Below are 144,179 nucleotides of genomic sequence, written 5' to 3'. Positions count from 1 at the left end.
TTATCTTAAAAAAATAATGTGATGTCTTCATTATGTAAGATGCTAATGTCTCTTTTCACACTATGCCATTTCTACTGAAACTTGGTAATGTTTAATAAACAACAACTAGAGTTTGACTTTGTCAGAGGAAATTTAGAAGAACTCTAAGCTGGGGAAATTTTACCTTACACTGAGCTCTTCCTTGAACTGTCGTGAAAATATGACCTTAGCCTTCTCTTCTACCTGTTCATTTTCTGTTTTTAGTTTGCCTTTTCTTGAGAATTGTTATATCACTGGATTTTGAAATTATTTCTGTGGGCTGATGACTAGAGAAGCTGACCGCAAATGTGAAAGGATATTGTTACTCAAAAAGCTTGTACTACTTTTCAATTTTTTAAAAAAATTAAATCTTCAACATTCTTTTTTATCTCATTTTCTGGGCTACTCCACATTCAGCTGAGGGAATAAAGCATGCAAAAACAGCATTATCAAATTCTGACAAAAACTGCTATGTTTTCTCTCTTGTACACTGAAATGAGGAGAGTGGCAATACATTGAATTTCTGTACTGTTTGAACAGAGTCTTAATTTTTACATCTTGGTTAGTAAAAACAACATACTTTCAAGCATAATAAAGCCAGAAGTATGCCTTTAATAATGAGATGTAATCTATTGAAACGCTATAGGATCAATTTTACTCTGTTTATTCCAAATACATTTCATTAGGTTTTCTATTCTTATAGAGCTATGTTAAAACAGAGAAAAGAGAAACGCAAAAGACCAATTGGGTCACCAAGTCTGTCCTTAGAGGGACCAGTAAAGGATTGTTCCCTACAATGTTAAATAATCATTTTATCTAATTATTCACCCCTTAAGAACGGTTAATCAATCCAATCTCTCAACTGACAAATTAAAAAAGAATTCTGTGAGTCTTTTTGAATAAATAGGGAAATTTTCTTTCTGAAGTAAGTGTACGATTACTATTCAATTAAGAAGAAGAAGAAACCTATGTGAATTAAAATAAAATCTTTAAATGAACTTCTCAACCAAAATCAGACCTTTACCATTCTTTGAAGATTCCAGGACAGAGTTGTATGAAGCACTGCAGTATGGATGAATCAAGTGTATTGCAGTAAAGGGTTTTGAATGAAGTAGGCAATTGAGAACTGGAATTTTCTTTCCACATATCAGATGGTCTTTGTGAGCTGCATCTAAGTTGACAAGAATCCTCAGTTCTGGGTAGTTTGATTTTTAGACTCTCCCAGCTGTCAATTGACACAAAAAGTTTTGTATTTCTCAGTTTGTACTTTTAATAAACACTTCCCAGCAGATTCAGTGACAGTGTGATTTAAGTAAGTACACTTGTTGTCAATCAAAAAATAATTTTTTGTCCTAACAGAATTTTGTGTACTGCACTGTTACTGTGATCTAAGAGCACTGCCGGCTCATATTTCATCCAGAAAATTTGTTTTCCTGCAGTTTTTTCTCCACCTTGAATATTCACTTCTCAGTTAAATCATCATACAGAAGAAGTTAATATTGGAGAAGCTATGTTATCTTTATTATCTGAAATTTAGAGTGTTTAAGACAGCACAGATCTATTCCTGTAACTGAGATTCTGTTTGGCTTATTTTTTTAGTTTTTGACATCATTTTAACAAACTCTCTTGCTTTACCAACTTTTCTGTTGTGACTTGGTGAAGGTTTCTTTTCTAATCAGACCTATTCTTCCTGACTGCTTCCCCTTTTAATGTGAGCTGTGTGAGAATCTTTGTCCTCAGTCCCTAAATACATCTGTATGTTCTTTTCCACTAATGTAATTGGGAATTTTGTCTAAGTAAAGATGAAAAAAATGTTGTTTCAATATTTGCATTATTTCCCCAATGAATTATCTCTGTGTATATATGTAGCTTACTAATGTTTACAATATAACTTTACAAGCAATACCACAATCCCAGGTAATACTTAACATATGGAATCTAAGGAGAACCTTCACTCTTGGCAACTGATATTGTATGTGTGTCTGAGAGCTTTAGTGTGTGTTTTACCCTTTATCTGTATCCTTACCTATGAAAAAATTCACTTCTATAATCATTATACCACCACGTAGATGGCTGAAGAATTCCTGTCAGTAAACAAGGACTCAGCATGTCAAATGGTGGTGAATTAAATAGACTTCAGATTTATCTGTCATTTTGAAGGTCATGATGATGCCTTAGGTTTCAGCTTTTATATTTTTCAGAGTCTGTACTGCTAGACAAAACAATTCCTTTCTAGCTTGGGACCAAAGACAACCACCCAAATTTCAGGCCCAAGAGCATAAACAATGTGGACTGAAAAGAGAAAAAAAAGTAGGATGGGACTTCATAACCTAAAGCTATAATTGGACAATTGGCTCCACTATGCAAATAGACCAGAACTTATAAAGTGAGAGCCATCGTGACCGGTCATCCATTTTTGTGACCATTTTGGGTTCATCTTGGGTGTAGCCCTGGCTGGGCTATTATACTGCCCAAGGTGTATCCATTGAGGCTTTTTAATAAATTCCTAGTTTATTCTTTAACTCTGCCTGGCCTCAGTTCTAGGTCAGCCTACAGAAGGCAGCAATGATAGCATGGAAATTTAGAAAATGAAGACTCTATGTATATTTTCCTCCTTAGTAGTACTGAAGATTTTGAGGGGTTTTTGGGGGGTTTGTTTTGGTATGTTGTTGTTGCTGGGGTTTTTTGTTTTTTTTTTTGTTTTGTTTTAGTTTTTATTTTGGAGTTTTTTGGTTTTGTTTTTTATATAGAGTAGCAATGCTTCAAAACTTTCTTAGGCTTGTCAATGGGTAAGCTGTTGCAAGTAGTTGCCACTGATGTAAACAACCTTCACCACTAGTTTTAACAATTACAAAATGTGCATTTAATGATAGATTAATTACATATTATATTGATTGATTATAAAACTATTTTTCTCTTTTTTTTGTCTTTTCTTCTCTGCAAAGAAGGTTCTGATTGGTTAAATAAAAATAATACTCTAATGAGGAGTACTCAATTATAAATGAATATTTGAGACACTACTCTGGCTGATGCAATTTGGAATATCCTTTAGGCTTATTTATGTTGCAGTTCTCAAAGAGGCAGACAAGTTGGAATGCTGGAGATGACTAAAATTCCATTAATTCTTGCAGAGTTACACCATATGGTGACTAGGAGGCTTTGATTCTCTGACTTACAAAATTAATAGAATTTTCTTTGCCTATTCAATAAAGCCAAAGAAAGTTCCAGAGCACTTTTCTTCAAGACATATCAATTTTACAGATTTTTGCTATTAACAATTGTTTTTAAATGAAAAGATTTGAACCTTGTATGCTATCTTTTTTCTTCTAGTTGCTTTAATTTGGAGAAAATTACAAGAAATGAGTCTATTACTGTCATGACTTTGACTGTACTTGTATTGTTAAATTAAACAGTTGTCATAGCATGTTCCTGGGCACTGGGTTGCTTTTAGCAGTCATTGATATGGTTTACAGAAAACTACTTTTTCAAACAACTTTCAGGCATGATTCAGGAAAAAAACATAAGGCAGGGACATTTCCAACAGAAAAACTGAATGAAGTCACAAGATTTGGAAAGCTACTACAGTCAGGTGGCATGATAAATGTGCAGAAATATGGCAGAATTAAGTGATTTTTACTTACTTGAGAAAATCTGGTAAGAATGCTCTCTGTGAAGAAGAGAGCATTTATTTTAAATGATACTGATTTTCATCTATGGCCATCATTTCTTCCTTTGATTTTCTATTGGTTAAAATCCTGATGTCTCCCAACAAATCCATTATATTCTCTTTTCTAAGTAGGTCATGTTTCTTAACTACTGTAGTTCCAATTTTTAATACACTTTTAAGTGGGCCTATGATCTGTAGGATTAAGATATGAAGCACATTCACAAATGTCCTTTTTTTCTGGCTGACACTTTTATTGTCAGCAAAATTATTGTTTACTTCTGTCTTCCAGAATGGATCGTAAGGGTCAGTTTGAAGAGTCGGATTTGAACTGCATGAGTGATAAAACAATTATGTCCTCAAAGACTCATTATATTTTCATAATAAAATTAAGTTTCCATAAAATTATGTAAATTTTATATTGGGCGTGTGTGTTATATGTCAGTCACTTTTCTATTATTTTAATACACAGAGTTACATTATTGTGTACTATAATATACATTTATTTTACAGCTGGCAATATTTCTAATGCAGTATCCTTTTATCTATGGCACTTTTGAATTACCTGAAAGTCCTTGAAATTAATGGGAAAATGCAGTAATCATGCTGATGAGAACTCTTTCCAAACAAGAAGAAATGTCTCCAGTACACAAATAATAAACTTAACCTACCATCTGTAGTGCAAATGCTATAACAAGGAGTCTTTTGTTCGCTTGGAGTGCCTGTTATGATAACAGATCATTATTTGCACAGATCATTTAAGATCTATGCTAAAATTTAAATTTCTTCCTCCCAAAGTGCATACAAATCCAATTTAAAAGAAAAGTGCAGAAATGAAGAATCTGCACAGAAATCCATGTGCAAAGAAGACTATTTGGATTCTGCAGTTGTTCTCCAGTTTAAATGACTCAGCTTGATTAGCTGGTATAATATTAGTTATGATAGATTATAGGAACTGAATACTGTTTTGCTAATTAAGAGATTAAATTAGGAAGATCTGTTCAGCTGTATCTTGCAGAGATGTCTTATTTTCAGGGAGACACTTGTTAAATGTCAAACAATTTTGAATTAAATTTCATTGGCTCTCCAGTACCCATATTCAACATCTTTGTTAAGCTATAGCATTTCCTATAGGTGTGTCTAATGAAATACAGCACCATAAAAAAGAAGAAAATTATCTGTCTTCCTTTAAGGGCAAGTTGATGCTTTGTTCATTTTTGTTATTTGGGTAAAATAACTATTTATGAATTAAAGCAAATCAGCCCATCAAAACCAGTCTTGTCTCCCCTTACGAAACATATTCTGAATGGAAGAAATATACGGGTTTTTTTGGGGCAGGGTTTCAGTTTTTGTAACTCAGTTGAACTTTGTTTCAAGAAAGGAGAGTCAGCAGTGGATAAGTGTTGACAAAACTGAACTCTCTGAAGGCCAGAAGTGAGTTTTTCATAGATCAAAATGAAACATAAGAAGGAAGGACACAAAGTTTGATGTCCAGTACATCTTGGTATGTGTAGACCACACCTTCCCTTTCTTGAACTAATCTCTTTCTCAGAATCTTTTTCTTACAAAAATTAGGAAAAGAGAGAGTTGTGACTTTTGAGGTTTTGAAGTAGAAAGCTAGTGGAAAAGAAGAAAAAATGATAGATTAGAATTCTGGTTGGGAAACTCCTACCCATGATGTTGACTACTCCAGATGTAATTCTTTCAAGTCTTTGAGGCACATTGACTAATAAAGTGTATTTGATTTTAGTGTTACTGTTTATAAAATATTAAATCTCCAGAGCACCTGAAATAGAACTGTTTTGTTTAACAAATAAAAATATTTTTAGGGGGATTTACAAATGAAAAATCCCTTATTAAACAGATATATAAAATATGTTCTCATAAAGCCGGAACCAATATTTACTTCCTCTTAAATTCTGTCTGTAATTTAAAAGGTCCAAAATTAATTTTTATTTTCATTTTTGTCTTTTTAATTTTTTTAACTACTTGCACACTATCTCAGTTCAGCAGCTGGTGCAGGTATGGAGAAATGTAGTCTTTTACAACTCCAAGTCCAAACATAAACAGGAAGTAGATTAATGTCTTGGTTTGAAAGACAGGTGCTGCCAAGGAAAGTGGGAACCTCCCTTAGAAATGGAGAATAGGACACCCCCTTGCCCTGAATTAATATAACTTTGAAAGTAACAGTTCTTTACTAGTATTTATGTGTATAACAAGGCAATCAAACAACAACAATGGCAGCAACAACAAACAAAATAAAGAATAAACCAGAAAACTCAATGAAGTCTCTTCAGGATCTCTAAGCACTTTCCCGTTCGTGCAGTCCCGCTCACAGCCAGCAGGGGCGCTGCTGGCTCCCGTGGGCAGGGCAGGGGCCCTGATTCCCCCGCGGCCGCAGGGGGCGCTGTGGCGCGAGCTCAGGGAGCACGCTGCCATGGCGGCTGGGCTGAGACGGGAAGGGATGGAGGGGAGGCTTCACTTCACAAACCCCCTGGGCCGGTTTGTCTTGGTGTCTCTCTGGATGGCAAAAGGAGCTGTAGCAGGGACCTCGGACGCAAGAAGCTGTAACGGCAGGAAGGAGCAAAGTCCCGAAGTGGTAGATGAGACGTATCAGAAACTCTGCAGCTGTAGCTGGAACCGGGACAGGCAGGCTGGGGGTGAAGGGTTACGGTGTAGCAAAAAAAGCCCCGGAGCAGTGGCAGAGGTACGGGGCAGACTGGCAGCAGCAGCCCGGCAGGGAGAGGCTCCCTGGAAGGGGGAAAGGACTGGGGGATCCCAGGGTTTCCCCTGAGGCACCTGAGCAGAATGGGAGGGGTCTTTTGTTTGGTGAGGTAGGGTGTGAATGAGGTCCCAGTGCAAAGGCCACTCTTACCAGCAGTGTTCCACTCATGGTAGAAGAAAGGCAGCAGGAGCTGAAACCCTGCAGTGGTGATGAGTTTTCTCCACAGTGACTTCAGCCTTTCTCCTCCAAATGCTGAGAGTGCAAGACAACAAGGAGCTGCCCCAGAACCTTTATTCCCAGCCCAATTCTCACAGCATCTCTGCCCCTCAGAGAGAAACCCTCAGATAATAGGGGTGCAGCCCTCCTCCCCTGAGCATGGCAACTTCTTTTATCGCTCTTAAGCAGACGGTTGTTATTTTCTCCTAGCGACATACAGGAGAAAATTCCCTAAGAAGGAAACAAAAGGGCAATAAATACTGTCAACAACAAATATTAATGATACTCTGGGAATAATATTTCTACTTCAGAAATTCAAGGAGAATAATCAGAAAAGCATTTCTTGATGCTAATTTGTTGCCTACTCTCAGAATAATACAGTGAAACTTTATTATCTTGGCAGGACAACTGGTGGCTTCTACAAGATCCATGATTTGGAGTCAGTTGTAAAAGGGAAAAAGGAAAGTAAAAAAAAAAAAAAAAAAGGAAAAATAAAAGTCCAAGCTTTTAAAAGCCAAACCAGGGGTGTAAGTGAGGAGTTTACAATGGAAAAACAATTTCAAACACTGTTTAGTTCCAGGTCACTTAAGAACAGCTTGTTAATAATTAAAAATATTTCTGGGAAATGTTTTTGAAGTACAGAGATTTATTATTTTAATGCTAACAAGTTTTCAGTGAATCAGGACATTTTTCTACAATGCAGTATCAGTACAGATTATACAGTGCAAAGGAAGCTGATTGAGATGTAGCTCTAGTCCATAAGTGTGACAGTTTAGACTTTTTACATTTGAATCTAATGCTAGCTCTCATGAGGTTGCTGCTTTTCAAACCAGGTTTTACAGGTTAGAGAAAGACCACTTTTGCCTTACAAAAATGTTCTGTTAATTAGACTTGATATTTAGGTCAAATATTTCCACACTCCAATGAAGTATATTCCCATACTATACCAAAATGTACAATACTCCCAAAATAAAATAAACTCAATGTTGTATACAGTGCTAATATTAGCATAATATTTTTCCATCCTTTCTCATCCTTATGTAACTTATTTATGATTTATTGTGCCTATGTTATCCTTTTCCAGAGAACACTCTTTTAATCAGTATATCTTGATTTGATATAATCTGTGGCCTTCAAATTATAGAAAAATCCTCCATGAGAATTGGTACACTAAGGATTCATGCCAGAGAAGTCACAAATATCCCTCAGTGCAGTGATTTCAGTACTAATAAACTCATTTTTTTGGGGTTTTACAGTTGAAGTAATTTCACCAAGTGTAACTTGGAAGACAAGGAAAAAAAGAGAAAAGATAAAAGATGTGCAAATAAAATTATTGTCTTGGCACAGAATTTAATTTATTTAGACATATCAAGTGAAGAAGTCAGTGAATTAATATCCTAATATTATTCTCAGTGTTATTAAATTCAGGAAGAAGAAAATACATAAAGAAAGATATACTGTAAATAAATAAACTCTAGAGTAGTCCATGCAGATAAAAAGTGTTTGAAAATGCATAGATAATACCAAGTTTGTAAAATTCTCTGTGAAAGTTGTACAACAAACTTATTTGACTAGTGAATAACAGAATTTTCATATACTGATGGCTACTAACCTTTTTTAACAAGATATAGAAATTATATTGATGGAAAATGAATCAGTTGTTCTAATAGGGAAAAGCATAATTTGGGTTATGGTGAACTGAAATTGTATTTATAGATGTATTACTGGAAATTAAAGAAAATAATCTAAATGTTAAATTTTCCAAAGATAGTAGCATTAAGCTTCTGTATCCCAATGCTTAATTAAGCAAAGAGCAGATTGATTGGCACAGAAAAAAACCCCAAACTGGTAAGCCATCTTTGCTTTTTGCATAGACTTTCATACATTTGATAAGTTTATTTTTATGATTTTAGAGGCAGAGACTCATTTTCATTAAATTTGTTTACCATAATTATGGAAGGACTGTCACAATAACCATTAAGTTTGATACATCTGTGTGTGTTCCTACTTCTCTCTGCCTCAAAGAATTTTCATTCCAGCCATGAGTGCTGGTGTTTCTTAGTTGTACATCTGGTACAGTGTTTCTGATAGCAACATCACTCCACAGAGACTGAATGTGCCATCTGTATGACACACTCAGTATCTAATGGTTTAAGAGCTAGAGACACATAAATGCCTGAAAAAGTACATTTTCCTGGTTGCTATGTTTTTGGTCTCTAATGTACATTTTACCAACAAAGTATTTATTGCACAGTGTTGCAGCTCTGTGCTCCTGTATTTGCAAGTATGGGAAAGGGGAGTAGACTTTAGCATCCAGTATGTCCTTGTTATATCTGGCTAAAGGCAAAAGTAAAGAAGAGAAAGGTTAAAAAGTACTCACAAAACAGGGCCACAAGAGGTAATAATCTCATCAGCTGAAGAGCTGATTCTGATAGAAATGTAATGTGAAAATATTTTGTGAAAGGAAGAGTGTACAAACAGATGTTTAGCACTGTCTATAAAACATGTGAGTGTTGCCCTAAGCTAAAGTAGTTAAAGGGATAAGCCAACATTTCCCAAATAATAACCATGAGATTCCTAATGAAAGTCACAATAAAATATGCTTTTTTAGACATTTTTAATGCCTAAAATCAAGACTTCTGCAAGATTTTTGCACTTGCTTGAATTTCACTGTGATTATGAAGTACTGAAGATGTAGAGAAATTTAAGTCAAACTGAGCCTAGTGAAACTGTATGGGAAATATTTTCTGCATATATTCAACTTTTTTTTTTTTTTTTTTTTTTTGTAACACAGGGAGAAAACATCGTTTTTGAGGTTCTACCCTTATAAAGGGGAAAACACTTGAATTCTAAGCAAAGAAAGAAAAGTGTTGCTGGAAGGTAGAAAGCTTTCAGATGGCCTTTTTGGGTTTTTGCTTATTTTTCCTCCCTTAAATTCCCACTGCTTATGAAGAACGAATTTTTATTCATAGTTTGCATTAAGGTTTATAGATACATACTTGCTCCAGAAAAAGGCATATGCTCAAAGTGCCCATCATTTTTCTTAACATTCAAGATGAAGATTTCTAGTTAGAAATGCACTTTGTATAGCAGTAGCAGCAGCAGCAGTCCTGGGCTATTTCATTTTTCTAATGACCCTGCCTGTGGTTTTTTTCTCCTTCAGCCTTTATAGGCAATAAACCAAGGAACACTTCTTTTAAAAATGTATGCCTCATATGCTCTTGACTTTGTTCCATGGAGAGCAAAAAAAAAAAAAAAAGAACTGAAAATTTTCTCTAAAACACGCTAGTGAAAAATTGTTTATGTAAAAATTTGGTAGTCATTATTATTGTTATTGCCCAGGTATTCATAATGTATGAAAAGCAGTAAAAGAAAAATATAATTGAGACATTCAATGCCAAAATTGCCAGTCCAGGTTTTAAATATTGTAACTCAGTGTAACATTTAAGAGTTTCAGTGCTTATCCTAGATTTTGCCCACGCAGAGATAAATCTATTTAGGGAATTACATACTGCAACACTTGTGTAGGCAAACTAATTTGAATATGACTACCGATGTAAGATTTGTATTAAAATTTGGCATTAGCAAAACAACTGTAATTGCTCTTTGTCTAGTTAATTTGTTTTGATTTTCAACTTTTATGTCTGATTGCTTTTGCTTCTTGGTATATTTATTCTGTGGTGCAATGATGAAATGGATTTTGAAAATCAATGAGTGATTCTGATCTAAACTGATGCTCTTTTTGGCAACACAATTTAACATGCCATGAAGGCAGAAGAAATTTGGTGTTCGATGTTCAGTCTGCAATAAAAGGCTTATTTAAAGTTTCTTAAACACCTGAAAATAAAAACAAACAAATCAAATTTAAAAATCTTTTTTTTTGCTTGCTTTTGCAGGTACTTAGAAAACATTGAGCTCACTACATCTACTAGAAACAAAATAATAACTAATAATTAGAACAGTTTATTTTTCCATCTTTAGCAGAGACCTTATAAAAGTGAGCACTTGACAGGGACATGTATATGTGATAAACTGTTCGATTAGTTTCTTCAGTGGCAAACATTCATGTTGATGCTGTGATCCTAACTTCTTTCTTCCTGCCCCTCTTCTCCAAAATGAAGGACAAATGTGTATTGCAGCGATGTGCAGGGTAAATCATTCCTATTTGGAATGAGCTAATGTTCTCTTTAGAAGTTTATTGTTGCTCTCCTATGTCATTTGCACTTGTGCTTTCATCAAAGGAACTGGAGACATAGAAGTGTAACTGTTACCAGAGAAATGAAATTACTGTGTTGGCTGAGCAAAGACAGAACTGTTCATTCACCCTTTTAATGTGAAGGACAAACTAGAAGTCATGGTCTAGCTGTCTTTCTGTTGCATACATAAAGTGTCAGTATGTCATAGAGCTTTTTGCAAATGCAGAAAGGCTGGCTTTTGTAATGTCAGGAGTAGAAGGAAAATTGCTTACCTTGTAATTTGATGAGGTTAATATTAGCATGAATGCACTTTGATTGGTCTAGAATAGAATAAAACATGAGGTCATCCGACTAGATTATTTTTTGTGTAAACCTTCCAATGCAGGACAGCCAATAGCATCAAAATGACAGAAATGTGTCAAAGTCACAGAATAAATTGCTTCTGATCCCCAACATCATCTGAGAATCTATAAAGAGCCTTATCTTCAAAAACAGCCAGCATGAATTTTGATGCAGAAGTATTGCTCATTATTTATCACTGCTAATGATCACTATATAGCATTCTCCAGTACAATAGGTGGCCTGGTACTGACTGAGTTGATTACATACCAGAAGCCACACAGAGCTGACACCGCATGCCAGAATTGGGAGAGGTACCTTTAGGTGCAATGCTGTCACATTGAAGCTAAACTATCCCCAGGTCTGGGGATACTTTAGCTTCAATGGCAGTGTATTTTTTTTTTTTTTGGTAGATATAATAGTTCTTGTAGTTCTAGATAGCAGTTCTTGTATTTAGCTGTGTCAGCTCTGTGTGCACTGTGCCATAGGCACACCCATGGAAATACTGAAGATGAAAAACATCAGAAAAAAATCAAGGTCTTTGGAAGTTGATTCCAGCCATACTGACTCATCTGGTAAGTGTGTCTTGACTTGCCCCAGGGAAACCAGTTTAGATTATTTTCTGTCAGTGACCTGTGTGCAACAGAGTCAAGGAAGTAAGTGTTTGTTGTGTTTCTATGCCCTTAGTTTATGTTGAAGAGAAGATCATAGCAAATTCCAAATTCTGTTTCTATAATCATATTTTAGGTAAGGCTTCTAGAGGTGGGAAGTTGAAGAGAGAGGAAAATTTCACTGCAATGTAACAGCTTTTGTTGCCAAGCCACAGAGTGGATTACTGACCTACAAGGAAGAGTAATGGATCTCAGGTATCTGTTACCTAAAATGTAACTTCTCATTGCTTATGTGACATGTGGGACGTGACAGAGAAGCGGACTCCACATGACTATGTGAAACAAACAACAAGCAACTTTTTATTTTATTGCTACTAGATATATCCCAATCCAGATTAATCCTACTCTTTCAGTGATGCATCTTTTTATGTTGTTTTACCAATGTGTCACAAAATTGGAAAGCTTCTTTATGAAATCATTCCATCACTTCTTCATATCCCCTCTGTTTTCTGGGATCTGTTGAAATAATTAGTAGACTTGCAGAAAGTTATTCCTTCATGTTGCTTGAAAATGGCACTCCAGGTCTTTGTGTTTGGTCAATGAAAAACTCTTCTAAAAATATTTGATGTTTAGGACTCAAGTATCATAACAAATCCTTCTGAAAATAGTATTCCTGTTAGAAGCTTCATCATTGTGTTCAAAAATCACTAACATCTAGTTACTCAGTATCAACTTACATATTGTATGTATCACATGCATAAAACAATGCTAAAGAGAGAATCAAAAAAGAATAATCAAGGTGGAAGCATGGGTAAGAAAAAAATCTGTGCATTTATTCTTTGATCTCAGTATTTAATTAGGCTTATCTTGCTGTATCTGAATGTTGATAATTTTGTTTGTCTTTTGGAGTATAAACATCAGAATATTTAATTCATTGGGCTTTTAGCAAGTTGGTAATGAATGTCTCCAAATTTGACTCCTATATCCAATGAAATTAATCCCAAAACTCTTGAGTGGGATTGTTGTCATATACATGAGTGAACAGCAGAAACTTTTCAAAATGAAGCCTTTGTGTGATTGTTCTGTTCAGCCTGCTCTCTATCTCAAAACAGCAGATCTTGAGGGATAAAATGTTGACAATAAGTGGCTTGAGAATCAATCCATTAAAATTGAAGATGAGAAACTTAATAGGAGTGGCAAAATAGTTTGATCCTAAAGTTCAGCCTGGAACATATGTTGTTATATTTGCAAATTCTTATTTAGGGATGGCATATTCTTGTATTTTTTTCTTTCTGTATGATCACAATGAGACTATGGAAAAACACTGACTGTGCAAATTGCTGGCAGTATATTAAGAATGAATTTGGCTCAATCTGTGCTTATATAAATTTTCTTCTTGTCTTCTCAGTTTGTAAGAGGAACAGATAAGATTTCAATCAAACACCGTTTCTTATACAAACCAGTGTCTACATTTGAGTATAATGTTTACACTAAAATACTCTACCAATACTGACAACAAGAAATTGAATGAAATCTGTTTTTCTAAAATTAATGCCAATCAGCATGCCTCTGTGTGTATATATATATATCAGCAGCCGATAGTGATTCCACATATATATCTGTGAAAATGAGTGCATTATTATTGATGTTACCTTGTTTTGAAGAAAATCATGCCATAATTAATTTCCTCTTGTTTTGAAAATTACCTTACATTGTTTTAACAGGAGAAAATGGCTCACTACCAGCATGTCCTATATCAGTTGCTGAAGGCCTTGTGATATCCCTGCCTAACCTTACAATTTATAAAGCTGGTAGGAGCTGACTGAACCACTATGGGTGGTTCCTTCCATAGAAGGGTGTTGGGGGCTGGGTTTTCTTTCCTTTTCTTTGCTTGTTATCTGTGGAATCTTTTCTCATTGAGTTGCAAAGAAGCACTGATGGCTGGGTGCTTGAAAGTGGGGAGGGCGAACTCTGGTTTTTGGCAGTTTCTCTGGGGAACAGAGATACCATGAGAATAGACTCAGGTAGAAGGATGGAGGCTTAAAAGGATGGGGGCTGGGGCAGTTGCGGAGCTCTCACTCTCTCTGGGCTTTGGAGGAAGACAGTCGGACCTGTGGCTTGGGGAAAGAAATTCACTGCCACCGCCATAACCCAGCTGAGAGCTGCCTTTCTTCAGCTGCTGGGCCCTGCATCCCCTGCCCTGCTGGGATGGGCTGCAGTTTCCAGCTACCACAGTGGAGCTTCTGATAGACCTCATCTACTGCCCCAGGATTTCTGCTCATTCCTGCTATTGGTGGTGCTCCCCAAAGTCCTGTTGAGGCCCTGGGACTGACTGCCCTGGGGTTTGTGAAGTGAAGCCTCTCCTCCATCCCTTCCCATCTCAGCCCAGCCGCCATGGCAGCGTGCTCCCTGAGCTCGCGCCACAGCGCCCCCTGCGGCCGCGGGGGAATCAGCGCCCCTGCCCTGCCCGCGGGAGCCAGCAGCGCCCCTGCCGGCCGTGAGCGGGACTGCACCAACGGGAAAGCGCCTGCGGCCGAGAAGGGCTCTGTCACTGGGCTCTGCTTCTGGCTGTGGTCAGTGCCAGAGGTATTGCTGTTTGCTTGCCGTGTTATACACACCGGTAAAGAACTGTTATTCCTGTTCTCATGTCTTTTTCTTTGCCTCAGAGCCCCTTAATTTCAAAATTATAATAACTTGGAGGGAGGGGGTTCACATTCTCCTTTCCAAGGGAGGCTCCTGCCTTCCTTAGCAGATACCTGTCTTTAAAAGCAAGACAAGAGGGAATAAAAGTTGGGAACAAGAGTGGTCAATATGTATCTCACAAAGAAATAAATCAGCAGAGAGGAATCCGTATGACTGATATAGAGACAAAATATCTGTTTCTTGATGGTAACTTTAACTGCTTCATTTTGTAGGATTGTAGGTGTTTAACATCCAACATCCAAGACAGCCCAGGACAGAGTACAGTGTGTGTCTGAGAACAACTCAGTTATTCCTGAGAAAATACTTCTTCCAAGCTCTAAGAAGTGGTCACTTTGAAAATGCCTTCCAGTGCTTTGATAAAAGAAAGTGTATTAGATAGTGTACTTTTCAGTGTATTTCAACTAATCTTCCATTTGGTGGGGATAAAGGAGATAATTGAAACACTGCAATTCATTTCTTCATGAGGAAAAGTCTAGGGCACATGAAAAGCTGCAGTCATGTTCTAATAAAGACAATTATCATTAAAATTGCATCTATATGGCAACTATTCAGATTTTAAAAAATCTGCTACTTGCCTATTACACTCTGAAAAGTCAGTTCCTTTCTTCTGTTGAAGTTCAACATTTTGGTGCAGAATATAGTCAAAATGTTACCTATTTGCAAAAGTTCATTGAGTTCCTGAGCATTTATGTACGCCTGCTTCTTTCAGGTTTTTATTAATAGAGATACTAGAATTAAAGGGAGTTTTATTTAGGTTAATGTTCACCTTCTGATGCTATGTCCAATCTGGCATCCTCTCTCAGTTGAGACATTACTCTCTTTCTCAAAGGTAAAGATTAAAGTAGTAACAAGAGAAGGTGGACTCAGTTTTTTACTCCTCAGTAAAAAAAAAAAACAAAAACAAACTATCAAAATAAAACCTTCAAACTTCCAAAACATTGGCAGTACAAAAAAGAAAGAGACCTTGCTAAGTGTCCTTTCCATTTTCTCCCTTCTGAACTGATTATTTCTCTCATACTGACTTAGCATGAGACAAACTGGATTGAAAAGATGGAGCTGCTTGGAAAAACTGGGCTACAAACAAGGTAAAGTAACATTTTATCTTCCTATTATTAAAACTTTAATAATATATAAGCATTAATTAATAATTATTAATAATTAATAAGCATTAATATATAAGCATTAATTATAAGCATTCATAAATACCATTCAATGAAATATCAGGCACTGTCACTGAATTAATTTGTCAGGAAAAAATCTAAAACACTTTTAGGTTTGCCTGTCATGTGTGCATATGTGAATTCTATGTCCTACTACAAATTGCAGCTGATTTTTTTAGGAAAGTGGAATCTGAAGTTTTCACAAATTTAGTGCTGGGAAACTCACAAGACTGCCCAAGTTATTTCTCTCCCAGATGTCTCCCTTAAAGAATGGTTTATTTTTTAATTGAAGAAGGAAGATATCAAGATAATCTATCATCTTGTGGGCCAGTCCTGATACATGCAGCAACATGGACCAAAGTGGTATTACAATCACAAGGTCAGGCATGTCAGAAACGTTGCCTGAAGAACACTGCTTCCCTTGTGATTGAAACATCAATCATTAATTAGATAACTAATTTATTTGCTGCCCATTATGCATTAAATTTTGGACAATTAGCCATGGTGTCTTCTCTAACACTATCTGATGGTGTAATTACAATGGCAAACAGTCAGGAAATACCTTTTATCTTTGCAGTTCAATGTACAGAGAACTGCTCTATGAAATGAAGTCCCTACAAACACAGTCCATTATATATCTGGCTTTAATTCCTAAAGCATTTTTTACTCAAGCTTTCCATAGGAATATTGATTACCTCTAAATGTCCACCAGAACATAACAAGAAGTTCAGCAATACTACACCTGTGTATAAGGCTAATAATTTAGGTTAATGAATCTAATTTTCTCAGTATTTTGTTTTGGACAGCTTTATAAAATTTTGCAAATTGATAAAAATGGAAACAATTAAGAAAATTTCTTTCTGATGTCCAACGTGTCTTCATACAATATATGTCAGTACTTGAAAAAAAAAAGCTTAGAAAACACTATTAATTTTTCATGTGTAGATCAATAAATTAATCTTCCCTATTGTTTTGTGGTTCTAAGGATATCTGGAATGACTAATACTGTACAGTACAAAGAGATCTGTCAGACCAGTATTTAAACACAAATTTTTACAATGGCATATGGAAAAAGAAGACAATGAACAAAGAATCCTTTCATTAAACAAGAACTCTCAATACTGGGATAACAAGTCTTTGTGTGAAAGGATTTTTATTTCTTTTACTTTAGAAGAATAGAAAAATAAATTCTCCTTACTGTATTTCATTGAGAAAAGCAATTAAGGGTTTACTGTTCCTATTAATGAGTTCAGTTTGCAAGATTTACTTGCAAAGAGTTTCTGAATGAAAGTACATCCTCAGTAATAGTTAAACAAAGAACAAGAGGCAAGACAATACATCTAGGTTCAGCACATGAAAATCATGGCATAATAATTTCCCTGAGAACACCATGTTACAAAAAAATGTACATAACCACAGACTACTGCACATAACAGATAATGAACAAAATGATTGACACAGTTTCATACCAGGTCCTTTGCTGGTCATAGGTTTATATCATAGTTTTCATGCAGTTTTGTAGAAAAAAAAATAAAGCTGAGTTTTATGTAGTATCTTCATGTATTTTCATCCTCTTTCATGCTATGAAAGACCTGTCAGTTCAATGCTGTTTGGTGTGGACTTAAGTTAGTAGTGAGGAGTGAGCGTACTTTGAAGGAGTATTGTGCAGCTGTGATAAACCAGAAACAGAACAAGTGATCCCGTAAAGAGTGTCAGAGACTGAATGTTAAAATTTATGGCTTAAATATCTTCAGGAAGATTTTTGGCCTATTATAGTGAAACTGTATTACAAAATCTGCGGAGGAACCACCACACCCTGAATAGGCCCTCTGACTGAGGCTCTGAACTGCTTGCTGGTGGAGATAAAAAAATGTGACTCAGGTCTGGGCTGGGGGAGAAAAATACTTTCACAGAGGGATCAAGCTTAGCACCTCTGGGGTGGAGACCTCACCCCAGGGCTATCAGCTGCCAGGGTTGAACAGACCCTCAAACCAGAGGATGGGGTAAGGCGTGGTTTTTGGGTGTGTGGTGAAAAAGCCTCTGGTCCCAGGCAGTTAACACCCATCCTCTGCTCTGCAGACCAGTTCAGCTGTGAGGCCCCTTCACCCCAGGAGAAGCTGCATCCACGTGAAGGACAGCAGAGGGGGTGCCATGGCCCATCAAAGGCCAGCCCCCGCTCTTATTAGATGGATAATGAGATGATTGGCTCTTGCAATTAAGGGATGACTATTGTGTGAATATTAAGAAAAGATTTAGTGATGTATAATTATGTTATTGTAGTTTAGATGTCCTCTGTTCTCCCCATGGTTCCCTTTCCCCCACTCTGTATTGTTGTCATCAGACAGCCCGGGTTGTCTAGGATGGGTAGAAAGAAGGCTTTCACATGTGTCTCTTCCATGGGGCAGTTGGGGATGGAAAAGCTCGGTGCTTAAAGAGTGCAGCATGGCAACACCTGACTCTCCAATCAAGTTACAGGAAAGCAGTGTCCACTGATAAATGGCAAAGAAGAGCTGACTGATAGACTTTAGGAGGGGCCAGGGTTGGCTGATGCAACCCCCAGGGGAATAAATTACTGAGCATCCATCTTGAAGATGATCTGGCCACGTGATATCCATGAGGGCAGTTCCCAGCACTCATATTTTTCCTAATGTAGTCTTTTTGTTGTATTTTTGTCAAGGTTTGATAAACCTTTTTAAATTTTGAAAGTGAGCAGTTGTTTCTCACACCCCCAAAGGGGTCTCCAGACCCTGCACCAGAGCACTGCAAATGATGCAACAGATCCACAGTGCTGCAAGGGACAGTGTCAAACTTGGCCTCCCCAAAGAGGCACCTGGGTGTTGCCACCTGGCCCAAATATGTTCTAATCCATAGAATTTTCATTGCAGTGGACTGCAGGGAACTCTCACCACCAAGAAAACCAGATGGAGGGAGCAACGAGACGTCTTTGGGACCCTGTCAGGGTGATATGTTTCCACCTAACCCCCGTCACTCTCTCCCTGTTCCCCAACCCCCCATGCACACCTTTTTTTCATTTTTCTTTTTTTTTTCCCACTTTTTGTCTTTTTTTTCTTTCCTTCTTTTTCTCTTTTTCTTTTTCTTTTCCCCTTCCTTCCTTTTTCTCTTTCCCATCTCCTTTTTTTTCTTTTTCTTTTTCTTTTTCTTTTTCTTTTTCTTTTTCTTTTTCTTTTTTTTCTTTTTCTTTTTCTTTTTCTTTTTCTTTTTCTTTTTCTTTTTCTTTTTCTTTTTCTTTTTCTTTTTCTTTTTCTTTTTCTTTCTTTTTCTTTTTCTTATCTTTTCTTTTTCTTTTTCTTTTTCTCATCTTTCTTTCTCTTTGCCGCTTTTACCAATAAATACAATATATCAATTTTTTTGCACCCACATCTAACCTAATTTTGTTTTAATCATGTTTGTTGGGTATATTTTAAACTTTTCTGGGTCCAGTCCATTTTATTCATGGAGGCTTTTTTCCTTTGGTCTTCTGTGTTAAACCAGTTCATAACAAAGTGGAAGAGGATGTATTGTCTATCATCCTATGTATGTGTCAATGGAGATTCTTTATTTGCCAATGGAAGACAGAGGTGCTTAGACAGAATAGTTTGTTTTTTTGGCGTCCAGTCAGGTCTTCACAAAGCCTCTGCCAGAGGTCTATACATCTGGAAGAGAAGGCACTCCAAGCTTTGCACTGTTCCTCTATTCAGAATCAGTTGTTAGGCCATAGGAAAGAGGCAGAGAAAGTCGGAAAGTGACTTTGGTCTTGAGAACACTAGTGTGTTTTAAATCAAGATTTCAGTTTAAGTATGTATGCTACCTTAAATGGATAGGATGCTTATATAAACATATGCAGACTTACAGGATGATGGCCTTGGAGATCAAAGTGATGGTGCTTTCTTTATTTGAAAAAGCCAGCACTATTTAAATAAAAAAATTAACACTTCCCTTCATTTACCAGTAGTCCTGGTATACCAGGGAGGTCCAAACCAGAAGTTTACAAATGTTGTACCCATCTATAAGAATGACTTGGAAGCTCTGGGGAGCTTCAAGCCTGTCACCTTAACCTCGCTGCAGAGGAGCATCGTGGAGCAGATCTTCTCAAGTGCCATCATGCAACATGTACATGACAACCAGGAGGATCAGGCCTGGTCAATATGAATTTAGGAAAGGCAGGTCTTGCTTGGTCAACCAAGCAATGACACAATGACCTGCTTAGTGGATGAGAGAAAGGGTGTGGGTGTTGTTTTGACTGTGAACTTTTGTGAAGTCTTTGACAGCATTTCTCACATCATTCTGCTGGAGAAACTGGCTGCTCATGCTGTCGACTGATGGACATTTTGCAGGTAAAGAACTGGCTGGATGGTCAAGCCCAAAGAGTGATGGTGACTGAAGTTACACTCAGCTGTTGGCTGGCTTCCAGTAGTGTTTTCCAGAGCTCAGTGTTCTTCAATGGCTGAGTGGCGAGCCCTGTTTAATACCTGTCATCTGGACAAGGGAATTGAGTGTACATTAAATAAGTTTGCAAATGACACCAAGCAGGAGGACAGGAAGGTTCTACAGAGGAATGTGGACAACTTGGACATGTGGACAGTGGTCTAAGGCCAAAGGAGTGAGGTTCAACAAGGCCAAGTGCTGGGTCCTGCCCTTGGGTCACAACAACCCCTGCAGTGCTGCAGGTTGGGGCAGAGTGTCTGCAAAGCTGCCTGGAGGAAAAGGACCTTGGGGCTCTGGCAAACAGCAGACACGTTCCGGATGTGTCCTAATGGCCAAGAAGGCTAAGGACGCCTGGCCTGTGTCAGCAGCAGTGGGGCAGCAGGAGCAGGGCAGTGACCTGTGTGGGCACTAGTTGAGACCACAGCTCGAGTGCTGTGTCCAGTTCTGGGCCCTTCCATTTAGGAAGGACATTGAGAGGCTGGAGCATGTCCAGAGAAGGGAACAGAGCTGGAGAAAGGTCTGCAGCACAGGTCTGACGAGGAGCAGCTGAGGGAGCTGGGGGTGTTCAGACTGGAGAAAAGGAGGCCTTATTGTTTTTTTACATCTACCTAGAAGGGGTAGTGAGGTTGGGCCCTTCTCCCAGGCAATTAGCAAAAAGACAAGAGAAAATAGTGTCAAGTTAAGCCAGAGGTCTAGGAAAGATATTAGGGAAGATTTCTTCAACCTTAACAATTCTCTATGACTCTTAAATCCAATGAAAATCAAATGTATAGAAAGTTGTGTACTAAAAAAAAGGAAGTGAAAATTGTCCTAGTGTTTCCGCAGTTCATATTATTAATCTGTCAATTACAGATGCTGCCAGTAGCAGTATAGTTACAATAAATAAAACAGGAAATTGGAAAAAATGTTAAAGTAAACCAGAAAAACAGAGGAAAAAGTTTTAGAAAGAACCGATTTTTTGTTTTTGAGGCAAGGGCAGAAGTAAACAAAAGTAATACCAGTATCAGTGCCTGATACTGGCAGATTTATAGCAACCTAAAGTAAAGTGAAGAATTTTTTTTGCCCTAGATCTAGAAGGTCATGTTGGTCATCTGCAAAATAGGAAGGGCAAGGAAGGAGGCAAACTAACTCCAGGTGCCTCTCAAAGATAATGTCAGGTACAAAAACAGGGTTCATCAATGATCACAAGGTAGTTCCCCTTTTTCCAGTGGAGAGCCTGTTACCCTTCTATGTTAGAGGTCTGGATGTGGCAAGCATATGAAGTTCTAGAACTGTCTTCTACTGCTGGTGTTATCATTAGTCATCCATGGTCCCTAACAAATATGTTACACAGAAAATTCTTTATCCTATTCTTTTTTCATCTCTTCATGCTGACAGCTTCCTGACTGCATCTGCTTATATATTCTGACTGTAGATGTGGAGATATGGATAGATATATCCAGTTTTTCTTCTGTGCCTCTAATTTATATACTGTTATTTCCATCTTCAATAAAACATCAACCAGCAGCTACAAATGTATTGAGTGGTATAAGAGATATGTATTCACTTATCCCTTGTATAAATAGATAAGTCACAGTATTGCAAATTATGATCCAGCACAGCTACCTATCTAAACTTTCAGGTCAGAAACAGACTACTGCAAAACTGCAGTGATAGCAATGAAATGTTTTTTGAAATGAATGTTTTTTGAAAAATATCTATTGATGATGATGAGTGGATATAAAACTTTGCTAGTATTCTGCTGTGGAAGACAACTTTATTTTGAAATTAAAATTATAAATTGCAATTAATAAATCAGATAAAAAATATATTCTGTTATCCTACTAGCTTTAACAACATTGAATCATATCAAGTTCAGAAAATATCTTTAATAGGAATATTTTGTTTGCTTAATCACCTTTCAGAAAAAAGCCTTTTTGGACAGCATGACATACTAACAGTGAATTACAGCTCTAGGGTTTCAGTTTCATAATTGAACCTTCAACTAGCTGCAATGCCAAATAAAAAACAAACATTGTTTGTGTATGACTTTTTAAAACTAGGCTGAAGGTACAGCTTCCTGTGTAGATTTGCATACTGAAAGCAAAAGCAACACAGGAACAGGAGACATTTACCCTGGGGGCACTATTACTGTGAGAGATTTTAGAGTAATAGAAAAAACAGCTCTTCAGAACATCTAAGTCCTATTCAAAAGGAAAGTAAAACGTTAATGATTGGTTGTATGCCCTGTGAGGAAGTGTTTGGGGATAAAGCAGTTACACAAGTTAATAGTGAACAGATGCATGAATTTCTCTTTTGATAGCTGACTGCCTAAAGAAGATAAAAACTACTTTAGCTGACTGCCTAAAGAAGAAGATTAAAACTACTTTTTGTGCAAGAACTTCGGAATGCATGAAGCTATATTTTGGTGTTGCTGGTTGCATCACTTAAATCTATCAGTATCCACTTTGCAAACATGAAAGAAATCAATGTTAGTTCCCTCAGAGTTAGCATTTTATTTGGAGCTGTAGTGCATTTTGAAATGAATCTCTCAATCATTTCTAGTTACTGAGAGTTGTTTCAATTCACAGAACTTTCATGTGCCTGAAGTAATTTCTTAAAGAAACCCCTAAAACTGCAGACCTTGTTCCAGGTGTGCACCAGATGTGTTCCAGTGTTTCACTATCATTTGAGGATTTGACTGGTTTTTTGGACAATATTGCTACACTTATATGGTGTGCTGTACCAGGAAACCAGACTAAATGTTTCTGAAGAAAAAACCCTGAACTGTAAATAATGTAGTTGTTGGGGCAGGCACCAGCTGCTTCAACATAGGGGTCTCCTTCAATTTCACTGAAGTAATGTAAACGTAACACAGCACCCCAGGATTGCTCAAGACAGTTCTAGTTAACCAAACAAATCAGGAAGCAAACTACAGACTGAGGTACAGTTAAAATTTCTGTCATTTATAACATCCAAAGTTATTAATCAGCTTAATATGTCTGGGAAGCCCAGATTCACTCCTTGTAATTGCAAAATGAGCTTGAAGATCACAAATCAGGAATAAATTAATGGAATCTAGTCTAAGTGAGTGCCTGAAGACTATATTTAATATGTTAGCCTTATTACTTTAGAAATGGCATAAATATTATTACTCTATGATAAATTCACTGCTGCATTCTAGGTAATGTTTCAGTTTTAAATGTAGTGGCCACAGAGATTAGAAGACTTTATACCAGCAAAACCTTAGTATAGTTGGTGATTCTGCTTCCTGGCAATGAACAACACATGCCTGAATTTGGTATTTTTAGGAGTAACAACAAATTTGGACTGTTTAAATAATTAGGATTGACTCTTTCATCATCCAGTGTCAAATGCAGTTACATTTTGTGAGGTGGAGCATGCCTCCTGAAATGGGAACTGAGACCACCAATACCATTATATTCAAATGGGAAGCAGTCATCAGATGGTAACAATTTTGACAACTGCTTATGAATATGAAAAGATTTACATGTGCTAAACTGACATTATTAATCTTTTGAGCCATCATGTCTCAGAAGTGGCTTCATTGTAGCTTTAACAATATTAGGTCTGCACCAAGCTAAAGACCTTTATTTTTATTAGCTGAGATCATGTACATTTTCGGGATTTAATTTTCAGTAGGAGTAGTCTTTTTTGTTTTGCTTTGTTTTTCTTTTTTCAGAAAACAGGTTTAAGTACAGCTGTGAAAGGAACAGTGCCATGAAAGAAAATAGATTATTTTCCTAAAATCAAGAATTAGAATCCTTCCAATAGGTGTGAAGAAGGATAATATAGTTTTCCTAGTATTTTCTGTATATTTTTTTTTCTATGTTTTCAAGAAGGTTGTTTAAGTTAGAGGGGGAGACTGGAAGAACTGAGATCTCTACCTTATGATTTTGCTATCAACAGAAGTAAGAGTTAAGTCTTTCTGAAATAAAAAAAATGTAATTTGTTCGACATGAATGGGGAGAAATGTAAGATATGATTATGACACAACCTTCACAGATTGAATTAGTGACAGATTAATGAAGAGAAAAAGAAAGGCATTGTGGGAATCATGAACCCATGACAGCTATGTCATTCTTTTTGGGAAACTCACAAATTATGTCTTCCCAGGAGACTAGAACAAGAGTGTGATTAGCTCAGCATTGCTTTTCTTTTCCCCACTATTGTCTTTAAAATAATTAAAGAATAATGCTGAATCCCATTGAATGTCCTTTAAGGTTTAACTACCTGAAGTTATTCACTAAGCTGCTCCTGAACAGATCTGCACAACTAATTGTGGAGCAGTACATTGATACTCCTCTCCCACATCAATGCCACTTAGGTCTGCTTAGAGTACATCCCATATTATTTTATTAGGGACATAATTTTTAATCTAGCCAGATCTTTCTATGTATGCAGGAATGCATTTTTGCCAGGAAGACTTCAAATCTTGCTCATGATTCTCAATAACAAAAATTTACACAATTATTGCTTAGTTATGAGAGTTGTAAATATTCTGTTCTTTGCTAGAGTGATTTTGTTTTATTAGCATATATAATAATAAAGCATAATAAGGGAATACTGCATGGTGTGTATTTACCTTACTCTTACAAGGATCTGAGAATCTGTGGGAGTTAGTGAGAAAAAAATCAGTGAATGAATGAGGAAACAGCATCAGATTCCTTTTTGTGATGGAAGCTTTGTGAAGCCAGCTTTTCCCAGTTGGCTTAGTGGCTTGCATACTAGATTGAAGGGGATTTTTTTAGACACTAGTCTTTCTTTGAAGACTAGTGCCTGAAGAAGTATCATTATATTAGTCAAAATTTTATCTAGATGCTAACAAACAAAACAAACTGTGAATACAAAGATGAAAGAAGATGCCTCATTTAGGAAGTTTGGAAACAAGTAAGTAAGATAAGAGACTGAAACATAGAAATATTCTATGTTTGCACATTATAGCAAAGTCATCCCCCAATATTCTTAGTAGCTTTCAGTTAACTGCATAAATAATACAGCCTTACTCTACTATTTTAATACTTGCCCTTCCTATCACATAGAGTCACTAACACAACTGAGAGAAAGACCTGCTCTCTTCATCAAGGCCATGTTTTGTATCCCATTATGATTTGGCCAGTAAGGTGGGCAAACAGAGATTTTAGGCCATTATTTGAAGTAATTTCTTGGCCTAGTAAGACCTGAGTAGAACACAGTTCGAATTTTACAGAGTTCCTTACACATCTGATGCAGAGGGCAATGAAAACACATTGAATATCCTGAAGTCATACACAGACAAAACTATTAATTATAGCAACTTTTGTAGATGTCGAACCTGAAAATAAGATAAGCCTACATTAATGACATTTTTTTTGCATGGAAGTTCATTATTTTGATGGCAGCAGAGACAGACTACTATGTAATAACATGTCATGCTGACTCAGATTATTTGACATGAATGATTTCCAAAGCACAGATTTATTGCATGAATTTTTTTTTTTTTTTGTGTCCCTAAAATTTAATATTTCCATTCAAACCAGAGGTGGACATATTTTAGAAGATGTAGGTATTACAGACTTTATAATTTTAATGTATACAAAAACTAGCTAGGAGGTTTTATCTGCTTATTTTTATAACCAATGCTGGAAATTTTATTATTATCAATTTAGAAAGTTCACCACCAGCTAGGTCCCTGATTTCAAAAATCTTGCTGTGTTTAAAAAATAAGGCCAGTTTTGTATCTTTAGAGAGCAATGCTGATCAGTAGTGGTAATGTGCTAGTGTTGGATTGAACAAAATCTGCAATAACAATAATGTAAAAGCTTTTTATAATTTCTGTGAAGATTTGTCTAGTTATAAGGTAAAGTTTCACTTTAAAAAAGGTCTAAGTAATTTACAAATTATGCTCAAACAGTATTCTTTCAAAGGATTTAGTATTGACATCATCCTAGATGATGTAGTGTGAACTTACACACCATCTTAAACACTCAAGATAGTCTAAGCACTTAAACTGCTTTATGATGGCATAAGTGCCTAAATTGCATAAAACCCTCAGAGTAGTGTATGGTTTTAAGGCACATTAAATCCTCTGGTGCTATAATTGCCTAAATCACCACAGATTTTTCAAATGACGTAAACTTACAAATTATCTTAAATAATATTTGGGATGGCATAAGGTCCTCAACTACTCTAAGGAGGTATAAATGCTGAAATTGCTAGTATTCTACTTTGACAAATGTTTGCTTTTGAATTTATGTAACATCTTAGAAACTGCTTGGTCATGAAGAGAATACTAAGGATCTAATCCTGATGATGCATTATATGCCATGCCATAGCTAGAAATTCTTTAGTCATATTGCAGGATGCTGTAGACACTTGCTGAAGTGCATCTTTAAAAAAACATCTCCAGAACTGCACATTATAACTCCTGTGTCTGCCTCTTACTGCAGCAGCCAGTCTTTGCTGAACAGCAAAATCACATGAGACCATGATACTCAGCCACATCAGTTTCACCTGCTGTAAAACCACTTTGCAGGGAAGGAAACTTACCTGTGCACCCAGAACCTACAGGTCATCCCAGAGGTGAGAAGAGGTTTGTGGCAAATGAAGAAAGAAGGATGAAAGATCTTGTGCCCCCTTTACACAAGGTGCCAGGTAGGCTACCCATTTTCCTCCTATTTGGTATGAGTTATGAGTGGTTCCATGGTTCCTCAAAATGCAGCTGCTATTGGCAGCACTCCAAAACTGCTCTTGTGTTCTGTCATCACAAGAGCTTGTACACAAAGGGAAATGAACCCCTGATGCCCTTTGACTACTCTCAGTGTTTCTTCTTGTAACAAAGCACAACTCATCAGACCAAGTCTCTGAGTGTGGATGAAGTCGCTCTAATAAAAAAAAAAAAGAAGAATATGTATGTTCTTTGCAAGAGGGTGAGGTGAAAGAAATAAAAAGTCAATAGAACATAGGATTTCTTCCATTTCATGATTTTGGACTCAATGGTGAGCTTGTGAATAAGGAATCAGACCTTTTATCCTCGAACAAAGAAAATAAATGTCTTTGTTGAAGGATCTACGGCTCCATTATTTGTCCTTGTTTTGTTACCAAAAGCAAATGATTCTGTACTAAGTGAGATGTCCTTGGTTATGATTGCTGCAGCACCTCTCTACATATTAAACTTCTCTTCCTGTAAGTATACAACATAGAAGACTTTGTCCCCATAAGGATAAGCTTTATTCAGTAAAGTAACAATTCCTGCCATTGTGAATCACCATGTATAATCTGAAGGTGATTTTTAACTTATGTGAAAGAAGCCTGAAAATGTATTTGGATTGTAATCTCCTATCTGATGATGGACCCCCCCAGGCTTTAATTTTTTTGAAAGCAAAGCAGGACCAAAATATCTTGATCATAAAGAGGCACTATTTTTGAGCTCTATTTTGATAATTTAATAAAACATATACTAATTGAAAGGAGTGTAAAGCTGTGCAAAGGCCAGTAAAATTCTGTTCTCTAGAAAAGTGGGTTATTCTGGTTGAACTTAGGCACTGACTTGAGAAAGTACTGACCCTTAATTGCTCCTCCTCAGGAGCAGCTCAGAGAGGCATTGCCACTCAGGAACAACTAGACTGTACTGGTATCAAATGATCACCTACCCCTGCCAACTCATTATAAGACAGTTCTGGTTTCTCGGAATTTTAAGGTGAAGTTGTGAGATCACGTGTAGTTAGCAAAATAGCCATGTTCCATGTCCCTCCCTGTTATGGGTCTGCTGTCTGTGGATTTGCAAGGGGTGTGGTGGGGTGTGTATGTGTATGTGCATTATTTCTCTGTATTCTGCCATTGGTTTTGGATATTCCTTCCTTTTAAGTCTAAGTTTTCCAGATGGCTTCTTGACAGACCATCTTAACCACACTGACTTAGTAACAGACAATATAATTATTTTAATACATTATTGTGGATTAATTTGAAGTCTCCTCTAAAAAGTTATCTGTACCAGATACCTTCAGATATAACTGTGAATACACCAGTTAGGTAACAGTGAATACACCAGATGGTTCTGCTCAGACTTTCCTTACATATCATTTTACTTTATTAGAACTATTAGAAAAAATTGTGACAAAATGTATAGGATAATATTGAACACTGGGAATCAAAGAAGCTGACTTTTACAAATACTGCCAGTACATTAACAAAAATTTAGGGTACTAAAGAGATATCATTTATACTTTTGGGGAGGGGGTGCAGTTCCACCCCTTTCATCTAAATTAAATACATTCCACTTGATTCATTGATTTTCCAGTTGGCTGAAGAAACAAAATAGCTTTATATTAGCATATTTAATTTGTTGAGAATTTTTACTGAAGGAAATACTCAGTTTTGGTTGAAATAAACATTTCTTTTTGTCTTGGAGCATTTCTAAAAATAAGAAAATGAAGTGCCACTCTTAAAGTCAATCCCTGCGTAATCAGTTCAGGGAGACTACCCTAAATGAAATCCAAATGAATGTAATGAAAGGAATGTGAAATTTTCAAGGGATGCTCACTTACATTGAGCATCCAATCAGCCTTCTCCTACAAAAATAATCTTGCAAGTGGTGATATGAATGGTTTAAGCAAGTTACTGAATTAAAATAACACTGGCTTTAACTCTTGCTAATAACTCTCAAAATGTCAGGTCAACCAAGAGCATTTGTTTTTAGAGGAAAAGTCTTGTAAACAATGTTTCTTTCCATATCTCAGTAATTTGGATCCAATGCAAACTAACAAGTTTGTAAAACTGATATAACTCATTTGTTTAAGTATCTGAAAAAGAATTTCTGAACTGATAATTACCTAAAACTGAAGTACTGGCTTTCCCTAGCAAAAATGCACTGAAGTACAATTTTCAGTTTACAAAAGTAAACAACAGCTGCTCAGGAACTGAAAGACTAGTTAGAAGCTAAACTAAGCACCTATGAGAGAGGCAGCAGCATGCGAGCACTGAAGTGAACTCCAGCCTGCAGTGCTGAGGGGAAGCTCTGTGTGCAGCAAGAAGGAAACTGTTGTTGTTTCAAGACCTGTGAACAAGTCTTGTTGTAAAGAAGATGTGGCAAGGCCTTGTGCTCTTGCTGTTTGCCTGCCTGCAAACACAAGAATAAAATGTTCCACTCTAGTTAGCTCTTTAGACGACCTGGTGTTTAGGATGTTTGGGTGTTGCTCCAAGTAGTTCACTCATACTGTTCAGAAAAATAGTGGGGGAAACCAGAGCATGGCCAGCACACAAACTGACTGTGGCTAAAATTTATCATGTGGTTTTGTTACCCTGCTGATCTTCATTATAAGGCTAAGGAAACTGTGCACGCTCCAACAGCTACATAATTGAACTCTAGTAAATTATTAGTTGCCACAACTGTAATACTTATGAAACTCACTGCTTCTTTTAATTCAAAACAAGTTCGAGTGTGGGAGTTGTCATTTTTGTGGAATTTACAAGGAACACCCTATACAGCCATGAAAGTTAAGTGCACTTTTATTAAACTCTTCACAGAATTTAGGGAAGACAGTTTGCCCACAGGAACAGAAATTGCATGAGAACAGGCAAAGAATGTTTGAGGACATTTCAGATCAGACTTTGGTGTGCAAATTGTCTGAGCATCCCCTAGATTAGAATGGGGCTTGCTGCCACTGTGAGAAAAGGCCATTTAAAATTACAAATGAAGTTGTTGATTTCCTGGATGAGCATCTGTCAGGATGTTTGTGTTAGTTTTGTATGGGTTGTTTTTTGTTTGTTAGTTGGTTTGTTTGGGGGTTTTTGGTTTTGTTTTTTTCGTGTGTTGAGTAGCTATTTAAATTTTCAAATGAATGTGAGCTGTAACATTATGTATGTTATAAATCAGATGCTATGATTTGTACTATTGTACAAAGTGCTTTTTCCATTCACCATTACAAGGGAGCATTAGTGAAATAAACAGGGCAGGAGAATTTCCTCCTTTTAATGCCTTTATTAAAGTGATCAGCTCAAAGTGGGGTTTTGGCTGTTCTGCAGAGTTCTGCCGCTGCTCCCAGCAGTGACTCAGAAGAGAAGGATTTGCAGCTCTGTCCACCAGGGGCCAGAGCCGGGAGTCCTGTCCTCGCAAGGGCAGTGGGAGTATGCCCAGATTTCTCCGTTTAGGTTATCAGTCCAGGGGGTCCTGTGTCCGACTGGCATCATTTTTATTTGGGGTGAGGTGTGACCGAGGTTTTCAAGCATCTCTGCCGGCTTCGGACTTCGGCCCTGCTGTCCAGACACCACCCTGACCTCTCAATTCTGCTTTGGCTCGTCTTTTTTGGGGTATTTTCCAGGATGTGGTGAAGGTCCCGTCCCTGTGCAGTTTGGGTTTGAGATAAATTTGCATGTCTCCTGAGATGCAAATATCTCCCTCTCCCCACCGTCTGAGGGCAGGTTGTCATCCTCCTGGCAACAGGCTAGGGTGGTTCTGAAAAACAAGAATTCTCCACAATAGAGAGTGAAACGGCGGTACTTAAGGATACTCAAGGGGTGATTCCAACATTTCACTAACAAAGAACTCTTGGCCAGCGATCAATTCCTAGCTCAACTGAAAACTCCTCTGCAGCCCCTTCTCTTAAAAAAAACAGTAACTTTTTTGTTCATAACAATTAGTATCTGCCAACCAAGGATTAAAAATATCTAAAAACAAACATATTAATTGTAGTATATGATGTAGATAATTCATGCTTTGGAAATTGTATAAAAATTATAAAGATCCAACCATGCCTCTGACCCCCATGGCCAGAAGCAGGGCTTTTAATTTCCAAAAGATTTCCCGAACTCACCCAGATAAAATCATGGCCATTAACGAGTGAATAAGCCCTTCCTGGGTGATCAGCAACCATTTCCCAGGAATGTCCAGAACATTCACCGAACAACACCTGGGAGAGATTACATCGAGGAACTAAGAACGGTGACGTCCTGGCTACAACTGAAAAGAAGACAATTTCGAGGAGCCAAGACAGCCATCCAAGCCTATGGACTGACTTTTGTACTGGACTGAAACTGTATAGTTCCTGTTATACATATGTAGGAACATACAGAAATCTTAGGTCATTTCTGCTCCAGGCAGAATAAACTGTATATAAGCTGGCTACCTGGAGCAGTTGGTGTGACACTCTGGGGAGACGCTGACACTGCGTTGGTCTGACCCAAGTTCACCCAGCGTCAAAGTCCGGGGTTGATGCTGTCATGGCTGTGGCGGTTTTATAATATTCTATTTTTTGGTGGTCGATCTAATAAATTTATAAAATATTTTTTTATAAATTTGGCTGCAGATTTGATCATTTATAACATTGATCTTATTGTTTTCTCAACAAGTGGTTGCAGAGAAGCTGACTATTACAGGAATAATTTTCTTGTTCTAGGGAGCATGTCCCCAAGGATTCATCTGCTCAACAGGGAAGAAAGAGCTTCTCCCAAAGTAGCAAAGCACAAAGAGAAAAGAACAGCAAGGAAAGCAGGCATTTTCCACTAAATTTAAATTGCAGTGTCACCAAAATCAGGACCTTTAAGTGCACTGCAGGAACACTGCTTATTATTTATGTACCCAAGATTCATAAGAATCTCTTAAACATAATTAGTATCCCTTTTCTAAAGTCCACTATGATCTCCACAGGAGTTTGAAGTGTGTTAATTTTAGATCTGCATGTCTTGCTGTTTTATAAACTTGTCCTCCATATGTTATACCATTCACATTCACAGTACATTGCTAGTGTCTTTTTCCCATTTTCTTTTGAGCTTTATGGTATATTGGGGTTTGCATTTAATAACTAGTTATGTGCTGAGGGGGATTGATGTGGTTTAGGTTTTATGAGTTTCAGTGGATTATTAAGGATGAATTCATGTCGGGGTGGATGAGTCCTTCCATCTATATATATATTTAATTCCTCTTGCTTTAGGGTTCTTTACAGAGTGCAGTTGTAAAACCTGGAAAGAATTTATCACATCTTCACTGATGGTGATTTTGCCTCATTGTTCCTGTCTGAATTTTCTATCTCTACTAGGAAGTGCTGATCTTAAAATACAGCACATTTATTTTCTGAACATAGGTTCTTTTTCATCTTGTCTTTTCTCAGTAACATTTTTGTTTTAACTCTTGGTTTTGCTCATTTTAGTAATATTTCTCTTTTATATTGTACTGAAGCTTTACAGAGAATACTGCTGACACACTAGGAGATCTGCAAGCAATCTCACCAGTATGTCCTGTAGAATTAGGGTCATTTTGAAGTCCATAATAATTGTAGCGACACTAAACAAAGACTTGTAACATTTTCAGGGACTCTGTTACTTGTATTGATGATATTGAAGGAGTGAGACCCTTCTCTCTACTGTAAAAGAAAACAAGAACACTGCAAATAGCAGGATTCAGGATTCATTGGCATTTAAAATCTTAATGCATTGTAAGTTATACATAATTTACTTTCTAAGGCAAAAAATTAAGGCATTACTACTTCTGAGGCCTCAGAGAAACTGCAAGTAGGGTTAAGTAAATCTTCATGCAAATCCAAGCCCCTTAAGGGTTCTGGGACAAATTTTCAAAGGAACTTCCTTGCTAGCAATAGAAAGGTGCAAGCAGGACACTTGTGCCAGCTTTCTCTAGCTAGCAGGAACACCAACTAAATTGAAGAAGAATCAGCAAAGTGTCACTATGCACCTGCAAGTTGAATATGGAGCCGGGTATCCTGGAGGAATTAGTTTCCTGAATACCAGTACTCACAGAATCTCACCACAGTACTTCACTGTGCTAAACCAGCAGTGCTGTGCTACACTGACACATTCATTTTGCTGTACAGGCTTTATATGACATGTCAAGAGATGAAGGATTGATACTGCCAACAGCAGACACATTCTTTTACTGTTCACCAGCCCTGAAGTGGAAATTTCTTGCTCCAGCCCTTTTTGTAGTCTGTTACCTTAATACAGCTAGACAGGCTGGGCTGTAGCTTTACCCTTCAAAGACTAATTTCAGCAGATGGATCCCCATGTGGCCAGTGAATCTAGATGAAAATTGCTACTAATAAAGCAAACCCTGTAAAATTCACCCTTTTTCTGTTTCAATATGTTGCTCTAAGTTCACTTGCCACAACATACACTTTGTGAAATATTGCCACAAGCCAACACATTACAGCTTATTTTATTATTGAAAGCTCATTGAAAAAAGCTGTTAGACACAGTCCAAACCATTACAAAATGCTACCGAATTATTCTCTTATAAACTGGAGCAGGCTTACAGTACATTTTGTTGCAGAGGATACAGTAACTCATAAGAGAACCTATCAAGAACACTTTCCTTTTACATAAGCATTAATTTCTTAAAAAATAATTTAAATTACTAGAGGATTGAGGTTTCAAAAAATAAAAGGTGAAAACTGTATTTGAACACGTATGATAGTTAACATACTTGAAGCTTCATAAACAGGAGTCTTCTTCAAGCTATAGGACATATTTAATGTCATGTTTCTTTTTTTATACAATGTAAAATAAAAATGTAGCCCAAAATATTTGGCTCAACAAAAGTCAATTGACTAAACATCACTTTGGATGAGAATATCACTAATATTAAAGAAGTTACAGTTATTGCTTTAGTATATCTAATATGAAGTGGTTCACAGTTATAAATCAGTTTGTCTTCATAGTAATGAATGCTTTCAGCTTCTACAGTCCATTTGCTATCTGCTTAAATTTTCAAGATTGTTCAAATGGACAATCTGATTTCTTAAACAGAGAAAACAATATCCCCTTTAAGCATTATCTGCCATTATGAGCTTTTCATAGGCTTCTTCTCGAAGTATTAGTTACTGAATAAAAAGCAAAAAGAATAAGTAAAGAAGGTAAAGAAAGCTCATAAAGAAAAATCTTGAAAAGCAGCAATGATAGTGACTACCATATGGCTGGCAAGTTTAAAAATTTTTATTTCTGTAAGAAATTATGAGCTGATCTGGGAGAGAAAACAAATTAATGATAATGCATTTTACGTGATTCCTCCAGAGTATTTGCTTTCATGTTTACAATAATGATTGTTACCACCAACAGTTTATATTTGCCAACGACAGTCATATAACAACAACTGGATTATTTCATTTTTATCTTATGATTAAATACAAGATATCTGTGGCACCTTTTTGTTAATGGTTATGTCACATGACACCTCTGTTATTACATGGAAAAAATGTAAAGTATTATCCTTCACCGTACTTCTGCAGAAAGTTTTCATTCATAACTATGCAATACTGCTGAAATAAAGAGATAGTCTGGGCATGTATTTCAACACAAATTTTTTTGCTTGTGGTAATGCTGTTCGCACATAACAAGTAAGTAGTCTTGGTTGACTTTTTCCATGATTACTGTGGCTTTAGGTGCTATTGCTGTGAGTTTGCTAAAAATTCCTTCCTGTTACACTTCCTTCAAATTCTTTCCCCATTGCTCTTCTGGTGAACACATATTACTTTTTGATCTCTTAAATTTCCTTAGTCAGTTGCTCTCTCTCTCTCAGAACCAGACTAGAAAGGCTTTTTTTCAATTTAATTTATTTGCAAGTTAATTTCCATGGAACTTCATGTGCATTCTCAGCATTTCCCAGAGGCCTGCACTCTTTCGCAGAAAATGGAAGGTTCCTTGAGCTCTAACCACTATTTACACTGCTTGCAGGAACATCTACCATCCCAGATGTCAGAACTATGGGACTATAGGCTATACCAACTAGGCACCTCCACAAAAACGTGGAGGTGCCTAGTTGGTATAGCCTAGACAGAAACACTAATGAAATACTGGATTGGTGATATGTCCATGCAGCCAATTAGTGGGATGAAAAGGTTTGATAGATAGATTAAATGTGCTTTGATTTTAAAACAGTTTCTGTTATATCAAATATAAAAAGAACTTTTCAAAACACTAAATATTTTAATGATCTATTATCTCGCCACTGATTATCAAGTAAAGGATTTCTGTGCATATTTACATCTTGTTGTCCAAAATATTAATTAAATGCATTTACTTACGGTTCTTTCACGGCCTTGACAGCAACTTGAAGTATTGTAGAAGGAATGTGCAATCCAATTGCTAACTCTTAAGTACCAGTGGCTGTGAAGCAGTAATGTGGGAAGAAAAATCTGTACTACTAGCATGATGATTTATATTAAAAACATTTCTGAAACTTCTTCTCTTCTGCTGTTTACATATCAGTTTTCCAAAGTTATGAAAAAATCATAAATTATGAAAAGTCCTCATAAATTTTTCATTATGTTTGGTTTTTGCATCCCTTGGCTGAGTTTCCCAACCAGTTGAACTAATGCACATATACAAATGAAAAATAACATTCAACTTCAGAAACGAAATGTAAGACAATTAAATCTTACTCAAATAAGAAGCTTTTGATGAGTAGACTTAACCCTAAGTAATGCTGGTTTTTTTAAACATTTCTAATCTTCTTAGTCTCCCTGGAAGTACCTGTTAGGAGCCTTGAGTATTACCTGCTCAAGAAAATGTAATAATGTTCAAATTCAGATATCAGTTGTCCTAGTTTAAAATTCTGCTTCACTTACAGGAAGGTTGAACATTTTTTGGTACTACTTTTACATTTAAAGTATGCCAGGCCTTAAATAAAAATTTGCAATGGTGAATGCAGCAAATCTTCCAATTTCCTTGGACAATTAGCCATATTAGTCAAATTAGGCAAGTCTGAGATTAGGAGCCAAAAAAAAAAGTAATCATTCTTCTGTTTTTTCTGCATTGACTCTTGGAAACATGCTTTTGTGGGTAAACCACAGTCTCTCAGAAAATTGTGGAGATTAAGGGATAAGTTGCTAAGAAATCTTGTGAAACCTCTTTCTCATAGAAAAATATTAAAGCAAGATTTTAAACCTTGAATTATTTATGCTTTCTCAATATCTCTAACTCTTGGATCTCATGTTCCTTGCTACTCGATCTCCTTATAATCATATTTATGTATCCCCTAAAAATGATGACTTTTTCATACCATTAGAAAGGATTTTTCATAACTAATAATTTAGGGCTGTTAAACTGTGCCCTACCACAATTACAGACAGAAAGACTTTTTAGAGCTCAAAAGCTGAGCTTTTTAATTACATTGATTTAGCAAGATGCCAGCTTTAGAAAATATGGTCTTAAAGCAGACAAGTTATTTTAACTTTCAGAGCTGGGATTCAGTTTTCATTCATATGATTGGGGAACTTAAGAGGTTTATAGAATAATATTTAATTCTTCCAGTGTAATTTTATGCTATTATTATTTCTTTGGATTTGAAGTACTTAGAAAATCTTAACAGCAAGGGAGGAATGAGTCCATCATTCCTACAGGTCTGCTGACCTGTCAAGCAAATATACCCCTGCATGCATGCATGCATACATATATATATATCAAAAAGCATAGTGAACTACTACAATTTTGAGTTTGCAGATCTGCATACAAATTCCACTATAGGGTTCATTACAGCAGACTAAAAAACCTACTTATCCCAAAGCATAGTTTGTATTGGTTGCTTCATTTCCAGAGTGAGTGGGCAATTTATTCCACATGAACCTCAAGTCTCAGCGTGAACTGCTGTTAAACATTCTGAACTGCCAGTTTAAATTTTACAAACAAGGAAAGTACATACTTGGCTAATCTATAAAGATTCCTCATTTCATTGCAATGGCAAAAAAGGTTATTCTAGGATATGTGGTTATCATAAAATAGTCACAACCCTGAATATCATGGATTCAAATTATTCCAATTCAGGACTAACAGTCCTTTATTCTAAATCTTTTATTGCCTAGATAATGAAAACCATACTAAGTTGGATACGACTGACAAAGAAACTAACCTCTAGTTTAAACAGTTAAATGGCTTTCCTTTTGTTTTGTCTTTGCCTCCTGCTTCTAATTTTTATTGATAGATTTCTTTCTACACAATGAAGACATTGTTCACAGAAAAAAATCCTCTTGAAACCACTGCCTGTCTTAGTGGCACAGGTTTTCTGTATTTTCTCATGTGATAAACTGTGAAAGTGATATTATCATATACTTAAATTTTGGTAAATTAGAGTTCTAGGTTACCCAGGAGGAGATATTTTGGTAGATGCTTCATTGTTAAATCATTACACCCGAATTAAAACTCTTTGAATTTAAAAAAAAAAAAAAAGCTTGTTTTCCCTTCTAACATCACTATGATTTTAATGAATTTAAGGGCTTAATTAGGAGGTTTTATTACTAAGTGTGGAAGACTGAGGCTCATTTCCATAGCAGATATGGCATACTCAGACCTCTAAGCTGAGACAGAAAATTCACAAGGATTGTTTGATGACTGCAGCTCTCTGATTCTGGACAGATTTTCTTAAAGGGCTGCGAAAGAAAAGACGTAAGAAGGAACAAGGGGCATAAATTTTGAGAGTTTGTCCTCAGGATCTCCAGCAGAGATCTTGGCTAAATTAAATTCCTGATTTTGAATCAAATCAGATGCTGCACCAAAAATTTGTCTATTTTGGTTTTGTCTTAGTGAATAATAAGAATATTTTTCATATGCTTATTTCAGCATATGAAATAGATATAGATTTGTCAGCATGGATAATTCTGGCAGACATAGGTGTGGTTTACATACTGAAAAAAATCCCAAATTCAGCTTTTATTGATATGAATCTAATCTAGTCCACGGTCTTAGAGTTATGACTTGTTTGTTCAGCATAACTAGGAAAACACTTGCGATAATGTAAGGCAGGGACAGTAGTTAAGTAGGAGTGGAAGTTGAAACGGGAACTGTTTCAACAGGAAATAGTGCTGGTAAGATTGAAGTCAAAAACCAGAATGAGGATTTAGGCCTGAAAATGTGCAGAAGCATGCAAAATCAGAGTTGTGCCAAGATGATTGCACAGAAGAAAGGACCTCCACACTCTTGGATGGGTAACACTGCCTAAATCCAGAGAGAAGACCAGTCACGCAAGCATATGCTGGCAATTCCCTTTGGTGCAGTGGGAAATTCCAGTGAGCTCCAATCCCACTTCAAATGTGTGCACCACTGTCATCTGTCTATCTTGTGCAGGTGTCTTCGGAACTTACACTGTCTCAAATATTAGTAAATACCTGTTTTGACACAAACTCAAATCCTGTCCCTTCTGGCCCTGCTTCCTTCCACATGAAGGCAGAGAAGAAGGAGGCAAAGAAGTACCTGACTCTTTGTTCAATCAGTGAACATGTTGTTTTGATCATGGTCACTGGCAACACGTTGCTGACTGCCATGGAATCAGTTTAATGGTATGCCCTAATGTTTTATAAAATAATTAACTAATTAAATACAATGTTATAGCATATTATCCAGTGGGGAAAATACCTTTTGAAGAATCTCAATGCCAAATGCCTAAACTCCTTTTCATAACTAAACTTACTCAGATAACTCTTGAATCTCTAAACTACAAAGCCTTGCACAGATAGACATGCCCTAAAACTTTGTAGAGGTTAAGTAAATTAAAGTGAGGAGAGGATACTGCAGCTGAAGGTTAACTAATCACCCTGTTGAAAATAGTACAGGTTTTTTTCTCACCTTCACATTAAGGTTCCATTAAGATTCAACAGTGCCCCAAAAGAAAAGAAAAAGATACAACAATTCCATTATTTTCCTAGAAAATTGTAAGACTATAAATTGAAATATGTGCAAAGAAGGACTAAGCTACAGAGAGGTTGACATATTTTTACAAGGTTGACATTACTGAAGAAACCAAGCTGCTGAGTTAGAAAGTTTTGTGGTTATTTCATAGTACGATTGGTAAATTGGATCTTCTGTTGTACTTGCTGGAACAAAATTAGGTTAATTATTCTATTTTTCATCTCAGAAAGATGCCTCAGATGTTTTCTTTTTATTTCCCTTTCTGTTGTTTTAATATCACCCTTACTGTAGGAAGTTCAAGGCTTGCCTCCTGGATGTAAAAATCTAATTAGCAGCTCAGACTGTAAAATTTTAGTTTAGAATATGAACAATAGGCTGTGAATGAGCATTGTATGACAGCCAAAAAACAGACAAGAAAGAAAACTCATGTAAACAAGACTTTAGAAGAAAAATATTTGGATGTTTTAGGTAACTAGGTGAACTATGGGAACTGTGATAATTTCCAGAGATTTAGATAAGCATTCCTCTGCAGAAAAAGAAAGACAACCAACCATCTAAAATTTGATTAAATAGCTTAGATATATTATTTGTATGACTTCTAAAAAGTATATATGCTAGTTGTTTAGCACTTATGGTACTAAATAACTTTCTTTCATTTTACTTGTTCATGTAGTTGACAGCCTGGAAAACTGCAGTTTTTTAAGTGTCCTATACATTAATTTCTTATAAAGTTCTCTAGAAAGAGAAAGGATATTTCATTTGCTGAGACTACCCCGGGAGACCACAAACCACTTGCAATCACTAGATTGATTTCTTTCCATGTAAAATATATTTTTCAACACAGTTCATTGCCAGCAGGATTGTACCTCAAATATACACATTCACTAAAGAGTCTTTGGAGGCTGTATTAAAGGGATGAAAATTTGGGCAGCAAGGGAGTAGTAGTGTTTAATAGTAAAGAGGCAGAATACCTTGATATATTCAGAATAAAAAAATCCAAGCATGGTAAAAGGGTGGTTGCAGTGAGGTGGTGTACAAAGCTGATAGTGCCAACACCAGCCAGCCCCAAAACAGACCCGTCACTGGCAAAGAACTGGTCCATCTATGCTGGTAGCACCTTTGGGATAACTGATTTAATAAGGGGGAAAAGTTACTGCACAGCATGTGTCAGGAAAGGACTGAAAGCAACAGCCCTGCAGATTCCAAGGTCAGTGGAGAAGGTGAAGCAGGAGGTGGTCTGGGCCCTGGACCTGAGATTTCTCTGCAGCCTGTGGTGCAGACAATGGTGAGGCAGCTGTGTCCCTGTGACATCCTGTCAAAGGGATTCCACACTGCAGCAGGGGAAGAGTGTGAGGACAAAGGAATGCATAATGAACTGGTGGCAACTCCATTCCCCATTCTCTTGTGCCTCTTGGAAGAAAGGGGTAGAAGAACTGAGAGTGAGGTGCATGCCAGGAAGAAGAGGAGAGGTGGGACAAGAAGTTACTTTAAGATTTGTGGTTTATTTCTCATTATTGTGCTATGGCTTTTCATTGGCAATAAGTTAACTTCCAAGTGGAGTTTGTTTTGCCTGTGACTGTAATTGGTGAGCAATCTCTTCTTATATTGAATGATGAGCTCTTCATCACATTTTCTTTGCTCTTCCCAGACAAAGATGGGGAGTGATAGAGCAGATTGTGGACACCTGACAGCCAAGGCAAAACCACCACATATCTAGATGGCCTCATGTGTGTAGTATCTGTCTTTGTTGGGATGGCAATGGGTATAGCAACTGGGTCATCATGCTAAACACAGCTTTGAGACTTTCCAAGACAGTTCCTCATTACAGTGCAGACTTAGTGTTCCACAAGACATTTCAGAGTAGGAACTTGCTCCTATCCTGTCCCTGTGAAGAGCCACACAACAGTTTTATTACCAAGTGGAATAAGTTAGGTATTATTCCTCACCTTATGGAACAGTTTTGACTGAGGCTCTAAATAAAAAAAAAATCATATTTATTCAATGTAAATTAGACTTGAAGAAGACTTACACATATTGGTGTGTAATAGAACAGGATTTGGAATATTGAAATGTGCACCTGAAGAAGGAAACAAGGATTTGGGGAAAAAGATAGGCATGGTCTTTACAACAAGGAAACACTCCTTCTACTCTGAAAAACAATATTCAAGTTGTCAATATATAAATATTTGGCAAAAATAATAATGCAGAAAACCCTTTCCTTTGTTTTACTGCTATATACTGTGGCAAGCAAGAAAGAGGAAGTGCTCTGTAAGTTGCCATTTTACCAACTTCCTTTGAACAACACCACATAAAACTTAGCTTTGCTTCAATATAATGTGCATTAAATTTTAATGTAGGTAACTCACTTCATGTTGCATTCTGCTTTGTGGTAATAGCTTCTCCCCCCCTTTTTTACAGGTCTAAAAAGTATTTGTTTACCAGTATCATATTTTCTGAACTGCTTCCAACATAAAGTTCTTTTGCCTCAGCCACAGGAGAGTCTTCCTAAAAGCTTGACACTAAATATCCAGAGATTATTAATTATATTCAGACCAGCACTTAGTGTAAGCCTGCTATAGGATTACCATGTGGAATTTCCCATACTTACATTATGATGAAATATCCAATTAGTGTATTGTAGGCAGGCATGAATTTCATTGTAGTTAAACATTTGCTGACAAGCTGGACTTTCAATTAAGCTTTGTGCATTGAGAGAAGTAATCTGATCTTATCTGCCTTTCTGGTGAGCAAATTCTCAAAATACTTTACCATTAGACCCACCCCCTCTCTAAGTAGCTTTTATGTGAGAACAAGAAGAATCTTTTATACTCGCCAGAGTTATTGTTTGCACATACCATGTTTGTAAAGAATGTGTATTACTGATATTCACCATTCAGAGTGAAAACTCTTGAAAGGAAAATGGAAGATGTCATTCAAATTGAATACATACATATTTCTAAGTGGAGGGTATAAGGTGGCATTATGCTAAACTGAATCTTGGGGGTATAATGCAACAAAGCACTTTCCTATTTTTTATCATGTATTAATCATTTTAAGATCTGATCTATAAATATTTTACAAGTTATACAATTTATGCCTGTGTGGTTTTTTTCTGTGGAAGATTTGCCATGTTAACTGAAAATACAGCTGCAGCATTTTTCTCTGGAAATATCCTCAGGTCTTTCAGGGTTTTTTTTTTCAGTGTGGCTAGTCATCAGGAAAGTAATTATAGCCTTGCTTTGGAATTTGAGTTACCAAATATTGACTAGAGAGAAAGAGGTATTTCACAGCTGATATTTTTGCTTGCTTATAACTCTGGAAGCTGCCATCTCAGACACATTTATACAGTGAAGAGTCTCACCCTGACTTTGGCACATTGTTTTCACTTTGATAATTGTAGTGAGTTTCCTTGTTGTCTAAAGGTGGATTTTGCACAAGAAGAATTCAGCACATTAGCTTTTCTGGATAACACAGACTGGGGACAAGTCTTTCCAGTGACTGTAAGCAGGTCAATAGAGCAAAATCTTTTCTGAAATCTAGGGTTTGAGAAAAAAACAAACAGCAATGCTTCAAGTATGTCTATGATCTCCATTTTCAATTTTACTTTTGAAATTCACTGAAATATTTTTGACTGATACAATTATTCTCTCATGTCGTATTTAGGCTGGAAACTACAGAAATCGACAGATTTGACTTGTTTAATAATTTGTGATTAAAACATATGTTTTAAAGCATGCTAGAAACTTGGCCATCTGCATGATTCAAGAGACTATCCTTGACAGAAAATATTATGCTTATAAACATAAGTAGGTTTAGTTGCTAGACATAATGGTCACAAATTCTAACATAATGCAAGAATATAATATTTTTGTTATTTCTACAAGAGAACTAGATATTGCAGATTTTTAATTTTATATTAGACTTATTTTGCAATGTAGTGTTCCTCTAGCTTCCTTCTTGGGTCTCTGAGATACTGTCAAAGAACTCCTTGCCTTTCCTGCTGCTGAAAACACTTCAGACACAGTAGATTTTTTTTTTTTCATTTTTTTAGTGAATGACAATATTGAATTAGTCTAGTCCCCAGACTGATTAAAAAAATTCCTTTGTTCTCTTATCTATAATCAGATTTAGATCAGGTTTGAGGTTAAATACACAAAACTACATGGTAACAGATTTCAATTTCAGCTCCTGCTAACTCCAACATATGTCAGTGACAGCTGAATATAATGGGTACTGATGGTCTTGCAAGTCACTCACCCCCCTAGAGAATTCCTGTGCAGGTATGGTCACTGCTAGGACAAGTCTTATGCATAATCCTTTGCATTAAGTTATGAGCCTAATTTATCCCTACATTTTTGTTGTTAAGAATTTGACAACCTTGACAACCACACTGAGGTTTATTTTATGACATAAAGTTTGCATTAAATTGCCTATGTTTTTTATACTTTTATGTGTCTATGTAGGGAAAGAGAAAGTGAATATTTTTAAAATTGGTCTGGATTCTAAAAAACATTATTGCTGGCCCTCCTGAACTTAATTAACTAGGACAGTAGGGCACAAAGTTATCATTTCATACTTTGCTGTCTGAGGATACTGGCCTTTTATTTTTGAGGAAATTTCCTTAGTTTATGTTTTATTCCTTGCTTAGGATAATTGTTAAAATGCTGCAGCAGCATTCATTTTTTACACCTATTGTCTGCTCTTAGCTTTTCCATGCTGCTTTTTGATATTTTTAATACAAGGTTATGTTCCTGTGATGTCAAAGTCCAGTCCAGTCAGTGCCTGCAAATAGGTATAATTATAAATCCTTATGCCTATGTCATGGTTTGAGAGGAAATGAAGTTTTTTTTGGGATGGTGTGGTCACGCCAATCAGTTTTCATATTTTAATATTGGGACCTGGTTTGTCAACTGAGGGCATGGATACGCCTCTGAGAACACAGGGGGTTAAAAGCTGTGAACTCCCAGGGGAAACTCTCTTTGGGTTCCGGTCTTGGAAGAGAGCAGACCTTCCCCTGCCTGGCTTCAAGCTGGGCGGGGGGAGGGGAGCCATGCGGCCGGAGGGAGGTAGGCCAGGCTTGGGCCCAAGCGGGGAGAAGCACTGCGAGGCTTTGGGCAGCCATCCCCCATTCCCACCCCCCACCCCCCGGAGGTTGAGAGAGAGAGAGAGAGAGAGCAGCCTGTGCCTGTGATAGCACGGCTGGCGTGAAGGAGAAAGGGAGGGGTGCCCAGCAGGGCAGCCAGCCGTGGGAGTTCATGAACCAAACTGGCAGAGCCTGGGACTTTTATCCCTTCTTGAGATGATGGAAACCTTGCAAATGCTGATTCCTCCTGGAGTTGGTGAGATTGAGAGAAGTTGAGAAGAATCCTAGGTGGGAGGAAATGATGGAGTGGTCTTTGGCTGGACTTTTTCTTGTATAGCCATGGCAGAACCACTTGAGTTCCTGTGACACAGAGACTGCATTCTAGGGGGAGGCAATGGCTCAGAGCCAGGAGAGTGCGGTGATGTGAAAGTGTGTGAACAGAGACGATGGGTGAGGAGGGTGGTGGTGGTGCCCTCCGTCTTCGAAGAAGAAGAAGAGGAAGATGATCTCTGTTCAAGAGACCCCTCAGCCCCAGGGGGTGAAATCTGGGGGGGACAGGTGTCCCAAAAGGAGAGGGACTGTGCTCCTTTTTGGAACTGGACAAAGCATCCTTAAAGGGAAAAACCCTAGAAGCAGCTCTGGTCCATGTGCAGTGGTGAGAGCACTGGACATGGAAGGAAGAGGTCACGATGGCAAAATGTTCTCTGGGCGGTGCCACACATGACACGGAAACACGAGAAGTTTCGACTGCTTCCTGGGTGAAGTCTGTGGTGCAAGAGGGACTCCTCTCTTCTCGAGGAATTCAGAATTGATTATCTAAAGGGTGGTGATGGACTGAGAGCGAGTGATCTAAAGGGTGGTAACGGAATTAAGAAATTTGGTGGGGGGAGGAGGAGGAAATTTGGAAGGTTTTCATCCTGTGTTCTGTGTTTTTTCCTTGTAGTTTTAGGTTAATCAAGTTTTTTTTCTTTCAGTCTTAAGTTAGAGCCTTCTCTGCTCTGTCTCTGATCACATCTCACAGTAGATACCAGGAAAAGAGGTATTCTCATGGAAGCACTGGCATTGCGCCTGGCTCAAACCATGACAGCTTATGAAACTTTTCTCTCTGAGCCCTTAGAATTTTATAAAGCCCAAGTATGGTTTCTGGTTTATTCAAAATAAAGTAGATATGAACTGAAAGATGGGAAATTAGCCACTGCTGGGTTTTTTCTTAGACCAAAAATGCAGGTCTAGCTAAGCAACATTTCTGGCTTCTGTAGGTGGATAACATGAAATTTTAATTCCTGAGATCTTAATAATTAATTTTTTTTATTCTCAGAGAAAGCTTTTTGTGTAGGGAAGAACTTTTATACACATTATATAGGCAGATGAGATTCAGAGAGCCAAATCTCTGGATAAGCTGAAAGGGAAGCACTTAGCCCCTGTTGAAGAACCAGCAAAGATATCCCAACCTTTCATTTAAGCTGAATGCTTATGTTTCAATTCCAGAAAAAAAAAATTCTGCTGCTGACATGTACAAGGTCAGACGACTGCTGAGCAATAGAAATTACAGCTGACTTGGAACCTCATGTCCTTTCAGAATCTCCAGTAAAGGACAGTAACAAAAAAGTTGTATCACCTGTGTTACCCAGGTGTGCAACTAGATTTGCTCTAAGTGACAAAATATCATCTGCTTTGATTTGAAACAGAATATGACTGTTTGTCTGGTAGGTGAGAAAGCTAGTTCCATCTCTTTGTCCAAGTCTGAAGGATGCCTTTTAAAGCCCAGGCTACATAATGCAAACACCACAGAATATTTAGGTTTGTAAATCACATACAGGAGTGGTTGTGCAGTTAAGCAGAGCAGCTGCAACACTCTTTGCTAATCAGAGCCCTGAAATTTAAGTGATACATGATTTATACATCCCCCAGGGAGACTAGACTGCAGAGCATTAAGATTTAAGAGGAGACTATCAATTATGCCCTTTGGAAAGTGAAATTATACAAAAGCTCACATGCAGCAGAACTGCATACATCTGTGGATTTAGATGTCACCTGAACATTGCTGAAAGAATCTCTGTGTTTGTCTTCAGTGCCTAGATAAAACTGTGAATTTAGTTGTAAGACTCTTGCCTGAAGAAACTCAGTTCTCTGTACTTTGCTCTGCCAGGTTTTCTGGACCTCTGATTTTTAGAGCTATTGCATCTTAGGAAGTTTTAAGCCTATGGTTACTGTCAAAAATAAGCCTCATTCTCCTATACATTCGTACTTGCAAAAGGCATGATTATCTAACCAATACTTTTGCATCATACCTTTAAATGTAATTTCTCATTTATTTTTGTGCTCAGAGATATGCATGTAGATGCTCACTCTAACAATTTTCAGAGCTATGAACTCAAACTGTTTTCATTTTACTCCTCTTAATATTTGAACCATCTCACCACTATTTATTGACAAAGTGCCTGCTACCTAGAAAAGCATTATACTGAACCAGGGATTGAAATACTGAACTAACAGTTTAAGAGATTTTAAAATATTTAAAAGTAGTTGCTTTATTGTTTATATATTCTGTACCAAGTTATTTTATATATTTTCTATATTCCTGAGTGTGGCATTGTGTTTTTAAAGATTTGTTGTTATTGGTTGTGTTAGTTGTTTTGTGTTAAGAAAATGTTTGGTCCTTGGTTCCCCCCATGTTCTCCCCTCACGATGGTTTGTCCCAGGTTTTTTGTTACTTTCCTTTCCCACCACTTGCCTGCCCATCAAACCCAGCGATCCTTCCCTCCTCCCTCCCTGCCCTTATTAGTCCTCTCCCCTCCTAGTGGTGCCACCTACTCGCCTTATCAGTTACTGCAACCACCCCCCTTTTTGTTCGAGATTTTTCGATGTCAGTCATCCTTACTGTGCTGTATGATTTGCCTCCAGGGCTTTTCCCCTCCTATGTATGGTCCCCATTGGTTCAAGTATGTTGTCCATTCCTCCCCTGCCCTTTCCTTTTTGGCTACCTTTAGTCTCCTCCTTCCACGCCCACTCCCTTTATCAGTTCCTCCCTGAGCCTGTCTCCCTTGTCACTTGCCACTGGACTCATTGAGGAATAAAGCCTCCTTGACAGCCACGCAAGTGTCCTCTCTTTCTTCCTTTACCTTGGACTTCTTGTGGTCTCATCCTCGCCTGCGCCACCCACGCCACAGACGGCACCACCACCTGGGGTCCTCTAAGAGATCCTGGGGGGTGGCAAATCTTATGGCTGCCTCTGGCCAAGCTTGGGGAGCAGCTAGTTGGGACTGACTTGCTCCCGTGGCCACAGGGAAGGACCACACCTGAGAAGAAAATAAAATTGTTTCTCCTCTCTGCCATTTGTCATTGGGCAGTCCTGATGAGTTGTCCCTCTGGTGATAGGGTAACATTAGGCATTTGATTGCTACCAGCTGCGCACAGAATCCTTTGTTGCAGTTTTTTGTAGATGCTCTCTGTCTGCTTTTTCAGGGACACAGATTTTTACATAGAGTGTAAAAATCTGTGCTTACTGGAACTTGCTTTTAGAAAAGACTATTTTTATGAAACCTGGAAAATTAATCACATTTTTCTTCTGCGCTATAAAGAAAATAAATATGGCATTATATCTAAGTGATTTATTTTACTGATATCCCCTGAGACCAAAGGGGCTAATATCATGCTTTATACTGTGAAAAATTATGTTAAGGTTGGGATTTACTGTAGCAAGAGAGATACCTGCAAGACTATTCAGAGAAAGCTTGATGTAGAGCAGTCCTGCAACCTGTACAACATATGTGTGTGTGGAAAAAAATTCTAATTTTAGGTAGAGGAGAAACTTTTTAACTTTAGATATATGTGCCTAGTGCAAAATGCAGTATTGTGTTTGTTAATTTGATACTTTCTGGCTTTGTGAATTTGTCATGTGCATTTATACTTCGCTGTGAAGGGTCCCTACAGTGAAAAAAGTTTGATCCCTAGCAATTCTCCTCAGACAACTGAAATTTCGGCATGCTTATATATCGAGCAAAAATGGCAGAAATATTAGTAGATCAGCTCTAGAATGGCTATTAGAGGAACTCCGATGAGCTTAAGAATATAAACATTAGAGAATTCCTCCTGTTTGAATCAGACACCCTACTCTAAGAGTATTCCTGAAAAAAACAAAATAAAAAATAATTATTTATTGGATTGCTTAATTTATTTTTAAATAAATTATTTAGGATTAGCAAAAATTGATTGTGTCTTTGCTATTCCTACCAACTGATCTCATGATGAGATATTTGATAGTACCTCAGTCAGGATTTGGGCTCACTATGACTCACCATGTAAAAACAAGTAAAAAAAACCAAGCAAAAAATATCAGTCAGTATTCAGAAGGTATTGTAAACTATACAGGGGCGTTTTCTAAGAGTAGTGACTGAAAATTTTGACCAGCACAAAGAGCAAGATAAACCAATGGTAATTAGGAAAGTATTTACAAGAATCCTTTGTAAAAGACTTTTGTGTACAATTTATTCTGCTGAGTGCCCTTCATTTTCAGTGCAAGTTACTTATTATTGATTCTTCTGAGAAAATTTATTTTCTGTAATACACATTTTGTTAAACACAAAAGTGGTTCTATTTCAGGAAAATAGAATTTAACTTCCTCCAGATGTGGTAAAATCAATGGCTCATAAGAAAAAAACCATGCTTTTGGGGAACACTTGAATGGGAAAAACTCATTGAATATTTTTGCCACTGTCAAATTAATTGGAACAACGTGTTTGTTATACTTACATGTTTTATACATGACAAAAAGACTATGAAACACAGTGTGCATTTGTGTTCTTTTGTGAGGCTCTTTGATTTTAGAAGTGGGAAGATTGGAAGTACAAACCAGAGAATGAGTGACGCTACATCTACTGTGATAATAATTAGATAATAGATAATTGTGTTTATTTTGAGAAATATATTTAATCTGTTGAACAAAGCCAGTGTCCTTCCCATCTTTTATACACTGTTCTTACAGAGACTAGAGTCCTGTGAATCATTTATAGCTGGGTATTATTTTTTTTAAAGTTTCAACAGTCAGGGTTTCTAATAACCATTAGATAAATTACCAAGTCAAGAGTTAATAGAATCATAAAATGGTTTGGGTTGAAATGGGACCTTAGTAATTACTGAACTTCAATCCACTTGCCATGGTCAGGGACACCTTCCACTAGACCAGGTTGCTCAGAGCCTCATGCAGCCCAACCTTGAAAATTTCTGGGGATAGGGAAGCCAGAGTTTCTCTGGGCAACCTATTCCAGTGCCTCACCGTAAAGAGTGCCTTCCTAATATCAAATCTAAACCTACTTTCTGTCAGTTTGAAGCTATTCCTCCTTGTCCTGTCACCACATGCTCTTGTAAAAAGTCCCTCTCCAGCTCGCTTGTAGGTCTGTAAGAGCTCCCCAAAACCTTGTCTTCTCCAGGCTGAACAATGCCAACTCTGTCAGCCTTTCCCCACAGGAGAGGTGCTCCATCCCTCTGATCATCTTGTTGACCTCTGGACTTGCTCCAACAGGAGCAATCTTTCCTGTGCTGGGATCCCAGAGGTGGATGCAACACTGCAGGTGGGGTTTCAGTGTTGATGAATAGTATTTTCTTGACATATTCTCATAGGTTACTCTTTCTATTCCCTCAAAAATCATCATATTTGAAAATATTTTATAATGCGCATTGTTGTTTTTAAAGCTTATCCCTCAAAGACACCAAACTGTCTGAAGGTTATGCTTTGGCTCTCTTACCATTGACCAGTCTGCTTAGCCAAAAGGATTTTTTTCCTTAGGTTTAATAGGGAAAAGCTAATTTTACTATAAATATGGATGTTTATATCCTTTGTTAGCTATTTATTTATTCTTCATTTATTGGAACATTCCTTTGTAAATTTATTAGATTGTCTTTTCTTAAGAGGAAATATTTTGCATTTTGCTGTAAACTTTCCTTACTAGACTGAACCATCTGATAATTTTGTTGCTATACATGGCACAAATCCTATAACTGTAAAGAAATGTGACTGCAAAGAGTAACATTCATAAGGTCATTTAACTAGGAAGCAGATTTTTCCTGATGAAATGAAAGAATGGTAGGTTTTAAAAGCATATTTTGTTTTCACTTATAAAACAAAATATGGAATATAACTTGTTTAAGCTGTGACTTTTCTGTTGTCAAAGCACAACATGTAAAAAAATATTATGGTGTTAAAAGAGTTACTGAAAAACCAACAGAGCACATCTTTCTTCTGCCATGGTGTCTATCATGTCTTAGATCAGAAATGAATACAGTGCTCCATGGAGTGATACTAGAGAACTAGGGGAAAGGTAAAACTTGTTTTCTGAGAAAGGGTAAAAGTAGAAGAATGAAGATACTCGCACTATGAGCAGTAAGACTCTGAAATTTATGTTACCTTCCAACTACTTTCAAAATACACACGAGTAGTAAATTTAGAAAAAAATCACTCTTAAAAACAAGTGCAGAAGATTGAAAATTTGGCTTTGAATTTGGCAAAACTCCTAGTCATGTCAAACAACACTGATCATACTTAAAGAACAATACTGCATCTGTACAGAGCATGTCGGGTTCCTTCACTAGTGGGGCATCAGACTTTTGCCCCTGCATCAAATAAATGATCACTTAATTCTTTTTCCTTGATTATTTTGGGAGGTCTCCCTCAAACTGAGTACGGTTTTCTTTGTTTTAGGCAGGAAAAGGATGGGAATTAGGTTTGCCTTCCTAAACACATAAATATTAAACTTGATATAAAGTATTTAAATAATTAGGGGTAAAAAATACCTTCTGGCAAGAGAGGGTCTTGCACATTCTGTGTGAATGGTATAGCAATTACCCAACTATACAACACAGAGTAGTTACCAAAGATTTGACCTCCACTGTGTTTTGAATTCAATCCAGTTTCCTGAATATTCTCTGTGAAAGTTCTGCTGTTGATGAAGATGCTGGTAGAGGAATACTTAGTATGTATAATGTAGTATGTTTGGTCATGGTCTACACACCAGGTTATTCAAACTGAATTGATTCCAAGACACTGGGCATAGAAGCAATCAGCTGTAGGGAAACTTTTTGTGGAATTTTATATTCCTAGAGACTTCAGGTAACAAGTCGCTGGAGGATCCATGGATCAAAACTGACACTGAGAATGTGCCTAAATTGAACTAATAAAGGCAGGAAGGAGATAAGGGTGATATTAAGAGAACTATTAGTCAGCACGCACCTTAACAGATACCTGCCCCATGGTTTGTGTTTTTGAAACTTCAGGATATAACCTCTAATTATAATTATGCCAAAAATACTATTACTTTACATACCACTACCTACAAAGAAGATTATACTCTAATACTCTGTTGCAAACCAAAATTTCTCTGCAGTTATTCATTCTTCATTCCCACCCCTCCCTTCATCAAAAATTTTCCATTCCCTTCCATTCCCTTGCCTATTTAATAATTCATAATAGGATTGCACAGAATGCAATTTAAATGTAATTTATAGTGACTCCATGGTAGTGTTTCCACTTGCAGAATTTCTGCTAAATACTTTCTAAGGTCTGTCTTGCCCTTGCAAAAGTAGTAGAGGAGTATCACTGTCTTTTGAGTGGTTGATCCTTATTAGACAATATTAAGTATCTCACATCTATCAACCAAGCAGCTGAATGGGAAATCCTGATATTCCTGGCAAAGATAATGATAAACCCACTCTTTTAAAGCAATGCAGTCAGATAGGGAATTCCTTCCACACAGAAAATTTTCAGAGAGCATATTGGTTCCTCCTCTAAATACCATTCAGTGTGAAAACAGCAGGAATTTTTACTTTTTGGCTGTTAGAGAGGAAATGAAGTTTTTTTGGGATGGTGTGGTCATGCCAATTGGTGTCCAGATTTTAATATTGGCACCTGGTTTGTCCACTGAGGGCATGGATACGCCTCTGAGAACACAGGGGGTTAAAAGCTGTGAACTCCCAGGGGAAACTCTCTTTGGGTTCCGGTCTTGGAAGAGAGCAGACCTTCCCCTGCCCAGCTCCAAGCTGGGTGGGGGGAGGGGAGCCATACGGCCGGAGGGAGGTAGGCCAGGCTTGGGCCGAAGTGGGGAGGAGCACTGCGAGGGTTTGGGCAGCCATCCCCCATGCCCCCCCCCCCACCCCCCCCCGGAGGGGGAGAGAGAGAGAGAGAGAGAGAGCAGCCTGTGCCTGTGATAGCACAGCTGGCATGAAGGAGAAGGGGGGGTGCCCAGCAGGGCAGCCAGCCGTGGGAGTTCATGAACCAAACTGGCAGAGCCTGGGACTTTTATCCCTTCTTGGGATGATGGAAACCTTGCAAATGCTGATTCCTCTTGGAGTTGGTGAGATTGAGAGAAGTTGAGAAGAATCCTAGGTGGGAGGAAATGATGGAGTGGTCTTTGGCTGGACTTTTTCTTGGATACCTATGACAGAGCCCTTGAGTTCCTGTGACACAGAGACTGCATTCTAGGGGGAGGCAATGGCTCAGAGCCAGGAGAGTGCGGTGATGTGCAAGTGTGTGAACAGAGACGACGGGTGAGGAGGGTAGTGGTGGTGCCCTCCGTCTTCGAAGAAGAAGAAGAGGAAGATGATCTCTGTTCAAGAGACCCCTCAGCCCCAGGGGGTGAAATCTGGGGGGGACAGGTGTCCCAAAAGGAGACGGATTGTGCTCTTTTTTGGAACTGGACAAAGCATCCTTAAAGGGAAAAACCCTAGAAGCAGCTCTGGTCCATGTGCAGTGGTGAGAGCACTGGACATGGAAGGAAGAGGTCACGATGCCAAAATGTTCTCCGGGCGGTGCCACACGTGACACGGAAATGCAAGAAGTTTTGACTGCTTCCTGGGTGAAGTCTGTGGTGCAAGAGGGACTCCTCTCTTCTCGAGGAATTCAGAATTGATTATCTAAAGGGTGGTGATGGACTGAGAGCGAGTGATCTAAAGGGTGGTAACGGAATTAAGAAATTTGGTGGGGGGAGGAGGAGGAAATTTGGAAGGTTTTCATCTTGTGTTCTGTGTTTTTTCCTTGTAGTTTTAGGTTAATCAAGTTTTTTTTCTTTCAGTCTTAAGTTAGAGCCTGCTCTGCTCTGTCTCTGATCACATCTCACAGTGGATACCAGGAAAAGAGGTATTCTCATGGAAGCACTGGCATTGCACCAGGCTCAAACCATGACATGGCTCATGTGCCTGGACTGTAATAACCAAAAATGCTATCCTTGATATCTCTCCATTGTATGTTTCTTGATTTGTTTTTTTTTTTTTTAATTTATTTATTTGGTCTGTGTTTGAAAGGCTGCATGATGGCATTTTTATTTTCCATCATCTTCATATGAATTAGGCCATTGTACTTATAAATTAAACTCCAACTTAAAAAGATACTTGATCTGTGTGTTGATTATTGGCAATTAAGCATTTCTTTATTACTCAGCAGTATGGGATTTGGTTGGTTCAAACTCTTATTGGGTAATTGTTTCAAAATTCAGTAAAATGTTGGTGCAAAAGGGTAGCAATTCTAAAGAAATCTGATGGATACTCAACTTTGTATAACTGTCGTCTGAGAAACAATGCAGCAATGCTGATTATCTGATTTATAATGAAAGATGTCTTGTGGAGTTAATCTAGGTCCATGAAACAAGACATTAGGAAAACAGCTCAATTGTTTTAACTGTTAATTATGTATTTCATTTTGACAAAAATGTCCTGTACTAAGGGAGTCATGATTAACCTCTGACATTTTACCTGAAAGGAGAAAAGCATCTTACAAAACAACCGAGCAATTTTACTCCTTTGTAGAGGGGAAACAAATAATTCAGCACTGAAATGAACACAGCCATTTTTTTTCAGAAAGAGCATCACATGAAAAGTGACAAATTACCTTTAAGGGGTATGTCTGCTTTGCACAAAAGCCAAAGTAGCTAATGTCTCTTTATACCAGAAAAAAAGGTGGTGTTTTTTTTCCTCAGATAAGTATTCCTGTAATGACTACTGCACATTTTCAGCGTGTAATTTTAAGAGCACTACATGTGTTGTCTTTGTAAGCACAAATTAAGCCTCTCCTTTGGTCACCATGGCAAGCTTATTTGTAGTAGTACAAAGGAAGTCTACTGTGTGGTATCAGGGAATCGAAGTAGGATAGAATATAAGCAAGCAGTTTATGTATGGATCTTGCTCCTTCTGCCATTCCACATGCCATGTGATCTATGTACATTCTTCCTGCTATCTGACCCATATGCCATATGTATATTGATGCATTTGAAGATTCCAACAATATGCAGGAAAACTAGCCTAAGCAGTGAAAATATTTCCCTGCTTGGGAGGTATTCTAGTACAACCGTTTCTCTGCATAGTGCATTTTTCCTTCCTCAAGATGGTCAATTCCTCCTTGCATGGTGATAGGAGATATATTAACCTCTGATGAATTCTAGCAAATGGGTGTGTAGAAGGTTGAACTCAAACTGCTGTGAAACTATGAAAAAAGGGAAAAATGGAGCAGAATCTAACTTGACACCTTTCATGCCACTAAACCTCATGTATTTTTCACAGAGGGCTGTGTCTTGCTATATTTTGCTATGAGTCCCATACACAGTCCAGCTTCATATTGTAACAATACACTTTACTCTTGAAGGGGTTTCTTTTCAGAAATAGAAAGAACACATGAGGCTCTCATGGTGTCTGAAATACTATGTATTAATTAGATGTCTTAATTAGGTATCTTAATTATTGTATGCACAATAATTAAGACATCTATCAGCACACCATTTTAATATTTCAAAAGTTCTAGCTTCCAAATGAAATCAGAAACCTGCCTATCCGTGCAATATTAAAATATTATCCACTTTTCCTCTGCATAGTGGAAAAACTTGCATTGATTATTAAAGTTAATTGGTATCTCTCCTAATAGAGACACATTTTCATATTGCACTCTTATTTATTTTCTTGGGGAAAATTACAAATGTTGTGGTAGTATCACTTTCACAAGCAGTTAAAAGTGTGTTAGCACTTATTTTTTAAAGATTTCTAACTTAGCTTTAAAAGAAAAATTGTTTCAGGACACCATTTGTTGTTCACAATTAAAACTGAGTATACTGACATACTGAGTAGGAGGGTGAGACTAGGAACAAAGAAGGGGGAGCACTGAGAGAAAATAATGGATTTTTCCTTCTTTTTTTTTTTTTTTTTTTTTGTCCTTGAATAGCTGAAGAAAAGCTACATTTTTTAAAATAACAACAAATTGCCTGCTTGTACAATGGTTTCATTATACCATTCTGAAAACAAATATATATTTCGTTCTGATTAATGACAACATTCACTGGCTGATTTGTGAAGGCTTTTATTTTTAAAAGAGTTTGGTCTTGCCATAGTACATATAGTAGAAGGCTGTATTTATGGAAAGACACTGGAAAAGGGGTTGGGAAGTTGGGTGAGAAGTCCAAAAAACCTTCAGATTGTGTGAAGAAGAGATACTTTTGGAAAAATAATTTGTAAAAATTAGTTAGGAGGGAAAAATAAAAATGAAAATAATTTTAACGTTTGTTGAAAGAAAAAAATTAAATACTGATATCTACAGAATGTAATGAAAACCTAAGCAAAAGCAGACAAATATCCAGACAAAGATATCCAAATATGACAAAGTCGAGTTTACAAAATGATAATAAAGCTAGTAAAAATAAATATATGTAAAAACCAGGCAAATAATAAAAATTACTCAGTATTTTCTTTTTAATACTTTCTCTAGAAAGCATTGTAGTTGTAAAAGTTACTGCTAGAATAACCAATACACTGATATTATACAACTATCCAAAATCTCGTCCTAGCCTGGATCTGGACCTGAAAAAATTGATTAGAAACTTTTGTTTTTCCCAGATGCTGTTACTATCCCAATTTAAGTTTCCAAAAGTCCCCGTATGCAGTCTTGTGCTTTGTTACTCAAAAATCTGAGAAAACTGGCAGATGTCTGGAAAAGCTGCAAGTCTAGATCTCAATCTCCCATTAGAATTTACAGAGTTTCTCTTTCCCTAGCTCTCCTATACAGGTACTGCAAGCTCTCACCCTCACATGATGACCCATCTGGTAAAAGATGAGGGGACCACATATTTCATAAAAGAATGAAGTCCCTTCCAGTAGAGCCAGAGAACACTGCTGGATCAGACTATGGCATTGGTGAGACCTATCAGGTAGATGTGCATTTGGGAGGCATCAGCAAAAGCTCCAATTCAAAAGAGTGGAATTAGAAAGGACAAGGGAGATTTAAAAAAAAAAAAATTACCAGATGGAACTTCAAAAAAGTTGGCTATCAGATGAACAGTATGATGCAAAATTATACATCAAAGACTAAATGTAAGAAATTTTAGAGTAGAATTATGTTGTTATAGAAAGCTTTTAAAACATACTTTTCACAAAGTGCAGTTGGTGCCGAAGCGCATGGATTCATTCATCATAGCGTGATGTATACCCTTCTGTAGGAAGAAAATCTTATAGCACTTCTGAAACAGTGAGTGACATGCTTGTAAATGGGAGTGTAAAGTACAAATGAATACAGTTTTCTTTATATTCTGCAGGGTATTTACAAGGTGGCTATTCAGTCAGATAATATTTTCCACTGTCAGCTTCAAGAGCTGGTTTAATCAGTTGCAACAACATCTGTGTGATCCTAGTATTCATTCTAGTTAAATTTAGTAGCCATGTATGGTACCAGATACTATACAAAATGATGACTTAGTAGTGGAATTCACAGAGCCCATATATCTACCTTGTGAATTACCCACTTCTATTATTATTAAATATGAAATTTTCAGATAATCATAAATTATTTCTCTAAACAACTCTGTTCACTAACTTTTTTTACCTGTTTTAAACATATATCTTATCAACATGGCTGCATGCATACATATCTTTAGGTACAGCAGTGCAGACTGAAAATACAGATCTTGAAATAGCTCCAATCAGCTTTTAACAGAGTTTATTACTTTACCATTCTTATACCAACTCTTGCTCCCGCAAATTCTTATGCATCAAAACTATTTTGTGACCAAAATGAAAGTAAGTATAGAGGTGTTACACTTCTGTGAAATAGTTCACGTAAATGAGTGTTCAAAGGAGTAAATTTTTTTTTTTTTTTTTCACGTAAATAAGTTTCAAAGGAGTAAATTAAGTGGAAAGTTATTTATTCCAAACATACCTGTTGCTGTGTACCTTTCATTGTCTCTTGCTTTGAATTTAAATGGTCACTTAATTAACTGATTATTTATTTAAATAATAAAATTTCTGCACTAAGTATTTAATCTGAAATGTTAAAACACTGAAGACTTTAAATTATAAAGGAAAAAAGGCTGTAGCTGCTCACAAATAATATCTAAAAAGCCTCACACCATGCAGCAGAAATGCTATACATTCTTGTTCTAACAGATTTTTCTAAGAGAAAACTTAGGCATGCTAGGCTGAGCAGAGAAACTCAGATTTATAGGTGAAGTAAATTATTATATTACTTTGCAAAGAAAGGTAACAGATCTTTTGCATTGGTTTTAATTTTGGTCATCCAACAAGGCCATTTTTATAGCTCTTAAAACAGAAAACTAGAAGTTTTGGCAAGACTATGAGCAACATTATTTTTTGTGTTGAGGTTTTTTTGTATGCAAGACAAATGAGAAAGACTGCTTTCATTATCTTTGTAGACAAAATTGGTTCTGTTTGAGAAAACTGAAAACACGCTTTGGATAATTTATACAATTAAAAAGTAAAAAGAAAGGGGTTAATTTTGTCATGTCTCTTTGAATCTGTACTATTGGTCTTGCCTTGTCTTTTCAGCGGAAACCTAGTGTTAGTAACGTGGGCAACCTGCTGTGGCCAGAACGGTAGTTTCATAAAACAGAGTAGGGGTAACGATGTCTGTGAACCCCATGGAGACAGCCTGAAACTTCTGACAGCTACTTAGTGAAATTAAGACTTTCTTTTTGGCTTGGAAATCTTTTTATTTCACTAATTGGGCTGTATTTTGTGATGTAATACATGGTTAAAACTAACGTCTGTATTGTATAATCTTTAGTTTTGACCTCTATGCTCTTGATCTGTTTATTTACTGAGAACAATTACCCCTTTACATAGTGTTATATATTTTCACTAGCTGAAAAGGCCCTTGGAAGTTAAAATAATTAAGTATTTTATCATACTGACAACAAGCCTTACCTGATAAAAATCTGAACATTAACTAAAAGGTAGAGTTTGTTCTACAAGAAAGGTTGGTATGTGTCACTGAGTACCACAAATGGCTTTACAAAGAGCTAATTGTTCCATTTGTCTTAACTCAAATAATTAGAAGATCTGGTCACTGGGCCTGCCCACTGTGCATCTTTTTGTCTGCTGCAAGCTGCAGTGTAACAAGAATTGAGGTTTGGAGCTCATCTTCGTCCCACAAATAAAGTTAGTGCATCCAGATTTGGAAAATGACAGCAGTAATATTCCCATAGTAAAGCTGGAGCTTAGCCCTGTTATACTTATTAAAATGCCTATTCATACAAATTAAATCCATTCCATATCCTGGCCTCTGATGACAGCTCCATTTTTTTTCTTGTCTGGTTTGAATTACCTCAAGTCTGTACCCAGAAAGAATTTATCCCTTTCAAGAGACTTGTCCAAGCCTATAATAAATTCACATGGGTCATCCCATCAATGTGGTGAATTTGCATTATTATTTCATTATGAGAAGGAAAGAAAGAGGATTAGATCTCTTGCAGTGTTGGCAGCGCCTAAATCAACCTGAACACATGATTAAAGCTGGCATTTATGATTTTAACTGTCAAAGAAAACTAATTGTAAACTGAGAGCTGTGGATAATTATGGTCTTTTTTATTACACCATTTTCCTCCTATTTATCACAGGATAAACTACAGACAATACTATTGTTTGTGTTTAGCTCTCGGTTACTTGGAGCCTATTGATGCAAATGAAAATTGATCTAGATTCTCAAATTGATGGGTCTATTTTGACTTAGTTTCAATCATGCTGTAAAAATCCTGAAAAAAGGTGACACTCAGAGAAATATCCATGGCAGTGTATTTTGTACTGCCCCACTTGTAAGTATTCTTCATTTTCAATGTCTGCCCGGTCAATTTATTTCTCATGAATGCTACTGAATAAGTAAGCTACTCAGACTACCTTCTCACAGGAGATATTTTCCTTTCTCTTTAACCATTACTTATATGTTGCGTGTATGAAATGTTATCTCAGAGAGCTGCATAAATCCTATTTTAATAAACTGCTTGTATCTTTTTAGAGAAAGGAGTCCCTAAAACTCAGGAATAAAGGTTGTGATAACAACAGGTTTATCTTTTTTAACAGGTTTATCTTTTTTTTTTGGAAAACAGCTACAGGAGTAGTTGTAGTAGTTTTCTTCACACTGTTTTAATTATTTTTTTACCCTTTCTTGAAATGAATTCCAGATAGAAAAGATCAGACATATCCAGAGGAGGAAATTCTGGATGTTGAAGGTTATGCAAGATGAAATTTTAGCACTTTTCTTTGGGTAATGTCAACTAAAGCCCAGGACATGCTGACTGGGGCATCTGACCTTTCAAAAGAGAAATTAATTAAAAAAAGGGACATGAAAAGGAAATCAAAAACTATGAAAAAAGTATATATAGGAAATAAATTTATAATATTTGACAGTAAAGGAGTTACGATTCACTAGCAGGTGTCTACAAGACAGAAAGCATGATTTTTCATGGTAATGTATAACTTAGTCATTGCCCCAGAAAACTGTTGTGACCAAATAGAATTCGTTTTCAAAAGAGTTAACTGCATTAGTGACCTCTAAAGTGGTGGTCCTGACTGTAATCCTTTGGCCAGGAATACATACATTTATAGATACTGGAGTTGGAAAAGCTGTTCTCATTGTTTAGTATATTCTCTCCTTAAATACCGTTGGATACTGTGAGAAACAAGGGACTTGGAAATGGATTTTGATGTGACAGTTTAAGGTAACATTCAAAGTTCCCTGAAAAAGGAAAATAGTAGCAAAGGACTTAGTAGGACTGATATACCATCAGAAAAATTTATTTGAGGGGCAGTAATTATGAAATCCTTCAGAGCTTTATTAGAAAATGAAATAAAAAGTGATGGCAGCTGGCAAAACATGTGTAAATATAAAAGTACTGTTAGAATGTAAGCAATTGTTAGATTCTGAAGTATTATGCATTGTAATTCAGGTCCCAACTTAAACAATACTGACCATTTAAAGTTTTTTATTCAGTTGTGTTTGGGGATCCCTCTCTTAAATAATGTTTTTCTCTTTGTGAATTTTCTGATGGAATAGTTGCAAGAACAAATAATGTAGGCTATAATACCAATAACCAGAGCTTTATATTTTTAATCAGATGGGTTGGTGACTGAATTTATTTAGATGCCAAACCAGTTGTGAGTCCTTGTTGGAGGCTAAGATTTTTCCCTTTTTTCCCTTTCTCTTAGGGAATTCCATTTGTTGTTAGAAGTCAATAACGACTGGTACTTAAGGGAGACACAAGATGTAGCTAAGGAGGAGGGGGATGAGTGGAACTGGCTACTCTCTTACTTGAGGGCTTTTCTCTTGGGACGGGCAGAGATACCATGAAATTTTGGGCTGGGGGAAGGAGCTGGGGAGAGCCAGCTCTTTGCTCTCTCTCGCTGCTGGCACCGAAGGAGGTACAGCTGATCTGCGATCGCTGCTTGGACCATTTGTTGCCACTACAGAGCTTTTCTCCTCCTGCTGCTTCTTCCTTACTGAGCATGAGCCGTTGCCCATAAGAGCAGCCACTGCACTGGGACCTTATTAACACCCGATCTTACTGGAAAGTTCAGTCACCATCTCTTTGGGTGATTCAAAGGAAAACCCAGGACCCCAAGCCCCTCCCCCTTCCTTGAGGGGGCATCTCCCCGGGGTTGAGTGGCAGTCGCTACAGAGAATCCTGGCTGTCACTGCTCAGTGCTGCTGCTTTGAGCTGCTGCCTTTGGCTTTTTCACTACACTGTAACCATGTCCACCCATGTCCACCGGACCTACAGCTCCTGCTAAGACTGCGGAGTTTTCTGTTATATTTTGTTTGCCACCGCAGTGACATGTGGAATAGAGACTCCACAACCAGCGGGTTTGTGAAGTAGGTATGTTTATTCAGTGCTGGACGTGTGGGGGGGGATCGCTCCCCCACAAACAGGCCAAACAGAGCAGACGTTCTGTTTATATACACTTAAGATCATACATATTTATAACAGTTACAACATCGCTTATACATATTCAAGACCTACCCCCACCTACTCTTGCTTCATATGTGAATCAGCCTTTCATCGTTCTGCACTTGCACACTATTTTCTGGTGGTCTCAGGCACGGGTCGCTGGATGAAGTAAGTAGTCATCCTCACGATGTACTCTGAATGAACCTGGTCCTTGAGCAAGCTCTCTTGGTGTCTGATCATCCTTCAAGGCTTTGGACACAGTCCAAACTAAAGACACAGTTTTTACCGGTGTTTAGAGCACATTTCCTGAAATAAAAGGGCAGGAGATCTTTTTTTCTTTTTAATGCCTTTATTTAAAGTGATCTGCTCAGGTGGGAAGGCCCAACAGGTCCGTGCTCATGCCGTTGTCACTCCCAGGAGGGGCTCGGAGGAGGAGGAAACTGCAGCTTTGTCCACTAGGAGGCAGATCTGGGGGTCCTGTCCTCAAGAGAGCACTAGGGATACCCCTTGTGCATCTTTTTTGGTTTGTCTTTCAGGGTCCTGGCTCCAGCTGAGGTCCTCTCTGGCTGGGGCAAGGGGCAACAAAGGTTTTCAGCGTCTCTGCAGGCTCGGGACTTTGTTCCTTATGTCCAGACACCACCTTGATTTCCTAATTCTGGGTTGGCTCATTGCTTTAGGGGTCTTTTTCCTGGGTTTGGTGGGGGTCCTCTCTCGTTGCATTCTGGATCTGAGGTTATTTTGCATGTCCTCTGATGTCCCCTCCTTGCACTGTCCAGTAGGGCCATCCACCTGGCCTCAGGCAGGGTGGTACTTGACAAAAAGGAGAATTCTCAACAATAGAGAGTTAACAACCAACTCTTAACAGGTGATTACAACATGAAGTTAACAAAGAACTCTGCCAGAAACTAGCTCCCAGCTCAACTTGTAACTCTGCAGCCTTTTTGAAAAAAAATGGGTAAACCCTTTTTTACTCATAACAGTTCCTGTTTTAAATAGTAGGCGAAACCCTGTTGTTGCATAGCAAAAGGTTATCTGTTCTTAACACACTTGATTACACAGCAAACTATAGTCACGTAAGCTTAGTTGTAAGTTCCCTATATCAATCAGTACAGGACGTGCCTGCCACTGCTGTCCCAGCCACCGCTCCGAGGTTCCTGCTGCAGCCCATTTCGCCATCCAGCCCACGTGCCATTACCACGCAAGGGAGGCGCGGCTGGGCGCGTGCCACAGCGCCCCCTGGAGTGGTGGGGGAATCATCGTCCCTGCCATGCCCGGCTAGGAGCCAACAGCGCCCCTGCTGGCTGTGACCGTACGCTGGATATTGCTTAAAGAGCAGGAAGAGAAACTTTATTGGGTTTTCTGGTTTTTTGTTTGTTGCTGCCATTGCTGTTGTTTGTTTGCCTTGCTTTACACATGCATGCTAGTAAAGAACTGTTACTCCTTGTCCCATATCTTTGACTGAGAGCCTCTTATTTCAAAGTTGTAATAATTTGTAGGGAAGCAGGTCATATTCTCCATTCCAAGTGAGGTTTCCAGCTTCCTTGGCAGACACCTGTCATTTAAACCAAGACAGTGTTCCCAAATAAGTTTTTAGATATTTAAATTGATATGATACCCAGATCAGTTAAAATAATCCAATTTAATTCAGGTAAAATTTTGTGTAGAATAATTTATGCTGTAGTGAAAAAAGATTTCTTGAGGAGTCTGCAATTGAGAAGGTCTTAACTGTTATTGCTATTTAATAGGTGTCTCTCACTAGGAGGTTGTGGTGGAGAAATCTCATAACTCTGCAAATTTCAGGAATACTTAAGAAACAATAATCCCATTCACAATGTTATGCTTCTAAATGTAGTAAAGATGGGGTAATAAAACAATAATGTTTGTAAAACATGGTGGAAGTAAAACACTTCTGGGTGTGAGCTGGACATGAGCCAGCCATGGGCACTCCCAGCCCAGAGAGCCAAATGTGTCCTGGGCTGCACCCAGAGCCCCGTGGGCAGCAGGGCAGGGAGGGGATTCTGCCCCTCTGCCCCGCTCTGCTGAGACCCCTCCTGCAGAGCTGCCTCCAGCCCTGGGCTCCCAGCACAGGAAGGACATGGGGCTGCTGGAGAGAGCCCAGAGGAGGCACCAAGGTGATCAGAGGGATGGAGCACTCTGCTGTGAGGGAAGGCTGAGACAATTAGAATTTCTCATCCCAGAGAAGGGAAGGCTTTGGGGTGACGTAATTCCAGCCCTTCAATACCTGAAGGGAGCTCACCAGAAGGCAGGAGAGAGACTTCTTGCAAGAACATATAGTGACAGGACAAAGGGAAATGTCTTCAAAATGAAATGGGTTAGGTTTACACTAGATAATGGGAAAAAATTTCTGTACTGTGAGAGTGGTGGTACAGTGGAGCAGGTTGCTCAGAGAAGTTGTGGATGTCCCATCCACGGAAATATTCAATGCCAGGCTGCACAGGGCTCTGAGCAATCTGGTATGGTAGAAGGTGTCCCTGATTAGGGAAGGGAGTTGGATCTCAGTTTCCTTAAGGTCCCTTCCAGTTCAAACAATTTCATGATTTTATAAACCAGATAAAATGGGAAATTCAGACTTACTGTGGTACTTAGACATTATGCTGAGACCAGCAACCTTATTGATTTCAGAGGCATTTGTGGGCTTAGAATTTGTCAACATGATTTCCAAGATTTAAAGTTTGTTTAAATATTTATCAGGTTTTTTATGACACGGCCTTCAGGAACTTGGGTTGGGAAAAAACCATAGAAGTGAATATTTATAAAATAAAAATGTGCCAAGAGTTTAAAGTATAACTAAATAATAATGGTTTCATTTGCAAAGACAGACCACCAGAAAAATTTATTAACAGAAGCAATACATCAGAATATTATAAATTCTTCAGGCAGTCTTTGTTATACAGAGACAAAGATGATGAAAGAAATAAACATTAAAAAGAATTTTTTTTTCATAAACTTTATGACCTATGAAATAAAGACATATTGTACAACTGGTATCTCACCAAAAATAATAGAAAAAAACCCAAAGACAACCTTAAAGATAAACTATGTAGAGTAGAATTCTAGAAAATGCAATAGAACTTTTACAAACCATAGAAGAAATTCTTTAGTTTACAAAGAAAAGCACTATGAGACTACAGTCTTTGAATACATGATAAATTAAAAAACTGTGGTAGTACAATGTCTTTGAGACGCATTATGACAAAGGATCTGGAAGATCTCTCTAAACTGTCTAATAAGAAAAGAGGCAAGACTAAAAATAAAAGACAAAACTGTTAGTTAGAAAAAGTTTAACAGAAAGACATAACACCAAATACACAAATGGATTTTGAATATTTCAAAGGCACTTGAATATTCAAATACACAAAGAAACAATTCTAGATTTTACCATTAATTTTGGTGCCTTCTAAGGTCTCTAAATCATAGAATCATTTGGGTTGAAAAAAGATGTCTAAGATCATTTAGCCCAACTGTTAAACATGAATGACTAATGTGAAATAAATTTAGTAGTGTCCTGACAAATAAACAGAGGACTTGAAATGGGTGGAAGAGATATCAGATGAGGTGAAAAAGTAGATCTGTAAAAGTCATTGGTAGCATAACTTTGTACACTCTGCAGATCAGTGGCCTGCAGGAAAGAATATAGGCTTTGTTTCCAGCAGATCTGGTTTCTGAAGAAAGGTGAAGTTTTGTGTTATGATTCACACAAACTGGAAAAGTGGAGAGAAAAGGAGAAAGATGTTTTAGTTCAACAGATTCTGAATTAAGAAACCCAAAACACAACAAAGTATTTTCTAGTGATGATTCATTAGAAATCTCCATCAACAGAGCCTAGAACAGAACTATTTCACAGAAAACTGTAAATAGTTGATTTTAGATCAACCAGAGAAGGTAAGAAGTAACTTTGTTACTAGATCAAAAAAAGCTGAAAATGTATTTTGGATTGCACCTTTCGTACTATCATGTAAAAGACACCTTACAACTGAGAGAAAAACAATAACAGTAAGGAGAATCAGAGCCTATAAAATTTTAGATCATCAAAAGAATGGTTACAAGGGAAAGAATTCAGCTGTGACAGGAAAAGTAAATATGTAGTCTTTGTTAATACACTGATAGAACTTGGAAAGGATAGGATGTAGCAGCAAGACTGAGTAGACATTACTCATTAGGTGAGTAGTTTTGTTGAAAACAATATTTTGCAAATTTAGAAGTGATAAAAGGAAACACCACAGTGTGGTGAGATTAATATTTGATTTCAAAGAATTTTTTTGTTTAAAAATTTAGAAAGAGTAATAATTTTTTTTTCTGGTTACAAGCATGCTGAGAATTATTATTCAGGATGATTATTATGCTTAATTAAGGAGGAGGAAATTCATGGTTCAGAGATTTATACTTAAAAATTGGCAGAGCATCTATTTACTGGGTGATTCATACACTTCCACTGAGTGCTGTGTCCCTTCTAATTTATTGAGATAACACCTATTATCCAAAGCTTGTTTTGGTCTGTGGAAGGGCCTCTCCTAACATTCTTATAGTCCAGATGTGGGCACTATGGCTGTCTACACAAATAGATGGGAAAAAGGAGATAACCATATGAACTCCTGTTGTTCTGTACCCAGAATAGAGTGGCCTCAAACACTTTCAGGAGCCATATGATGAGAGCATATAACCATGTAAATATAACTGTGTGAATTATATTCTTTAAAAATTCCCCAGAAAAAAATACTTTTTGTTTCTGGTCTCTTTTTTTCTGTTTTCTTTTTTTCCCCTTTCCCTTTCCCTATTATCCTTCCCTCCCCTCCCATCATTTCCATTTCTTATTTCTCTTTCTCTCCATCTCCATCTCCATCTCCATCTCCATCTCCATCTCCATCTCCATCTCCATCTCCATCTCCATCTCCATCTCCATCTCCATCTCCATCTCCATCTCCATCTCCATCATCTCCTTCTCCTTCTCTCTCTTTTTTTTTTTTTTTTCCTTTTAAAATCCTTTAGGTTTAAAACAAAACCAAAATGAAACAATGGTATGGAACCCTTTTTGGTATCTTTTTTGATGAATTTTTATTTCCATTTCTATTTCTTCAACTGCTTTGCCAGAAACCACAGTTTCTCCAGGAAATAAGACTTCTGATGGATCCATTCTGAGTTAGCAGATTATTATAAAAGTACTTCAGCTCATTTAGAAGATTTAGTGTTTTCCTGAATAATACACTTCAGGGCTTTATAGCATCAATCTGGAAATTCAAGCCTCCTAAATGAACTTTCTTGCCCTGTATGTATCAAGATACATAAATACATCTTTTTCTGATGGAAAAAAACCAGTAACTCCAATAATAATCCTTTTCCATATTTTTCACTAAACCACTAAATACATGTTTTCTTAACTCCAGTAAAACCCATTAAGGGTGTGTCAGCAAAATGAAATGAGATTTGGGTCTCAATTTGCGTGCAAGACAAATACATTGAAAATTATGATCACAAATGAATATCCACAGAAGAAAAAGTGCTTATGTGTTGGAAGCATGGGGAGTTCTAACAACAAATTACAGAGGCATTTTCATATTAAAAAATGCATCTTACAGAGCTTTTTAAATGACAAAATATCAAGACTTTTTATCTCCTTGAGGCATTTACATTGCTACTGTCCAAGTAAGTTCTCTGAATGTTTTACATTACAAAATACAGACAAGTCTGTGAAAACCAATGAATACCATAATGACTAAGAATTTAACCTGATATAGTTGTGGTCTGAGACCTATCTTACTGGCTGAGACACATTTAGGATCAGCATCAACTCAGTCCCTAGAGAAAAAGTCAGGGATATCCAAACAGCCATATTGGCAGCAGCCTTTTTGGCCCAATTTTCTGATTGCTGTGCTCCTTCGTTTGTGATGAATGCCCACTAGCTGTGTACAGCATGTTTCTCCAGTAGTGCTTACCTTCATGGGATTTAAAACTAAATGTAGCTTTTATGTTGTCTGCAAAAAACACTTCATTACATAAACCTTCCCTTAGGAGACCTGGTAAGAAGTAAACTCAAATTTAAGGAGAGTATTAGTTGGTTGATATTAATTACGGCTTTGCTTTAAAGGTAAGATGATTAGACTTTCACCAGAAACAAAAAAAAAACTCCACCAAACAACTGGTCTTGGACAGCCAAGAATCCAGCAAAATAAAAATGTGGCAGCAGGCACAGTTGCTAGTTCAAAATACAGTTAAGAGTGCAGAAATAATGATAGATACCTAGCAATTCCATGAAAAAATATCCACTGTATTTCGCCTCACTGTTTAAGTGGACATGACGTAACTTTCTACACCACTAGTAAATATAATGTGTCAACATTTGTACAAAACTTGCAGAGTTACCTGTAATATACCATAAAACTAAACAGAACATGAGATTACAACAAACAATGTAGTCTTCTATTATAGTCGTATTTTTTAGACTGCTTCTGCATCCTTCTATTTAAATAGAGTAACAATGGAAGAATTTTAGATGACAAAGCTTAAATAATTAAAACAAGATATTAATATTTTTACATTCTCTGGAGCTAAGTTAAAATGGCTTATCTTAGTCATGGCAATATATCAGGGTGTGTGTACAGCTGAGATACCAGCTCATACCTGGAATTCACCTTGAAGAGGAATGGGCAACCTCTACAAATTGCAGATGATCTTTGGGCTGCAGTTAGCACAACTCAAAGAAGTCATGGGTAGGCTTTGTTTCTGTGCTAGTCTGTGTTTCTGAATCAGAAACAGAAGACAGTCACTGAGACAGATTTTAATAATTGTGTATTGAAGTGGCACCAATTGCAGTTCAAAGTTTTCATTGAAAATAATTGGTTGTTGTTCTCTAATAGAGTTTACAAAGTGGACATTATTCCTTTGTTCTTTTCTATCTCCTTTAGTTGAAAGGACTTTGGAACATTTACTTCCCTATGTTTTCACAATAAAATATCTTTAAAACCTGGATATGTTTGTGAAGATACATGAAGAATATTATATGACTATAATACTTCTACATGATCAAGGCTAATGACTTCTGAAGTTTCCTGTTCCTGAGGCCATTTTCTTATGCTCTGTCTAAATGAGACCATAGCCACTAGCTGAAGACACCTGTTTGCTGGTCTGAAATCCAGACAGTGACAAGAGGCACTTTTCTGAAGTTCTTTATATGCCATCCTTCGAGACAGCAATATCAAGTTTCTATGAAACGAACTTTATTACTGCACTAACTGCTGGATATGAGGTAGGGACACTCATCCTCACTCCTAAAATAAAGCTGTTCTGAGAGTTTCCCTCTAGCCAAAACAGCAGAAATACCAAAGCTTTTTCTCTAAGAAGTCTGCAGGCTCCTCATTTTTTCCTGGAAGGTTAAACCTGTCATTCCCAAAGAATTTTTAGAAAACAAGCAAGTGCCTAGCTCTTTGTAAAAGTTCAATAAATTTTAATTAGCACAGTGCTGAGGTGGAATGATGCTAAGAATCCTGAAAGCACCAAGAGCACACTCAGGATTTGCACAGGCTAAAATTAATATTTTTCTCTCCTTTGTTTTTTCCCCTAGTATGATGCTTTAGAGAGCCCTCACAAGATTTTGGTGGTAATTTACAACATTCTAGTACCTTTCTTAACTAATCGTCTTGATTTCCACAGCAATACATCCAGTATTTGCTTTTCCATTTGCAGTATTTGAAAATTCTTTATTTTCTTCAGCCACACTAATTTCCACAGTGAAAACACCAAAAAAAAGATATTCTAAAGAAGCCAAAATTATTTTACCCTATGATTCTGGACAACTGCAGGCATTAAAAGTCATGGAAGGAAATACAGAGAGGATAAAAAAAAATTTGGAGAGACTGGTAACTAAAAATTGCAGTCTTACTGCAGGTGCCAAATTAGTCTGGTCCTACTATAACCTTCAGAATGAAACTAAATATACTTCCAGTTGTCACACAGGAACACAATATTGAAATGCAAATTTTGTGAACTTGTACATGACCAAAGTTCTCTCCTCCTCACTCCACTAGAGTCCATGATACTGGACTCTAGACTGAGCACCCTTTGGGATCTGATTGTAACTTGTGAATTGAAATGAATCACATGACAGAGTAGGCACTGCAAAGTTGGCAGTGAGAGATTCTTCTGGCATGTGGGTTGGTGTCATAGTTTGACACTGGCTGACTGCCTGACACCCACAAAAGTCACTCGCTCATCCTCCCCTGCCACAGCTGGGCAGAGGAAAAAATATTTAATGAAGGGTTCATGAGTTAAGAAACAGGATAATACACTCCAAGGCTCAGCTTAGCAGTAGAAAGTGAATTTATTATACACGAGATCAGAGTAGGATAATGAGAAGTAAAATAAGCCCTTAAAAAATCTTTTCCTTCCCCCAACCCCTCCCTACTACCTGCCGACAGCTCAGGGAGAGGGTGTGGGGATTTTTGGTCAGTTCATCACTGGTCATTTCTTCCACTGCTCCAGGAGAGGAATCCTTCCCCTGTGAGGCCGTGGTGTCCCTCCCATGGGACACAGCTCTCCATGAACTTCTCCAGCATAGCTCCAATCTCACAAGTAGCAGTCCTCCCAAAATTGCTGCAACGTGATTTCCTCCCATTGGCTACCAGTGCTCCCAAAACTGCTGTGACGTGGGTCACTCTTTCCAGGGGGTGCATTCCTCCAAGGACAGGCTGCTCCAGTCTGGAAGCAAGGGCTCTCTCTCCACTGGGTCTCCCACTGGATCACAGCCTCCTCCAGGCATCCACCCACTCCAGCATGGGCACCTTCCCCATGGGCTGCAGGTGGATCTCTGCATTCCCTGTGCGCCCACAGGCTGCAGGGACACAGCTGCTTCACCATGGTCTTCACCACAGCCTGCAGAGGAATCTTGGCTCTGGTGCCTGGAGCACTTCCTCCCCCCTCCTTCTCCATTGACCTTGGAGTCTCCATGTTGTTTTCCCTCACATGTTCTCACCTCCTCATTTTCGCTGGCTGCAATCAACACTGAACCCACTTGGTTTTTGTTTTCTTCTTAAATATGTTATCCCAGAGGTGTTACCAGCCTCTCTCATTGCTCCAGCCTTGGCCAGCAGCATGTCCATCTTCAGAGCCATCAGGGATTGGCTCTGCTAGACATGGTGGAATCTTTTGGCATCTTCTCATAGAAGCCACCTCTTTGGCCCTTGCTACCAAACACTGGGCTATGCAAAACCAGCACAGGTGGAAGTCTTGAAACTTCATCCGTGTATTTGTTTTGTGTTTCCCTATTGTTGTGGTTTGAGAGGAAGTGAGTTTTTTGGGATGCTGTGGTCAAACCAATGGGTGCTCAGATTTGAATATTGGCACCTGGTGTGGCCACTGAGGACATGGTTACGCCTCTGAGAACACAGAAGGGTTAAAAGCTGAGAACTCCCAGAGGGAAGCTCTCTTGGTTCCATCCGGGAAAGAGGTCAGACCTCCCCTGCCCGGCTCCGAGCTGGACAGGGGAGGGGAAGCCATGCGGCCTGAGGAGGTAGGCCAGCCCTTGGACAGAGAAGGGAGGTGAAGACCCCTGCAAGATGGAAGGGTGGAGGAACCCTGAGAGGCTTTGGGCAGCCCTCCCAGGAGGGAGAGAGAGAGAGAGACAGAGAGACAGAGAGATTGAGAGAGAGCTGGTGTCTGTGCCTGTGCCACCTTGAAATTTGATAGCACGGTCAGATGAGGAGAAGAGGGGGATGCAGCAAGAAAGTGCCCAGCAGGGCAGCCTTGGGAGTTCTGGACAGGCAGAGCCTGAGATTTTTAACCCTTTTTCTTGGATGATGAAAACCTCACAAATGCTGATTCCTCCTGGAGTTGAATGAGAAGAGAGACAGAGATGAGATAAGAAGAAATGGGCCACGAGAGAAGCTGAAAAGAATCTTAGGTGGGAGGAGGTGATGGAGTGGCCTTTGGCTGGACTTGTCTTGTATAGCCATGGACAGAACCATTTTCCCTGTGACACAGAGACTGCATTTAGGGGGGAGGCAATGGCTTGGAGCCAGGAGAGTGCAGTGATGTGATATGAAGGAGTGTGTGAGCAGAGACGACGGGTGAGGAGGGTGGTGGTGGTGCCCTCCGTCTTCAGGGAAGAAGAATATGATCTCTGTTCTCAAGACCCCTCGGCCCCAGAGGGTGAAATGTGGGGGGGACAGGTGTCCCAAAAGTGAGAGACTGTGCTCTTTTTGGAACTGAGCAAAGCACCCTTTAAAAAGGAAAACCCTAGAAGCAGCTCTGGTCCGTGTGCAGTGGTGAGAGCACTGGGCATAGAAGGAAGATGTCACGATGGCAAATGATCTCCAGGTGGTGCCACGTGTGACATGGAAACACAAGAGGTTTCAACTGTGTTTTCTGGGGAAGTCTATGGTACAAGAGGGACTCCTCTCTCCTTGATGAACTGAGAACTGATTATCTAAAGGGTGGTGCTGGACTGAGAGTTGATGATCTGAGGGGTGAATGTATTGGAAATTTGGTGGGGGAGAGGAGGAATGTTTTTGGAAGGTTTTCATCCTGAGTTCTGTGTGTTTTCTTTTATAGTTGTAGGTTAATAGTTTTTTCCCCTTTATTCCTAAGCTGGAGCCTGCTTTGCTCTATTTCTGATCACATCTCACAGCAGACACCAGGGAGGAAGCATTTTCATGGGGGCACTGGCATTGCGCCAGGCTCAAACCATGACACCTGTTAGCTCCAGAAGTCTCATTCTGACACTGCACAATCTACCAGTCTTTGGCATTGCTTAGGCTAAGGCACTTCTAGAGCATTCCAACAGGAGAAGATGTCCTGTTGTTTGCAACAATTGCAAGTTCCAGTAGCTGAGGAGTTTGCTATTTTCCTTTATTTTTGTTCACTGTGATTCTAGCGTGATTTGAGGTCACATGAAAACCCAGTGCCATAGGTACATATTTCACTTTTAATTCAGAAAGAATGGTTTGCTTCCCTTTTAAAAAATATATATATAAAAAAATTGAATCAAATTACATATTCGAAGTACAAATTACTTCAAATACAGATAGTTAAAGATGGGTCTTTTCCTCCAACAGAAGTCAAGTGACTGAAGTTTTGGTAACAGCTTTAATTGACCCTTTTTTCCAGGCCTCTGCTGTATTGTATTATACATGACACAAAATCACTAAACACTTTGGTCTTTCAAAAGGCAGATTCTAATAGCCACATCCTTTCTGCTACAAAGTCTATGGTTGCTGTGTCTGTTAGGTAAATAAGACTGGTTATTAAAACAGCCTTAGCTGATACTAACAATGATGTTTCCATGTACAGTGGTCACTGATTTCAGTGAAAATTAGAACCTTAAGTAAAAATTAGAATTTAAATACTTCGGCTGAACTGGACCTGTTCCTACTTTTGTCTTCTCTTTATAGCCAAAACATGCCTAGTCACTACCTTTCTGAAAAATGAGCGTAAGCAAATGGCTTGAACTTTCTGCTGAAATAAACTCCAGCAAACTCAAGTGTGAATATAGTGGAAGCAATCTGAAAGTGTTAGTGGATATTTTTCATGCTGTGGCTGCTTCTCTAAGAGGGGAAAACCCAAAAAGATATGAAAAATTAAGATGAAAAGGAGAAATAAATTATTAATAAAGCAAAGTACAGCTGCTTTCTCTGTGCACATTTTCAGATCTATTGGATTTTTTCTCATTGTTCTGCATAAATTGCTTCTGACTGTACAATGGACTTTGGCAGGGCCATAGCTTTCAGGTTCTTGATTTTTCATAATTCACTCAAATGCCAGCTCAATGACATTAAGTGGAAAAATAGAAAAAAATGCCTTTACTTTTCCACAGAAACAATTTTGAAAATCCATTTACATGGAAAATAAAGAGGCATTAAGCCCAGTGCAAATCTGTAGCTGAATACAAAAATCTGAAAGCATAATATTTTATTTTTCCAGATACGACAATACAAACTGTTATTTACTGCCTGAAAGGGCTCAAGAGTTCTGAGTTTCATAGAAGTGAGCCGTTTTTCTAATTTACAGTATGGTAAAAAGTCTTTCTAAACCCACCTTTGCTTTTCTTTTTTCTTTTTAGGAAAATAAACCTTAAGCAGAAGGTTTTATGAGAGAGTTTTAAAAAGTAAAGACTTAGTATTTGTTAAATAGGTTTTATTTTCACTCACTTGTCCTTATGCTTCTCAAATTGCTCACTCTTTGAAATGGTGTTGTAGGATTTTCACTGCTGCAAACTGTTTACCACTTGCCAAATCGCAATGCTCAAGTGAGTGTTCTCTAAGATGTTTTGCCAAACAATGTTATCAACACAGTTAAGGCAGGAAAAAGAATTTTTATACCAAGAGGAAAGTAGCTAATCTGTGTTAGCAGAGAAAAACCAAGCAGAAAAGACAATGTTGCATGCATTTAATGGAAATGTACGTAGTTTCTAACCAGGAGAGTTCCTATGCAGCAACCTGAGAATACAAATCCATCTGACTGGCACTGGTGAAAGTATGTTTTCATGGTTTAGATATGTTCTTCAACTGCTCAACTACAGCAGACCAAAAACTAATACTCTGTAGGGTTTCTTAGAAGTCAAAAAGGTTAGAGCTTATTTCCTTACTCTTTTACCAGGTGGACATTCATGCTTCAAGTTTATATACATCTATTGCTAGGGAAACTGAATTTCTATAATGGCAACACTGGAGTACAGATATAGTATTTACTAAGTCACGTTGAGGGAGACCTAAAGACCTGGCAGACAAAAGAGCTCTGTGTACTTTGAGTTCCTGTGTCTTGCCTTTCTTTGAAGGACCTAAAGGATGTGATTTTGTCTTGCCAGGTTGTAAATTCGACCTTGTGTGTTGGAGAGGTTTTGGCGGTAGGTCACAGGAAGCGTAAGGGAGACTGCTTTTAAAGGAAAACAAAATATCAGCGTTAGCATCCTAATGAAATTCCACAGAAACTTAGCTTTGCATGTCCACAAAATTATTTTCTCCTGATGTAAACATTCAAAATGTATTGCAGATGAATTAACTTCCTGAAATTGCCAAAATCTTAGAGAAGGGAATGCTCCCAAATGGCATTCACTCAAGTGTTCTGTTCAAAATTTAGCATCATCCATCAGTATTCACACAAACAAAATGTGAAATTGTCTCCTAATGGTGAATAAGAAGTAGTTATAACACTGAGAAATAAGATATTCTATGTGCCTTGCTGGGATATTGCTGCAGCCAGCTGAGAAATGGTCACAACTCAGCATGGCACATGCATAATAATATTTGTTGTTGTGATTATAGAGTAGTATCACGCTAACAGTAGAAAACTGAAAACTTGAAAGTGAGAAGTGTATCTTTTCTATTAATAAGAGATAGAATTTGAAAATTGAATGAGTTGATGAAGAACATCTTGATTTGATGATTGTCTAAGTATTGTTTTCCTCTTGGAAAACAGAACTCCCATCATGGTTTCATAATCTTCTGTTATTCTTTTGAATAAAACAATTTTTAGAGACAATTTTTATGTCAGTTCATCCTCATAGTCCCTCATGGCCTTTTGAATCATAGCAAAATCAGTGATTTAAAAAAATATATTCCTAGTATTTTTTACTGTACATTCACTTGCACTGTGAGATTCACTAGCTCCCACATACAAAGAGAAGCCATAAGATTCTGACATGTGTTTTATAATATCTAGGGTACCAGAATCAAGCAATTTGGCACATTTTCTTTCGTATTGAAGCTGTTTTTCTGGGAGTCATCACCACTTAAGCTGCATGCTCTTCCTGCCTTTGTATTTGTTTTGTGTTAGGTTTATGTGTGTCTTTTCTAGAGATGGTAATGAAATACACATGATGATCAGTATTTAGCAAGACATTGCAATGAGTAGGTATTGGATTACATTATTGATCAGTTTTTTTCAGAAATTTTGAAATGTTTTCAGGCAGCACACACAAAAGTTCATCAATGCTTTCATCTGGCTCCATCCAGAATGATAGTAGCAAATGGAGGTATCAACATTAATCAGAAAACTGAAAATTTCTTTTTTGGTTTTATGTCTGCAGCAGAAATCAACCCTTAATATGTAATGATTTTTAAGTGGGATTGCTTAAAGCTGACAACCTAAGCTAATAGTTAAATTACATGATAAAATTTCTAAATGCAAGCTATTTGTGAGGAGCTTTTCTAATAGTTTGCAAAACTGCATAATTTAAAACAAGAGTTTTGGTGTAAAGCTAGATTGTCTGCATAAGAAATCTTAGAAACAGTCTTTCATTCTATTGAAAGGCCTTTCAGTTGCCCTCCATGAATGGATACTGCCAAGACTTTCTAAATTACTTCAGCAAAAGATCTAATCCATAACACTGAAAAACCTGGCTCAGTCCAGATTTTCCAACTTTTCGGTTTTCCAGCTTATTTCTTTTCTGTCTCAGAAAACTACAGTGAAAGCTACCACCAGTACAATTTATTATTGGGTTGTAAAGATCTTTCATACCGTGACCCTGGAACACTAAGAGTAGTCTAAGGGCCAAAGCCCTTCTGAAGCATTGGAAAAAATACATGATGGGCTGGGTTGGTGTGGGTCTCCTGATACATAAAACCATAGAAAATTGACATGACAGCAGCTTCCACTCAATCATATATTGCACAGGTGGCAGCTGCTCCAACAATTTCCACTTCTCACTCTGCTTAGCTTTTCCCAGCTATGGCAATGGCAGAAGTACCATGATTCAAGCTTAAAAATGCATGAACCTCTGGAGAAATCTGGCACAAAATGCTGTTTTAGCAATTCAGCTAAAGGCAAAGCAATTGCTGCCTGCAGTGGTGCATTGCTACCTTGATGAGCTACTTAGAGAATCAGAAAATGTCCATCTGAAAATCTGTGATAAAAACTTTTTGCTGGTCTGATCTTGCCAGTTTAGCCTGTTGGATTGCTCGTTTGCACATCAACAAGCATATACATGTTTAGCATGAATAGATCTGTTTAGCATGGCAGGAAATATTACAACAGACAAGAGATTCAGATTGCTACTGCAAAATGCTGAGCATCTGGCAGATACAGAAGTGAACTTGCCAAGAATGAATTAAAAATATGCATATAGTTCTGAAATTGCTGCTAGCTTATAAATCAGTGGGTGACCAAGGTATATTCCACTGTAGGGTAGTAGCAGCTATGAACTCAGATCTTCTCTTACATCCTTATCCCATTTGATCTCAGTTTATTAAGTTTTACCCTATTATAATTTTATGACCTGGATTAACCAATAGTCTTGCACCCGGTTAAGCATTAATGTTTCTTATTTGTTTACTTTTGTTTTAGAAAAAGACACACTCAAAAAGGGTTTTTATGACATCCACAATTTGAAATTTTCAATTTTATTTTCAACAACAAAACAATGCTTGTAAACAAAATAAAACATGTACTTCATATTGAATTAATTCAGTAGTTTTAACCAGTTCCATAACAGCATCTTCTACAATTGGGAATTGTTATATATTGAAGCTTTGGACCAACCCAGGTCCATTCAAAAAGCAGCAATAATGATAAGGTTCCATAGAAGTACTTGATTAGTACCAGCAAAATACCATTGTGGCAAAAAGAAGTTAGTGTGCCTGGTGCTGCTTTTAGGATGTGTTCCAGTATGATATGAGTCCGTCATTTGCTGCAGTTTGCAGTACACTCTCTGAGTTGCACCTTATTTATTCTTGCATTGTACTGCCCAGTCTGTTACCAGAATTTATCAGTATCTGTAAGCTTGAGATGTTCTACCACAGGGAAGACAAATAAGCAATACAAATAATATAAATTATAGGTCAGTCATCCTTAAGTTCATTAAGTAATGAGCGAAAGATATAAATAGAAAAACAGGTTGTTCAAAGATTCCTGTTTTTTGCTCTATGGCAGCTTGTTTGACTGTAATGGCAATTGTGTACCCCAGTAGTTATATGTGACAAGAAGTACTGAATCAAAGGAACATTATGGCCAAGGCAATCTAAAAAAGACAAATTTTCCAAGAATATTATCAGAAAAAGAGTGTGGGTTTGGTCCAACTAACCTGTCTTGAGACAGCATGAAATTTAAATAATTCAATTTTGTATTCGGGATATTGAAGTATTTCATATATCAAAACCTCCAACAAAAACAACAAAACTAAGGTCTGAAGGATTGTTCATGTCAAAACTCAGTATTATCACCTCACTAAAGGAGAAGAGGAAAAGAAAGAGAGGAAAATTATGTCAGCAGCACTGGTGGCCCACTAGCTGAGGAATATGCACACTATAAACATTTAATTACTGCTTATTTATCAATGAGACTGATTATTTTTCCTTTCTGTTATTATAAACAGCAATGCATAAATGAGATTTTAAAGTGCATTTGGAGAAGGCAAAAACTGTAACTTAATGAACAAGCTTAGTCACAATACAACAGGAAAATCATGAAAGAGGCACCGAAATTAGTGTCTGTATGGGAAATGTATAAAGCATTAATTTATTACAATTAAAACCATTAGTGAAGCATAAGGAATGGAGTAGAACATGAAAAGAGATGAAGGTATATGGACAGAATTTTCATGATATAGAGGCCTGAAGGCCTGGAAAGAGTCAGATTTTGTACCAGAGCCAAGGACTTTTAGTCTTCTTATACTGATGTTTTTGAGAGCTCAACAGTACTACAGAAAAATGTCTTTCTGTGAGTTCTTGCCCCCTTTGTTTTGATATACACCCCTTCACTATAAAAGCTATTTATAGTATTTTTAAAATAGCATTTTAAATGATCATTTAATCATTTTTCAAATCTATAGGGATTTCTCACACAAAACTTTTTGTCAGATTTCTTTACCTTACAAATCTCCAAATCTCATGGGATTTATTCTCTCTAAAATACATAACAATCTCTACTAAATGAGAATACTATCACATTGTAAACCCATTTATCTTCTTTTAAAACACATAGGTTTTTAAAGTAGGATAATATTCCTAGGTGTCAGAGTGTAAATCTCAAGGATTTCATTAGAATAATTGATAATATTTGTTGAGAAAACAATGTAGATAATGTCTCTGGAATCCAAATCTCCACCCTTCATGTGTCATTTCCTTCAATGACACATGTAGGACAGGAGGAAATACTACATCTGGCAACAGGCACTTCTGTTTCCAATCAAAGAAAAGAGTGTGTTAGGAAAGAGGTGAGATGTATTGTGTCTTTTTTTTTTCTTTGAAAGTGGTATTACAGGTTCTTTTCAGATGCCAGTAGGAATCACTCTTCCTGCTGGAGTTAGTCTTAACTTTCACAGAGAAATCAACTATTTTTTCTGCTTTTACATGACTCCAGGATTTAACATGCTAGAATTGATACCCCAATAAAATGATCACTATGCCTCTGGTTTGGGTCTTCTTTTATTCTGTTTTCTGGTGGGTGGTTTTTTTTGTCCCCCCCCCCCCCCCGCCATTACAGTGACCAGTTCAAAGTTCAGGCATTCAAACAAGTTTGAAGTTTTTATGTAATGACCAAAAAACCACTTCCTCTCATTCATATAGGAGTATTTGTTCAATGTTTCTGTTTGAAGAATATGTGTTAAAATAGAATATTCCTTGAATAACAGCTGATGAATAATTTTACTTGTTGAACTATATCAGGAATCTGGCCACTGAGGGATTCAGTATAAATTCTGATTTAATCTATAATTCCACAGAAGTTCTCAAGAGAAATGCACACAGCAGCACTTCAAGGCACAGTTATTAAGTCATGCCTATTCAAACAGAAGTGAACTCTGACATGGGCAGAATGGAAGCTTTCACAGCTAGACTCCTATGGCAGGACTGCCAACTTAAATCCTCTTTGTTAAGTCCAGACTATCCTAGCTTGCAGCCATCTGACTCAGTCTCCTGTTTATGATAGATCTGAGGTTTAGCTAGAGGCTGTTGGGAGTGGAGAAGACAGAAAGCCAGCTAATGAAAGGGAAACATTCTTGAGGGAAGGGTCCAAGAAACATGTCTGTACAACTTGCTAAAGTGAAAGAATCACAGTTATGTGATCCAGAATCATCTTCCTCATTAAAATGTTCTTAAGAACATGTAAAATACAAAAGCACACATACATTTATATACACATACATTTATATACACATATATTAAAATTTCATGTTTCCAGTCTGACAGTATGTCAAGGTACAAATAAAAAAATTCTTTATTTTTTCTTTTACATATTGGTGCTAGACTAGAAAAAAATACCCTATTATCTTTCCTCATCATCTATCAATTTCAATGTTAAAAAATTGTAGAAAATCCAATTTTTATATATTTAATATAGTTCCTGCCCATCACATGCAAGCACAGGAGAAAAGAGAAAAACATACATATGCTCATGCTTTGCTCTCTGTCAGAAAAGAGCAGCCCTGTCCTTCTTGAGCCTAACACTGCCTTTCCCACTTTTGCAGTGCAAACTAGGTGTGCATGTGGGAGTATGCACAGTGATACAAACCGATCTGTTTTGGCATAATTTCTTCTAGACACAGTGGAAATGATGTTCCATTCTAATGGCATTATTAAGATGCAAAGTAACTTCTCTGTCTTTTCCTTTCCCAAACTCTTCCAGCTATAGGAGTGCCTCTGTACAGGGCCAGAACCAAGAATTCTAAGCAATAATATTAAAATTATTGCCATGTGGGGACAAACTGGGTGGTTTGATGGACAAATATTTACTAGACCCTCATCTATGATATTTAAAAGATGTATATGTAGCCAGACAGGACAGAGAAACAAAATGAGTGGATAAAAAGGAATAAATTAGAAAAGTTTTTAAGTTTTCTGATTGGCAGGGGAGTACAGGTAGCTAAACTAACTCGCTAAACTGATCTTTATCTTCCATATTTTTTCTTTTATATTTTGTGAAATTGCTACAAACAATACTCACATTCTCTCTGAGTTCAAATATTTACAAATATTACTTTCTGTATAAGCCTCAAACCATTATGCAGTTGTGTAAAACTATTTTGGATAAGCAGCCAAGATTTTTCAAATCCCATTTACCTCATAATGGTTCATAATATATGGCTAAGACATTTTGTACACTTTTTCTGAGTTCTATTTTATTATACTTTATTGTGGGGTTTTAGTAGAAGTAGTAGTAGTAGTAGCAGTTGTAGTAGTAGTAGTAGTAGTAGTATGGCAGGGGTCTAAACAGACCTTTTGCTAAAAGAAGATAGGACAAAGAATTTCTTAACTTTTTCATAGAATTGTTTAGAGCAGAAGTAATTTAAAATTAATCAAATCAACGATGGCAAGAAAATAAGTGGGTTTTTTGGGTGACCATTAAGGCTATTTTTCACCTTCAGCTTGACCATGTGTCAACACAATAACACTACATCTACATTGCAAAGATTTTGGTTTTATTGTGAATCTTAAGTACATGTCTTGTTTTTCCCACTGATCCTTTGTGGAGTACAATGAGTATGAATGCTGCACGGAATGCAGGCTTTTGTTAACACCATGGCAACAACAGTGAGAGACCTAGGCAAACACATAAAATATTTTGCACTTTGAATATGGCAGCCAGAATCCTTGGTATTATTACTAGATATGGGAATGGCACAACACCTAGGAGCAGGTTTTTCCCTGAATGCGCTGGAAGGGTCACAACCTCCAACCTAATTAAGTAGTGAAGTGCTTTGATTTCAAGCCATGAGTAATAAACATGTTTTAGTTCATTCTACTTATTGTTACTGCTTCTATTTTGCACCACCTTGAAAAAGCTATTCATTGTTTCTTGTGCTCTCAGTGACCCAAAAATAAGGACACAAAAGAAGTTGCTTGGGCTTAAGCCCTGAGTTCTTAGTATAAAGCTGATTTCAGTGATGTTGAACACCTTTACTGCAGCAACCTATTTTTTACTGCTACAGATAACTGTAAAGCTAATAACCAACAGGCTATTTTTTTTTTCATTCTGAAAATTGAGATTGTAAATAATAGTTGAAACTCATAATAACTAGCTCTAGACAAAAATATATCCTACAATTTTTTTAACTCTTTGCCTTTGTACGACTTGTATTTAACTATAGCCTTTTGGACAAAAAATATCATGACATTCTTATCCTTTGGGAGCTCAGTATTCAGAAAACCATTCAATATGATATTGATGCATTTTAGATGATTCAACAGAATTTAAAAATATTTAAATATTGGAGGAATTAAAATTATATAAAATAGACTGCTATGCCATCAATTCCGCATTATGACACAGATCTGTCCTCTAGTATATCCTTCATAAAAAACAGTGGGAATGAATTGGAATAGAAAACATATTGGCTTGAATAAAATGCTGCTATACTTTACTTATACTTTACTGTGAGGCTACCGGTCAAGACCCAAACATTTTTTCATCATACTTCTGCACAGCCTAGCTGGTTTAGGACATCTTTCTCTAGGATAAGGCAACTTATGCAAGGGACAGTCTTAGTTTTCCCTTTGTAGCTCTTGTTGGGAGCATCTCACCTGTTCTTCAGAGTGCTGAAAGTCCTACCAGTTAGTGGCATAGATTCCTTATCTTCTTTCTTCTGTGCCTTTGGTATTAATCTTTCTCTTCAATGCTTTCAATAGGCCAACCCCTTGTGCTACCATACCATGCAATGGCTGGTTACGTAAGTTTCTGACACTTCACAAGGAACTTCACATTTGTGTCTTACACGTAGAGATCACTAAAGAGGTTTATTATTTTTCTGAAGAATCAACAGAAATTATCTCTTCAAAGATCCCTAGGAATTCTGAATATATAAATGGATAGATTAGCCCTTGTTTTGTTTTGTTTAAGACTTCAGTGAGCTGATTGACAAAGACAGTCTCTTTTTTTAACTATACTGGTTAACTTTGTTAAGACTCCCTCCCTTCCTTCCTTCCTTCTGCCACTTCCTTCCTTCCACCGCTTCCTTCCGCCACTTTCTTCCACCACTTCCTTTTTTCCTTCTGCCACTTCCTTCCTTCCTCCCTCCCTCCCTCCCTTCCCTTCCTGGAACTTCCCAGAACTTCCCTTCTTGGGACTTCCCTTCCCTGAACTTCTGTTTCCCTTTCTTGACTTCTCTTAAAAGATTTCAAAAGCCATTGGTTTCTCCAACTTCCCTGGAACACACGCATCTCTGACACTTGGCCTTCTCACCAGATTTGTCACTGCTCAGTTACACTCCCATCCTCTTGTGTTTTATTTGTATTTTGTCTTCCTGCTGTCTGTTGAACATATGAATGTCCATCACATCTTCACTGGATGTCCTGCCTTTCCTCTCTGGGCTGTAGCTAGGTGTTCCCTTAATTTTCAAAAGCCTGAATAAAGTATGCTCTAAACTATGTTATTCAGTTGGTCCACTGAACCAAAAAGTATTTTGTGAGGTATGTGGAATTTCACAATGTATGGAACTGTGAAATAGCTCTGGACTCTGGGCTTGAGCTAGATGGTGAGCAAATACTTCAGTGCTACATGGATCTATAGTGAGGTTACGGGAGTTCAGGTGTTCCAATCATAGACACTTTTTTAATCTGGTTTTGTATGCAGACACCCAGTGTGCCAATTACATGTCTGAGAGTATTTCCACATAGCAGAATCTCTTAAATGGTCTGTGTATTGCAGCTAGCACTTCCAGACACAAATTGGTCCATCTGGCTGTATGCATCCAGGCGGATGTCCTACTTTGCCTGCTTCAGTCAGTATTTGCATGGGATTTTTGCTTTGTATTGGTTTGGGATATGCAGCAGTGTTTTATATGCTCCTATCTAGCTATCTTTCTCTGTGTGTTAGCAGTTCACAGAGTTAAACCCAGATCTCTGATAGTTAACTTTTATGGTGACTAATAAAGAGAGTCCTGAGACTCCAAAGATTGATTGTGCAGGAATAGACCTCAGAGACTACAAAGTTAAGAGCTAGTTGAAGGATCTGAAAAGACCACACTGGGTAAAAAGGGTTGGCTAGAACATTAAAAATTATTTAAGGAAAAAGAAAACAGAAGCTGAATTCTTGGTAAATGAGAGAATTTTTCTACAGAGAAAGTGGTTTGGATCAGCCTGAATAAAATATCATGTTCTTGATTTAAAGTAGCCAAGTCCTGTTATATCCAAGTTTGGGCTCATTAGAGCAATTCCTGAGTGAAGTCTGCATTAGGACCACAGAATGAAAATATTTTGAATAGAAAGGCTGGTATAATATTGTCATAGGAAGAATACAATTTTTATAGCTCCACAATTTAAATATTCAAATAGTAAACCACAATCATCTTTAGTTAGACAGCTTCTGCTTTCTTCCTCCTTAATTTTCCATCTGGAGGCTTCAGTAAATGATAGTAGGGAAAAGCACTGAAAGCATTTAATGATATATTTAATGCTCAAAATCTTTCTGAAATGGTATTTATAAACACCTTCTATAAGTACTAAATGTATGTTTGATGATTCATTTTCCATACATGCCTAATAATTTTTCTTATCCATTTATGATTTCATGGAAAAGGAATCTCAGTATTTCATGCTGAAGTCCTAACTATGTCTTACTTTTATTTACAGAATTCAACTGTATCACAGCGTTGCTTTGCTACCTGGAGCAGTTTTCAAAAGAAACACCACCATACAGAAGTCCTTTGGTTTATATGCATTTTCCCCCATATTGCCACTGCTAGGTCCTACCTTATTTTTAAAGTGAAACATGAATTGACTAGCCTTGGAGCAAAATCTGGTAGGGTAAAAGATACGTAAACAGGGCAAGTAACATCTCACCAGCCTTGGAAGGCCTTTATTCATTGTACCACAGCAGAAACAATTTTATTCTCAGATTTTGAGCAATATAAGAGCAGGATTAGTCTTTGTTTCAAAGTAAACAAACCTTTTTTATTGTCTTTGAATCCAGTAATATCTCACTTATGCCTCTGCACTTTGGACTGTCTGCAAAAGGGGACAGTGCAATCTCTAAGTGCCTCAGTAAGTGAATGACATCAGGTACAACAGCTTTCAGCAATTCCAAGTTCACGCTAAGCATTAAACCTTCTTATAAAAACCAATACGTCCTGGTAATGAACACATTCAAGTTCCTCATCTTGATCTTCAGGATCTACAGGCAGATTGTGTCAGGGATTTAACTCTTGATTTGCAAGATTTACTGGAGAGGCAAAGGCCCCCATCAACAACAGGGGAAAGAAAGGGAGGCATTCTTAGATTATGACATGGAGCTTCTCTCTCTACAGACAAGAAAGATGTTCAGAAAGAAATGTAAACATAATTTTTATGTAGCAGTCTTTCTACTAATTGCTCTTTCTAGGAACAGTGGCTAAATGATGATAGATGCAAAGTCAGAGTGAAGAGAAAGAAATGGAAACTGTAGACAGTTCCCTACAAAAAACTGCAAGAAAAGGAAATAAAGATGTATCTGTTTTTAACCTACATTTAGCTTTCTGTAATTTCCATAGCATTGTAGCCTCTCTCCTGCGGCCGCGGGGCTGTGCGGGAGCCCGGCTGGGTGCCCCCGGCCCGGCCGAAGCTGGCCACACGAAGTGCCACTCATGGATTCCCTCCGGAACCCTGGCAGTGGTTACTGTCTCCGGCGTGGGTGGCGCAGGCGGGAACTTCGGCTACGAGGTACCAAAGCAAAGGAAGGAGGAGGGACGCCTGTACAAGTACCAAGGATCTTTTAAACTTCTTTCCCGGTGGGTTCAGGGACAGGCGACCAACACAGGGTCCCGGGGGGACGCTGATAAAGGGAGTGGGTGCGATAGGAGGAGGCACAAAGCTTACCAATAGCAAGGAACCAGGGAGGAGCGTGGGTTATAGCTAAGCCACTGAGGATCACGCAGGGGAGGGGAAAAACCATAGGGGCAAATCATACATCAAATTAAGGAATGACTGACACAGAGAATTCTCGAGATAAGAGGGGTGGTTACCATGACAGGCGGGGGAGGGGCAGCTCCAATAGGGAGAAACCATTGTGAGGGAAGTACATGGGGGGGAACCGAGGACCGAACCATTATTGAGTTACGAAAGGAATAACCGATTCTAAAAACACACAATGCCACATAGCATATTTAGATATTGGAGTAATTAATAGCATTAATTAGGCTAGATGCCATTTCAAATAACTACAGGAATGTACAGGAGGCACAGGTTATGGGCTGCACACAGCTGTAAAATCTCAAGACAAACTGAAGGCAGCTACCAAAGCAAACAAAAGAAATCACCTTTTCAATCCAGTTGCTTTTACAAAATAATTTTTGATTTATAAGAAATTATTAACTACACATCTAGTGCAATATTAACAAATATAAAACAACTTTTTCTCAAGGACCAACTATAAAATTCATAACTTTGGCTTTTATCTTTACCTCCTGAAGTGGATATAACATTCTATACATAAATCTATTAATGCTTGTCATTTATTTATGTTGAGACCGTTTTTGTACTCATCAGATTTCTGGGCAATTAGATCAAGTAGAGAAATACAGGCCAAGTAGAGAGATAAATTGTTATGAACAAAAAACGGGCTACCCATTTTTTTCCAAAAGTTGTAGAATCACAAGTTTAACTAGTTCTGGCAGAGGAGTGCTTTTGTTAGCTGCTTGTTGTAATCACCTGTTAAGTATCGGGTCGTTAGCCATCTGTGGTTGAGAATTCACTCTAGTGTATCAGCATCACCCTGCTTGTGGCCAGGTGGGAGGATGGCATCCCCCCCAGATGGTAGAGGCGAGGGAACCAGGAGTTGATATGCAGATAAGTTTAGAGCCAAAATGCAATGGGGCAAGCCCCTATTCCAAACGCAATTAATAAACCCCTAAACCAGCAAGCCAATATGGAATTCAGAGATCAAAGTGGTCTCTAGACATCAGGGGTGAGGTGAGAAGCCAGCACAGACTCTGAAAACCTCAATGGCCCCTCACCACAACTTCAGAAGGTGTTGGTTAGAGGCAGGACCCAAGGCTGCCCGCCCAAAATTTGCGAGTTGGGAGGTGTATGTGCTCACATGCTCTCGTGAAGCTGGACTCTCAGCTTTGCCCTTGATGGACAAAACTGCATTTGTCTCCTTCTCGGAGTTATTCCAGGGAGCTGCGACGGCAAAGCTGCCGATCTGTCAGATCCCCTCAACTGTGAGCTGATCGTTATTAATAAAGGCAATCAAAAGGAGAGGTATCTCCTGCCCTTTTTATTTCATAAACCATCTCTATTATGCATGGAATGTTGACACTTATTAATTTAATGTCCTCATGAAGTCATTCAGGGAAACAGTTTAAAAATACAAAATAAAATGATTGGAGATTGACATAAAATTATAATAAATTCATATAAGTTATCCCTATGAAGGATACAATGAAATAATGTAATAAGACTGACTTTCTGAACATGTATTGCCTCAGTACATTAAGTGAAAAAACTACACCTATTGTTTCTTGTTGCTTTATAGTGTGATTTATTGTGATTTTAGGGGGGTTATTCTTTGTTACTTTGATTTGGTGAAAGAAATTGGTAATTCCACTCAACCATACAATTTCCTTCTTCATGATCACAGTCAAAATTATAAAACATCTAATGGAAAGCATAACTTGTCCACTGTAGGTATGTTTTCTTTCCATTTCACTGTGAAAAGTTTGTCTAAGTGAATAGAAACAAGGGTAGTAGACTATTTAGAAGAAATATTAAAAAACTTAGAATGGAAAAAAAAGAGAAGATGAATCTAATGCGCAAAATATTACTTTTAGGCTCAGAATGCTTTTGAATTTCTTCTGGCAAAAACTGTGCCACTAAGTAAAACAAATAAGTATTTTTATTCACTGTTTTATAATAATACAAAATGCATCCAAGTAGTGATGGGTGGTTGAAAAAAGGAAGCTCTAATGGATGCAAATCTTTATTCAATATAAGTTTCCTCTTATGTTTTTATATATCCATACACTTCAAAGACATTTAAAAAAAGTTCTTTAAATGTCTCATACGAGAGTATGAGTGTGAGTTCTTCTTCTGTCAGATTTACACAAAATAAATAACCAGGGAAAGGATGCTTGAAAGTTGTAAATAAAAGAGGTAATTGTAAGGGATGAAGCCAGATTGGTTTTTCTTAAGATTTTGAACTGCCAACTGATATTAGAGCCTTTGTTGGCTACCATTATGTGCCGGGAGCACAACAATGCTTTCAGGTAGTTAATCTATTTACCACTCTTTCTAGTTTCCATAGTCTTTGTTTGTGTGCTATCAAGTTTCTACTGATGGCTGTTATCGACTGAAGAAAATTTTTTGTTTTGTTTTGTTTTTTTCTTTGCTTTCATGTGAACATTGCTTGCTTTATCTTCAGGGCAAAGCGTTGATTCAAGTGCGTGGCCTCTAGTTAAATCATCATTTCATCATTTACCTGTGCTGGATCTACGTTTCAAAACATTTCAAAAGCAATATGTTTTTGAATCTCTTTTTTTTTTTTTTTTTTTTTTTTTTTTAGGTAACCCCTGAATTTTATCAAGCTCTCTGAGGCTGAGAGAGCAATCTAGAAGCTTGCAATGAAAAAAACCATTACTTAAAATAACTCTTATTGGTCATACTGCTTAAGTAATGTTAAGGAAATAGAGCTTGGACTCCTCTTCTGTAGAAACTTTCTGCATAAATTATAGGTTTTAACTCAAAGCTATTTCATTTTGCCATCTATGGTAGACCCAAACTACCCAGTATTTGAATGCAGAAACTAGTATACTAGTCATCATTGCAGTCTGGTGATTTTAGCAAAGCAGGCTGCAATGCCAGAAAATAAAGTTAACAACAGGAAAAAAAAAAAAGAATAATTCTGCAGAAAGATGAAGTGAAATCTTCGTGGTGAATCTCCACATGCAGCCTGACATCTGAGTTCAGGAAGAAAATTCACTGCTGGGCTTAGGCTGCTCTGTCCTGGGGCTCAGCTTTTGGAGCCACACAGAGGGTCACAGCAGCCTTGGGGTAGCCTTGCATTGCCCATGAGAGATTTTAACCACAGCCCTGGATGTGGGTTTGTACTGGATACTGTCCTGGTTTTTTATTTGCCACAATACCTGATGTTATATCCAGATATGAGGGCTGCCAAGCTTCCCTGTGATCAGATATCTTCCTCTGAGGCTCACAGCCATTTAGAACTCTTTCAAACATTGAAAACAGATAATGAAAAGGAAAAAAAAAAAAAAAAAAAGGCTAGCCTAAAGCATGATAACATGGCAGTAACTACCAGGAACTATTCCTAACTTAAGATTCCTGTTCAGTGCTTCATTTGAATGAATTTTGTTTGGGAAAACTTTTTAAAATCCATTAAAAAACTACCTTGGCTTCTATGCTTTCACATTATATTTCAAATGCAAGTATTTATCTGAGATCAGTCTTGATTTTTCTAGCTTGTCTGCTTTGACTTCTCTTTGTGTTGCTGAGGGAGGGTGTGAGTCTGTGGGTGTGGAAACCACTGGCTGGGGTTCTTGACATACAAGAAAAGTGAATGCTGAAATTTGACAATGTATCTTCATTTCCAAAGTTACCACTCTCCTGCAGTAATTTAGGATTATCAGCCTGAGATGTTTCTGTCTTCTCTACATGAGAAAGTTTACCATGAGCAAGTTTTGTAGGGGAGTGAAGAATGCCTTATAACTTTTTCTCTGTTACATGGACATTAACCAGGACTTTAATTTTAATGGAAAATGAGTGACTGCTTCAACCACCTCAGCCCTCTATTTAACTTACACATAAGGCAACGGAAGAAAAAGTGCATACTGTTATTTTTTTTCACATTGGAAACAAGAAGAATATGTTCCAAAGTAAAAAAATAAATCAAAACTGAGTATCTAAAGCCTTTAAATGTATTTAAAACTGAACAGCCTTCCTGCCAGCTAGCACTATCCACAGTGCATGCAAACATAAGAACCATGGGCAGGGTTTTTATTGTAAGTGCAGGAAAGAGCATTAAGAGGCAAAAGCAAACAAATCAAAGTCAGAGACAGTTACCTGGAAAGGGAAAGAAATGGATCCTCTCGAAATACATATTCATCAGTTGAGTCTTTATTTATTTTTTGAAAGAAATGCATCAAGGTGGAAGGATATTTATTATTTGAAGGAGGTATTCTTCTGGGCCTCTGTCCTTGATAGCAACCATTGTTCCAGATGGAAATAAGTAACTAAATAAAAACCTCCAACTGATTAGGAATGATGGAAAAAGCAGCCAGTAAGGGCACTTTGATAACTTAAAGGCTTTGCAATAGTATTCCTGCATCTGCTGTGCTCCAGTACTTATTTTTATTCTCATTTTATTACTCTCTTTTCTGCCCATGGAAGGGTATATTTTGCTATAATTGCCACAAGCAAGTCTTTCTTTGGCAAAACATATAGTGATTAATCGCATTTTGTTTATTGCAGAAGTGGGTGGCTTCTGCATATCCTCTTTTTATATATGGCCTTTAATTTTCTATAGTACAGGCAGTCCTAAGTAGTTTGCTTGTTGTAACAAAAATAACAAAGTAACAAAGATAACAATTAATTACATATGTTACCACGCTGGAGCTTTCAGGCTGCCTGCGATCTTTTAGAGGCTGCAGCATCTCTCCTTTACAGTTTGCATAACTATGAAAAAGAATGGAAGAAATACCATCTCCCTATGACAGAAAATTGTCTTTATACTGTGCAAGATAGAAATAAATTCTTACTTTTCTGTCCTAAAACTTGATACTATAGTAACTAAAATACTGGAAGAGTCATCTTCCTCATTAAAGCTGGAACCATCAATGAAAATGGTAATACAGAAATTGCAGTCCTCCAGGGGAGCACAGAAAGAGAGAAGGAAACTGCCAGACTACTGGGATTTAGGACAGATTTGGCAATGAATTCTCTGGTATGACTGTAAGCCATATTGTTCTATTTAAAACAGGAAAGAAATCAAGATTACTAAAGTTAGGCTTTGAAAAGTATAAATACAGAGTCATTGCTCTGTGTATATAAGAAACCACAAAATTCAGTGTGACCTATATGGTTTCATGCATGCCAAGTTTGCCAAGAGCATGCTTAGAAATCCATTGCATAAACCCTGAGGGTTTAGGCAATTTTTCCACAGTACCTGGAGCTGTAGTTGGTTAAGGCTTGCCCATGTAAGATACTTCTTTTCCTTCTCTACCACCAGCTTCTAAAAAGCTTTGTGCATGTCCTAAAACAATGAACTGTGGTGAAGGGTATTGCAAGAGCAGTTGAATATCCCAGTGACCACAAAGAAAAGGAATGCTTCTTATATTACTTATTTTTCTTACAGATCAGATATAAAAGACTGTTTGAAAGTACAGATAACACGGCAGCAATTAACATGAAAACTGAACTACAAGAACCTTTAGTAAGAATGACATATGAAAATATTGCTCAGCTTTCTTTGTTCCTTAGTTAGTTTTGAAATATCTAATGTGCTCTGGTGAGTTGTTACAGGTACATCTTCATTGTATCTGTTGCTAAAGACAACTGCCAGAGTAACCTGCAGCACCCATGGCTGACCAGGTCCTCCTGCAGATGTCCACAGATGTCTTTCTGTGTTCTCAGTTCCAGATTCCCTATACTCATTTTACATGGTCAGATGATGAGACGACCTCCAGAAATGGGGTTATTACATTCCTTCAATTCCCCACCCCCTACAACTGACATCATGTTGATAATTCCTTCAAGCAACTTTTCAGTGGATTTTCTAGACTCTGAGGCACTAAAAAAACCCCAACCAAACAACAACAAAAACCAAAATCAAACTAAAACAGAAAAAAAAACCAGCTTGAAGACACACAGATAAAATCTTATATTGTGGGAGATATGAAATACGGCATCCTCTCAAGGATGAATACAGTGCTACTTTTTATGGCACTGTGTAAGAACTGAAGATGATATAACAGTTGGTGAATTTAGGTACACTGTATTTGAACTATGTATGCTCTTTATATCTCTGTGTATACACGAGCATTTTAGGAAGAATTGTCTGGGAGATTCTGACACTGCGCTTTTTCCCATATGAGCCAGTAGCAAGCAGAAATAACTCCAAGTTAATATTCCTTTAAGGAAGAACAGAATTTGTAAGATTTGCCCTCATTTAAATGCTATTTAAATATAAAGAGCAATACCCTAGCTATGAGACTGTGCCATCTGAGGATTGGGTCCAAAGACTACAATCATGTAATTAGCGATACTTGAGGCTATGTCTTAATAAGACCATCTGGAAACTGAAGCTGTTCCAGAGTAAGGATATCCACTTTTCAGTGCAGTTTCATGTTAATTGTAATCAATCAGTGTGTGCCTTACTAGAACCTTGTTCCTTTTCTAGTTGGAAGTTGTTTTTAACCCATAAAACTCTACTGCTAAGTTGCCTGCTGCTGGTTAATATTTCTAGAATTAACCTGAGGCTCTCATTCCTAAGAGATTTGGCACTTGGTTACCTCAGAGAGGTGTACAAAGCCTATCCTAATTTTAATAATTGTGTATGAGAAAGAGGCAAAATTAGAGACTAAGGATGAACAGATATTGTGACCACTTTTATCACGAGGTCAAGTAAATGTCAGGTTTGTTTTACCTGGGTTTTATTTCTGACAGCGTGCTAGATAATCCTCACGACACACTGGAAATAGATGGTCCCTTCACAGAAATTGAGACAAATGTGTAAATTATTTCCAAGTAAATGTTTTCTCTTGAAAACTAGGAAGACAATAAAAACCAATGCAGATGCAATTTCTAGCTCTTTAACTCTGGATTCCCAAGTTACCTGATGAAAGTTTCAGAGAAAGCTCAAAAACTGCACAAAAGTCTCCCTTCCTTATTTGAGGAAACTGCAAAACTGAACCACTCACTCCATAGGTTAACTGGAGAACTAAAAGTAGTTTTTTTTATGTAAAGGAATAGAGTAGATCTGATTCTTACATCACTTATGTGCAGATAAATAAGGAGTAATTTCTCTGAAGCCAAGGGAGTAGAGCCAGTTTAGAAAATATATGAAGAATTGTCAGAGCAGTGCCTGGTGTAATGCTGTAAATACTATGCAGATCTATTTGCATACATAAAGTATTTCTCTGCAGGGTCCAACACTGACTTTTTTGACCTGCCCTGCATAAGTGCTCTGTCTATTTAAATAAGGGATAAATAGACACAACTCCATATTTGTCATTGCACTCAGTATAAGATGACAAAGGTGACAAAGTAAGTGCATTAGGAAACAATGCCTTCCGCAAAATTCCATTTTATTTTTATTCATAAGCTGAATCACCATAAAACTTCAGGGCCATATTGTCCCTGAGATTTGGGAACTGAGATGGGAAATTAATATTTCATTTTAGATGGCTCAGAGTTTTTCAATGAGGTGTAATATAATAATGAAAAGGAAATGTAGCTGACTGATATATACAGTTGTTTGCCCTTCTGAAATACAATTGAAGTGTGCAATGCCTGAGCACTGTCAGGGCAGTGGAGCTGTTATTAATGGTGGTATGTATTCTACTGGGAGGCAGTTCAAATTACACTGTGCAGAGCTCCAAAGCTGTCCCTGCTGCCCTGATAGTGAATCTACACTCATTTCTTTAAAAGGGTCTAAATTAAGTTGCATTGAAGGAAGGGATTTCAATGCCTGCTCCTCTGCATTGTAGAGAGTTCCAGTGCATATAAAAAGTATGACAGTATGGTGCATAAAATGATATCAAGGTCCTATTTTCTCTTTTGTTCACTACCCCTGAGGTAGTGTTTGCATAATAATAATCTCTGACTCTGCATAATAATGTTTTTCCAAGAGGGTTTTGAAGTGGATGCTTATTACAGTAAGGGATCCACTGCAGGGTGACTGCAATAGAACCCATTCATGCTGCAGTGGATGATGTTTTACATCAAAGGGCAGTTTAGTTTCAGATATATATATGCACGTTTGCTCCATAAACCAGGGCTGAATTGAATTACCTTTTTAAAAATTTGTTTGTTTGTTTGTTATTGTTTCATTTGGAGATTTTTGTTTGTTTATTTGCACAGTGAGTGGAGGGAAAGGTGTGCAAATCTTTCTTTTATGTCCTCAGGATACAATTCACAATATTTAAGCTCAGGAAAGGTTAGCATTATGCAAGTCACAAATTTGTATGAAAGTGGGGCTCTGAGAAGATAATATTCTGATCTTTATGTGACAAACTAGAGTGCAAGGCCTTTTATAAGACTGCTGTCCCTGTTAGCTCAGCACTTCCAGCTCCTTTGTGTTGTGTGTAAGGCATGTAATGATTATTGTATTAACATAAATACTGATCTTTTCAGTCTGTCTTCTAGATCTGTTGCTGAGCATTTGTTACAGGCAATCTTCTATGATGACCCACTGAGGATGTGAGTTCCTGACTTTAGCTAGAGAGTCCTGGTTTTTCATTTTGGTCAGCACTGTCTTGTCCCAAGATTAAACTTTGTGTGATTTCCCTAGAGGATGTCTATTTAAACAGCTTGCCTGCCTATCTTTCACTCTCTGTTCTTTGTATTTGAAGACCCTCATCTGTTCCATTAAAACACTGCTCCATTTTTGTTCAGTCTTGTGAATGAAGCTGTGAATGCAGTAGTAGGAACATAATCTCTGAATTCACCCTGAAATAAGAGAATTAGCTTTTGGGTTTTTCCTTGGGTGTCTATGTATGTGTGTTTGGATGTATTTTTGCAGTAGGATGACTCAGGGAGAGATGACTCAACTAAAGAAGTGGTCTACAACTTCCCAAGGAGTAATAGTGTCTGGAGAGGTATTAATTCCTCTCTCTGGTGACCAGAGGTAGGTAGCTGTGCCAGGGGAAGTTCAGAATGCATATTAGGAAGAGGTTCCTCACTGGGAGGGTGGTTGAGTGCTGGAAGAGGCTCCCCACAGCACCAAGCCCATCAGAGTTCAAAGAGCATCTGGTCAATGCTTCTGGTCATATTTATGCTCCTGGTTTACTTTTAAGTAGTTCTGTGAGAGGCAGGGAGATTATCTTTACCTGCCTCTTTCAATTTGAGAAATTCTGTGATCATGTGATTCTATGTAAAAACTCTCTGAAAAACCCTGGGGTAAAAAACCCTCTGAAATTGCATAATAATGCTTTTCCTTCTTCACCTTATTTTGATTTCTCTTTAGAGCAAAAGGAATAGAGTACAAGAAGACACAATCACCCTAGTAATTGTTATATATTATATTATGGCATAAATATATATATATAAAATGATATATAATGGTATGTATTTTACCTAATGTCTGATATTTAATGGATATTATGTATAGTTACTAATTTATGCTAATCTACTAATATATCTGTAATATTTATACTTATGTAATCCAATGGCTAATTGCCATCCAAGTTATTGCAACAGGGAGGTGGGAAACAAATTAGGAGTACTGAAAATATACTATAAAAACGGTGCTTAAAAAGGTGTCATGTAGATTGCAGTTTCTCCAATCCTATATATATCCAAACTCATATGGCTGACACTTTTGATCACGTGGATAAAGATACTATGGTCCTGTTTCAAACTTTATCACTGCTGTGCAGGAATCTGTATTAAGTGGTTAGCATAGATTTATCAAAAAATCAGCTCCATTTCTGTGATCACAGGCCAGCTACCTGCTTTTAATGTGCAGAGATAAAAACTTTGGTTTTGGTAGTTTGACTTTATTTTAGCAGTGTGTTGGCACCCCAGTATGAGCATTTGCTTCCCTTTCTTCTAAATGGCACTATTGATTAACCACCTGTGTGTGCTTTCAGTAGAATATTACAATGACTAAAGCTGTAAATAACTGTTGTAAATTGCAAAAAAGGTAATTTTGTCATTAAAGCCATTTGGGTTATCTGTTAATTCACTCCTACCCCTGTTTCCTGAGGTTGAAAATTCTGCTGTTACTATGATAAATTAAGCTTCATTTCAGTGCATTCAAATTCAGCAAGCTTAATCAATGTTTTTGTGTGATAAAAGAACTTCAGACATCCTGTGTACTCTTGTCTCTTGCCCATTAAGTCTGTACTAATGGAGGAGACTTTTAAAAGTTATTGGCATATAACATCAGATGAGATGACAAAATCAGCCAAACTGGACAATAATCAATTTTCATAATTGATGGCGCCTCTCAAATAAAGTCACAATGCACTGCAATAATTTTTTTTAAATACAAAGAGCAGAGGGATCATGGAGATGAACATCAGAATCATCAGATTTAAGCATGACTGTAGCTACTTGCTTAAGAATGGAGAACTGCAGAGGTAAATTAATGAAATTGCATAGAGCCCAAAAACTTTGTCAACAGGAAGCATCTCTGTGTCATTTTGAAAACTTACTAGGTCTAAATTTCTACATGAAAAATATCTCAATCCCTCAATGACTTCAGCTTAAAATTCCCAATCAGAAACTTTTAGGTTTTTCTGAGCAAAATACATTTTCATGTGCTCAATTAGATAGTCATAAGAGATATGCAAGGCAAAGTTGTAAATACACATATGCTGTGCTAAGACACTATTTCTTCCTGACCTGTTATTATTTCATTGCTCATTGTTTAAAGGTAATGCATGGGGGAATTATTATTTATACATGATAACTTCTGCCTTTGATCTCTACAGGATGCTAGTTTATTGCTGCCAGTGCTCTTCATATATTCTTTCCTTCTTTTCCCCTTCTGGCTGTTTCATTTTGAATCTGGACATCAGCATTCCATGACAAAACTATTCTGCTGTGTTGACTGTAACTTGGAGCTGATTTCTACCATTTAAAAAACATCACTTTCTATGTATAAATAGTATGTATATTTACTTTCATAATCTTCAGTCACCTTGTGTTTCACTACAAGTCACTACTTTCACAAATGAAAAGAGAAAATTAGGAAGATACTTAGTATCTTACTATCTGGAGTGTAAAAATATGTGGGATATGAAAAATAAAGCCAAGCTCTTTGCTAACCATAAGTAAAAAGAACATTTTATGCATAACAGAGAGTGACAGTGCCTCTTCAAAACAAGGGCTTTATAGCCAAATCAAACAAAACGAAAGAAAATCTTACTGATTGATAATGACAAGCCTCATGTAAAAAAGACGTTTTGGTAAGTAATTTTATCCTTTATTAGTGGAAGAGAATTTATTTTTGTGATATCAGAAAAAGACAGGAAGATTGGGGAGAAAAAGAGATGAAAGACTAATAAAACCCAAATCTCATATTTTTAGATATTATTTATGTAATTTATTTAGAAGAATAACAGTATGTGGGGTTTAGCTTTGTTTTATTTCAATCATACTTGTTTAATGATAGAAAAAAATTATAAGGACTGACCACCATATTGTCCATGTACTTTCTGGAGAACACAACAATGTACAGAGAACCAGTAATACCTCCATTCCTGAGCAAGCTCCTTCTCTGTTCTTCTTTTCCTCCCACAGATGCAGGAGGAGATGCAGAGAGTATAGCCTGTTTCAAAGGGACTTTTTATTTGATGCATTCTCTGAGTACCTGGAAGCTTATTGTGAATTTCATACTCATTGACATAACTTTGGGGCTTCCCTAAGCCTAGGGGATCAAGGCTGCCCTGAATTAATAGAAAATACCTTAAATTTTATTTCTCTCCCACTGGAAACCTCTTGCCTTTGGGAACCACCACAGAAATATTTGAATAAGAGCCATGCTGACTTCATGTCAGCATGAAGTAGAGGCAGAGGACTCTTAAGTTTGTCTGCAGTGTGCCCAGCTGATAATGGGATTGGAGAAAAGGTAAATGAGCAGGTCAGAGGGAGGGAAGGGGGACAAGACAGTAACAGACTCACACAAGATATCTTTCAGTTGGACATTTTGTATTCATGGCTCTAGAAACAAAATTAGGAGTGCTTCATCGCAGTGACTGCAGTCTTGTATATGGCCTAAAACACATTTTTTTAACCTTTTTCATTTTTAGCCAAAATTATTCTCCTTTAGTAAAGTAGTACAATGACTAGTAATTTTGTAGGGAACACAACATATTGGTACTGTTGTAGATGTTGTTGTCTTCAGCATCTTATTATACATAATTTGATGAAGAACATTTACATTTACAAAACCTACATTGAATCTTATGGCAGGAGAATACCTGACAAGGGTGTAAAGATGGTTAATTAAGGTGTTTTTCCCCTAGGTAGGAAGCTTAATGGATGAGAAAATACTTATGCTATTTGTAATGTCATCCTGCAATTTTACAAAATAAATGCATTTAGCTCACCTTAATTTCTTTCATGAAATTATATTTTCATTATGCTGGGCTATAGGAAGGATCAGAATGATACAGAAAAATCTAATAGTTCAGAAAGAGTGAATGAGAAAGAAAGAAAGTAATTTCAATAATATGCCTAGCCCGCTGAGTTGGATTTTAAAAAATACAAGTGTAAGTTTTCTTCCCCTGTAGTTAATCCACTTCCATGAACATCCTATGCAGTATCCTTTCAAGTAATATGCCTTGTTATTTGTTTCATTAACTTCTCTTCTAAAGGACAATGCTATATAGTTGACAGCAAGGGAGCTTGTGGAGAAAACAAGAGAGATAAACATTAAAAGTTTTCATGCAGGAAACAGTAGGATTAGAGTTATTTTTCACAAACTATACTTTGTAATGCGTAGCTAAAGCGAGTGACTGTTTGTGGGTTTTATTTCCTATTTACCAGATGTTGTCTGATATAATATACAGTTTCTGTAGCAACTGTAGGTAAAAAAGGTACATATTATATAATACTAAAGAAATTCAAAGGATAAACTCCAGGATATTTGGAGGAAAAATTATGCACAGAGTACCTTAAATAAATGTAGATGTTAGCATCCTGCCCTTGCATATACATGAGACTGTTTTTGAAACCTTTCAAAGCATCCACAGCTCATCTGATTGAATTTTGGCAAAATATAGAACATGTCAAAAGTATTTAATAACCTAATATGCTTGTATTTGTGAAAATTTGCCCCGAATTCCTCTGAGATTGGAATTGAACCTGAAGATGCATTTTGTTTCTACTTACTTGTTCAGAAAAGTCTAAAATAAGGACAATGAAAAGAGTATTCATATGGTATTAGAGTATCCCAGGCGGCACCCAAAGAGGATTCTTTAATAGGTTTCTGCTATATGCCTGAAGTCCAATTACAGCGTCGGCAAAGGAGCTTGAAACATATGAGTCTGTGAGATAATTAAGACAAGGATATGCTAAGTACCTCCCAGTGATATAATGACATACATGCATTGAAATAGTCACTGAGACACTGCGCAAAGATTCCTGCAGCGTGAAAATAACATGATTTATAACATAGAAGTGATACTTTTATATTGCAGTTGTTGTTTGAATATTAGCTCACATAGACTGAATCTGATTTAATACAAAAAAAGTTACAAAGGAAAGTTTCAGCTGAGGTCGAAACCTTGGAAAGTTTTTATCATGAAAAAATAAGATTTTGGCAGAGATATGTTGAAGAGACATAGCTGAGCTTCAGAAGACACAGTATGTTTAAATAATTTTCTGCCTTTATGTGTGATTCCAAGGCAAATATTCTTCTCTACTTTTGCAGCAGCAAGATTCCTGCTCTGGTTTTGTTTCTTTCTTCTCTTTTTTTTTTTTTTTTTTGACCATAGAGAATTAAAATGTCTCCAAGGTGAAACTGAAGTAAACAGATACTATTTTAAAAGCAATATATTTATTATATGCATGTGATATACTTTAATTCATTTAAAATTTCTGATTGCCTCTATCCTTTCAGTAGATAAGAACAGAGTACATGACACTAAATGTGAAACAGTTAGGAGTAAAATTGCCTGCTGCAGTATTTAGACAATGCAAAACTTCATTAGCACAAATAATGTTACTTGACATACATGATGGATTTTAAAAGGACTTCAGTACCAAACCCTACATCTGCAGGATCGCTGGCTAAGGAAGTTAGGTCAGTGGAATATTGTACATGGAGATGACAGATTAATTGCTAGCTAGCAAGTCAAAAAAGGATTACCAGCCATTAGCCCCATGCTCAGTGTTTCACATAAGATGTTTTGAAGGCTGAAGTTTGAGCCATGAAAAGCACTGTGTGCCATAGATATCTTCTCCCAGAAGCAGATGGTGTAATCCTATCTGAGTTTTCAATTAAGTATAAATGCATGTCAGGATGAGGAACTGTCTGTTTCTGGATACATATCTGCAAAAGACCCATGTTGCTGTCCCAGTTGTCTCCAAAGAAGAGGGAGGAGTACTGATTTGATTAAGCTGTGGTCTATGTTTCCTGCCCCTGTAGGAGGATGGTGAATTAGGTGGGCTCTGAGAAAGTGAAGCAGACTCCTTGTGACTCTGTAGTGAAGGGTAGGATTTCAAAAACTGAAATGTATTACAACAGAGTATTTGGGTTCAAGGGGAGAATGGCTCTGCAGAGAGACTTGGAATGGTTGGACGGATAAGCAGAGTCCAATAGGATGAAGTTTAATAAGTCCAAGTGCCCAGTCCTGCACTTTGGTCACAATAACCCCCTGCAATGTTACAGGCTGGGGATGCTGTGGCTGGACAGTGCCCAGGTGGAAATGGACCTGAGAGTACTGGTCAACAGCCGGCTGAACATGAGCCAGCAGTGTGCCCTGGTGGCCAAGAAGGCCAAGGGCTCCTGGCCTTTATCAGGAATAGAATAGCGTGGTCAGGAAGAGCAGAGAGGTCATTCTTCCCCTCTACTCAGTGCTGGTGAGGCTGTACCTTGAGTGCTGTGTCCAGTTCTGGGCCCTTCAGTTTGGGAAGGACATTGAGATGCTTGACCTCATCCAAAGGAGGGCAATGAGGCTGGTGAGGGGCTAGAAACACAAACCCTGTGAGGAATGACTGAGGGAGCTGGGGTTGTTTAGCCTGGAAAAGAGGAGACTCAGGGGTGACCTTATCACGCTCCACAACTTCCTGAAAGGTGGTTGTAGTCAGGTGGGAGTTGGTCTCTTTTTCAAGGCAGCATCTGACAGAACCAAAAGACACAGTCTCAAGCTATGCCAAGGAAAACATAGGCTGGATATTAGGAAAAAGTTTTTTGTGGAAAGAGTGATAAAATACTGAAATTGTGTATCCAGGGAGGTGGTGGGGTCACCATCCCTGGATGTGTTTAAAAAATGATTGGATATGGCACTCAGTGCTGTGGCTTCGTTGAGGTGTTAGGGCATGGGTTGGACTTGATGATCTTTAAGGTGTCTTTCAACCTAGTCAGTCTGAATAAATACCCCAGTACACAAATGAACCCCAAAATATCTTTGCATGCACAGGTGGGTGGTTTTGTGCAAATATTGATAACATCATGCATGAATACCCAATATTTTGAACCAAACCTTAGTTCAGAGAATGCAAAAGACTGTGTGTACACAGTCCTTGAATGGAATTTTGAGACACTGAAAATTTGGCCCTTAGCGTGATTATGTCTAGTGCCTATTTTTCATTCCCCAGAGCAGAATTTGTGTAAGAATTTTTTTATAAAAGAAGTAAAAGTTCTCCATGTGAAGTTTAGTGTTAGTATTAGACAGCAAAAGTACATCTGATGCAGAGCTAGACTTGTTTTTTTGCTCTCATTTAGGTGTTTCATTAGGGAAAGCTGTGCTCTCTTCAGGTCCTTGTTTATTTCTGTTTGAGTTTGGTTTTATTTTGTTTTGTTTGCTTGGTTTTGTTTTGTTTAGTTAGGTTTGGTTTGTTTCCCCCTGAAAGAATATATTAACAATTTAAGAGACAGGAGATCCGTAATCTCTATGTGTACACGTGTCAGTCTGTTTATCTGTTATATGTGTACATGATATATAAAGTTCTATTTAGAACAGAAAAGATGGAGAGTTTGCCAGTGTATATTGTTTAATTTGTGATTTTTTTGAATGCAAAAATCAGGACGCTTATGTTTTATTCTTCTTACCCATTAACTTCTAAAGATTTATACTGATCTAATAGGATGTAAGACGACAACAGACCCTGACAATCAGACCAGAGGCAGCTTTCCTGTTGTGGGAATCTTTTGCTAAATATTCCCTACTTTAGACTACTAGGACAGTGTAAGTGTAAGTAACACAGAATAGAACTTATATGAGTAATCTAGGCTTAGATGACCAGCTGAAATACTGAAGCACAAAACCAATACTTTCTCAGAAAACTCCAAAGGGAATGGAATTACCTGTTATTAACTTGGTGTTGATTAGCTTTTCTTGATCTTCTCAGTTTAGTGTACTCATAAATACTATGTGAGCAAGATATTTTTGAAAATTATTACGCAGGAATGAAAGACCAAACAGTCTGTAGCACTTTTAAGAATGTTGAGAAGTTTCTTGGATAAATACTCCGATGATTTTAAGATATGATTTATAATGAGAAAAAAACCCCTATTCTTGACTTGGTACTCTTGGTATCTTCTTACTACGTTTATTATTTTCTTCTTGGTATCTTCTTATTCTTGACAAGTTAACGTGGCTAACTAGTGAGTGTGAGTAACTCACTGTCAGTTATAATGACTAAAAAAAAAAGTAGTATCAAAATAGAAGTTTCATAAAAAATTTGTTTGCTTCTAGGCTGACCTTCACCTGCTATGTCTGATTTATTCCAGTATTTCAAACTACAAACAGAAATAACAGCTCTTTTTGTATAAATTGTGTCTGAGACCGGTTTTGTTGGTTTTGCCCCTACTAGAAAGAGGAAATTATCTGAGATAAACAAGGGTAGTTAAGAGGTCAGTCTCTTTAGGGTATACAGATGATGTAGGGGTGTCATAGTTTGAGAAGAAATTAAGATTTTTTAAGATAGTGTAGTCACGCTAATTAGTGTTTAAATTTTAATATTGGTACTTGGTTTGTCTACTAAGGGCATGAATACGCTTCTGAGAACATAGGAGGTTAAAAGTTGTGAACTTTTAGGGGAAACTCTCTTTAAGTTCTGGTCTTAGAAGAGAGCAGACTTCTCTCTGCTCGGCTTTGAGCTGGGTGGGGGGGGAGGGGAGTTATGTGGCTGGAGGGAAGTAGGCTAGGATTAGGCTGAAGGGTAGAAGAGAGCATTGCGAGAGCTTCGGGCAGTTATTTCTTTTTTTCTCCCTCCTGGAGGAAGAGAGAGAGAGAGCAGCTTGTGCTTGTGATAGTGCGGCTGGCGTGGAAGAGAAGGCTGGGGGGGGCGTCCAGCAGGGCAGCTAGCCGTGAGAGTTCATGAACTAAACTAGCAAAGTCTAAGACTTTTAACTCTTCTTAAAATGATGAAAACGTTGCAAATGTTGATTCTTCTTGAAGTTGAAGAGATAGAGCGAAATAGCAAAAAAATGGGCAAGTGAAAGACATTGAGAGAAGTTAAGAAAAATCCTAGGTAAGAAGAGATGATAGAGTAGCCTTTAGCTAGACTTTTTCTTGAATAGCCATGACAAAACCCTTAAGTTCCTGGGACACAGAGACTGCATTCTAGGGGGAGGCAATGGCTCAAAGCCAAGAGAGTGCAGTGATGTGAAAGTGTGTGAACAGAGACAATGGGTGAAGAGAGTAGTAGTAGTGCCCTCCGTCTTCGAAGAAAAAGAAAAAGAAGATAATCTCTGTTCAAGAAACCCCTCAGCTCTAGAGAGTGAAATTTGAGAAAGACAAGTGTCCCAAAAAGAAAGAGACTGTGCTCTTTTTTTTAAACTAGACAAAACATCCTTAAAAAAAAACCCCTAGAAGCAGCTCTAGTCCATGTACAGTAGTGAAAGCACTAAACATAGAAAGAAAAAGTCATGATAACAAAATGTTCTCTGAGCAGTACCATACGTGACACAGAAACATGAAAAGTTTTGATTGTTTCCTGAGTAAAGTCTGTAGTGCAAGAAAGACTTCTCTCTTCTTGAAGAATTGAAAATTGATTATCTAAAAAGTAATAATAAACTGAGAGTGAATAGTCTAAAAAGTAGTAACAAAATTAAGAAATTTAGTGAAGAGAAGAAGAAGACATTTAGAAAATTTTCATCCTGTGTTCTGTGTGTTTTTCCTTGTAGTTTTAAGTTAATAAATTTTTTTTCTTTCAATCTTAAATTAAAGCCTACCCTGCTCTGTCTCTAATCACATCTCACAATAAATACCAAAAAAAAAAGTATTCTCATAAAAGCACTAGCATTGCACCAAGCTCAAACCATGACAAGGGGGAGCACTGTTATCACTGTAACACATCTGAAGCAGAACTTAAAGCATGCCTTCCCCTTGGAAACCAGTTAAACAGGAGATCAGTAGAATGGAAAAATGTCTTAGAAACATCATCTCTTCATTCCTCTGAGATATGAACTGAGCATTTGCATTAAACATTGAACAAACTGAGCCTGATCCTCTGTTCACTATAAGAAAAAATGTCTCTTGTCAAAATCATCTACAATCTGTCTATAAAATATCATCTGCAGAACATGATGCCCTTGGACACCCAAACTCCCTTCAGACTGAAGGTTCTACTGTTTTTTTCCCTGTTTCATTCACTCAAAGGACCAATAATTTAGATAAGTAACATGTCTGATTGTGCCAGGATCCTTGAGAAGGAGAACAGAAAACGGGTCTGCTGAGGGTTATGGAAAGGCAATCAGTACGCTAGGTGTGCTCTGCTAGAAGGCAGAAAAATTCAGGCTTCTCATCAATTTTACTAGCACTGCCATTGTTGTGAGCCAGGCATATCATCCTGTTAATATGCTTTTAGAAGGATGTTATTTTTATATCCCTGTATAGCAATTTTGGGTGGGGTGAATGAGCAGGCCTGATGATGTTAATACCAGAATATTTTGTGAGCTGATGATATTCCAGACACCCTGTGACTTTCCCTGTGGATCTGGCAGTCTCTTTGCCTGCCTTAGAGGGAAATGTTTGTCTTGTTTGACTAGAAGTGCTGCTGAGTTACTTATATAGGCAGTCACCTAGAGATTTTTACCCCCTTTTCAGGAAACCTGTTAATACCCAAGGCCTCTGAGGTACTTCTTATCTCTACCAGTAATGAACTATTTGTAAAGAATTGATCCTGTTGGTCTGTGAGAAAATCCTTGCTAACTCTCTTGGTTTTGTAGGATTGTTTTGTACAGTGTAAAAATACTTCTGAAACAGTAACATCTTAGAGCACTTAAATATTCTATTTTTTTTTTTTTTAATGTACAGGTTTCCCATTTGAAAGCTTGCATAATTATTTACAAAATCATATTAGGCATTAAAAAAGCTAAAAATAGTGAAAAGAATTCATATTTCAAAGAAGGAAGAATTCTGAGATTTTCTAAGAAGTTTCAGATTGTTTGTATAAATGTAGATGCTATAAATTTTAAATTCTCTCTCCTTAGCTATTGTAAATGATGGGTGAATTTTTGAGTGCTCTTAGTTTTCTCAGTGCTGTACTAAACTGGAGAAATATATTTCCCTGATGAAGGAAAATCAATGAAGATTTTCAGTGTTGTGAGCTTGGTGTAAATTTTGTTCCTAAACCCAGAATGCATGTGCTGAGAATATTTAGGTGAAGGAACACAGGTAAAATACTTTTGCTACTTGCCGCATGCTGTATTGCAGCTTCATTTTTTCTGTACTCCCTAGAAATCAAGGCTACCTAAAATTTATTCTTAATTAAAGAGTATGAAACTGAACTGTCTCACAGTTGAACAAGCTCTTCCCCTAAGCTGTAAGTTCAGGCACATCTGCAGATCTGGGCCCCTGAGCACTGACAGGCAATTAGGTGGCCATAGTCCAATCACCAGGAGGTTGTGATACAATTACTGAAATTGCTAATCCTTTATTTTAATTATATAGTTATTATTTATATTAAAAACCTGACATAACAATAAGAGCCTGCATTACAGAAGAATCCATCAGGCACATTTAAGTTTACCGTCATAGCGAAAATTGCACAAATTTAATGAAGTCCTATTTTTTTCCCAGTACTTCATTGGTATTGCAATTTCCTCTGCTTTCGTTAATAAAACAAAATTACTTTAAGAGACTGATAAATAATAAATTACTTAAATTTTCTTTGTGTACCTGGCCTTTTGTTGTACCTTCCCACATGCTGAAGTTCCCTACATGAACAGTTGTTCATGGTTACAGCCGACAAGGTGAACTGCCACAAACACATCACAGAATGCTAAGGATTCACACATGTTGTAGTGGGTTGACCATGGCTGGCTGCCAGGTAGCCATAAAAAACAGCTCAATCACTCCTCTCCATAAGCAGGCAAGGGAGAGAAAATATAACTCAAGGTTCATGAGTGGAAATAAGGACAGGGAGAGATCACTCACTAATTGCAATCACAGGCAAAGCACACTGATTTTGGGGATATTATTGTATTTATTACTAATAAAATCAGAGCAAGATAATGAGAACTAAAATAAATTTTTAAAACACCTTCTCCTCACCCCTTCCTCCTTCCCAGACTCTACCTTGTTTCCCTCCCCAAAGGTGCAGGGAGATGGGAATGTGGGTTATGACCAGTTCATCACCTGTTTTCTGCCACTACTCAGGGAGAGGAGTTCTTCCCCTGCTTTATTGTGGGGTCTCTCCCACAGGAAACAGTTCATGGACTTCTCCAGCATGAGTCTATCCGACAGGCAACAATTCTCCACTAATTGCTGCAATGTGGCTCCCTTTCCACAGTGTGCAGTCCCTCGGGAACAGCCTGCTCCAGCTTAGAACCCCACAGGGTCACAACTCCTACCGTGAAGCCTGCTCCAGTGTGGGCTCCTCTCTCAGTGAGTCTGTGGGTCCCTGCCAGGAGCCTGTTCCAGCACAGGCTTTTCATGGATTCAGAGCTTTCTATTCAGGTGTCCAGCTGCTCTGGTGTAGGGCTCCTCCATGGGCTGCAGGAGCACAGCTGCCTCACCATGGTCTGCATGTCACCATGTCTGCACCATGGGCTGCAGAGAAATCCCACTCTGGTGCCTGGAGCACCCTTGCCCCTCCTTTTCCACTCACCCTGGTGACTGTAGAATTCTCTCATGTATTCTCAACTCACTCTTTTCTGAACACAATTATTCCTAGACATTAAACTTTTTTCCTTAAATACGCTATCACAGAGATGTTGCTATAATTTCTGATTGGCCCACCATTAACCAGAAGCACATCACTCCTGAAGCTGTCTGGCATTCAGTGTGTTGGACAAGAGTAAAGCTTCACGCAGCTTCTCACAGAATTCACCCCTCTAGCCTCCCACTGCCAAAACTTGGTCATGGAAGCCCAGTTCACCTGTTTCAGTCCATCATTTAGGAACATTTTTTTAATGATTACACATTTCTTGTTTTCTCACCATTGTGGATTTGCTTTCCATGGTATTTTCAGTAACCTTCACAATTCAGATTTCTCCAGCTCATGGTCAAAGAGTGAAACACCCTATTGCTTTTTCTTCTGGTAGAGAAAGAGTCCTCTCTAAACTTAATTACTTCATTATAGCAAAATTAGAGATGTAGTCCAAAACTGGCTTGAGAATTTATATTCACATGCAGTGGTGGGCCTTATTTAAAGCTTAGACATTGATCCAGGCATGATCAATCTCAGGACAAATGCTTGCTTTCTCTTAATCTGAGTGACACACCAGCAATATAGTGAGGCAAAACTCACTATAAGTGAGATAAGCCACTTCGAAAAAGTGGACTGGCTGCAAAGTAAACCTGATACTTTGATTGGATTGCACAGAGTCATGCACATACAGTTTCTTTCATGTTAATTCTTATAAATTTTTAAGACCTTCCCTCATGTGTCTGCTTTAGTTGGCTGCTTTTAAGTAAGCTTGGTCTGACAGCCCTTGAGGACTGAGAAAAGAGGAGCTCAAAGCTAGTCTTGGCAAGTTGCTCTTGAGTAAGAAATTATTTCCTCCTTGTTAGGAGAAGTCATAAGCTCCTGGGTCCTTCTCACTCCTTCTGAGCTGCTTGGACTTTCATTCCTCTTCTCTCAAATCTCTTCCTGTTCCGAAGGTTGGAAAAAACAAATGTATACAGTGGAGAGGTAACATGTTTGGCAGGAAATGTCACTTTTCAGACCTGTAGCAAACCACTTCCTTCATGCAAGTTCTATGAGGAAGTTCAGGAAACTGGAATAAAGACCTGAAAAAAGAAAATGAGTGGCAAAGATTTTGAGAAAAAAACAGGGACTGGGAAAGTTAAGACAATAGACAAAAGGGGAAAGAATGTAGATGTAAGAGGAATAAGAGAGAACCTCAAATGCAGGAGTAGAAAAAGAAATGAAAGAATAGCAAGCAAATGGAAATAATTTTTTTTAAAGCATTGAAGAAACAATTCTTTATATTATCCTGAAGATTTCATGAACCATTCAGATACTTTGCTTATGCTTTAAGATAAAAAGAAAGAGGACAGAACATGCTGTGAAGCTACTTAGCGTTCATTCATATCTTCCTTCTATGGCCATTTGTGGTATTTTTATGGGATTTCTGGAAGTGGAAGGATAATGGGTTAAAAGCAAATGCAGTTTGGATATTAGGGACTGAAAGAGGGGTTTCTAAATCCGTATTTCCTAAAGAAAGGTTAGGGGTTGTTACCCCTCAAAATTAACTTGTAGCAACAGACCGAAGAGAATTTTTTTGTGTTGAGAAGTTGAAAAAAACAATGTTGCCCATTGATATGTTTCCATTTATTGACTTGGAAGTTTGCTGTGGGGTTTCTTTTTCTTTCTATTTGTCTAATCACCATGGTACTGAAAAATACTTCCAATAAACAGCTTTTGTGGTTGTTAAATGTCTTGGCATCCCTTAATTTTTTAATTAATCCACAAAAGATTTTTAAAGCCTGAGTACTCCTCCACTGTGAACATATTATCCTTGGATCCTTTTATCTTGAGGTCCTGAATTGAATTTGAAACACTGATATATTTGCTTCTACAATAATGTGTTACTATTTCAAATTGTGCTTTTGAGAGTCCCCTGATCATAGAATATGGGACATTTATTTTTTTTTAATATCAAGATTCTTGGAAATAATATAATTATAGAATATCCTGAGTTGGAAGCAATCCTTCAGAATTACTGAAGTCCACCTCCTGGCCCTGCACAGGACACCCAAAGAATCCCACCATGTGCCTGAGAGTGTTGTTCAAACCCTTCTTGAACTCTGTCAAGCTTATGCTGTGACCGCTGCCCTGGGGAGCCTGTTTCAGTGTCCAAATACCCTAGGGATGGAAAACTTCCTCCTGATATCCAACCTAACCCTCCCCTGACTCAACCTCATTTCATTTCCTTGGGTCCTGTCACCGGCTACCACAAAGCAGAAATCAGTGCCACCCCCTCCTCTTTCCCTCAAAAGGAAGTTGCACACTACAAGTCAGTCTCCTCTTCTCCAAGATGAACAGACCAAGTCAACTCAGCTGCTTGTCATTTGGCTTCCCCTCCAGACCCTTCAACATGCCCATGGCCTCCTTTGGTCACACTTTGATAGTTTATTATGTTCTTTATATTGTGGTACCCGAAACTGCCCCCAGCACTCAAGGTGAGGCCACCTGAGCCCAGAGGAGAGCAGGACAATCCCCTCCCTTGCCCAGCTGGTGATGCTGTGTCTGATGTCCCCCCTGTCCTGGCTGCCAGGCCACTGCTGACTGAGATTTAACTTGCCATTGACCAGGATCCCCAGGTATCTTTCTACAGCTCTGCTTTCCAGAGTCTCATTCCCCGGTCTATGCCCATCGACATAATGGGTCCCTCTGTAAAAGAGGGAATTGGGGAGGATTTTTTTTGATAGATTTCTCAGGTGAAAATAAAGTGCAAACATGGCAATATCATATCTGAGAACTGTTTATTTAAAAAAAAAGGGTAAGTGTTCCTGCCAAAGGGGGATAGAGAAGAGAGTAGAGAGGGAGAAAGAGAGACAGAGAGAAAAACAGAAGACAAGGACACATGGTCACTGCTACACCTCAGTTAACGCCAGCTCGGCAGAGGGAGCGCGCGTGCTGCGCGGGCCTGCGCCGCTCCTGGCTGGGCAGGGCGCCATTTCCAAGGGGCGTTGGCACCGTATCTCCAGTGCTGATGGTTGCAGGCTGGCTGCTGCAGGCCACAGCTGCTGTGGCAAATGGGGGAAATACAGCTGGATGTAGGCAATGTCTGCTCCATCAGGGAAACGTGGAGCTCTAGGCTGTCCAGTGATTACCTGCCTCGGGCAAGCAGTGAAGCAGGGCAGGACAGGAGTGGACAAGGAAGCAGGACCACATGGAGAAAAAGGCAAGGAGGGCCAAGCTGAACCTCCGGGCGAGCCCCCACTCCCTCCATGAAACCGAGAGAAAAAATGGCCCTGGTTATATTGTAGTTAACTGCTTTTATGTGCTTAGGCTTCTCCCATAGCCCGATTTCCCAGGCATTTTTTTCCAGGCATGCGAGCATCTGCCCCAACAGCAAATGGAGGGTTTCTTGCAGCTGAACGCTGAAGGTTTACTTAGTATTCCCTTGAGTCCCGCATCCAGGTCGTTTATGAAGATGTTGAGGATAGCTGGGCTAAGAATGGAGCCTTTGTGGAACCCCACTAGAATCAGTTGCTCACACATCCTGTGACACGGTTATCCAGCTGTGGGCTGGACATTTTATCCAGAAGGGTCCTGGGAGATACAGTATTGAAAGCTTTACTGAAGTCCAGAATGGTTATATCAACTAGCTTTCCTTGATCAGCTAGCTGATTTACCCTGTTGTAGAAGGAAATCATGTTCAACCAGCAGGACTTCACCCTCGTGAAAGCAAAGGAGCCAATGACTGTGATGTCTCCTAGGTGTTTTGCAATACTGCCCAGAATCGAATCTTTTCCATGATTTTACCAGACACTAAAGTTAGACTGACAGGCCTGCAGTTTCCAGGGTCGTCTTTCTTGCCCTTTTGGGAAATCAGGACAATGTTTACCATTTTCCAGTCAGCTGGGACTTCTCCATAGTCCCAAGACTGAAAAATCATTGTGAGAATTCCTTGGGAATTCTTGGATGAATCTCATCAGGTCCAACAGATTTGTAGAGATCCAGCTGAAGCAGCAGAACCCACACTCTTTTGGGGTCAATTGCGAGTTGATCACTTTCTCTGTCATGGTCCTTCAGCTCAGGCCACTGATACCCCCTTGGACCACCATCAATATTGAAGACAGATGTAAAGTAAACCCCTAATATAATGTAAACTTCTAATAAAGTTAGGTAATGCAGACTTGCTTTAGAAAATCCTTGACTTTTAGAAAACTCCATAGATGCTCTGCCATGTACCCCTGAGAAAGCAACGAATGGAGTGACACATAAGGCACCAGATAAGATTGGTACATGTTGCAGCTATGTTTTTGTTCTCTTTCTATGCTTGTCTTAAGATGCAGCTTTTACATAACCAAGCACTTGAAGGAGGTCTGTGCTAATGCTTTGACAAGATGCCAGGCATATATTCACAATTGCCTTAACTGTTAAAAAATGAACTGCATTTGAAAACTGAGTGCTTAGGGGAGTAAGTTAGTTTTTATAAAGCATATGTTTAAAATTGAAAAAAAAATCTAATGGCAAGTTGGAGTGTTATTTGGGAAGTGAAAGAGTATAAAAGCCAATCCTAACATCAGAGTACACATTTAGTTTAAGGTTACCTTGAACTCAGTCTTTAATAATTTCAATCTGCTGTACCTCCATGTAACAGATATAACTATGTTAACAGGTTTTTTGCTCAGGCACCATATATTTCCATTACAAAGCCAGCCTAATTTAATTAGCATCATGTAGTAAATTAGCAGTTGTAAGGACTGTTGGGTACAAGGAAATCTCCATTTTCTCACCACCTACTTAATCTTCAGTCAATGTTGAGATTACTGCTTACTTAATTTACATATACAAGAAAAATTGCTGACATCCTGCTCAAATATTGTGGTTCAGTCACTTTATGGACTTGGAAAAAAAGATATTCTCTGAACAGCAGCTGGGAGCACTACTTTCCCATTGTATCTTTCTGAGAGGATGCAGGGTTGTCACATACAAAGAAATTACTTTTTCTTGTATGTATTAGACAGATTGGTTTGTTTTTGTTAGAAATAACAGCAGTTAATTTATGAAGTATAAAAAACAAGGTTTACACGGAAAGCATGATATCTGAAAAATATTAGAAAGATCATAAACTCTATGTTAAAAATTACTTTTCAGATACAATGAACATTTAGGTAAAGAGATGATTTTGGATGGAGTCATTTCTGATATGAGAGAAACTAATTTTCATTATTTCATATCTCCTTTGTGTGCTGCTAAACGCAGTTACTACAGGACACAAATTAACTTTTTCTATTAATGTCTGCTTTTCCAATCCCGTTTCAGCAAATTAGAAACAAGTTTCTCAGGAAAATATCTGGGAATATGTTTTTCCTTTTTTTAAACAATTTAAACACTTTGGTAATCTTCATAGTACAGAGAAATGTTTAAATTTTATACCAGGTGCTTGAGGTCGGAGGAGTTCTCCAGTGGCATCTCTCTGCTGACAACGGGTCTCACATCCTACAGCTCAAGTAGAAAACCAAGCCAGACTTCTTCAGGGGAATGAACTGCAAATATTTACAATATCCTCTTAGCATTTGTTGGATAACTATCCATCTCACTGAAACTAGTAGAAATTCCATCGTTCCCTGTAGAGGGACTTGGTTATGGATATGTGTAATTTAAAATGATTGCATGGAAGTAATCCTAAATTTTATCCTATTTTTTAGCATTTGCAGTACTGTGTAGATTATTAATTAAGAAATGAATGAATGAATGAATGAATGAATGAATGAATGAATGAATGAATGAATGAGGAATGTACTCAATTCACAGTAACTTGAAGATCAAAATACATAGAAGGAAAACAAGAGAGGAACAATTTTCACCATGTTTAGAGTTATTTATGGGTTTTCAAAGTAACAAAATTCTTTGTGCAAAAATCTGAAACCATGCAGGAAAACTGCACTCTGAAAAACCATTCTGGTAAATGTGGAAGACAGTAATGTGTGAAAGAGATACTGCTGCCTACGGTTTTGAGTAGCTCAACTGTGAGCTTATATGAAGTTATGCATAAATAAATTATCATTATTATAAAGTGAAATTGTTCTAACAAGTTTGAGTAGGCTGTGTTTCTGCAGTTCAGGCTTTTGATAACTACAAAAGCTTATTTTCATAAATTTAACTATTTAATTCATGATTGTCACACTCGTATCAATGCTTAAGCCAGCAGAATTACTTAGAAACATGTAACGGGATAATGATTTTCTTTAGCACTGAGTATTCTTCAGTTGACTAGAAATGTGGTAAAATGCTACTGCAATTTTTGAAGCAGTTGGGGTATTTTCAACTGCCATGTAGTAAATGTATTAATGTTTTACATATGCAGTAGAAATTTTAACTTGGGTGAGTTGTGGAATCACCATGCTGTTGGTTATAACTTTTTAATAAATGTGTGATATGCATTACTTGCAACAATTCATATGAATACATTATTCCTGATATTGTGATTGATTTTGTCAGTCTCCCACTGGCATACTAAGGATGTCAGAATAGACATTTTCAAGGAATACCAGTAAAGCTGCTTAAAACAGATATAAATTACAAAAATTCTGTAATTATTTATTGCAGAAGCCCCATGTTTTAATATTGGCAAACTTTGCTTTGAGATTTGGGAGGAATTGTGAAATAGTTTAAACCCTGAGGGTGGTTTATATGTTCCCAGTTTTAGGTAATGGAATCCGAGAGTCCTTCTGTTGCCTTTCCCATTCCCAGAAAGACAAAGGGCATTACTTTTCTTGAAGCTCCTGGAACCAGGAAGGCAGAACATATTTTAGAATTCATGTGTTTCATGTGGCTGTTTCTCAGCCGAGAAGAAAAGCCTGGCCACTTATCTCTTTGAGTGTGCTGTGTTCTGGGGGAACAGTGAGCATTACAATGATCATGAAACTTCTCAGTGGAGATAGGTTTAAGTAAATGCTGACAAGGGTTAGAAAATCATTGCTTAGGCATGAACTGTTTGATGCATCCTCCTAGGAACAACTATGTGTATAAAGATTCTCTTTAGCAACTTAAAATGAGTTTTTTGGAGGACACTATTGTGGTGGCTTACACCTGGCCTGAAGTCCTCACGGGTATAAATAATCCTAATTCTAATTTTATAACTGAACCATACCTGCTTATATAAATACCTTGATTATATAACTACACCAGTCTGGGCTGTTGGGGAGCTGGGGGCATGGGCAGCTATTGGCTAGTTGGCCAGGAGGCAAAGGGTTCAGCCAATGAGGTTAAACTGCGCAGACCTTCCAGACTATGTAAGGAGAAGTGTGCTCAATAAAAGTTGGTTGTTGTCACACGACCCTTGGTATGTTTTATCCTGTGCCTGTTTCCAACATCAGCCACATACTATCAAATAGGCTGCAGAACAGTATGGCAACATAAGCAGATCTACTTAATACAAGGACTCCTCAAGTAATTTTCAGAAAAAAAACCAGTTCTGTGAAAAACTTCCTGGTATAGCCATTACCCTGTAGTTTCTGAAAAAACTACAGAGATTTAGAGTAGAATATCTCTTTTGCATAGCTGGAACATATCTTGAACTATTTTTTTACTGACAGGTTAAAAAAGATATTCCTGTGTTTTTTGTAGCATGGCAAGGAGGGGTTTGGTTTGGTTTTTTTTTTGGTGTTTTGTGTTTTTCTTTCCCCCAGCTTCTAAATCTTCTTATTGGCTGTTTCTTACATGCAGGTATTTTGACGTGGGGAATAGCATCACACTATGTTTTATACAACTACATTTTCTGATTTTCAAAAGTGAGGTCATAGTCAAATTTTCCTTCAGTTTTGCATATATGAAAATGAGTGGGTTTTGTACATTACATAAGTAAAAGCTGTCATAATTTGGACTGATTATTATGGCACTTCCAAGCCAATAACAAAACTGAAAACTGTGGCTAAGTTACATTGGAGTTAAGTTCAAATGGACACAAGGAAAATATTGATCCTTGAAAAAGAATACAGTAACCACAGTCTCTTAAGGTCAAATAAAAATGTAAGCTAAGATTAAATGCTGTAAAGTAACATTTCATAGCTAATCTTAAATACTGTAGAATAACATTTCATAGCTAATCTTAAATACTGTATTCCCTAAGATTTAAATGTTAATAGTTAGAAATAAAACTGCAATTAAACATTTTAACACAGAAAATGTGGATCCCAGGTTTTTACAGTGAACTTTTTGCATTAGTAATTTACATGCTTTTTCATGAAACAGTTATTACTGAAATAAATATGAACTTAAAGTTAGCAATAACTGTTAGCTAATCCCTATTAATGAAGAAAAAGTAGCCAAACTTAGTGCTGCTGAAAAATCCAATCCACAGTCCTTTTCATATGAGTGCTTTCTAGATTCAGTAGTCCAAAGTGAGTATAATTTCTTACATATTTTTCTAATTTCCAAACAGTACTAAAATCTGTTGGAATCTCAGAAATAAATTGTAAAATCTGAAATTATTAATTTCAATTTTAATAAGAAATATTGTAAAATATAAGCTGGAGGTTATTAACATTATGGAAAAAAATTTGAAATTCCATCATGTCTCCACATATATTTTACTACTTTTGCCTTATGTGAAATAGGAAGAATCTTGTGGAAGAAGTACCTTGGATATTTTTTTTTGTAGATTTTCTTGTGTCTGAGAACATCAACATAATAAACTTGTGCTATTCAAAATAACAGAGAAGTAAAGTAAAGACTAAATTGAATTTCTAAATTAAATTTTAAAAAATTCATGTTATCCTCAAGTTTAAAATATTTGTTAAGAATAAGATATTTGATAGAGAATTAGCTACTACTACCTTTCTCAATTTCAATTATAATGCTGGCAAGGCTACCTATGGGCTTAACCATGTGGACTTAACGTAAAAGTATATGATGATAGCTTTTTAGACCCAAAAGGATTGAGACCCAAAAGAATTTGCACAACAGATTTAAGTAAACATTCTCCTACCTTAGGGGTAACCTAAAATTTTACTTGCCTGATTTGTCCTCATATTTGCCTAAAAAAATGGAGAAATAGCTTTTTTTCTGATTTGGAAATATCTGAGGAAAATATGTGAGACCTTTTTAAAAAAAGGTCAGAAATAATTTGATATTTTGACAAGAATTTTTTCATTAAATGGCTGAGCCTAATTTTAAATCTGATCTACAGAAGTAGTGCAATACATAGTTAATCAACCTTCATATATCTTGTAAATTCAACCCACTTACTGCACATTCTGTTACTTAAATACAATTTGTAATTTTTACTTAATGACATGTTCTAATTATGTGATTTCATGTACAGTACTAACTTTATTAAATTATAAGGACATGCAATTATAATTTTTAGGTATCTGTTTGAAGATGATTATGAACCTCTTCCTGCACTAAAACTCTTTTAAAAATAATTCCTTAACCATATAATTATGAATCTTTTAAAGCAACTAAAGTAAATTACATTTTTGACCATATATACCACAAAACACATAAATGCATTGCATCAGAAAGCAATCTTTTTCAATTCCACGGAGCTAAGTAATATGTGTAAAGGGAAATATTTCTGGTGAGTAATTACTAGATTGATATTTACTGTCTTTTCCAGTAATGGTTGTTCAGCTGTCAGAATTTCTACATTTCATAACCCTAGTCCCTTAACTTTGAGATATTCCTGTTATACTCCAAGTCCTGATTTATGGAAAACCCCTGCTAAGCATATCAGAAATATTTGTTGCATTCATGCACAAGAATATTTTTTTCCTAGCAGTGAGTTGTCTGAATTTTAAGGTTCATAATACAATCCCCGCTTCATATTAGTGAGTTATTTATAGTAGAAGTTAGCTAGAGGGCAAGAAAAGAAAACAGCAAAACAACAACAGAATTCTGTTTATTTACCAGGGGAAAGGGTATTAAACAATAAGACATTGTCTAGAGTCACACTGGTTCATCCCAAAAAGATATTTACTGCTTTAGAAAGTTGTCAAGGGTTATTTGTATTCAGTAAGGACAGAAAATCCATGGCAACAGATGACCCTAAGACTATTTACTAAAATTTTAAAGGTAGGGAAGAAAAAGCAAGCACAGAGGAAATATTAAACAAAGAACTGTAAGAACATTTAAAGTCCCTAGTTTATCTCCACAAAGCTTCATTAAAATAGCTTTTGGCTAGTAAATACATCAGTTGTCTCATATATTGAGAGGTTTAATAAATGGTCACAACAATAAAAGCAATTATATGACAGACTTTGCAATGTTGGATAAGAACACTAAAATTATGAGGGCAAAGAGTCTTTAGTCATGAGAGATATACTGTTACAGGAAAATATGGATCATAATGAATCATTTCTTCCTTCATCTGAAGATAATACTCTGTTATGCAAAAATGTAGATCGCAACAGCCTTAAAAACTCAGGGGAGATCCTGGAAACACCAGCTGATCTGTTAAGGTCACTGTCTAGTTTTTGCTGGTGTAACATCAGGGTGTAGAAAGAAAGAATTGTAATTCAGGCTCCAGTTTGGACAGGAAAGCACAGTTGAAGAGGTAGGTGGGCAACTGACATCAAGTCTACAAATCTGCAAAACAGAGCAATACTTAGCCAGGTATTTTAACAGTAAAGAGAAGTCCTTTCCTTTTGAACATTTATAATATTTCTGTGTAAAACCTCTGAGAGAAGTATATAATATGGATGTTAACAGATTAATAATGGCGCTTTGTAAGACCAGTTGTGTCTGAAAGACTTGAAGGGAACAACATAGCTCTTAGAAGTTTATTCCTTATGATCTGACATCCCAAAGGGCAATGTACAGAGCAGCTTTGTTGACTGGTGGTGGTTTTTTAGGAGCTATGGCTAAAAAGGGAATTCTCCTGGTTAAGGAAATGTCACCTTTTTAGTGTGAAGAAACGCCCTCAAACCTCTGGGGGTAGGGGGGGCAGCTGGGTGGGTTTGTAACAACAATATGCAAATCTAAGGTTGGTTTGGATTGGGTTTTGACATTGGGATGTTGAAATCTGATTGATTTCTCAGGAAACCTGCTTTCCTAAGCAGATGGTGTGCTGGAGATATGGGCAGCATGGTCAGACACATTCTTAAGGACATATATTCAGTTCCAAGACCTGCATAGGCTTTCTTCTTTTCTGCTTCTAGTTTATAAATGTAGTATTCAAATTCTGAAAAGTCTGTGTTTTTCTGTACGAAGGCTTAGAGTCAGTGTTAATTGCTTTGGCTCTATGCACTATGTTAATATTTTTGGAGCTGTGTAAGGAAACTTCTTCTACCTAGGTTCATAAGGGTTTTCTTTTTTTGACTGCATATCCCACTTCTTCCTATCTTCTAAAGCTAAATGTTGTGCCAAGAGATTAATGCATGTCTTCCGCACCTTCAAATGATGTTTTAGTGAAATGTCAGTGGTGCACAGAATGCACTTTCACATTGGCGTTAATTTCATGATTTTGCTTTTGATCCCATATGGTAAACATTTGCAACTCTTAATTTCTGTGAATTTCACATATAAAGAAAAGTTTCATATAAAAACGTCTTTCTAAAACAGACTCTTAAATGTATGGGCTAATTGTGCTGCTGTTGCTCAAGCAGGAATTCTGTATGACTGAAAATTATTGGCTGCTGTTTATATACTGTATAAATGCTATATTTATCCCTGACACTTCACTGCTTAACAATGCACATATGCATGAAATCTGGCTCCTAAGAGCTCATTTGTTCCGGCTGTACTTCTGTGAGACCATAATTTTATTTCTGACATCAAAACTGGTTGCTGTGGAAATGATCATGTAAAAAAACTTCAGCTGAGAAGAAAATATGGACTTAACAGATAATGAAAATTGTTATTTTCATTAATGATTTTCCTGATGAAGTGATGCACATTTATAAAACCTGTGATGTCAAAGTCAGAGAAGAGGATTAAAAATTAAAAATATCTTTGTAATTTGAAGAAGCCATCTAGAAATCAACAAGAAATTCTGTCAAGGCATATGTAAAGTAGAACACAAAACCATGTTTTAGAACAGGGAAAATGACTGAGTGAAGCAGAACCTTAGTAAAAAGATCTGGGTAACCTTGAAGTCCAACACTGATTTTTAAAACAACACAAATGTAATTCTGGAATGTATTAACAACAAAGTCATATGAAAGGCCTGGAGGTAATTATTCCATGTGACCTTTTGTGAGATTTGGCTTTCTATACTCTGGTTAGCTAGAAATACCTTTTATGATAAATTTGAGACCATCAAGGAATAGGTAAGAAAAAAACAGTCAGAGATTTTGAAAATCTGAATTACAGGGAAACACTGAAAAAAAAAAGGGTTTTTTAAGTCAATGAAAAAAAGAAAAGAAGACCACAGAAGGGCATACTGATAAAGAGGTACATCAGCTTTGCTTGGAGAAGGATAAGAACAAAAGGGCTTAATTTACACCAAAGGAGATTTATCTTAGGTATTGGAGTAAAACTTATAAGCACAGAAACCAGTCCTTGTGGTAAATCACTGGAACAGATTGTCCTTCTAGATTAAATTTAAAATCATCTTCTCTAGGGTGTTTAAGGAGAAAAGTAGGCAAACTAATACCAGTCTGGTCCTTGTGCACTGGATTCCAAGTCAGCTAATATTTTAGGTGATCTATTGAAGTTCCTTCTAGCTCTACACTTCCCTTACATACAATGATTTTTAATTAATATTTTAAAACAGATGCTGTATTTTTCCAAGTTTTATGAAAATACTTAAGGCATGCAATTACTTTTTAGATTTTTGTTTAAATAATTTTTAAAGTCTTTTCTAGACAGATGCAGAAATTAAGTCCCTTCTCTCCTTCTCACCCAAAAAGAGCTCTCATGGGGAAACTCCAGAAGAAAAAGGAAAGAAAAAGTGAATAGTTGTGATGTGTTGGCCAAATAAGGCAATATCAAATGACATATAGAATAGTAAAAGTCTCTGTTGGAAATCCTAAATTCTATAAGATTCTGGATTTTCTTCAGGAAGGATTTTGGGTCAACCCTTCAGTTTCAAAACAAAGCTGGTATAATTTGAAAATGTAAAAAGATGAAAATAGTTGTAAAAAATTCTTTTTTGTCTTTCTTTTCAACTTAAATATGAATTCTTTATTGTGATTCTCAGGTGCCCTGGTTTTAGTATGTGATAACACTTCTGACAGAATATGAAATGTCACCTTTTTTTTCATTTAATATTTAGCCCAAAATGCTTTGAGAGGTAGCATAGTATTTGAAGATAGATATATTTTGTAAAATTTCTGCTAGTTTGTTCCTGAACAGATTGGTTAATGGTAGGAGTAAGCTATCTTGCAATGACAAATCTTGATTAATTTTACATTGCAGAAAACATAGTTCAACAGTATCAGATTTACAAAGTTACAGATATAGTCTACAAGACAAGATATATTTTATTTTTAATCAAAACTTAGATTTCAGTCATGATTCCCATTAAGAGAAATTCTTTTTCAGACTCTGTTCCAAGAACTTGGAATCAATCAAGCAGTTGCTTGTGTATTTCTTGTCCTTTATAATTTTTATTTTGCTTTTATAGAATTTTGCAAGAACAGATATTGTTCACATTTCTTTAATTTTATTGTAAGTAAGAATTACAGTAGCAATAACCTTGCATATTATCCGTCTGCAATCTGCTTTTATAACCACACAAATGATTCACAGAAGTTATCTTTTCCACAAAATTGCTTGGGAACTCAGCTATTTTGCCTCTGAAATTAACCCTGAAGGACTGTACCGCTCTAGGGTGGTACTAGAATTAGTTATTTACTAATATAGAATGAGTGAGTCAAGGAATGAATCTTCTATCTGCACATAAATTATGGATGAATGAAACAATAAAAGCCTCAAAATAGGAGACTTTTCTTCCATATGGGAGAAACTTAGGGCTAAGTATAGTAAAGTTTTATGTCAGAACAAAATTGGCACCAATGGCCAATTTTCTTTTAAAACTGAACAAATTGTTGCCAACTTATTTAAGAGGTCTAGTGGTCAAAAACAGCTACAAAACTGTTCAGGAAACAGCTGTTCCAAGGGATAGCTATAATCATTAAAAATAAATTTACTATCAGAAAAATTATAGAGGCAGAATTAGCACTTGTTTAAAGACTAGAACACAATTTCATTCTAAGTGAGTAATAAAATGGGATTTTACAAATACATTTAGAGTTTTCCTGTCACATGTAAAACTTTAAAATATATGTTTCTTTACAGTGCATATGAGACTGACTCTGCAACAGTTATCGAAAGAAATACAAAAAGCATCCAATATACTTGAAATGTATTGTAGTTTGCACGGTAATAATAATGATCATGAAGACAATGAAGGTTGTGTTTGGCTAGAACAAGGTCTCCGTACACATAATACCTTGATATTACCGTTTTGAATAAATGGAGAAAAAGCAAAATGCAGGAATGTGGCCGGCTCAACTACCCTAGCTGCAGTTATTAAAGAGATTAAGCCCTAATCCTTAAGAGGAGGAAGAGAAGAGACATCTGGAGTGGAAGAATTTACTTTCTCCAATCACTGGGAACTTCAGACTAATGTCATTCTTATAGATCTGTCCATCATGTCACCTTAAACTTTTTGGCTGTATCTGCCAAAGTAAGAATCTCCAGTACTGAGGAAGTTTAACTCACCCAATGTCTTTTGCTGTGTTATTTTTCTCTTCTTGACACTTCTATATCAGCTGTGGTTCTTGTAATAGACAGATGACTCACCAAACAGAATTGTCTGTGATGTTATTAGATACAGGACAATACAAACAAGATGATATCAGCTGGCAATCAACAAACAATTATTCGAACACAAATGTCACGGGTAATCTGATTGCTGAAGTCTATGGACTCTTGATGCATTGATTCTAAAAATCAACCATGCATTTTTAATAACCTGCTGTTTTTGGAGGCTCCCTTATAGAAGACTCAGACTAAATAATCCCATCAGATACTAGGTTCATAGTTTCCAGATTGCCTCTCTCCATCCAAATGAGTTTAGTGGAAGAATTCTATGACAAAACTTTATTGCACAGTTGTTTTCTCAGCTGCCCTGATTCCTCTGGCCATAGGTGGTCTTCCTGTAGCCTTCCTGATTGCTCATAATTAGGTATTCTCCTGTAACTGCCTCTGATGCAGTTTTAGATTACTAAACACGCTCCTGTGTACTTAGCATCTCCCAGGGCTGGACCTGGTACCCTGAGCATATGACTGTCTCTTTATGGTGCTTTGGTGATGATAGAACTATCTTCGGGTTGATTCTCATCTGGTATAATTAGGAAAGGTCTAATCCTTGAACAACCAATTTAGCACTGTCTCAGGATCTGATTCAAGTAAGGAATTGAGTATCTTAGGTCAAGAGTATCTTCGGTCAAGTGCACAGAAAAGATTTCACATTGAACAGAGAGAGATGCTACCTTCTCTTCAAACAGCTCAGTGTTGGCTTGTGCTGGTTTTATCTTCATACCAGCTTGGATGAGAACAACGCATAGCAAATGCCCTAATGTACCAGTTTATTTCAACGCTAATATCAGATGAGAATTGGGGCAGAAATGTCAAGTTTAGTTTCACAGTTTTCAATGTTTTTATTCATATGAAAGTATATAGAAAAACTATGTCTGTAATAATGTTGTCACATATTTCTGAAATTATTAAATAATTTAATGTAAATTACAAATTATTACATTTACATTTTATTTACATTTTATTTTCTTAGAATTTTTTGTAGCTCCAAAGTGGCAGGAAAAAAGAAAAAGGATTTTATTAAATAGTTTAACATCAAGATTTCAGTAGATACTGCACCTGACTTATGAAAATGGCAAAATGGATTCAAGCTATCTGGTGACCACTAAACTGATGAAAAATTGCTTTAAAGGTAAGTGATATGCAGAATGAACAAGAACAGGCAAAACACAGATCCCACTGACAATGCACTTGTCACCCTTCTGCTACATCTGTGTCCATTTACCACTTTTCTTTGGCAGTCAGCAAGACCACTAAGTCAATCTGACTGCTTTATTATCCAATTTAGAATGTTAACATAAATAAAGCAGTGACTGTCTAAACTTTTGTAGATTTTTATTATTTCATTAATTACTTACTTTGTAACCTTTTATGCCAGTAGTAAGGAAAATATTCCTCAAATTGAGGTAGCAAGTTATTTTTGTTTGCTTTGACTTTCATTAAAATTTCCTTGCATGAAGTCGGTAAAATATTTTGTAACATATGTAGCTACTAACCAGCCCAAACACTGTACCATTTTTTTCTTACTAGAGTAAAAAGTGTCTTGAATTTTGTTTCACAGATGCAGTTTTGGAAAAGTTTCTATTTTTACTGCTTTGATCAGACCTTGAGTTGGTATAAGATACTATAGCTCATAGAAGCTCTGCAAGTTCACACTTGCTTAAAAACATGCTTTATTCCTTAAATATGGATGAGCTTTTGATTTATTTTCAGCCTTACCTGAAAGATATTTGTAAAGATAATAAAAACAGGAGATAATTTCTCTGAAGTATCTCAACTTTCAAATGAACACTAACAAATGAAAAAGGATATGAAATGCAGATCTTAACTTTCTTCAATTAGAAATTCATGATTGTTTTTAAATCTTGCTATGTTTAGGTTGTTATTTTCTATTTTCCTTTAGAATTCTGAAAAATAGGATTCCATAATGAAACTTCTAGTTATGAACTTTGCATGTTAGCTGAATAAATTATCTTTGCTTCCATAATGAAAAATGTTTTTATCTTGTTAAATATAAGGTATTTCAAGTCTAGAAAATGCTCTTAACTAATTATGATTAATTAAATTAATTAATTAAAATGTTCTTAACTCAAACTCTAATCATTCAGCAAAGGGCAGCCAATAAAATTTATGTGTCACAGTGATATTTATCCTTATTAGAGAGAAATCTACATTATAGGCCGTCTCTAACATAGTATGTGCTGAACAGCTTGAAAGTAAAAATTTTTTTCTTTAACTCAGTGCATGTCTACAACAATCCAAAATGAGGTCTGCGTGAAAAGAAAAGAGCTATGGAAGGCTTTAAGAATATTTTTGTTAGCATATTTTAATATTCAAATAACAAAATATAAAATTTAAAATTTAAATTTAAAATTTAAAATTTAGATTTAAAATTTAGCTACAACTGTCCTGTTGTGATTAAACTACACAGTGTATTTTTACATTGTGGTCAGCTTTCCATATAAGATTTTTGCATTCTTTAATCACATGTAGTTCTTTCAGGCAAGAAAGAAGAAGAGAAACAATGGTGAAAGCTATCACCTAATGAAGTCTGCAAATTCCTGTTTTTCTCAATTCTGAACTAATTTCCATAAGATTCCTAATTTCCGTAAGAATTTTACTGATGATATGCAATATATTTTGTTCATCTTTCCTTGCACTCATTAATATAAAGATGCACTGATTTTGAGGTGATGCACGTATATGCAGTCCAGCGTTTTGTCTTGTTAGTTTCTCTAATGAGCTTTCATTGAAAGGAGTTTCAACATTTTCATTAACAGTATGTGGAAATTCTTCACACCACAATTATATTATGTGTTATCAAGCTGCCTTAAACACTGACTTTCAGCTGGCATTATGAATCCATTCTTTTGCTGCTGTTTCTTGGTCTTGCTTAGTAAATAGCACTGTAGGACATGTTTTGTCTTTCCAGGAGAGTTGGAGAGCTGGGTATAGTGAGTTTTTGCACACCTAGAGAGATAAGGACTGGATGGTGACATTCTGTCTACTGAGGCAATGAGAAGAGCCCTGTTTCCATTCTTCAAGATAAAGGAAGTGGTGCTGCCAGAGAAAAGAAGTGCAATAAAAATGCTTACCATCTGGGGGAAAGTCTTGGAAAGCCAATTGTTACCATTGGTCCTGAAGCTTATTTTGAATGTATACTCATATATGCCCTATGCTGGATTAATTGAGAAAGGGCTCTATACTTCCTAAGGTTATCAAACTATATCTTTCTTTCCTTTGATTTGTATTAGAAGTACTTTCAGACAGGGCAACTTTGTTATCTGCATAATTTATTAAAAACTAAGAAGAAGAAAACAGAAACACAAGAATTGGTTAGAGTCTGCCTGTTTTGACTAGTAAAGACTATAAAGCTCTTCAATACAGAGTGTCAAGTAACATTGAACGGATTTTTCTGTGACTTTTCCTCTCTAATAATATGATTTTCCTTCCAAGCAAAACAGAATAATGGAATAAGCCAGTCTGAAAGGGAGCCTTGGACGACACCTAATACCTAATTCTCCTCCAAGTAGAATTATCTTCAAAGATTGGTCAGGTTGCTTAGCACCTAGTCTTATCTGTTTTAAAGGATCTATGAAGATAATAATTGTACAACCTTTTGGAGAGGTATGAACTTGACCACTCACATTGTGGAAATGTTATTTTTCTTCCATCTAGCTGAAATTTTACTTGTTCTGACTTGTTACTGATGCCTCTCCTCCTCTCTCTGTGCATGTCTGAGAAGCATTTGACTGCCTTCCTTATAACCCCCCTTAAGAAGCAGAAGGCTGCAATAAGATTCCCCTTCAACATCTGCTCCAGGATGAACAGGCAGAAGTGTTTCCTCTGTGTCTCCTCAGGTATAATGTAGTCCAGCTCTCTAACCATTCTACCAGCCATCTGCTGAGCTCTCTTCTTTGTGACATTGGGGAATCTACAGCATTATGTCAAATGTGGTCTCTCTAGTGGATTAGAGTGGAATAATTACTTTCCTTAAGCTGCTATCTGCTTTTCCTAATGCAGCTGAGGATGTTATTGTAAGGCAGCGCTACAAGTTCGCAGTGACCCAATAGGATAACTGGGGTCCTTTTTAAAAAATGCAACTCCAGCTACTTGGTCCTCAGCTGTGGGCAGGTAATCCATCCCAGATGCAGAATTTTGACACACAATTTGAGGTAGCTACTTGAGAGTAAATTCTGTAACTCTTCATTTCATCATGTGTATAGTCCTATTGATGCTTAATTGTGAAGAACAATGGTTGCAGATCTGTAACACATATTGTATTACAACAAGTTACACTGTTGTTTGCAACTTGCTTATCTTGGCAACTTGTAAAAGTACTTTGTACAACCCTCTTTACCTGTACTTTGTTCTTTCGCATCTTATATGTAGAGTTAGTAGACATATATGTGTGTGATTAAGTATATCTTGAAATTTGTAGTAATTTATTCAGCTTATGAAACTGTAATAATTTATACAGCTTATGAAACTGCATCTAATTATGAGCTTCTTTCCTAGAGTACCGAATGGAGACTTAGAGACACTTTCAGCAGGCACTTTCACAGTTTCTAACAAATGAACACTGCACCTGTCCAAGCTGTGGACAGCCAGTTTTCACAGGAGAATGACATGAAAGACATTATCAAAGGCCTTGCTGAAGTCAGGGGAGACTACATCCAGTCTTTCCTTCATCCACAGGAAACAAGTGCACAGCTATCCCTGCAGTGATTATGGTGGCTTGGAGTTGCCATTGCCCTCTCAATGTGCCTGGAAGGCTTGAAGTGGAATGCAGTTGGGACAGAAAGAGGGCTGTGCTCCAGTCATAAAATCTTCTGCTTGTCTGCTCAGGCAAGGGCTGGGGGAGACCTGTGTTGTGGTCAGGTCCCCTGGGCCTGGACACCTGTTGTGTTGTGCCCTATACCATGGTGATCCTGTGATGTTGCCTAGCAAAATTTGTATGTAAGATGGCATGTAATATGAACTGTTTGTGCTGAAATAACATTCATATTTCAGTGTGAGTGCATATTGCAGAAAACTTCAGCCTGAATATTCAGAATATTGATAATATTCTTTAGAATAACAATTTAGTGACATTGAGGGAGTTGCTTATTCTACTTAAGTATGCATCCTCATTTGCATAAACTTAAAAAAATTATATGTAACCTGTTACACTGTGAATTGACATGCAATGCTTTACAATTGCTACCAACTATAACAATCATCACACATCTGGAAACCAGGAATTGGGAAAAGGTAGCCACAGAGCTTTATGGAATACTATATATTCCATACATCTATATGTATAATCTTTGTAGATAACATTTCTCTAAGTCAGAAGGAACTGAGAAAATAAAAAATGGCATATTCCCAGAATAAATCTTTCAATTTCTAGTGGTATAGGAAGTTAAAACTAATCCTGAGATTTGAGCTTTGACTCTCTCATGTATGCAACTCTCATGTAGAAATAATAGATGGACTTAAGAATTAGTAAAATATTTAAGCATATAAATTGAGAAAGTTTATAGGTGCAAAGGTAATTAATTATGCTCAGAATACTTCTGCTGCAACAGGAAGAACTTGCAGGGTGTGCATTAGTGAAGTATTCTAGATATATTATAAAATACTAAGACAGCCATCTAGATTTGTCTAAATTCTGTGAAAAATACCTTTGTGTAGGCTGAATTTAGGTAGGTTGTTAGAGTCTCATCTAGACTGCTTCTGCTGGATTTATATGCTGCAAGACTGTTTCCCATAACAACCCCTGAGTCTCTGCTTAACCCTGGAAACACCTACAATACTAGATTTTGCTACCTAAATTTTTATTTCTGACCTTGTGCAGAATTGACTTGCTTTCTGGCTTCAGTGTGGAGGTTTGACTCTAGCCTTCAGCCCTAAAGGAAATCAGAAACTAGAAATTTTCTAGCAAATCTTTAGGCTGGTTCCAGTAGAGTAAATATTATCACATTCCATCCACTGGGCTGAGCTCACAAAAACAATTATGACTCAATATGATTTTATTTCTGAAGCATATCACAACATGTGAATGTCTTCCTTAATACTTAAAAGAAGCATACATGTCTTAATTTTCTTGAAATATTCTATTTTGATTAAGAACCTGCTTTTTTAACTAATGCGATACTTTTAACTCTCAGGTATTGTTGGTTCTACAATACATATTATATTGAACCATCTGTGGCTTCTAAAGGTTTGTGTGGTCCCTAGTGAGAGATAACAGTGTTTTGTCCCCCTGCAGTCAATCAGTCAGCATGGTTATATCAGATCTGTGGTTCATCAAACAACAAGTGTGCCTTTTCCTCTCAGAAAGAGAATCTGGAGGTGCTACAGTTCATGAGCATTTGGAAAATATGGGAGAATAGAAATGTTTTGGAATATGATGGGGAAATTGAAGGGGTAAACATGTTGTAGAGGTACACAATGGTGCATAACAGGACATAAATGATGACATGGCAGAAACTGGGATTTTAAAACTGTCCAGCACTATAGCTAGGACTCTTTTGGGAAAAAAAGGAAAGATGAAAGAAATTATTTTACAGGGATGCAGGCCATCTAGCAGGAAAAGAGTGTTATAGTGGAGTGTGGAGTCACTGAGTAGACCTGAGGGAATCCTTGTAATGGGGGAGAAGATATCTGGGGCTTTCCCTGTGCAACAGAAGGGAGAAGGACAGGGAGACACTGCAATTTTGGGAATATGTTATCTGATGGCATTCAAGCTGGCATTGACCTGGCCCAGCCCAGCTGAGCCCCCATGGGCTGCCAGGGAGGGGAAGGGAGGCATTGGTGTGCTGCAGCTGAGCCCTGGCCTGGTTGCTGAGATCCAAACTGCTCCCCTCCCTCCCTGCAGCCACTGCTGAAACCTCCACCATAAAACAGCTCTGTCCACAAGCTAGTGAGCCCGGTGGGGAGACGTGACAACCTGCAGGGCCCAGGTGAGATATTAACTCTTTGAGTGCATAGATGGGACTTGCAGACCTTCAATCCTCCCTTGAGTGAGACAAAAGAGCATACTGAGAACATGTAGAGGAACAACATGAAGACATCAAGGTCAGTAAAGAAAAAGTCAAGTTCCAGATAAGAGGGATGAGGTGATCCCTTAATTTTGGACCTGAAATCCCCTTGTAAAGCTATGGAGAAGAATGTAATTGATACATCAGACTCTTTTTCCCTGTAACTCATTGAAAATAAGGGGATATTTAGTATTCAAATTGTAGATATGTGCAAAATTGTAGATACGAGCCTTCATGCTAAAGCAAGCAGGTGTTGAAGTAGCTGTGATCCCATGAGAAGTTTGAAGAGAGTGAGAGAAAAGAGAGAGAGAGAGAAGAGTAATGAATACCCTTTGCCCCCAGGGAGAGAAGAAGAAGGTGTCTGTTCTCAGAGATGAAGATGATCTCAGAGATATATCAAGAGAACTTTTGCTCTTGAGCAGCTTGTCTTTAAAATAGTACCCCATAAGTTGACATGGTTCATAAACGGAGCTGTGGAAGAGCTGTGAAAGGTGGGAAGGACTTCACGATTGCAGATACCCAGGCAGCTGCTACTCATGGAAATTAAAAGCCACGAGAGAACCGTTTTCTTGTGGAGAAGTCTCCATAAATTGACAAGAGGGACTCCTCTCCCTTAGTGAACTGAAGAAAGACTATTCTAGAAGTGATAAACTGATTGAATTGTTTCTGTATGTTGTTAGTAGGAAAGAAAAGGTTTTAGGAGGGAGAAGAAGTGTTCTAAAGGTTTTCTTCTGATTCTTATTATTTTTTCTTTTCGTTACTGTTAATAAAGTTTTCTTTATACTCTTTTAAAGTTTTGAGACTGCTTTGTCTTCCTCCTAGTCCTATCTCACAGCAGAAAATGAGTAATTAATTTTAGAGGGTGCATGGGCATTTGGCCAGTACTAAATCCACCACAACTACTGAGTCCATTGTTACATGTTCCTTTTTGTGTTCAAGATTATGGCATATATTCTATTTCTATTTCTTTGAAAAGTGAAAAGTACAGCAACACATGCAGAAGCTACATGTGAAAAGATTTTTAGCATTTTCCCTGGCAGTTTCTTCTCCAGATGTCTGATTGACCAAGCACAGTGCAGCCACATAAATTTACAAGGTTTTGGGGTTTAGATTGAACTACTTCCCCGCATAAATATTATTTATTAAACTAGTGTTTGATATAAATATAAAATGAACTTAATAAATAAAAAAGTCAAGATATCCTAAGCAAAATGTAATCAGCAAAGAGTTAAAGAAATCTAATATTTGTTGATGAAGAAATAAATCACAAAATTATAGAATATGCTGAGTTGGAATGGATATCTTGATCCCCATCAGGATAATTGAAGTTCAACTCCTGGCCCTGCACAGGACAACCCAAGAGTCACACCATGTGCCTGAGAGTGTTGTTCAAACTCTTCTTGAGCTCTGTCAGGCTTGATGCTGTGACCACTGCCCTGGGGAGCCTGTTCCAGTGCCCAAATACCCTAGGGGTGGAAAACTTCCTCCTCATATCCAGCCTTAAATTCCTCTGACACCCCTTCACACCATTCTCTCAGGTCCTATCATTGGTCACTAGAGAGCAGAGATCAGCACCTGCCCCTCCTCTTTCCCTCACAAGGAGGTTGCAATGACGTCTCCCCTGAGTCTCTTCCAAGCTGAACAGACCAAGTGATCTCAGCCTGTCCTTGTACAGCTTCCCCTCCAGACCCTTCAATCCCTGTGGCCCTCTTTGGGCATTCTTTGATAGTTTATTATGTTCTTTGTATGGTAGCACCCAAAACTGCCCCCAGCACTTGAGGTGAGGCTGCCCCAACCTAGAGCAGAGTGGACAATCCCTTCCCTTGCCCAGCTGGTGATGTTGTGCCTGATGTTCCCAGGATAGGTTGGCCCTGTCCTGGCTGCCAGGCCACTGCTGACTGAGATTTAACTTGCTATTGACCAGGATCCCCAGGTATCTTTCTACAGCTCTGCTTTCCAGCATCTCATTCCCCAGACTATGTACACCACAGAGTAGCATGTTATGTTACCTATAAAAGCTGTAACCTTGGTAATGAAACTGGCTTGGTGGCAGAAATGTTCAAAGTAGGAAGCATGCTCACATAAGAGTAATAATAAGAACACAGCACATGAATTAGCACAATGACTTTCCGAAATATAATCTTTGTGTGATTAGTATTAGCAAAGTTTACCCAGTATGTAATTACAATTGCTATAGTTTTAAATACAGCACCAACTTTCAAACTTGAAGCAACTTCTACATTTACTATTTTTACACAATATGCATAAGATTTTCATAGAATATTTTATTATTAAACTGCTCTCATTTTACAATGTCCTGCAAGTGGCCTCTGAGTTTTACAGTCTTAGCTTTTATTTTTAGAAAAGGCTTGTCATTTAAAAGCATAATTTGCTTTTAATTGTTCCTACATTTCTATAGAAAATTGATTATATTTCTATATTTCTTTCTCTTTTAAACTTTTCAAAGTCAGATACATTTTCTAGCTGTAGTCAGACTCTGTCACCTGTTCACATGCTTTTAAAATAATGCAATTATCAATAACCACTTAGTTTTTTCTTGGTCCTGATTTTTTTCTGGGCACTACTGTGAAGAGCTCAATCAGTTTCCAAAGGACTTGAATCTTTTGTGTGCATATAATTTATGTAAAACATGAGAGGGAATTTATAAGAGTGATGAAGGTATACACATCTGGGATGTCCCTAAATTAATCCTGTGTTTCCTAGATACCTTCTGTAAATTTCTAAAACTTGGAGATTGTCAGATATAATAAAAAATTTTAAAGCTATTCTTTTTTCACTGTAATATGATGAATATGAAGCATCTTCTCTCTCTCTCTTTCTCTCTCTCTTTCCTCGCAGCTCAGTAATATTTCTTGCCCAACATATCTCAGATAATTTCTGCATATTCTTCAGTTCTAAAAGAGCATCAAATTCTGATTAAAATTCCCATTTCCCTTAAAAATCTGGAAGATTTCCATGATATTGGATAATGTCGGATGCTGCTAAGAGACCATCTTCTGTTACACCAAGTCCCTATCCAAAACAAGGCAAAAGAGGTAAATTATATAAAACGTTCAAGCTGAATCAGGGAAGAGCAAGCTTAGAAACCTGTAAGAGGCAGAGGAGGTGAAGCTGTTTATGTAGAGTGTCCTCTTAGCATACTGAAAATTGAAAGAAAATTAAGAGAAGCAGAATTAGAATGAGGTAGGAAACAGCCTTGTTTAGAAGGTAGGTAAGCTGCAAATGTATAAAATCTGTTTGTTTTTCTTGGCAACCTAACTTTATAATTATTAATTAAAAATTTAAAATTAAAAAAAAAAGAAAAAAAAAAAAAGAAAGAAAGCTAAAGAAAGAAAAAAAGAGAGGATATTGATTGTTGTTTGCCAGCTAGGTAAAATCTTCTGATTTGGAGATTTTATTTCCAGTAAATTTAATGATTTGTCTTTGTGAAAAGACAAGAAATGCAAGTGAGTTTTCTTCATAGATTTTGGTCTAAAAAATCATTATAAGTTTCGCAAACAAAAATGAAACTGAATTAGCTGGCCTACAATTTCACTGCTGTGGTCATAGATCTGAACCATATAGGCATGAATAGAATGTGCTTTACTTCTTTTACTTCTAGAAAATACTCAGGTTTAGCTGCTTGGGAGATAGTGCAAACAGTGCTCTGTTTTTCATGTCATTATTTTAAGATCTACATTTTAAGACTCAAATGTATATCAAAACACTGCAAGGAAGAAATTAGAGTCCAACAATGCCTGCTCTTCTTGTCCTCCACATGTAAACATAGCTGAACAACTTAACTGTGGATAGGTAATTATATGTGATTTCACTGTAACTTGAACAAAGAAGATTGATCACTGGAGAACAAAAAAAATTATTCTGGGCAAAATACTGGATTTAAGATTTAACTGTGCACAATCACATACTGATGGTTTTTCTGTGCTTATAGTCTTCAGTGAACATAATCAACTAACAACTTACAATAATATGATCTAGTTTGACCCACCATAAAAGGGTCTCCAGTCACAAGCATTGCAGGGCTTTGTTTCATAAAAATCACTCAGCTATTAGTGATGGCTGGAGTGTGGAGACAGAAAATATCACAGAAATGTAGAGGCTTTTACTTGATGCTAACAATGTGTGTATAGTCAGAGAATTGGATAGAGACGGCATCCCTATTTGCATCTAATGGAATAAACATGGCACTGTAGGACCCTTAAATATGTCCATTCTTCTCAGGAAAATTTTTAGCATTAATTTCACTCACTCAAATACTAAATTATCTTGCTGAAGTGGTGCAATGTTAAAAGATACACTTAATGGGTTTGTTCTTCAGAAACGTAGTTACCTGTGTCAATGTTCTAAAGAATAGGTCACAAAAAAGAAGATGCAAATTATGGAGTAGCAAGAGTCGTCTTAATTAGTCATCTCATTATGCACAATGAATCTTGTACTCAGGTACAGACTTGAAAGTATACTGAATGTATTAATCTGCTTTTATGTAAAAGAAAGGTTAAGACTGAAAGACTCAAAGCCAAAGGATATTATAAAATTTGTACCTTCAAAACTTTCAAGAAGAGAAAAAGACTCCAGCATCACATTTTTGGGATAAAATAATGAACAAGTTCACCATTCAACAGCTCTTTGTCTCCACTTCATAAGCTCTAAAGTTGCAATAAAAATGTTTTACTACTGTTATTATAGAAATTAGGATCTTAAATTGCATACATAAGTAGAAATCTCAACTTTTCCTTTAGAGATAGAGACATGGATTGGTTTCTCTGGATTTGAAATGATTCCCAAGCTCTGCAGTTGGGAATATTTAACTTTTTTGTCTGTTTGCTTTTTCCAATTTTTGTAAGAGTATTTGCATGCTTTCTAGAACTTTGGCTTTTAGGAACTTTTGAAAATATTTGATCTTACAAGTGATGTTTACAGCCTGACAAACACATACTTTACTCTTTGAATTCAAAGATTTTTAAATAAATGGTCTAACCTAAATAGTTTAAAACCCAGTTGTATTTATTTTTGTCCTTGAATGAGGGTGGAAGGCAGAGCAAGCAAAAAACCCCCTTATTTTGTGTTCAAGAATGTGCCTCCTTTTCTTATTATTTATGTCTTGGGTTTTTATTTTCACTTGAATTTTGTCATTGCAAATTTCTGGATGGTGATGAAAATTGGAATTTTCACATTGGAATATTCTTTTAGAAAATGATGATTTGTTGGTAGCAACAGGTTTTGTGACAATCAGTTGCTTTTGATGACAAAATTGTTTTCAGAAAACGTGAAAGTCTTCAGTAATGTTTCTTTAGAACAGAGCATTCATATTTTGAAATACTTTTGAATTCATCTCAATATTCAAAGTGCAGAGTTTTAATAAAATGGCCATATATGATTATTTTTCTTTTCAAAAGACATCAATAAAAGTGACTGGAAATTAATTCTTTTGAGCATTCCCTTATAAATTTCAAGGGCTCAATGTTATGTTTGCTCCAAAACAGATGATGCTCAGACAACTTAAAAGAAAACCTCATAGAAATGGAAACCTTGGTTCCTACCCAACTTTGGGATGCACTTGTCACTTCTTTTGAGGGAGTAGATCATGTTGAAGAAACAAGAGATGAAAAAGATGAATTCATTTACATAGTGTGTTCTGACCACTTAATGAAGAGCAGACTAAAACTTCTTTGGAAATCTCTGCTATGATTCACACCATCTGCAAGGCTTTTTTTCATTGTTCTCCACAATGCAAATTCTCTTTGATGTTATTCAAAACCTGTATCTTGCCGCTTGTCTATATGGTTGTTTATAACTTTACCATTTGGTCAGGTGGTGAAAGATGGTTAGTAAAGAGAGACATTTGTCCTGCAAAGCACAGCTAACAAACGAAAACTTTTTTAATTTTTCTAAATGGAAATATTGGAGTTATCTATACCAGATTTTCAAGACATCAGGTATCCTTATTAAAAAGAAAACAGCTAATGTTGTTGTCAGGGAGAGTAAATGATTACATAGAACTCAGATGGAATTGCTCTTAGATATGAATTCTCACGCTACTTATGTAAGTTCATTTGATCACCTAAGTTCATCTCAGGAATGAAAGGGATCCAAGATTGCGTGTATTAAGTACAGCTTTCAACAGAAAAGCCTTAGAGTGAACTGATTATTGAAATCACAGGGAAAAAAGTAATTAATTTTAGCAAAGGTATTGATTTTTTTTCATGTCAAGCCACACATCAATGAATTGCTCTCTCATAAGTCATCATGTAAAGAATGGGAAAGACTAATAAATACCTTGGTTTCTCTAACTTGTTTTTTCCTACTGAAACATCAAGTACATGATACTTTTGTTTTCACATCCATTACAATTGGTATGTGAAAAGCCCTGAGACAAAGGAGGAAGTGAAAATTTTATCCAGAGTGGAAATGTATTTATCCATGTTATAGGTTCAGTATAACTGCAAGACAGAAAAAGCTGTGCAAATTGCATCAAACTAATTTTTTTTTTTTTCCCACTGCATTAGGGGCCATGAGCCAGGCATGCAGGACTGCTATTTTCAATTGCATAAATTCTGAAAACACAACTAATTAGAAAGAATAGGGAAAACAAGAATATGCATCACAGAATGCTCCTTACTGTTTTTAAAAAATTCAGTTGGAAGGCACTGTTTTCTATCAAATTTTCATTTGCCAGTCAAGGATTCTTTATATTTTATAAAGACTTTTAAACAGATAAATAAAATTTAAATCAATACAATGGATTTAGACATTACCTCAGACTAACATTAATAGGATATTAATACTACCAACAAAATATCTCTGAGTGGAAATAAGTTTACCTCACAGCACTTAAATACAAAATATGTTGAATTTACTATAAACTATATGTATTTCTGCAAACGAAAATAAGAAGAAGTTAAAAAGTAGAGAAATAAATTTTCTGAAAGGTAAAATGTTGTCAAATTTCCGAGCAGTTATGTGACTAAAATTTAGGTCCAGTTTGCTCTGTGTTATATGGTATTGTCCCAGTATTTTCACTAGCTTATCACACCCAGTGTAAATTGATTTATGGTCCAAGTTCACAGGAAAGCTGAACTTTCTTTGTTGTAGTCAGAGAGAGCTATCATTGACATCAGCCTCAAGGAACAAAGAATTGAGCCCTTTACATTCTCTGCTGTGACTTAGTTGTACAAATATGCGTTATACATGAAGGAATTGTGAAGTAGTAGCATAATACATCGGCCTTTGGGGCAAAATCACTGACAATTTATCTACAAACTGCTTTCATTAGTAGTTGCAAAAATGCCACCAAAACACTTTTGTCATCATAGCTTTGCAAACCTTTTCTCCAGAACCCTTTCTTTTTCCACTTAAAATACCTAACTTCTGCCTTTTCAATATCTAAATATTTCTTTTTATACCCAGGTTTTAATTTCTCTATTCCTTTACAAACATTACTTATATTCTCTTAATATATCCTTTTAAATGAATTGAATACCTTCACAGGCCTTGAGATGTGTTTCCTCTTTAAAAGGTTTTTTTCTTGGTGTGGGCAAGCATTTACAAAATTAAAACATATATTTTAATTTTTTAGATGAAAGGTACAGGTTCCAGTGGAGTGTAGGAAATGAGGAGTCAAAGTTCACTCTGAGCATGCCACATCCTGTAATATCCATGTAATGATCACTAATGTTCAGTTTCTTGCTAGGAAGAACCTAGAAGAAAAAAATACTTTTTATTTTAGCTTTCACAGGTAACTGTTTTATAATGATCAAAAATTTTAAAATCAAACCTAAACAGCTTTGTTAAACACAGCTGGACTTACATAAATCAGCTCTGAATTTCACTTGCATAGAATAGAACTGGATTCAGGTATACTTACAAGAATTTAACTATGCTATGAGAAATCTGTTTAACTTTGCTTTGTTCTGCCTCTGAAGTTGTAGTATTTATCCCTCCTTAAGGTAAAGAAATCTTTCTATTAATTCTTACAGGGAATGCAGATAAATTTCAAACACAAGCAATCTCTGGTCTTGGAAATTAATTTTATACATCTTAATTCCTCATTTTTTTTTCTATTTCACTTCTATGCAGCTTTTTTGTTTTTTTTTTTCCCCCTGTGAAATAGGCTGATGGCTGGCTAATATGCAAAACTAATTCTGCTTATGTTCAGCTGGAACTTCTGTATAGTAGGGGTTCTATTGTATTTTAATCATCCAGCTGTGTTCCACACAGCTGCCTGACAGCCCTGACTGAGCCCAGAACTCACAGGATGCCTTGCATAAGGACTAGAAAGCTTCTTTATGAAAATTTCATTTCCTGAAGTGTCCCAGGCCATGGAGGCAGGGATTTGAGAATTTCCTAAATTTTATTCCAATGCAGAGATGAAGCATAATCTCATCTACTTTGAGTGCATGTCAATGGCTATACAAGTGCTCTACTTAATACATAATTATAAAAAAAGAAGGCACTTTGGAGCATCATCTGTCAAAACACTTTTCTGTTATAGTAATTATGGTGAAAAAAATGAAAAAAAAAAAGAATTCAAATATTTAAAAAAATTGTTGTCTTCTATATGCCAGATATTTAACCACATGTAGCTGTGGTTTTAGACATCCAGGTCTACCATTACTTCCAAAATAGTAATCTTGGAAGTTCCTGCTCAGATCTGGTGCTGGTGTCGAACTTAGGAGAGGAGATTTTGAATGGTAGAAGGCTGTTTAGAATTTATACTGAATACATCAATGACTGCTTAGGTTTGACCTGGTAAGGGGATGGAACTGAATTAAATGTGTCACCTGCAAGACATCTTGCCATCCTCTCATCCACTGATACGAGCGAACTTTTTTTTATTCTAAGCTCTCACTTTCCTTTTTCTTTTACTCTAAGAAAATAGCCTGGATAAGTAGAAGTAGTTTTATGTCTGTATTTTCTAGTAATTTGAAGTTTATACTCAGGCAGAACACATCTGTTCAAAGGAGGTGGGAATAATTCACATTTCATAAAATAGATATATAATAGGTGTCTCACTACCTATCATTGTAAAACACATAACTGTCTAGAACTCAAATAAAATATATGGGAACTGGTTGAATGTTCATTGCAATGAAACGAATATCCATTTTTGCATGCCAACTACAGTGAGTATGAAATAGAGGAGGGGAGGACTTACAGGGATTTATTAACAAAATTTTGTCAGCTTTTGTGTTTATTATTTAGTTGTACATATTATGTAAAATTTCTTCTGATTCTTCGTAAATACATTGAAATATGTTTGGTTCCAATTAAGAGAAGAGCTTTAATTTTTCAGGAAAAAAAGTATCCTTTATTTTTAGAGTATTTTTTTAAAAATGCAGTGAAGATGTCATTTGTACACTCAGACATTAACCAGAGTAACCAAAGCTATTTCAGTAAAAAATGTCTTCCTACAGACAAATGACCTTAGATACATCCTTGTATATGAAATTATTTTAAAAGACAGTGGGGAATATGATAAAACCTTAATATTTTTAAATTTGACAATGCAACAAAGCAAGCTAAGTTTATGAAAATCCAGTGACTTAGTCTGTGTTGTTTTATGAGACTGACTTACATTCCCAATAAACACTAGAACTATAGTATCTCTTTTGCTTTCATTTTTCCCCCTTGCTCTTCTCCACGTGTATTTGATCAGGTACAAAAAGATAAAAGCATGTTACCTCAATTTTCACAATGAAAATGTAGAATTAAAGAAAAGTTTTAGCTCCTCTCAGTTTTCTTTCTGGAGGCTCCAGGCAGCTGCTAATCATTATGTTTGCAATTTGAAAACAAGACCCCAGGTTAGTCTTTGCTAGTTTATTTACAAGAGTCTCCAGTATTTCATTAAACTCCTATGTTTAACAAGGATGCTAGGTAGAAAGAGTTGAGACATTTATTTCTATTTTGTTAGAACTGTCTGTTCTATGCAAGATCATTTGGATACTCTGGGTAAACACAAAAATGGGGCTATATATTCTAGTAAGAGTAGTCCTAACACATATTAGGCAGTAACAGTCCTAACCATCACCTCCTTCCATTAATGGAATATTTTCAGTGGACTTTTGTTTCATGTATGTTGTAGATCTCTAGACTTGAGCAGTTGGTTTATAAATGCAATAAAATACCTTTTGAAATGACAAGAAAACTATACATTTGTGAGAAAATTAGTAAATAAATCCAAATGTTTTCTCCCTTTATTTTCAAGTTCTGAAGCCTTTGACTTAGTTGATTGTATATTTTCTGTTTCCAAGAAGACAAAGAGAAATAAATTAGTTCTGCCTGGCTCATGTGAAGTCCAGCACAATACAGCAGTCAAGCACATTCTGTTTAGAGTTTGGATCTCATAGGTGAAACTGATATCCTCTTGAAACTGAAGCTGCAGAGGTCAGAAAACTTGACTTTCTATGTGTAGGTGTTATCTCTAGTAGAGGAGTACACTACTAGGGTTGTGTAAGAGTGCTGGAACAGGCAGGGAAATAAATTATTAAGTTCCTGAGGCAGATGTACAGTTGTAAAGGCAAAGCATGATGCTTGCATTGAACAAGGGGAAAAAAAATATCCCACTAAAATAGTGAAAAAATTTTGTTCTTACTTATCCTTTCTATCATGATGTATTTTTCTTTAAAACATAATACTTCATCAGCCTCATATAAATTTTTCTTTCTGTAAGTGCTTTAAGAAACAGATGGCACTGGCAATGATACTTAACATTAATTTGGTAATTGTCTCTATTATGGGACCCTTGACCTCAGCTTAAGCTTGACAAGCTTTAAGCATTTTGGGCAGAATTTTCCTGCTCATTGCATGCCTTTGTTTAAAGGGCATAAGAGAACAGCCAAACTCCATGTGGTTATGCCATATCAGACATTAGTTTACTAAAATCTTTGGCATTTGCTGGAATTCAAGCTATTGAGTATAGATGATGTCTCCTTTGAGATTATAAAACTATTGTCCAGATTAAACAAAAGCATAATTTTCTAAAACTGCAGCTCAGACACATCATAAAAACTTATCAGAGACTGACTACTAGGTTGTTTTATCATGCTGATTGTTGTGAGCATGCTGAATTTTCACAGAACTGTCATGGGCTGAGTGAAGTAAGCATTTTCTGCTCATGAGATGAGCAAGGCTTTTTCTGTAATTTCCCCTGTAGGTTGTCAGAAGATGCTGTGCAGTATAGTACTGAGAGTGGGGAATTTAAATTGGAATTTGATAGGGATTCCTTTGTCTGGTGACTCCTATGCAGGGGCTTGGCTACCTTGCTGAACAGTGAGGTACTTGCTAGGTGGAGCAAGGGAAGACAGAGTTTGTGTGACTAAGAGAATGCATTATCAAAAACTTTTAGATGAGCTGGCAGAGAGGATTGGGTTAGCAATCAGATTGGCACAGGAGACAGAGGGAAATCACAATGATAGTAGCTGTAAGCTGAAGGAGAGAAATGAACCTACTGTTTAGGTCATGTTTATTCAGAATATGGATCTAAGGTTAAGGTTTTGGGTTTTTTTTTGTTTTCTGATAGTGCCATCTATCAGCAAAATGAACTAACTTCTTCTGTATCACAGAATCAAAGAATAATATTATCATAGAATTGCTTGGCTTGGAAGGGGCCTCAGAGATCATCTAATTCCAGCTGCCCTGCCATGGGCAGGGACACCTTCCACTAGACCAGGTTTTCCAGGATCTTGTCTAAAAGGGCCTTGAACATTTTGAGGGAGGGGACACCCACAACCTCTCCTAGTAACCTGTTCTAGTGCCTCACCACCATCACAGCAAAGAATTCCTCTCTAATATCTGATCTAAACCTACTCTCTTTCAGTTTGAAGCCACTCCCCTTTGTCCTGTCACTACATGCTCTTGTAACAAGTCCCTTTCTATCTTATGATATCTCTTCAGCGGAAAGCTGGAACTAAGGAACTCTTAAATCTTCTTTTCTCCAGGCAAAACAATCCCCGTTCTCTCAGCCTTTTGTAATAGGAGAGGTGCTCCATCCCTCTGATCACCTTGGTGCCTCCTCTGGACTCTCTCCAGCAGCTCCATGTCCTTCCTGTGCTGGGACCCCAGGGCTGGAAGCAGCTCTGCAGGTGGGGTCTCAGCAGAGCAGGGCAGAGGGGCAGAATCCCCTCCCTGCCCTGCTGCCCACGGGGCTCTGGGTGCAGCCCAGGACACACTTGGCTTTCTGGGCTGGGAGTACCCATGGCTGGCTCGTGTCCAGCTCTCACCCACAGCACCCCCAAGTCCTTCTGGGCAGGGCTGCTCTCCATCTGCTCATGCCCAGCCTGGGCTGGCACCAGGGATTGCCCCGATCCAGGTGCAGCACCTGAGCTTGGCCTTGTTAAACCTCATGAGATTCCCATGGGCCACTGCTCGAGCTTGTCCAAGTCCCTCTGGATGGCATCTGTCCCTCAGGAGTGTCAACTGTGCCACTCAGCTTAGTGTCATCAGCAGATTTGTTGAGGGTGCACTCGATCCCTTCATCTGTGTCATAAATGAAGATATTTAATAACACTGTCCCACTGGACTCCTGAGGGACAGCACAGAAAAAACAGGACAATTCATCAGGAGTGGTCTGATCACCCTGGTGTCTGGAGTAAAGGAATGGACAGTTCCAGGACAGAGATGAATGCAGGTTTTTGGTGGCCTATGGTCCAAAATGGGATAGGACATTCATCTGACATTCAGGGAAATTTTGTGCAATGGACATTAGAAAAGTGTCTCTATTTTCAGACACACATAAACACACACACACACACACACACACACACACACACACCCCACACTCTTTCTAGTCTTTACTACTTTTTACTTGCAGCTTTGGATTTTTCAGGAGATAAAGCTTCATCATGTGATAATGTCTTGTCATAAGAATATAAATTGGATGGCTCATGAACCTGAATTGCCCACAGCTTCATAGCTACAAAATAGGCAGACAGAACAGAAGCAGGATGGCAATGCACTGTTGACAGTTTTTAGACAGTTAACACGGCAGGCAGTAGACTTGGGTGAGTGGCCCAAGCACTAGATGACAGTCCCGGATGTTCAGCAAATTGGGATTTTGTAGGCAGTGCACTTTAAAAAAACCAAAATGCAGTAACAAACAAAATAAGAAAAGAAAATTATAGGTGAAAATGAACTTTTCAAAAGACAAAGACCTCCAGAAGGTAACATGGCAGGTATTTATTACATTGTCTACAGCTTGTTTGCCAATTTCTTAGCATCCTTTAACTTAACAGATAAATGAAGTCAGTTGTATTGTCTAATAGCTATTCAGCACATTTATCGCATACTAGGGTTTATATTTAAACACTGGGATTTATATTACTCTTGAATTAAATTGGAAAGAATTAACCCTGTTTTGTTGAGATACTGCAGCCCAGAAAAGTGTGGTGTTGAGTCCCTGTCAAAAAGTCAGTAAGGTACAACACACATGAAAGAAAACTCTCCTGCACAACCAGAAAGGAAAGAAAAGGAATGCAAGGAAATGAGGAAGGAGAGAGAAAGAAAATGAGATAAAATTGTGTATTTATGTGAAGTACATTAGTACAATTCCTATTTACATATATATAATATAGCAGTGTGAAGGAACAGTTATAACTTTAATTAATTAGATTTAACTAAGATTTAATAAGATTTAACTAATTGTAAAATTTAAATGTATGAGATGGAGAAAGAGATGTTCAGATTCTGAGAGCCTGTTTTTAACAGCAAAAGGATTATCAGAGGGAAGGTATAAAATATTACATTCATACATTTAAAGTTAACAATGTAGCAAGCTATGGCAGAAGTACCCTGTAAAACTGAAAAATTCGAATATTTTCATATTCTTCTTCCTGGTATGTATATGATGAAAACTTTATAAAATGCATGGATTTGTGTGTGTGTAAGTGTATGCATGCTTTCAACATTATCTTTTGCTGTAACATCATTATAAATTATAATTTATTTCCTCTTCAAATATAAGACCTTCAAGACCTGACTTTTATCGTAACATAGGATTTCATTATGAACCTACCTTTCTCTGTTTTCTTTCTTAGTTACACAGCATTCCACTGACAACAAAACAGGAATAATAGTTTAAATGACAGAGGTGAGTAGATAATCAGAAAATAGTGTGCCTAAAATCCTCACAATACAGATGAATTAGAGTGTAGCTCTTTCACCAACAATTGGAGTGTTGACTGCACTAGGAATGTATTTATCAGAGTGAAAGATGATAGTTCAGGTGGTCTGCTTACATAATGGATAATAATATGCTCATAAATATGGCTGAAATTTGAAAGAGAAATTTTTGGCTCCCTGGTGAGCTGGCAGAAAATGAATAAACTGATATATGAGATAATATTAAAAGGAATTAAACATTAAAGATAATCAAGCAAGTCTTGTGGTCAAGAATGTCAGCTATTCTAACAAAGAATTGAGTATTACAAATCCCGAATCATTCATTCAATTGAAAATCTCATAATGTCGAAATCAAATATGCCAAGCATCTGCTAAATCTGATCTGCTTTAAAACAAATAGAGAAGTGAGAAATGCATCCTTTTTGTTTGTTTACTTGTTATTTTAATACTTGCCCAGCAAGAAGAAGATATGACCTTTAGGAAAAGGAGGAAGGAAGGAAGAGGCTGGGGGATGTAGCAGAAGGAGGGAAGGAGAGCAGGAGTGAAGGAAGTGGCAGGAGGAAGTGGCGGAAGGAAGAAAGGAAGGAAGTGGCAGAAGGAAGGAAGTGGAGGAAGGAAGTGGCAAAAAAAGCTAGAGAAAGGAAGTGGCGGAAGGAAGGGGCGGAAGGAAGGAAGTGGAGGAAGGAAGTGGTGGAAGGAAGCAGAGAAAGGAAGTGGTGGAAGGAAGTGGCGGAAAGAGGGAAGGAAGGAAGTGGCGGAAGGAAAAAGAGAAGAGGAGGAAGGAAGGAAGGGGCGAAAGGAAGGAAAGGGTGGAAAAGGCGGAAGGGGCAGAAGGGGGCGAAAGGCAGAAAGGAAGGAAGTAGCGGAAGGAAGGAAGTGGCGAAAAGAAGGAAGGAAAGAAGGATGTGGTGGAAGGAAGTGCTGGAAGGAAGGAAAAGGCAGAAGGAAGGAAGGAAGAGGCAGAAGGAAGGAAGAGGCGGAAGGAAGGAAGTGGCGGAAGAAAGTGGCGGAAGGAAGTGGCGGAAGGAAGGAAGGAAGTGGCAGAAGGAAGGAAGGAAGGAAGTGGCAGAAGGAAGTGGCGGAAGGAAGGAAGGAAGTGGCGGAAGGAAGGAAGTGGCGGAAGGAAGGAAGTGGCGGAAGTGGCGGAAGTGGCGGAAGTGGCGGAAGTGGCGGAAGTGGCGGAAGTGGCGGAAGGAAGGAAGGAAGGAAGGAAGGAAGGAAGGAAGGAAGGAAGGAAGGAAGGGAGAATGGATGCAGCGGAGGGAAGGAAGAAAGGAAGCATGGATGGATGTGGTGGAAGGAAGGAAGGAAGGAAGTGGAGGAAGGAAGTTGCAGGAGGATGGAAGTGGCGGAAAGAAGTGGTGGATGGAAGTGGCGGAAGGAAGGAAGGAAGGAAGGAAGTGGCGGAAGGAAGGACAGAAGGAAGGAATGAAGTGGCGGAAGGAAGGAAGGAAGTGGCGGAAGGAAGGAAGTGGCGGACGGAAGGAAGTGGCGGAAGGAAGGAAGTGGCGGAAGGAAGGAAGTGGCGGAAGGAAGGAAGGAAGGAAGGAAGGAAGGAAGGAAGGAAGGAAGGAAGGAAGGAAGGAAGGAAGGAAGGAAGGAAGTGGCGGAAGGAAGGAAGTGGCGGAAGGAAGGAAGTGGCGGAAGGAAGGAAGTGGCGGAAGGAAGGAAGGAAGGAAGGAAGGAAGGAAGGAAGGAAGGAAGGAAGGAAGGAAGGAAGGAAGGAAGGAAGGAAGGAAGGAAGGAAGGAAGGAAGGAAGGAAGGAAGGAAGAGAGGAAGGAAGGAAGGGAGGGAGGAAGGAAGGAAGGAAGGAAGGAAGGAAAGAAGGAAGGAAGGAAGGAAGGAAGGAAGGAAGGAAGGAAGGAAGGAAGGAAGGAAGGAAGGAAGGAAGGAAGGAAGGAAGGAAGGAAGGAAGGAAGGAAGGAAGGAAGGAAGGAAGGAAGGAAGGAAGGAAGGAAGGAAGGAAGGAAGGAAGGAATTGGCGGAAGTTATTGTAGAAAGGAAGGAAGTGGCTAGAGGAAGTGGCGGAAGGAAGTGGCGAAAGGTAGTAGAGGAAGGAAGGAAGGAAGGAAGGAAGGAAGGAAGGAAGGAAGGAAGGAAGGAAGGAAGGAAGGAAGGAAGGAAGGAAGGAAGGAATGGGAGGAAGGAAGGAAGTAACGAAGGAAGGAAGGAATTCATGAAGGAAGGAAGGAAGGGGCGTGATGATGTGGCGGAAGGAATGACGGAAGGAAGGAAGAACGGACGAATGGAAGGAAGGAAGCGAGGAAGGGAGGAAGGGAATAAGGCAGGAAGGAAGGAAGGAAGGAAGGAATGCATTAATGAAGGAAGGAAGGAAGGGGCGTGATGATGTGGCGGAAGGAATGACGGAAGGAAGGAGGAACGGACGAATGGAAGGAAGGAAGGGAGGAAGGGAGGAAGGGAGGAAGGGAGGATAGGAGGAAGGAAGGAAGGAAGGAAGGAAGGAAGGAAGGAAGGAAGGAAGGAAGGA

Source organism: Haemorhous mexicanus, chromosome Z (assembly GCF_027477595.1).
Source record: "Haemorhous mexicanus isolate bHaeMex1 chromosome Z, bHaeMex1.pri, whole genome shotgun sequence".
NCBI lineage: Eukaryota > Metazoa > Chordata > Aves > Passeriformes > Fringillidae > Haemorhous > Haemorhous mexicanus.
This window is presented reverse-complemented; position numbering follows the sequence as displayed.